This window comes from Maniola hyperantus, chromosome 13 (genome assembly GCF_902806685.2).
Source record: "Maniola hyperantus chromosome 13, iAphHyp1.2, whole genome shotgun sequence".
In the NCBI taxonomy this organism is placed as follows: domain Eukaryota; kingdom Metazoa; phylum Arthropoda; class Insecta; order Lepidoptera; family Nymphalidae; genus Maniola; species Maniola hyperantus.
Window position 1 is genome coordinate 13992323 of NC_048548.1, and position 144179 is coordinate 14136501.

General features: G+C 38.2%; 8 protein-coding genes and 1 non-coding gene across 12 annotated transcripts in view; 1 reads left to right on the top strand and 8 right to left on the bottom strand.

Annotated features, from left to right (window-relative positions):
* Positions 1-7709: 7709 nt before the first annotated feature.
* LOC117987683 (uncharacterized) lies at positions 7710-10179 on the bottom strand. Its single transcript, XM_034974713.2, has 2 exons — positions 9585-10179; positions 7710-8562 (listed from the first exon to the last, which is right to left on the bottom strand). The coding sequence occupies exons 1-2, from the start codon at positions 9745-9747 to the stop codon at positions 8060-8062; spliced, it is 666 nt and encodes a 221-aa protein (XP_034830604.1). The 5' UTR covers positions 9748-10179; the 3' UTR covers positions 7710-8059.
* Positions 10180-10365: 186 nt separating this feature from the next.
* On the bottom strand, positions 10366-12270 carry LOC117987911 (uncharacterized). The gene is made up of 3 exons (XM_034974984.2): positions 12206-12270; positions 11944-12136; positions 10366-11297 (listed from the first exon to the last, which is right to left on the bottom strand). The coding sequence occupies exons 2-3, from the start codon at positions 12113-12115 to the stop codon at positions 10783-10785; spliced, it is 687 nt and encodes a 228-aa protein (XP_034830875.2). The 5' UTR covers positions 12116-12136; positions 12206-12270; the 3' UTR covers positions 10366-10782.
* Positions 12271-17296: 5026 nt separating this feature from the next.
* Positions 17297-97879, bottom strand: LOC117987684 (uncharacterized). The gene is made up of 6 exons (XM_034974714.2): positions 97691-97879; positions 33357-33398; positions 31465-31637; positions 29173-29339; positions 26137-26275; positions 17297-25440 (listed from the first exon to the last, which is right to left on the bottom strand). Exons 2-6 carry the CDS (start codon positions 33394-33396, stop codon positions 25384-25386), a joined length of 576 nt encoding a protein of 191 aa, XP_034830605.1. The 5' UTR covers positions 33397-33398; positions 97691-97879; the 3' UTR covers positions 17297-25383.
* LOC117987682 (uncharacterized) lies at positions 36766-49089 on the bottom strand. Its single transcript, XM_034974712.2, is given in 3 exon segments — positions 36766-48960; positions 48963-49001; positions 49003-49089. Coding segments are annotated over 3 exon segments (822 nt in total). The 3' UTR covers positions 36766-48264.
* Positions 97880-103048: 5169 nt separating the features above from the next.
* On the bottom strand, positions 103049-127567 carry LOC117987679 (solute carrier family 23 member 2). Of its 2 annotated transcripts, none has more exons than XM_034974709.2 (15): positions 127420-127567; positions 125264-125320; positions 123320-123439; positions 122493-122613; positions 120356-120589; positions 120081-120216; positions 112650-112770; positions 112032-112173; positions 111636-111749; positions 110913-111052; positions 109377-109524; positions 108518-108672; positions 107922-107988; positions 104897-105014; positions 103049-104207 (listed from the first exon to the last, which is right to left on the bottom strand). In XM_034974709.2, exons 2-15 carry the CDS (start codon positions 125312-125314, stop codon positions 104120-104122), a joined length of 1755 nt encoding a protein of 584 aa, XP_034830600.1. In that variant the 5' UTR covers positions 125315-125320; positions 127420-127567; the 3' UTR covers positions 103049-104119. The 2 variants fall into 2 exon arrangements, with proteins under 2 accessions (XP_034830600.1, XP_069358662.1); XM_069502561.1 differs by lacking the exon at positions 127420-127567 and adding an exon at positions 126084-126105.
* On the bottom strand, positions 113845-115593 carry LOC138403161 (uncharacterized). Its single transcript, XM_069502564.1, has one exon. It carries the CDS (start codon positions 115576-115578, stop codon positions 113860-113862), a length of 1719 nt encoding a protein of 572 aa, XP_069358665.1. The 5' UTR covers positions 115579-115593; the 3' UTR covers positions 113845-113859.
* Positions 121263-121334, top strand: TRNAA-CGC (transfer RNA alanine (anticodon CGC)). The gene has a single exon. It is a non-coding gene; the product is annotated as a tRNA-Ala (tRNA).
* A 1093-nt stretch (positions 127568-128660) lies between the features above and the next one.
* On the bottom strand, positions 128661-137704 carry LOC138403162 (uncharacterized). Of its 2 annotated transcripts, none has more exons than XM_069502601.1 (8): positions 137377-137704; positions 137137-137277; positions 135946-136124; positions 134940-135034; positions 134181-134448; positions 132887-133037; positions 132091-132146; positions 128661-131548 (listed from the first exon to the last, which is right to left on the bottom strand). In XM_069502601.1, the coding sequence occupies exons 3-8, from the start codon at positions 136076-136078 to the stop codon at positions 131427-131429; spliced, it is 825 nt and encodes a 274-aa protein (XP_069358702.1). In that variant the 5' UTR covers positions 136079-136124; positions 137137-137277; positions 137377-137704; the 3' UTR covers positions 128661-131426. The 2 variants fall into 2 exon arrangements, with proteins under 2 accessions (XP_069358702.1, XP_069358701.1); XM_069502600.1 differs by having other exon boundaries at positions 132887-133043.
* Positions 137705-143757: 6053 nt separating this feature from the next.
* The window catches only part of LOC117987912 (uncharacterized), a 15883-nt gene continuing 15461 nt past the window's right edge, over positions 143758-144179 (bottom strand). For both annotated transcript variants that reach the window (XM_069502578.1, XM_069502577.1), the window contains one exon: positions 143758-144179. This exon is cut by the window's right edge and continues 4989 nt beyond it. The gene's annotated coding sequence lies outside the window, so the exon portion shown is untranslated.

The following is a 144179-nucleotide window of genomic DNA, read 5'->3' on the forward strand; positions in this document are numbered from 1 at the left end:
CATGTATTCTAGCAAAATAAAGGATTTATGATTTATCTTATTCCTAAAAAAATACCTACCCTAGATACCTACTTCACTAGCCTCTATATATATTTTCTTACTCTCAGGGGTCTGTTATATTTTACTCTCAGATTTTTTACTGTTATTTTCTCTATTCATAAGTGAATCGTAACACTAGTTTTATGAATCACTCATAAACCGGCAATACATTAAAATTGCAACAAAACGATTAAACTAGTAAATTAAAAAAGAAATCGGTAATTTACGGTAATTCAGCTTTTAGTGCTTCACTAGTGCAAGTAAGGCCGAGCGCACATTGGACAACATTTCGGTTCTATAAAATAATATCTTAAATACTAGGTAAGTATATTATGAAAGGAAAAACTGACTAACTGACTGATCTATCAACGCTCAGCTCAAACCACTGGACGGATCGGGATGAAAGGCATCCAGATAGGTAGCTATCTGGATGCCTTACAGCCCGATATATGACATAGACTAAGAAAGATTTTTTGAAAATCCATCCATCCATCCATACGGGGTTTGAAATTTGTGTGGTTCGTGCGGACGAAGTCGCGGGTATAACCTAGCTATTATACAACTGCGAAATTGTTTGTTTTTTGTAAGTTTAAGTACCTACCCCCTAATGGATTGAATTTTCAAAAATCCTTTCTCAGCGGATGTCTACGTCATAATAGCTATCCGCAGCCTAGCACGATCCGTCCAGCAGTTTGAGCTGTGCATTTTTTTAAAAATTTATTTATAACAAGCGTACACCAGATATATAGGTACATTGTTTTTCTCTCGCCAAATTGGTTGAAAGATCACTCAGTCAATCAGTCAGTTAGCTTTTGCTATTATAATTTATACCTATGTATTTAGATATGGGTAAAACACATTCTTCGCTCCAAATGGAAATGGGCAGGCCACATACAAAGAGTTGCGGACGAAAGGTGGTCACATACAGTCACAAACTGGTACCCACGAGACTCAAAACGTAGAAGAGGCCGACCTTTCAAAAGATGGAGGGACGACATAGTCAGAGTGGCAGGAAAAACATGGTCGAGAGTAGCTACAGATAGAAAGAAATGGCTTCTAATGGAGGAGGCTTTTACCGCCCTAGGCGGTCCTTACAATGAAACCCATTATACTAACATAGTTATTTAAGAATAAGAAACATAGTTACTAACCTACTAATAATTCTTTTATTTTTTATTTTTTATTAATTATGCACTGTATTAGTAATAAGAAAAATATTGTAAGGAGAAAATAAAGCTATTTTTATTTTATTTATTTTATTTAGATATGGGTAGTGATAACAGCAGCTCGCAGCGCCGCCACATCTCGTGTCGCCGTGCAGTGTACGTCAGTCCTAAAACCTGTCGGTAGCGCGGCGCGGCGGGAGGGATCGATTCGCCGCTCGCCGTCGTCGCCCGGCGGCCGCCGCCACCGTCGCGCCGCGCTGCGACCGTGCGACGTTGCCGCTCCGCGCGTGTTTTGTTTGGGTTGCGTGCACCGGCCGCCCCGCGCGCCGCACCCCGCCCGCGACGCGACAACGTCGCGCTTCCGAAGCCAAACGTCATTTTATATAAAAAACTTTTCAAACGTTCGCGTCGAGTTCAACTATTTAGGTAGGTAGGTAGCTATTTGTTGTTTGTGAACTTGTGAATTTGTTAGAAATTAGAATAGTGATAAAAATAAAATCTCTTTTCTGTTTTAATTAGAAAGTTTTTAGAAATTTCCGTTAAAGTTTATAGACCATCAAAAAACTATTATTATTAAGTAGTAAGTACTTGCCTAGGTATCAGAAATGGGATGGCAGAATTATTTTTGAACAAGCTGGGCGCGTAATTTTTTTATACCACCCAACTAAGCTTTGATAATATACGACCTCATTAATAAAATTAGATAGGTAGCTTATTAGCTATAATAGGTAGGTACCTAGTTGTCTATATCAGGAAGAAACTTACCTAGATTCTGTCTATAGAGACAAAAAAATTACGAACCTAACAAAACCTTTCGCAATTAGGTAGGTAATTTATTAATAAACAGGTTTCGTTCTCTAGATTCGTACCTGGTACCTAAGTAGGCTTACCAAATAATGAATGGAAAAGGGGATTGCCTTGCCATCAACAGAGAACTTCTTACCTTAGTAGATTTATCTACCTATCTAACTCATAATAGAGATAGAATATTGGAATTTGTTTATCCTACTTCTGATCTAAACTTGAGTAAACTGTAAAACTCTCAAATCTATACATGGGTAGGTATTTGTGTATTTTTCAAATGTAGGTACCTAGGTACCTATGAGAGAGGCTAATAAGTTATATTATGAAACGGTCCATTGACTTATCTTAGTTTATAGTTAGAATAGAATAGAATAGATTTTATTTTATTCAAGTAGACTTATTACAAGTTCTTATGAATCGTTAACTAGTTTAATTTACCACTGGTTCGGAATGCCGTTCCTACCGAGAAGAACCAGCAAGAAACTCGGCGGTTGCTCTTTTCAAGTCATCCATTTACAATATTATTATACTAGTTAGTATTATATTAGTTAATATACTTTATTGGAAGACACTTTGTTCTTGTGTTCTTTAAATTGCACTAGCCCTATGTTTTCACTTTGTTAGCTACATTTAGTATTATTAGTTATCTACTTCGCGTAACTTTACGGTTTTTGATACATTTACCAAATCAAATTATTTCACTTCCAAATTCTCAAACCCAGAACTCCTATACTGTCTTGTCTCTTTCAGTTTTTATTTTTGTTTTAATGTTATCAATTAATATCAATCTCAATAATTATTTATTAAAAATGCAAGGATTATCTAAGGAATAATAAAACAGCCTGATTCTACTCGGATTTCTCGTTAGACTTGATTCAAAAATAAATAAATAAAAGGAATTGAATACCGTGTTCTGACCTTTCAGTTTTTATATTTTTTGTGGTTTCTATTGAATCCCGGCCCTATTTCGTAGGGTTTTAGCATTGCTTATTTTGTCGACGCACGACGCTTATTTGAATAACATCTAATGAGCATTTAGGTTGTCCTTGTTTTTCATTAAATATAGTACTTAATTAAAATAGTTGGCTTACTTATTAGACCTTTTAATTAACTGCTTAGATAATTTCTTCTTCTTTGCGTGCCTCTCCAACTGGCAGTCAGCTTTGCGTATTCCACTCTGTTCTTCGCGAGGCGAAATAGTTCTGCATCACTCGCGATCCCCGTCCATTCGGATGTTGCCAGCCGAGTTTATTCTGCTACCGACGCCTCTTCTTCCGGCAACTTTTCCGCATCATGTTGAGTTATGAGATCGTACCTTTCGTACCTCAAATAGGTATGCGACTTTCCTAAACTTGATAGTTTGCATAAGTTCGCATTTTTAGAGTTTCGTACCTCAAAAGGAAAAACGGAACCCTTATAGGATCACTTTGTTGTCTGTCTGTCTGTCTGTCAAGAAACCTACAGGATAGGTACTTCCCGTTGACCTCGAATCATGAAATTTGGTAGGTAGGTCGGTCTTATAGCTGGCATTAGGGGAAAAATCTGAAAACCGTGAATTTGTAGTTACATCACACAAAAAAAATTAAATTGTAGTCATGAACTAATAATTAGTATTTTCAATTTTCGAAGTAAGATAACTATATCAAGTGGGAAATCATATGAAATGGCTTCACCTGTGCATTCTAAAAATGATTTTTATTTATTTTTACGCATCATAGTTTTTCAAATATCGTGCAAAATGTCGAAAAAATACGACTGAATTACGGAACCCTCGTTGCGCGAGCCTGACTCGCACTTGGCCGGTTTTTGATTCACGTATCGTAGAACTTCCTCATTCGTGACTTTGTGAGTCCAGCTAACGTCTACATGCCCACATTTCGAAAGCTTCTATACGTTTCCTGTAACGTAGATAATTTCTAATCTACGTTAATAATAAAGAGGTATCTCCAAAACTAGTTAATGATCAGCCCCCCAATTGTGTAAGAATAACCATTTCATAGCTATCGCAATCGTCAAGAATTCTGCCCTTTGATTGGCTGTGAAAAAATGTAAACAGCGAATCAACCAATCAAATGGCAGAATTTCTTGACGATTGCGATAGCCATAAAATGGTTATTCTTACACAATTGGGGGGCTGATTCTGAAAGTTCTTTCTTTGACAGATAGGCTTACATTGGTAGTGAGAGTGTTGGTATCTTTTTCTTACCAATGTAATAAAAAAGGACGGACAAACTTAATTTAAAACTGTAAAACCCATGGTAAAACCTAATTCATTTAAACTCGAGACTTTAGGTCCCAATCTTGAGCATAGGTATTGTTTTTTGTAGTAGGCCTTCCGACATCAATGGTAGGTAGGTCAACTACTCATTTGATTTAAAATTCACATTCTGACCTTTTTAGTGAATGAGGAAATACGTTCGTATCAAGTATACGTTTGTATCACTTTCAAAATCTCACTATTTTAAGTCGGTACATACGTACTTACACATTTTTCAAAAATAGATATGATTTTATGATGAGTATTGTAAATAAATGAGATGAAATAAACCTGCTAAGTATTAAGATAATAATAAGAAGATTGGTCGTACAAAGTGAAAAAGATTTGCAAAAAAGCAGGCCCTACCATAAGCTTGGATAAACTCGAGAAGAAAAAGAAAAAGGTTTAATTAATAATTAGAATTTATTTTAAGCGTCGCTTCTGCAATGTGTCGTAGGTAAAATTAACTACCGACGGAAAAAATCTATGTTTCCCTGTAGCGAAGTTGGCCTACAGAGTTACCTACTATTATGCAAGTTATGTGCCTGAATTAGTAACTAGTTAAGAAAGCTGTAGATAAAGGTTGGTGTATTAATAAATCTTTGTTACAGTACGTGGCCGAAAGTAATGTACATCGACCTTTAGATAGCAAATTTGTAGAGCGTTGTCTCTGTCGATGTCGTTGAGACCGACAAAACGTCGTATAGGTATGAGTGTCAGAGACAACGCTCTACAAAGCCGAAATGGCATTCTAAAGGCCGATGTATATTACTTTCGCCCGCGTACTGTTTATTACTGTACTACTGGAGTACTGTATGTTTAGTTATCATTAGTTTATGATTCCGTGGCGTCACCCGGTTCAGGGTACCAGCTGAAAATCAGCGCTGTATGTTCTTGTGCAACAAGGCATACAGCATAATGCTGAGCTGGGACCCTTTTTTCGGGTTGTGCCACACAATATGACAGTTTGTTCCGGCGCTTCTCTTGCTTGTTCTCAGGTGGAAGAAGCGCCGGAATAAGCAGCTCTTAGCTTTAAGTTGTGATGTGTGGCACAATTTGTATAAATAAACGTCTTTTCTTTCTTTCTTTCTACTGTACTTAAACCTAAGTGTATTGAGATGGTTGAGACTAGGGTTCATGATTTCTCGAGCTTATCGGGTAATTTCTCGGGTCTCGAGAATTCTCGAGGCTAATTTCTCGGGTCTTCTCGGGTTGTCGAGAAATTTACATTTACGTACGGATTTGCATATTCTTCGGTTCCAATAATGCGATTAATCAACAAATTCAGTGGTTTCCTCTCAAATAAAAGTACCAAAATAATTATAAGACTTTTATTGACAGTCTTCAACATAATTAGCTTCTTTTTCTTAAAGAAAACTAAAAAAATAAGCTATTCTGACATTTGTGACTTATACATATATACAATTACAGCACAAGCACAGCATTAAAAAGATAAAAAATCAACTTAAAACTTCTAGCTTCTTTCTTTTAAACAAAACAAACAATAAACAAAAATTTCAACATGAAAAACGTTTTCATGTTGAAATTTTTAATCACAGCACCATTTTTGGCATGTTAATTAGAAAAAAAATTCAAATGAAATTTTTGCATTTAAAACAAACGGCAAACGCAAATCGTTTTATTTTTTAATTTCATAGACTCAAATATGATTTCTCGAGTTTTCTCGAGCTTGATTTCCCGGGAACAAAGCCCAACGATTTCCCGGGAATTCTCGGCTCGAGAATTCCCGGGAATGAACCCTAGTTGAGACCATCTCGGCGCGCGGCGTTTACACTAATCGAGCATTTGCTCAAGTAATAGAAGCCCCAGGTATTGTCGTATGTGGAACAACCTCAAAAACTAGCTCAGTATAAAGCTGTTAGGTGTGGGTTAGCTGTGGGCCTCATAAGAAAGCTCAGAGTTACTTACTCAGCGCGCGATGGAGAGACCTATGCTTGGAGTTTCTCTACATGGTTTAAATCAGAAATGAGGAGATTCGTAGGAGAACCGAGATAGCTCAGCGGGTGGCGAAGCTGAAATAGCAATGGGCAGGGCACATAATTCGAAAAATCCCCAAGGTGCTGGAATGGCGACCTCGCACAGGGAAAGCGCAGCCTTGGAGAGCCCCACTAGGTGGAAGAACGCCATCAGGAGAGTCGCAGGGAGTCGCTGGATTTAGACGGAGCAACACCGTGGCGTGTGGAAGTCAGTACAAGAGACCTATGTCCAGCAGTGGACATCTATTGGTTAAAGATGATGATAAAGCTGGTATAATATGTCTCGTAAACAGTGCTGTTTCTTACCTGGAAGTTGGAACCTACCTAACTCAGTGGGTCCGTCATCACTGACCTAGTTAATTATATGTACTAATAATAATATCTGCTAGGTAGGTAGGTATTAAGCTAAGTAAATAAAACTAGCTTTATAAAATATAATCGACATTAAGTTGTTAAACATAATGTCGATTATAAAATATAATCGACATTATGTTTAACAACTGATCAGGCCAACTGGAAGTTCCGAGAACTATACTGATAGGTCGACAGTCCTCACTTAAGCTTTGAAAATAAGCTCCTCATCTATAAATGCATCATCAAACCGGTATGGACGTACGGCATCCAGCTCTGGGGTTCAGCTAGCCACACAAATATTGAGATACTCCAGCGCTGCCAAAACAATGTTTTAAAGGTCATATGCAACGCACCGTGGTTTACAAAAAACTCCGAAGTGCACGAATACACAGAAATCCCCACGGTAAAGGAGGAAATAGACAGGTCACTTGAGGCCTACAAACAAAGAATTGAGCGTCATAAAAACAGCCTAGCAGTCCAACTTCTGGATGCCAGTAACAGCACGTTCCGCCTTAAGAGGACAAGTTTGGCCAGCATAAGATAGCATAATAATTCATATTATTGAAGGAGGGATGTCACATCGCTGGATGTGCAAAGCCTAAACTGTGAACATTTACGAACCTCCAATCTGTTTATAGTCCAGGGACTGATCGCAGATAGAAGAGAAAGAGAGAACAAAAAAAAATATGTTTAACATTTTCAATTTTATTGATATGCAATTTCCTTATAACAATAAGTCAACATGAAGATCTAACTCTCTAATAGAATTCACCCAAGAAATATACTATATAGTTTTTGTAACATAACATTCTTTTCAACTATCAGTTAACAACTAATGAGTATGGAATGATTACGAATCAATGGTATAGTTTATCTAATGTATTCTTATACATCAGTACCCTTATTATAAATGCGAAAGTGTTTGTTTGTTGGTTTGTTCTTCAATCACGTCGCAACGGATTGACATGATTTTTTTGCATGGGTAGATAAGACCAGCCCCCCAATTGTGTAAGAATAACCATTTCATGGCTATCGCAATCGTCAAGAATTCTGCCCTTTGATTGGCTGTGAAAAAATGTAAACAACGAATCAACCAATCAAAGGGCAGAATTTTTTGACGATTGCGATAGCCATAAAATGGTTATTCTTACACAATTGGGGGGCTGGAAAGTGACATAGGCTTTCTATCCCGAAAAATCAAAGAGTTCCCACGGGATTTTTGAACACCTAATCCCACGCGGACGAAGTCGCGGGCATCATCTAGTTCTAAATATACTTTTTATGTCTTCTTGACAAAAAATTGCATTTACATTATTTGTAGCCAAAACTGTCCGAAATTAAGTAAAAAGAATTGAGTCCAGGGTCCCTTGGACACCATTATGCGCACCTAGCTACTCAAAGTAGGTATCATGATTCATGGCACATCACTTTAAAAAATGTTTCTAATGCGTCGAATTGTAATTCTCCTGAGCATTGATTTCATTTATAATAATATCTTGTATCTTACTCCGTATCCTCAATTTTCTAACTGGATCTAGCTCTCTAAAATACGGCACCAAAGACTTGAGAAACATTAAATCATAATCAACTTCGGGCGACTGCCTTCTTTTAGTCGGCAACGGATCCTGTTCTGGTTGGTAATCCACTGCAAATATGTTGCCTGGCTCAAACGGTACATTGTTGCCATCTAATTCATCCATGTCTCCGTCATTATTGACGATTTCTTCCTTAATAAAATCCTCTGATTCCGTGCTGGTGTTACTAACTTCTTTAAGATCGTAATCGACTAGCTTAGCATCTTTATTTTTGTGCAGGAACCACATCAGTTGGAAGTGCCGCCATTTCCCTGTGTACTTGAATTCACCTTGCGAATTAGTTTTGCACTTTTTCAATTCTCTTTTGAAAATGTCTCTCATGCTCTTCCATTTGGCGCGGACGATGGTTTCTATAAAAGAAGATTAGTGATTTAAGTAAAACTAGCAGACCCGCCCCGGCTTCGCTCGGGTGGAATTTAAAAAATCGGCGTGGGGGTAGAATTTTCAAAATCCTGAAATGTACTATTTCTTCTTTTGTAATTGTAACCGAAAAGTCAAATTCCAATTTTCATGCAAATAGGTAACTTGAAAATTAAGGACTTTAATCCCATATAGGTAGTTACCTACCCCCTTCGGAGTAGAATTTTTAAAAATCGTGAAATACCTACCTACGTATTTTTTATTCGTAACCAATAGCCTAAATACCAATTTTCATTAATATAACTTTAACAATGACGGATTTTCATACTGATTTCCAACCCCGATTTTATCTACTTAGGGATGGAATGATGGAAAAAGTAAAAACACGTCCTGCAAATTTCATGTCTCTAGAACCAGCGGTTTAGGCTGTGCGTTGATAATGTTGATATATTAAACACGAGAAAGTCAAGCTGATTTCTAGATCCATGGATAAATTCACTTCAACTTGAAAAGTTACAATTATTAGAGGCTTAAAAAAGCAAGTAACAGAACTGGCGGCGCTGGATACGGGATTTTGACGACCTCCCTGGCGCAGTGGTGAGCGCTGGGGTCTTAATAGTGGGAGGTCCCGGGTTCGATTCATGGCAGGGGTTTGGAATTTTATAATTTCTAAATTTCTGGTCTTGTCTGGTGGGAGGCTTCGGCCGTGGCTAGTTACCACTCTACCGGCAAAGCCGTGCCGCCAAGCGATTTAGCGTTCCAGTACGATGCCGTGTAGAAACCAAAAGGGGTATGGGTTTAATAAAAACTGCCATACCCCTTCCAGGTTAGCCCGCTATCATCTTAGACTGCATCATCACTTACCACCAGGTGAGATTGCAGTCGAGGGCTAACTTGTATCTGAATTAAAAAAAAAAAAAAAAAATGTATCTTCCATCCATACTTGTTTCTCATAAACTAGTACTGCCATCTATCGACTAAACATAGCAAACAAGGGTTCGACATGCATCACCTGGTACGTTCAGAATTTCGGTGATCTCCTCCCACGCAACGGCCACGCGGCCTCTGTTGTTGTGGTGTTCATCATCAGGATTCCAAAGGCAAGGCCGCTTCTGTACTTCTAGTACAATATTTATTAAAGTTCTCCTACTAACTTTAACGTTTCTTGATGTCATTTTTGACGCAACGAGTGAACAAGTAGGAACAAGTCCTTCTCGCTACTGCCACGGACGTAAAAACTTTTTTCTGAAGTCTAAGCGACTTTTTGAAAAGTTTCAATAGTAGGTATTTTAAACGCGACTTGACGCGATACGTAACTCGCGGCGACTAACGTAGGTTCAAGCGACTTGTAAAATCAATGTAGGCAGTGGATCGTGTCGTCGCGTCGACCAACCGAGCGACGCGACGTTGCCGCTTCGTGCGTTTTGTGGTCGCTACACGCTAATTTAATCGGCAGTCGCGACATTACCTACTTTTACTCATCGTCTTTGTAGTCATTTCGTCGACATTTTCCATGTAGTATTTTGCATTTTCAAACCACTATTTCGTTGTGCGGAAAAAATGTTTATTTTACAGTAGGTACCTTTTAAAAATAATTTTCTTTTTCACCCCACCTGTTTTTTACGATGCAACCTACGTTATCAACTTTTCACAGAGCATGACGACGAGGGCAGTCTCGGCTAGCAGGGCAGCTCGTCGTGGTACGGGTGGCATTCGGCCGGTAAAGTATGTTCCCACACCGAGTTCAAGACCATAATAATAGATGGCGCTTAAAGAAACAGCAGAAAATAATATGGTAGGTATTAACGGGTATTATCAGAAAAATCGATTACAGTCGATACAATACATTGCATGAGGAAAAAATAAACAAAACTATTTCTTCCTTACAAGTATTTGTTAATTTAGCATTTTTTGCTTATACGTAATAAAAATAGTACTTATGTATTTTAGTCTCGACAGGAGTTATGCTTATGATTATGATATACCAATCGGTATACCCAATGAAAATAAACGAAAATGTCCATTATTGTCTATGTCTTAAGCGTCTGTAGGCAACTTTGAATGACGATAAGTTGAGCGTACCTAGTGAAATTTTAATTCTGTCTCCTGGGCAAAAAAAGCAGTACAAAATTGAATTAACATTATCTTAATGCCTGTTCAGCACAGAGCCAAACTTATCACTTAACACCAAAAACTAAAAAGAGCGAGAACTAATGCGTCGAATTGAAAATCCCATGCGGCTGAGCACTGATGTCATTTATAATGATATCTAGTATCTTATTCCGTACCTCCAACTTCCGAACTGGTTCTAACTCTCTAAGGTATGGCACCAAGGATTTCAGAAACATCAAGTCGTAATCATCTTCGGACGACAGTCTTCTTTGAACCGGTAATGGGTCCTGTTCTGGCTCGAAATCCACTGTAAGCGTGTTACTTTCCTCAAAAGGTACATTGTTATCATGTGACTCGTCCACATCTCCGCTGTTGTTGTCTATTATTTCTTCCTTCATATTATCTACTTCTTCCTCTGTGCTACCATAGCTATCTTCCATTGGATCGTAATGAACTAGTTGCGCTTCTTTATTTTTGTGTATGAACCACATCAATTTGAAATGCCGCCATTTGCCCGTGTACTGAAATTTACCCTGCGAGTTGATTTTGCACTTCTTCATCTCTCTTTTGAATATGTCTCTCATGATTTTCCATTTTGCCTTGATAAGAGGTTCTGTGAAAAGATTAGTACCTTATTAAGACTATTTAGTTACCTGAACAGCAGCTGACTGCCTACCTAGTACCTATTGAGCAAACACGGCCAGGATTGGAGTTCTCAAGTTTTGTTTTGAAAAGATGATGCTAAGGACAGAAAGTTGGATAGGTAGGTACAATGTTTCAGTATTTTGAAATGCGCACGAGACCTACAGTCTGTACAAAACGAGAACTCACTCGCCATTTTAGCTCTAAGTGTCAACTGCCATGTCAAAAGTACGATTTTTGTCCATATTCTAAAGGTAAACCGTATTTTTAAAATGACAGTTAAAACATTGAGCAAAAATGGCGATTGAAAACTTAAAATTTATGCGTTATCCTTGCTTATTTTATTTGTACTACCTACTAAATTCCTATAGCTACAACTGGCTTTTTAGATTATTTTCAGTTATAATAATATAAATGTAAACCATTGATGTTGGAAGGCCACCATGTAAACGAACTCTAGCACAAAAATATCAACGACTTTCTTTGGAAGTTGGAAGCGCATGAACAGCGCCATCTATGAGGCTTTTAAAGAACATGCCCTGGAAAGTTAATCAAAACTTTTTGCCTCGTATAACTCTTGGAGTAAGCCAATGTAATTTTTTCGAAAAGTTCATCACCTGCTATGTTCAGAACAACGGTGACTTCCTCCCACGCGATGGCCACGCGTGCTCGGTTGTTGTAGTATTCATCATCAGTGTTCCAAAGGCAAGGCCGCTTTCGTACTTCATGTACAATATTTAATAAACTTTTCCTACTGAGTTTAGGGTTTCTTGCTGTCATTTTTGACATTATCACAAAGTAATTAACAAGCTCGTGTATGCGACTGACATGGGTAAGACCTTATTTAAAGCAAGTTCTTTTATCAAAAAGTTAAACGACTTGACGCAATAAGTAACTCGCGACCACTAACTGCTTACGCTAACGCTTGGCTGTACAAGCAACTTGTGGATTGTGTCGTTGCGTCGACCAACCGCGACGTTGCCGCTTCGTGCGTCTTATTAAAATTTGTTGTCGCTTCTCGGAATCGCGACAAAAGTTTTTCTTATCTTTTGCCGCTATTTCATTAAAACCAAATTATAACATTTTCCAAATTACCTGCTGAAAGTAAACGAAATACTTTCGTATAGGCAGGTCTTGTTTTCAAAAGTGTGTGAAGTCTATCAATCCGCACATCGCCAGCGTGGTAGACTATGGCCAAAACCCTTCTCACTCTGAGAGGAGACCCGTGCTCCGTAGTGAGTCGGCTATGGGTTGATCATACTTGTTACAATATATTATGTAGGTAAGTATTTTTTTATATGTTATATAATCTCTATATATAAAAATGAATCGCTAAATGTGTTGCTGATCGCAAATCTCGAGAACAGCTGAACCGATTTCGCTAATTCTTTGAAGTACGAGGATGGTTCTTTCGGAGAGAAAATTTCTAAAAAAAATGCCAAGTTCCCACGAGATTTTTAAAAACCTAATTTCACGCGGACGAAGTCGCGAGCATCAACTAGTATATTACATTCTAAAGCGAAGGCGAAAGATATTTTTGTGCCGCACCATCCGTTTTCAGCGATATGAACTAGGTACGTTATCACTTGTAATCACCGTTACCTACGTTCTATGACAGCTTCACGTTGTAGTTTTGAAACAAAATCATAGATGGCGCATTTATGTTTATATTATGTGAAGAACAGCTGAAACAGTATAGTAGATAATCTATGGCTGAAACTATGCTTCTTTGGTTACAATGAAGCTTTTAAGAGGACCTGTGGATGATGGACATGGGGCCGGGTCCGTCGCTCACAGTACGGTCCTCCAGTTGGTTGGCGTGCAGCTGTGGTTCCGACATGCCGTGTTTGGGGGCACGTAGTGATTGATGGTGTCCCAACTCCCTGGTGGTGGTATACCTGCTTTAGCGGACACCCACTGGCGGAGTAACGAGGAGTTGTCGGTCCCTTGTACTCCGTCGTCAGCAGTAGGATGGAACTTCGTGACTTTTTTTGTCGGTAGGAGGCCGATATGACCATTATGCTCCCCCGTGGCCGGTAGTATCCAAATCCATGACGGATTTGTGCGAGTCAGGCTCGCGCAACGAGGGTTCCGTACTACAGTCGTATTTTTTCGACATTTTGCACGATAATTCAAAAACTATGATGCATAAAAATAAATAAAAATCTGTCTTAGAATGCACAGGTGAAGACCTTTCATATGATACCCCACTTGATATAGTTATCTTACATCGAAAATTGAAAATATTAATTATTAGTTCATGACCACAATTTAATTTTTTTTGTGTACCTACCTAATGTAACCACAAATTCACGGTTTTCAGATTTTTCCCCGAATGTTTGCTATAAGACCTACCTACCTGCCGAATTTCATGATTCTAGGTCAACGGGAAGTACCCTGTAGGTTTCTTGACAGATCGACAGACAGACAGACAACAAAGTGATCCTATAATTTTTCCTTTTGAGGTACGGAACCCTAGAAAGGAGAATGGTTTGAAAAGGTCTAGTTGCGTGACGTCATGTCAATTATTTATTTATTACTTGTCATTATGACTAGTGTCACTATACCCCTGACATTATGTCAGAGACATTTTGAGGCTACTTTTGTCTACTATACAGTTCCGATTACCGAACTTTGAAGCAAAGTTGCACGTCAGCGCGTGCTAGCACACGAGTAAATATACGTATATCTACTCATGTGGTGCTAGCTTTTGTTAGCACGACTGTAAAACACGTTTGTAGGTAATACTAATAACACTGATTTTCTTAAAATTCAGATACAAGTTAGCCCTCGACTACAATCTCACCTGGTGGTAAGTGACGATGCAGTCTAAGATCGAACCGGACTAAGAAGGGGTATGGCAGTTTTTTTCAATGAACCCATGCTCCTTGGCGGCACGGCTTTGTCGGTAGGGTGGTAACTAGCCATGGCCGAAGCCTCCCACCTGACCAGACCAGAAATTTAGAAATTATTAAATTCCTAATCCCTGCCAGGAATCGAACCCGGGACCTCTCACTAATAAGACCACAGCGCTTACCACTGCGCCAGGGAGGTCGTCGCTGACGCGGTAGAAAGTAATGTGCATCGACCTTTAGAAGGAGATAGCAGATTTGTAGAGCACTGTCTCTGTCGTGGAGACCGACAAAAAGTCACATAGGTATGAGTGACAGAGACAACGCTCTACAGTCTACAAAGCCAAAATGTCATTCTAAAGGCCGATGTACATTACTTTCTGCCGCGTACTGTAGAAGATAATCAAAAGGTTCAAAATGAAATAACGGTATTTTTTTTCGGTTCACATTTTATTTAGAGACATCGGTATAAAATATATGAGATATAAAACAGCATAGTCGTAATTAAAAACTAAAACTTCTTACTATACCAATATAAAATCTTTTCCAACTGTAAAGACTATAAGTAGTAGGTACAAGATAGTCAATGCATCATTTACGACCAGTAGGTAATTTTAAAAGTTTTTAAATATCTTTTTAAATCGATCTGGTCAAAAAAGACGCATTAAAAAATCAACCAAAACGAAAGGAAGGATGATTTTCTTGGGCGAAATGGATTTATAAATTCACTGTGATATTTTAGTATTTAAAAAATAAATAAAATTCCTGTTTCGAATTTCAATAACGTTATTGGTTCAAACGGTTCCTTTTTCAGGAACGGTAATAATAATCTTTTAGTATTTAAAAATTCTTATAAATATTATTTTATCACAGTGAACAGAGCTTAGGTATAGAATGACAAGGATTCTGGAATAAGGCCCGGAGGGATTGCCGACCTTTGGAATTTTGTTTTATACCGGTTATACATACTATACCGGTAATACCGCGTATACCGATATTAGTTTTACAAATCCATGTTGCTTACTAAAAAGTGATCCACAGTGATAAAATACATAGAGAAATAACGTGGCAATGCGATCTACTGTATTTATTTAGAGTTCAACATTTTATTAAAAATTAAGTATAACATTTCAAATTCCCTAAAACATGGACCTAATTCCAGAATTGATTAAAAACAAAATGATAACGATGTTCAGCACAGATTAACATTAATTGTTTACACATTCAGTAATGATAATAATTAATATACCTACGTCCTAACCTAAACACTTAATAATTTAATGCATTTTAAAATCGTTTGGCAATTATTTCGATACGTACATGATAAAATTAAGTAATTACATTGACTAAAGGAAAAGACAGATAGAGCCCTCGCTAACTATCGTGTTAATTTCAGTGAAGCGCATGACTATCGTTTCATGATCATTATAATAGAATTGTTTTTGATGAAATGGACTTCTAGCGACGCAATTAATTTCTATTTTTTCCTTTAGCCTGAGCATATTATGTATATAATTTAACATACAAAGCAATTCGGAATGTTTGATATTTCAAGAAAGATGCTATCCCTCCATTCAACTCTTTATTACAGCAGTGATATTTTCTAAAACGTTTTTTCGTCGTTTCCTCAAAAGCTGCCTTACCAGTGAACAATGCATTTAGAGAATAACACTACTGTATTACACTTTACCACAATAATTATGGGCTTAATCTAAACAAAACTAATACACAATGCTGTAACCAATAAACAAAAATTTTATAGTATTTTTTTTTACAAATACATAATAATTTTCTTTTACTGTCACACAAAATAATGTTGAAAATTACCAAATAGTCAATTGAAATAATATAATAGTTATCCAAAAAAAAAATCAAATTCTTTAAAAATTACATAATATTGACGGCAAATAACTTTAAATGAATGTAAGATTTGGCACAGCTGTCTGAAAATTATGATACGAAATTTAGCTAACGTTTTAGCTAAGGATAATAATTATTATAAAGCAATAACATAAGTATATTAGTATAATATTCTAACAATTCGTATTTTTGTGGTATCTTTCCTTGCACTATCAGTCCTGAATTTCAAAATAAATATATTTGGCATCAAATATAAAAATTAGAAGAAAAAAATTAAATAGGATTTTAGCGTACACACTGCTGTATTGGGAGACCGTGAATACGTTAAATAACGTCTTATTCATCATACCGCAAATACCTTTTTTGCAAACCCAAGAATGACCTGCATCTTTTTGATTATACACAAAACTAAGCTGAAAGGTCTAAAGCTTGACTTTCAGTCATTTTAAATTAGCTCACAGATCGGCTGTAGAATCGCTATAGATCGTGAAACTAAACTTCAATGTCATGGAAATTATATTAGTGTTTTAAGTGGCTCTATAGTTAGATATGGCCAATTCAAAGCATTATATAGCTCAAAGTGTGTACAACAATTAATATCATTTATTAAATTAAGTAAATTATTATGCGCTTTTAAATGTAAGTACATAAAACTAGGTCTATCTTAAAGTGTTGACATCAATTCTTAATTTTACTGTATGGTTATAACGTAACATTTAATGGAATACTTAATATTTATACCAGATACATTAATCGGTACGTTACATACGCTGATACACATATTATATTATGATTGGTTGACTCTCGAGTCTCAAATAACGTACCGTATTGTGGATTACTTATACACATTAATAATAATATATTAGTACAATGTGGCTAATTCCATTGTACACAATCTCTAAACTAAACTAAAATGTCACGCCTAAATCTATTGCTATCCCTTTCATAATGTTGCTTGCAGAAAAGGATGGCACTAGATTTAGACCTGTTAATTTAGTTTAGTCGAAGATGATATATGATGATATCATCTTTGGTTTAGTTTAGAGATTGTGTACTAGAGAATCGGCCCCAATGTCTTCTTTATATTATGTACGACTTAAAGAGCTCTTTTTAAGATATAATAGGTACGAGTATAATTAATAATATTATACTAAATACCTACTGACACGTCAATTAAATATTACGGTAACCTCAATTTGATTGGCGGATTTTTAGCCTGCGCTGCATGGATAGATTTTATTTTTATTTTTATTAAGGAAGGTACAAGTTAGCCTTTGACTGCAATCTCACCTAGTGGTAAGTGATGATGCAGTCTAAGATGGAAACGGGCCAACCTGGAAGGAGTATGGCAGTTATTACTAAACCCTTTCTTTGGTTTCTACACGACATCGTATCGGAACGCTTTAATCGCTTGTCGGTACGGCTTTGCCGGTAGTGTGGTAACTAGCCACGGCCGAAGCTTCCCACCAGACAAAAATGAGTCAATTAAATGCCCTTTCCTTACCTAATGGTCACCTTAAATTTTAAGATAATGTCAGAAATCTGGGAAATGTTGTGATGTCGATCCACTAATACCTAGGTACCTAATAATTTAAAAACATAAAATATTGAGGCCAATTCCGTTGTACACAATCTCTAAACTAAACTAAAATGGCACGTCTAAATCTATTGCTAACTCTTTCATAATGTTGCTTGCGGAAAAAGATACCACTAGATTTAGACCTGTCATTTTAGTTTAGTTTAGAGATTGTGTACAACGGAATTGGCCCCAATATCAAATATTTTGTCATAAAATGCTAAGTCAAAACAGTAAAATCTATTAAGAAATTAACTTTGTCTAAAACACTTTTTTAGATTTTAAACTTATGGTCATTGAGGCAAATCGCCGTTTGAGTTTGTATAACATTATAATATTTTAATAAGTACCTTTTTTCGTTTGCATGGTCCAAATTGGACCCACAAAAATATAACTGCCAATATAAAATATATCAAATCGTTAACCGACTACGATCTCGTGATTCATGGATCGTAAGATTATGCCGGGACGTACAACACATTTTTTTAAATTTTTATTTATTTATTCAGATACAAGTTAGCTCTAGACTGCAATCTCACCTGATGGTAAGTGATGATGCAGTCTAAGATGATAGCGGGCTAACCTGTAGCATGGTATGGCAGTTTTTACTAAACCCATACCCCTTTGGTTTCTACACAGCATCGTACCGGAACGCTTAATCGCTTGGCGGCACGGCTTTGCCAGTAGGGTGGTAACTAGCCACGGCCAAAGCCTCCCACCAGACCAGACCAGAAATTTAGAAATTATAAAATTCCAAACCCCTGCCAGGAATCGAACCCGGGACCTCCCACTAATAAGACCACAGCGCTCATCACTGCGCCAGGGAGGTCGTCAACACATTCACACTGCGCTTGTACATGCTACATGTACAATACTATGAATAAGCACAAATGTCATGAAAAATATCAGCTCTGTCTCTCTCAATGATATTGATCTGAAAAGTAGAGGTACGCAGCGCCAGAGGGAACTAGAGCACATAATCTTCTATATATATATAAAAGGAAAAGGTGACTGACTGACTGACTGACTGACTGATCTATCAACGCACAGCTCAAACTACTGGACGGATTGGGCTGAAATTTGGCATGCAGATAGATATTATGACGTAGGCATCCGCTAAGAAAGGATTTTTGAAAATTCAACTCCTAAGGGGGTGAAATAGGGGTTTGAAATTTTGTAGTCCACGCGGACGAAGTCGCGAGCATAAGCTAGTCCATACTAATATTATAAATGCGAAAGTGTGTCTGTCTGTCTGCTATAATTTTCACGGCTCAACCGTTCAACCGATTTTGACAAAATTTAGTACAGAGGTAGCTTGCTACCCGGGGAAGGACATAGGCTACTTTTTATCCCGGAAAATTTAAGAGTTCCCACAGGATTTTTAAAAACCTAAATCCACGCGTACGAAGTCGCGGGCATTAGTTATTAGTATAATATAATAGTACTAACGACTAGACTCTGGACTCTAGAGTGAGGGAACTCTCGGTTTGATCCTGAATCGACGATATGTTAAATATTGGGCTATGGTGACGTAAAATCAAAGAAAAATAGGGGCTACTTTAGAGTTTACCATCATCATCTATCCTCAGCAAAGAGGTATTTGGCTAAACGTTTGTAAAACTCATAAAAGCCTCTGACGTGTTGATAAAAGACAGAAATGTACAAAATAAGGTTCGAGTGAAGAAAAAATATCAAAAAATATTGAAACAATGAGTTTTTTTGAATACTTTAGAACACTTCTCAGTCTCTTTATGCTTAAAATTTTCAAAATACAATTTTTGTCAAAAGTAAACAGATCCTAGTAATAAAAATATTTCCAAACACAAATTAGAGGGTAGGTAAATAGATTGGTACAAAAACTCAGTTTCTAAAAAATGCACTTATTATTTTGTACATTATAAGTTCCTTTGTAACTTTTATTTATTGCCTAGCAATGCTATATATAATTTTCTAGAAGTTTTTACAATTTCCTTGATCTTGTTTTGTGTTTTCTAAACGTTTTTACAATTTTCGTAATCATATTATTGTAAGCGAACTTGTGTGAATGTTTATATTCTGCATACTTTTTGGTCAATTTTATATCTGACTGTAATTTTAGGGTCTATAGTCTATAAAGACGGGGCTGCACTTGAACAACAAGTCTGTAGTCGACTGCAAAATTGTAGTTTGGATACTGTACTACTAACTATCGCGCAGTACATGTGCAATCTTGACCAAACCAAGTGCACACACGGTTGGCAGTTACAGTGCGAAGTTATGTCAACTGCACTGAAAACATCCAAACTGCAATTTTACATCCAATCAGCCGTTCAAATGCAGCCCGTCTGTATAAACCATTTATACCTTCACAATCTTTTCAGTATATATCTTGAGTTTCATATATCGATAGAGTACCTAGTAGAGACAAATCCGATTAATTAAATTATCTTTAATATTTAATATTTATTTTACTATATTTAATATTGGTCTACAAGTGTAATTAATTATTATTTATCGAAGTCTACAACAATTAATTTAAACACCAAAATGACAACACCTATTAACACACCGATAACTATTTGCTGATATTGCTGTAAAATTTTAAATTGTGATTAATTGTTTATTAAATTACACATTAATTAACCGATTATTATTATTTAAGCATTTGACACAGCAATGCCATATTTGAAATCGAACTTGAATTTAAATTAGAGAATTCTTTATTGTTACGCTTTTTTTGTTACTATTTTTTACGTTTTTGTGTAAAATGAAGCGCAAATTTTGGTTACTGTTGGTTTCCATTGGTTTGTATTGTAATGTTTTTACTTTAAATATAATAAAACTGACAAAAATAAAACAATTGCAAAAAATGAGTAGAACAACACAGAAATCTCAATGATTATAACTTTGACATTTCAATGTTATGCTCTTCACCATAGGGGTGGGTTGTTCTGACATCAATGCTCTTCACATTTTAAACGCATAGTACCTATGCGAATTATGGGGGCTCCTCTGCTGATAGTCTTCTCAATTGAAATGCATAGTAGCACAGCGTTAACGGACGATTCGGACGATGAAATGTGTGTAGTTTGTCAGGGTCCTTAAAAATGTAATAATAATAATATTAGAGTTTAGACAGAATAGGTACACTTAGATTTTTATTTTATATTGTTTTTATTTTTATATCATTTAAATTAATTAGATACTTATCAGAGAAACTGTAATCTATCTGTACTGTTATGGTAACTTTACTCACTAGCTTTATAGATTTGAAAGTAAGTACCTACTTTTGTAAATGAAACACATTTTAGTGAAGTTTATAAGGGCCATATTGACCATAAGTAGGGGGAACTAATAGAATAAGGTATTTTATAACTAAGAAAAGAAAAATAGCTTCAATTTTCATAACTTTGAAATAAGTATATAAAAATATCATATTATTTTACTTTAAGCTCTGTTGAGTAGATGTAAGATCCAAAAACGCGAAAATTTTGTTTTCACAAAAGAGTTTGACAGTGAATTTTTTTCGCAAAACTATTTTCCTGTTGCAAACCTGTATTTTTGTTGCAAGCCTATATTTTTGTTGCATTCCTGTATTTTTGTTGTATGCGTATTTTGTGTGGCAAGCCTATATTTCCTACTTGAGCGATTTGAATACGTACGTAATGTTTGATTGAATCGGACGGTAAAGTTTTAGAAAGAATCATACTGTTCTTGACTTTATCAAATGCCTTGAGTCATGAAAGTAAGTTTCTGAATACAAAAACTCGGTCAGTATTTTTCATTACATAATTGCGAATTATTTGGCTTTTAACAGTTAATTCCATAATATATTCCATAGCTTGTAGTTGGATGAATTAATTTCTTGCTAGCTTTGAAACTGATCATAACATTGGAGGTGTCAAAATTGACTTATTTCTTTCTTCTGTTTTCTTAACGTTAACTGACGCCGACGCCCCTTTCACACGGCAGTCCAGTTTTTTGCAGGATCCCGTTTGATGGCGAATGTGTTTGTATGCTAGCGTAGCCGCATGCGGGATGCTCGCTAGCATATAAACACATTCGCCATCGAACGGGATCCTGCAAAAAACTGGACGCCGCGTCGTGTGAAAGGGCTGTTAGTGAACGAACTTTCGGTACACAAAAAGTTTCCATCAGGACCCTAGGGTGTAATATTTTTGAATATTGGAATATATTTTAAAACGCAGATAATTCTAAAGCTACCTAAAATCATATTTAACAATATAAAGTTTAATGTCTGAAATATAATAATAATATATTATTCTATAGTTTTTACCTAAAGCAAATATATTTAGGGATATCTCAATTGTAAAGACTTCAAAAATATGATATTTAACGCAATGTATGTCATGATATACACTGATATAATATTATGATTTTTATGGTAATTTGATATCTGGAAAAAATTATCTGCTAACATGATTTATGGTAAGGGTTCTATTGAAAATGATATGTAAAATATTTTATACATATACATATCATAAACCTTAGTAAATGTAAGTACGATGATATTTATCGAGTAAAATTATATAATAAGTATTTTCAAACATACATATTACTGGGTATTCCTTACTGTATAATATGTAGAGTATCATTCAGAATTGAGATATGTGTACGATGAAATGAATATATCATAAAGTTATACTTATACACCTCGAGACACAAATTATACAACAATGTATACAAATACACAAACAAATACATAGACAATCATGCAATAATTCACTCAACCTACTATCGTATAACTATAATACAACAGAATGATATAAAAATTAATACAAACTTAACCTAACATATTTTACTATAAAATAAAATATACAGATTTGAATAAGATTCCTAAAATTGTATAAGTACCTTTACAAATTTGGATATACACACTACAATTAATATATGATTTTTTAAGGTAGGTAGGTACTACAAAATATTTTCCTTGTTATAGAAGAGAGAGACAAAATTATTACTTTTCGAAATACAAAGACCGCTTAATCCGTATGTTGCTAAAAGCTGTTTCACGCCAGAGTAATATTATAGTGCGACACAGAGGCATGCCATGTTTCAAAATAATTTGAAATAAGTATAGCAAGAATCGTCGGCACATGATCGAACCTTAATGCTTTTACAGCACGATGTTACCTAACAAGACAATTACCATTGTTTAGTTGTCAATATTTGTATAAACCGATCAACAACATTTGTATTAAACGTTTTTTATGTGAAAACAAGTAAATAACTAATGAGAAATACAATGATCCCACGAATTCTCAAAGTTTGTTTTGCTAAAGTTGTATTCCTTGAAAAAAATCGGTTACACGATTAAGGGACAAAAAATAGGTTAGCTGCGTCTCTGTTTATCACATTAGTAACTTTATCTGTGCTCTCTTTTTAGAGTGAATGAGAAAGCAAACGTTCCTTTGTCTAGATTTTTTACTCCGTCTACGCTCTACATAAAATCTGAAGCAGATTGTATTGAAGGCCGCAAGATAATGTTTCGAATTGTAGCATGTCGCATTGTCGCATGCTTTTGCTCCGGCGTACAACAGTGTTAAGATATCGCTAAAATTTTATTTTGCGAACACACACACTACAAGGTGCCTGAGCGAGTGGACCCTTCATGTACTAGTCCAGCCGCAATTGGTCGGTTTTTTATTAATGTTTGTAACGTGTCAAAAGTTTTTTATCAAAAGTTTTTAAATACATAGGTACTAAACGTACAGCTACTGTAGTTTTTTTTTTAGTTTTTAGAAGTAGGTCTAAGCTACATCTGTTAGTATTTGAATTGGACAATATTAAATTGAGCATCCAATAATAATACATAGATATATGTAATATTATTAAAGTTCTTCAATCTTTAGAAAATCAACGTCAATATTTTTCTCAAAGAATTCTATAAGTATCTATTGGAAATTACATACTTATTAAAATAAAACTGTAGCGATATCTGTAACTGATCGTCATTCACGGCAGTCTCTCCGTCACGCGCTCCATACAGACGGAGTTTGGTTTTCATTTGAACCAATCAAACCTGATGTAATTTTATACACCCGTTCTAAAAACTAATACATAGGTATAGTCCATAAAAAATGAGTCCTCACGCGCCATTTTATTAACTCTATGAGTCAACTGTCATGTCAAAAGTACGGTTCAACTTAAGGGCGTTTGTGCACTCATCCGCATTCGGTTCGCCTCTGTGGTTCTTCAAAGTGGCCGTCATACGAAAACGTACATTCAATTCGTATTTTTTTCACGGATCCGCAAAATCACGAATAAGTGCACTAACGCCCTTATAATAAAGACTAAAGAGTACTTTTGATATAAAATTTGACACAAAAAGTTAAAATAGCGCGTGAGGAGTTAAATTTTATGCGTTATATGTCTGTGGGTTTGCCAGATTTCCATAAAAATAACTACCTATTCGGTTTTAAACACAGATCAGTGAGGTAAGTTTTAAAGTTTATATATTATGTAAATTCTTGAGACCGTGTAACTTTAGAACTGAATATTTTAACGGAAATCTGGAAAACTGCAGAGACATAATATTATATTAGTTCCTAGAATGTAACTACAAACTTAGATTGAGTTTGAGTCGTAAGTATTTAAATGAGAGATGATTTTATTTAAAACCAAAACTACGTTTGTTTGGAGACCTCTACGAGTAAACTCCTCTTCACAGGGTGTTACAAAAGTTCTTTGATGATATTATAATCCCAGTGAGCTTTTTAGGGTTCCGTACCCAAAGGGTAAAAACGGGGCCCTAATAATGTCACTCTGCTTCAGGTTTGTAACCACAAACCTGAAGTTTTGTTACATGTTGTCTCAAATTTTGCAACAACATTATTGCTTTGCATCGTAGGGCTTCGCGGACAATCGCGATGCGAGTGAAGACTGGAATAGACATTTCATCGCATTGGTGGCCACATAGTAACCAAGTATGAACGATACGATTAAAAGAGCTCTTGCCACCATAGATATTCCTGCGCTCATTGAGCCGGCAGGGATTAGTCGGGATGATGGCAAGAGACCTGATGGATTGACGCTGGTTCCCTGGGAACGGGGACGGGCGCTAATGTGGGACGCAACTTGTGTTGACACATTGGCCCCGTGTCATATCAGGGATACAGCACCAAGACCGGGAGCCGCAGCAGAAACAGCTAAAAACGGCAAGCGGCGCAAGTATGCCTCTCTTATCGAGAGTTACATTTTTGTTCCGTTTGCCGTGGAGACCCTGGAGCCATGGAGTCATAGTGCAAAAAAAATATTACGAGACATTTCCCCGCGATTAATAGCCTCATCTGGTGACAGAAGGGCTGGCTCATTTTTTGCGCAACGGATCAGCCTGGCTGTCCAGCGCGGAAATGCAGCCAGTATTCTTGGCACCATTCCACGTGGGCATGATTTGTATAGTAATTAGATAAGGCTAGCTTTAAGTTTTATTGTAATATTTTCATTAAAAAAAGTATGAACACAAATCACCAGTTTGACTGAATAGTTAAAACTGACAGTGAAAATTGAGATTGTTTAGCATGAAAACGGTTTTGGACTGCCAGTTAAAAGTGATGGAATATTTTATTTTAGTCAAAACTATCAGTGAAAAGTGATCGTATGTAGCGGCCATTAGACGGTAGAGTATCTATCAGTCAGTCAGTGATTGTGGCAGAACTGACAACAAATCCTACCGTCTGGTGGACCCTGAAGAACTTTTGTCACCCCCTACAGCGGCACGACAAGTATTATCGCTAGACGTAAGTACACTAAGCTACGAGTGGTCAGATTTAAGTATCGCTTGCGACTGAGGGCTGCTTGATGAGGTCTACATCCTGGACGCTGACCTGGAAACAAAATTGATTCATTATTTGACGTGAACCTTTTACGACCAGGGGTTTTTAATGGTTCCGTACCTCAAAAGAAAAAAGAACCCTTATAGGTTTACTTTGTTGTCTGTCTGTCTAGAAACCTGTAGGGTACTTCCCGTTGACCTAGAATTATGAAATTTTGCTGATAGTTAGGTCTTACACGTAAAGGGAAAAATCCGAAAACCGTGAAATTGTGGTAACATCACAAAAAAAATGTGTTCATGAACAAATAAATAATAAAGTATTTTCAACTTTCAAAGCAAGAATACTTACTTACTATACCAAATGGGGTACCATATAAAAAGGCTTTATCTATACCTACATTCTAAAACAGATTTTTATTTATTTTTGTGCATAATAGTTTTTAGTGCAATTTATCGTATAAAATGTCAAAAATATACGACTGTTGTAAGGAACCCGGTGCGCGAGTTTGATTAGCATCTTGGCCGGTTTTTCGGTGAAAAGGTAATATAATAATCTATAATAATAATAATATAATCTATTATTTATCTATTACATATTATTACATATAAAATACAGATAAAAAACAAGTAATAATTAAGTAGACCTAGGTCTAGTAGACGTATGAATGGGCAACCCCTGCACTAGTAAACACTGTATTACAGTGGGTTGCCTAGATAGATTGATGATGACGCTTGCTGATGTATTCACCTGTGGTTTCAGCTTGGGCCTGTTCTGGCGGTGGTCGTGATGGCTCTCCACCACGCTGACGCAGTTCTTCTGCGTGGCACGCACCCGCTCGTCATATTCCTCTTGGAACTTAATGTTGTACCAGTGTAAGCAGAGACACCTGGAATATAATTGAAAAAAAAAAGTTATTAGAGAATCCTGTCACACATCACAACCTGGGTATCCTCACAGCTTCCTAGTGGAACGTTATTATTTTCTTAGAAATGCTTCATTCAGGATTCAACGAAATAATAACACAAATTGTTGGAACTTAAACCTTAAGTTCTCGATATATAGGCTCAAACTAGCTGCCAATTTTCTGCTTTAAAGCACGGGTAGCATTGAACTCTTTTTTTATTGCAGCATAGGCTTGGGCTTGAAGACAATTTTGCATGAAATATAAGCATGAAAACGACCTTCTTAATGCTTGAAAGCAATCTTGAGGCCTAAGTAGTAGTTCACTAGAATATGCTTATTCACTCTTGCCTTGAAGGTATTTAAGTTACACGTGGCAACAAACATGGACGCCGGAAGGGCATCCATATTCCAAAACCTAAGCGGTTCGTATCAGAAACTTTGATTGTTAACGTTTCATGGGAGTAGATTGGATGTCAACGCTCACAATTTCTCGCTGTTCTGTGGTAGAACGGTGAAGGAGGAACAAGGTTGTGAAGTTCCTGAGCACTCTCCAAAATATAGCCGATAGAAGACCGATAGGCGGCGACATTGCGACGATGTTGTAGAGTGAGCAATTTCGCCCGAGAGTGAATAGTGATTGATCACCAATAATTTTTCGGGCGAGGCGATCTATCGAGTCTTACCTACTTACCTACTCGTGATAATTGAGTCTTACTACTCGTGACAATCACATTTAAAAATAAAATAAAAATGGCGAGCAAACGAGCTGGTGAGTCACCTGATGTTTAGTGATTACCACCGCCCATGAACAGATTTGTATAGTACCAGAGGAACCACCAATGCGTTGCCGGCCTTTCAGGAATTTGTTGGTCCGCCCCTTGAATAACCCCATGTTGTAATCTGATGGGAACAGCGCCGAAGGGAGTTGATTCCACAGTTTGCATGTGCGTGGAAAAAAGAATCTGGCACAACGGGTGGTCGAAGTGCACCAGACACCCAGGTGGTGAGGGTGGAATTGTTTGCGGTGGCGTGCGGTGCGGTTGTAGAAAAAGCAGTTTACGAGCATTACGAGCTTTCTGGTATTGGCACAATTTGTGGCCACAACGACATAATATAATAACTATATTGAAAAAGAGAATTTAATAAACTCATCTTTTAATAAACAGGCTATAAATTTTGCATAACAAAATTACCAGATTTTTCAGAAATTTTCAGATTTTACAATTAGCTGAAATATGGCTGAAAGCATCTGAAAGTCTGAGAACTTAATCCGCTAAGTAGGAACAGATTACCTACTTCTGCATCTGCAAAGATTTTAGCCCTACTTTTATTTTTAGCTCATGTCGGCACTGACGAGGGTTGAATTTATAGTCGCGTCAAATACCTACTTAGTATAGACTGATCTGATTTGGCTCCTTTATAAACTTTCGAGTTTCAACATCTTGGTTTTCTTATAGATATTCGATTTCTTCAGCGTAAGTTTCTTTATAAGTGGACTAGCTTATTCAAACCCCTATTTCACCCCTTTAGCGGTTGAATTTTCAAAAATCCTTTCTTAGCGGATGCCTACGTCATAATAGCTATCTGCATGCCAACTTTCAGAATGATCCGTCCAGTAGTTTACATATCGTAGCCTAATATTTTACATATCGTCGTTTCAGGATCAATCCAAGAGTTCACTCACTCTAGTTACTACTAGAGTGAGTCTACTTTGATATTTGTAGCATCATTTAGTTATGTTACTCAAACATAAAATTGCACTCTCGCTCTCATTAAGCTAAGTAGCGGAAATTCTACTAGACGGTATAGCTTCTTGTAGTAAGTTGAGTGCTGTGGACGTCCCAGTGGTCCACTTTGCATCGATCCCGGCTATCGTTACTTAGCTAAATTAAAAGATAAGCTGGCTGTTAGCGGAATGAGACGCCCGGTGTAGCAATGAGTCGGTAACTACAAAGAACAGTCAAGAAAGTTTCCATTAAATGTACGGCGCGCGGCGATAGCAGACTTGACTTCGTACGCGTGGTTTTTAAAAATCCCGCGGAAACTCTTTGATTTTCCGGGATAGAAGATAGCCTATGTTACTCTCCAGGTCTTTGAGTATTCCCATGCAAAAAAATCACGTCTATCCGTTGCTCTGTTGCGACATTATTGAAGGACAGACCAATAAACCAACAAACACACTTCGCATCACTACTCATATTATAAATGCGAAAATGTGTTTGTTTGTTGGCTTGTTTGTTTACTGGTTCATTGGTTTGTCTTTTAATCACGTCGCAACGGAGCAACGAATCGATGTGATTTTTTGCATGGGTATACCCACAGATGAGTGATTTCTCTAATCCGTGGGTATACCGTATAGTTAAAGACCTGGAGAGAGTGGAGAGTGACATAGGCTACTTTTCATCCCGGAAAATCTAAGAGTTCCCATGGGATTTTTAAAACGAAGTCGCGGACATCAGCTAGTAGAAGTATAGCCTATGGGCGATGTGTACTGATGCGTTGTTTTCTAGCAACTACAAAGTAGGAATGTCTTATCGCAGAATAAAGTACAGCGTATGTTTTTATTTGCGACTAAGCAGCTTATTTCTAGCACGGCAGTGGGTAATATGATTAGGGGGTATAAACAGGATTTGCTCTATTATTCATTCAGACGAGGATTATGCGCGGTAGTCCTAAATAAAATGTTTACGATGCGTCGTGAGTACATAAACAACTCCCTCCCTCTCTGGCGCAGTGGTGAGCACTGTGTTCTTAGTAATGGGAGGTCCCGTGTTCGATTCCCGGGAGGGGAAATTAGGAATTTCACCTGAAAAGAGCAAGCGCTGAGTTTCTTACTGGTTCTTCTTGGTACAGGACTACTGTCTACTAGGTATGCCTCACCTCAGCACAGCTCCAAGTACACCCGTCCCCACAAGCGCGGCTCCAGCGCCCATCAGATAGTAGCGATGCTGAGCCGCCTCCGCGCCCGGCGACAGCTGCACCAGCCCCACCACTAGCACCACTATTCCCAGTAGCAGAGAGCCCACAATCGCATGCAGTGCTGCAACCTGAAAAACAAATACTTCTTTCAATATATGAACTCCAGTGGCCCTGCCGCGGTTGTTTGACAGCTACAATGTCACGATCGCAATCATCTCTGATTGGTTAATGCTCGCTCACTATTGGCCACAATGCATTGTTGCAATAAGAATCGGACAAATTCAGCCAATCAGAACAATTGAGATTGTAATAATGATTGATGCAGGTTTTAGACAATCGCCCTACTGGTATCTGGCCGCGTCGTATTCCTCATAACTACGACCCTTTAAGGCCCAAGACACGGGTCTACCCGCGAAATTCAAATTTAATTTGGTTTTTCACAATTTGTAAGCTAATACGACAAAGTAGTCTTATGGCATTCAAACGCCCCTAGCAATATCACATTCACAGGTTTATATAAAAATCTTTACGTGAAAGTGTCCAGTTTAAGAAATTAGTCAAAATAATGACTAATTTGTGAGTAGCTCACGTCAAACTCATTATTTTGACCATGACCATCCATGTCTTCCACCTTAAATAGGGAAGTTAGTTTTCTTGGGATAATATTGCGCTGGGTTCCCAGATCCGTTCGCTTAAAAGTTAGTTAGGAGTAGAACATATTTTATTTATTGTTTAACTTTTTGAGTTGGTTGTGGGCTCTTTCTTCTCAGACCTGGGAGCGTTAGGAACCCTCGTAGCTTTAGTTCTAAGTTTACGTGATTGATCATTACTAACCGACAATCAAGAAGTGTACAATGGTACCTATTTTGAATATCTGACTTTGACTAACTATTTTAAATAGTTGGATCCACGTTAGATCCATAATTCTGAATTGTAGTATAGGTTAATAATTTTATTTATGAGAGTAAGAATTTAAATTATGTAATGCAATGTAGATTGGCTACGTAGTGGAAGTGAACATTCTTTGAAGTTCGAAAAGGTCAGTGGGCAAAGGTTACATACAAAAACAGTCCGTACCTAAGTGTAATTTGCATGAAATATTAGCTTCGTTCGGTGTCAAAGGTCATGTGAAACGACAAATGATAACAGCCAGTGTTATGGATCCTAGGTGATAACTTATTAGCTTTCTAGAAAGAGATTATCCCACAAAAAACATTTCATGTTTTGGTTGTCAAGACTCACAAGTTCATAATGCTTTCACTGTCAAAAAGTTATGAGATCTCTAACCAAGCCCAGTGGCGTGCACAGTGTTTGAAGCCAGGGTAGGCATTAGTTTGGTAGGAACCTGTTTACATGCAGGTCATAATGAAAAATATGCATTGAGCTATTACAACTGGGGTAAGCAGTGCATTTATGCCTCTATGATCTGCACGCCACTGGCCAAGCCCCTAGCTGAGCTTCGATTTTTGCTGCCCATGGGCTCTGTCCAGTAGTATATAGTTCTAAAAGTAAATAAATAGCTCTTAAGTAATCTTGACTGTACCACATTTATGACAAAAAAACTCTATTTATAAACCCTGACTCTACAAAAAGCATGGCTTGGCCGTTTAATGTTCGTGAAACTACTACGTGACATAACATAATATTTTAAGTCCATAAGGAATAGTTTGCACGAAAATTACGAAATTGAATTGTGGAGCCATTTGATGACAGAATAGTTAAAAGCATAATGGTAATCTAGGTACCCAAGACTCAAGAGTCAACCTAAAGGCTTGCATAGACGAGGGACAGTCATGGGGTACTTTTGTCCGTCCAAAAACCGCTTTCAACTGCATCGAAATAACGCACATGAGGGAAAAGTACTCTATAGCCGCGGACATCGACATACCGGACTGCATAAAAGTACGAAGGGTTCTTGAAAAAAATAGAACTAACATTATAAGATGCATTAACACACACACAGCGGATTTTAGTCCACGCTAAGTGCTCGAGAGTTTGTTTACTTCCGGTGAACAAATGTGACAAGAGTCCCTCGACTGCGCAATCTCTAAGGATTCCGCCGCTACAGCCATACTGACCACATAGAGCTCGTTCCTCAGGTGGTGCTCGAGCGAGGGCTTGACGTCCTTCAGCCGGTCCAACAGCAGCGGCAGCTGAGAGGGCCGGCGCCCGGCGCGGCGCGTCGCTGCTCATGCCGCACCGCTGCTGCTGGCATCGCACCGATCATTAACCTGACTCGGTGGTATAACTCACCTTCCCGCAGACATAGAGCTCGTTCCTCAGCCGGTGCTCGGGCGAGGGCGTGGCGTCCTCCAGCCGCCCCAGCTGCAGCGGCAGCTGCGAGGGCCGGCGCCCGGCGCTGCGCTTCTCGGCGCGCCGCCGCTCATGTCGCACCGCTACTGCTGGCATCGCACCGATCATTTTCGCTGGAAGTTGTCAATATCAAAACGGTATATGACCGCTGAGTAAAGCCTGAAACATTCAGCACGACACCAGCATGGCGCGACGGCAATTTCATGACAGGATGGCATACCGAACACGATTGCAATGCCCGCTGTTTACTTGCGCGCGAACGCTTGTGAACACTCCATGAACGCCGCAAAATCTATAAGAGGAGTGTGCAACATCCACATTAACTCAAGAGAGTTTCAGGATGTGAAGCGGAAAAATGTACAATTATTATTCGGTTGAAATAAAGTAAAAAAAACAAACAATCACTGTTGCTTTGTGCCGTTCATGGGCTTTGGCGCCACAATTCGTACGTGAGTGAAGAGCGGACATAAGCATGTAAGATTTGTAGTACAAAGAACTATATGAAGCACGCTAAACTGCAAACTGTGACGCTGATGGCATTCAAATGCAGTGGTATGACTCCCATCTACGCCTCGTAGTTCATAGCTTATTACGAATTCTATCGTCGTGTTAGATACGTTGCCATCGCGTGTTATTTTTGTTTCAGCCAATACTACTTACATACTACTACGAATATCATTGTTACTTAAATTACTTTACCTACCTACCCTACCTACCTTTCAACCATTCCGCATGCGTATAAGTAGATTATGCCAATCCCTGGACACAGTTAAGGCCTGCTTAGACGAGGGACAGCCCTCGGCGTACTTTTATGGCTGTCAAAATAGATTATTAAGCTTACAACTGCATCAAGTATTGCACACAAGGAACTAAAAGAACCTACTCCATACCGTTTGCTCAAAAAAAATTTAGATGTAACGTACCAAGGTGCGTCAACGCATACGACGGATTTTAGTCCGCATAGAGCGCTTGTGAATCTGTTCACTTCCGGCGAACAAATGATCACCCACCGTGTGTGTTGAGTTTGTGGCAAGTTCTCAGGTGGACATCAAGACACACAAAATTTCTTATATGAACGGCGACAGACAGACAGTGTGTATTTTACACGAACTATTTCAAGCTACTTTTGAATTGTTTTTGCTGGGTTTTATTTACGCTTCGGGGATTTCTGTCCTCCGCGGACAAAAGTCCCTCGTCTGCTCAGGCCCTTATTATTAATTCGTATCGTAAAAAAAAACATATTCTTAGTTGATTTAAAACTATTCGATCATTCTCATAACAGTGTATACTTGCTTTTTATATTTCGGAAGTTTTTTTTGGGTAGGTACATACTTACTTAACCGATTTTAATGAAATTAGGCTTACTTACCTGTCTATACCTTAAAATGTTACCTGGAGAGACATAAACTATACAGGATGTAACCAGAACGCTAGCAAAAACAAAGACAGCTGATAGTACTGATGATAACTGATACGATACCACAAAAAAAACGCATTTTTTTTTAAAAAATAGGATGTTATGTTTTGTAAATGTTCATGATATATTGCAAATAAAACACCTGACTGACGCTAGAAGTCAACGAACGTTGCGTAAGTAGGTCATTAGGAGTCAATGCCACGTCGTACGTGGTTGACCCCAGTTTTGAACGCTATAAAATGCTAAATTACTAAAACTACAAAATGAGGTAAATGGTTATTGGTATTGGATTGTGTTTAGATAGTATAAAAATAATGCTAAATTTTTGCTAGCGTTCTGGTATATGTATCCACTTTTTATCACAGAAAACTATGTCACACGGAAAAACTACGAGGGAATGGTATTAGGTACTTACGTCTTTGATTATCTCTTGGCTGTAATAAAGATTGTAGCATATCTGGAACAAGTTTTTTAAAAAAGTTTATTTGAATAAAAATCTTTCTATTTCCTAATTTAAATAGTTATAGATTTTTTACTAACAAATAGGTTTAAGTTTCGTGTAATTACTAACACCAATATGATCCTTGTTGGTCGAAATAAAAAATTTTTTTTTTCTATCTAACCTAGTTTTTACGGTTCCGTACCTCAAAAGGAAAATCGAAACCCATATAGGATCACTTCGTTGTCTGTCTGTCTGTCCGTTGTGTCTGTCAAGAAAACCTGTAGGGTACTTCCAGTTGACCTGAAATCATGTAATTTGGTACATAGGTAGTTCTTATAGAACAAGGAAAGGAATAAATCCGAAAACCGTAAATTTGTGGTTCAGTGTTTCCTGCCAATTATAATCCGGGTATCTTTTAAACAAGAGAGAAGGCACCTTCTAGGCAAACGCGTCCCATCTTAGGCCACATCATCACTTCCCATCAGGCGTGATCGCGATCAATCATCTGCCTATAGTGAATCCTAATATTTAATACTTAAGTTCGTGTTATAAATGAGAAAGTGTGGATGTTTGGATGTTTGTTACTCAATCACGCAAAAACTACTGGATGGATTTGGCTGAAATTTGAAATGAAGATAGATTATACCCTGGATTAATGCATAGGCTACTTTTTATCCCGGAAAATCAAAGAGTTCCCACGGGATTTTGAAAACGTAAATCCACGCGGACGAAGTCGCGGGCATCATCTAGTAAAAAATAAGGAAGAAAAAAATGTTTATTCTTTGAAAGTTGTGCCACATCTGCATCAGTTGTACCTACCTAACTATCTAAGGGTTTGGTTATTTGAAGTCCCCGTACGAGTTGACTCAGCCTGCAGTCGAATCAACTGGGTCACGATGTTTATGGAGGCTTTCGGAAAATGGCAGTCGGCGACATTTTACTGCCGCGATATGAAAAATTACGATGCACTCTTTGAATTAATATTACGTAATAGATGATGCCCGTGACTTCGTCCGCGTGGATTTAGATTTCAAAAATCCCGTGAGAACTCTTTAATTTTCCGGAATAAAAAGTAGCCTATGTCAGGATGCAAGTTAGCACTGTTTCGTCGAAATCGGTTGAACGGATGGGCCGTGAAAAGCTAGCAGACAGACAGACAGACAGACAGACACACTTTCGCATTTAAAATATTAAGTATGGAAGTATAGATGGATATTTATTAACATAATATTATGTATTAAAAAGATAACCCTTTTTATGGGTATAATAATCTTAAAAGCATAATAGTTTTTAGGGTTCCGTACCTCAAATGGAAAAACGGTACCCTTATAGGATCACTGTGTTGTCTGTCTGTCTGTCTGTCGGTCTGTCAAGAAACCTACAGGGTACTTCCCGTTGACCTAGAATCATGAAATTTGCCATGTAGGTAGGTCTTATAGCAGACATTTGGGAAAAAATCTGAAAACCGTAAATTTGTGGTTACATCACACAAAAAAAAAATTGTGGTTATGAACTAATAATTAGGGTTTTCAATTTTCAAAGTAAGATTACTAGCGACCGTCTGCTACTTCGCTCTCGAAAGGAACTTTTGTCCAAAAGGAGACCGACCAGTTTTGGGCAGTCTTCAGTCAAAGTTTAACAGTAACGTTACTTTTTTTTATTTTTTTATTCAGATACAAGTTAGCCCTTGACTACAATCTCACCTGGTGGTAAGTGATGATGCAGTCTAAGATCATAGCGGGCTAACCTGGAAGGGGTATGGCAGTTTTTATTAAACCCATACCCCTTTGGTTTCTACACGGCATCGTACCGGAACGCTAAATCGCTTGGCGGCACGGCTTTGCCGGTAGGGTGGTAACTAGCCACGGCCGAAGCCTCCCACCAGACCAGACCAGAAATTTAGAAATTATAAAATTCCAAACCCCTGCCAGGAATCGAACCCGGGACCTCCCACTATTAAGACCACAGCGCTCACCACCGCGCCACTTTAACAGTCTGTCATGTAACCTTAGACCTTTACTAAAAATAACTACCTACAGAACCACTGACGTTGAACTTCTACCAATAACTGCAATTTCTACAATAATTGAGTCACCCCGTATTCCGTACAAAACTGAAACCTTAGCGATTGCTATTGAGACCTAGTTCCCAGAATTAGTGCCTCATACTTGCTAGTTATATAGTATATACCTACTGTTTAGATCACACGAGTCGTTGCTAACACACTGTACGCTTAGTATAAGATTTAACGTCTCACCAACGTTGCTAGAATTCGAGATCCAAACACAATAACGTCAAAGTAAAATGGACCTAAAGAATCTTCAATTGAAGTCAAAAATTCAATGCCACTAATTTTAATCTCGCAACGTTTCCGCTTGGAGCGCCGGTTGTAGATGTGTAGACAAAGTTGAGCTTTTAAACAAGGCAGTTAAGATTCAATTTACTATAACGCGGAAGTGTTTCGATACTTCAATACTATCGACGTTGGCAAGACATAAAATCTCGTGCTAAGCGTGCAGTCCCCGCTAATGCAAAAACGAAAGTTTTCAATGCAAAACTGCAGCATTACCTATTTTTAGAAAGACTAGTTTTCCGTGTAAAGCGTAGGTTCACACTCGTACCTATTGTTCTCCTACGTAGAAAACTACGCGATATATGAGTTATAACGGTAATATGATTCTTTGTTGGGTAATCAGCGTTAATGTACTCGTAAGTTTGCCTTTTCACCAGAGGTGCTACGCTACGTAGCTACGCTACGGAAATGTGCCAACTGCTTAATTTAATTTTATTTATTTATTTATATTTTTCATGTACCGAAATTGAAGTTACATAGTTGGAAATCTTATCTCTAAACAGATAATTTTCATAGAATCCTAAAACCCCGTAGGTTCGTTTTCCGTAACAGACAGACTATCAACGCACAAACTTAACCGCCTTTTATGACGTAGGTGCTCACTAAGAAAGGATTTTTAAAAATGCAATTGAGGGAGTTAAATAAGGGGATGGAAGTTTGTACCAAAGTCCGTCATTTTTCAAGCTAGATCTATGAAAATTCTTATTTGGGCTTTTAAATAAAAATGAAGAAATAGAAGTTCCATCCCCAAAGGGTTACATAGAAAAGGAAAGTTTGTATTTCCCTTCATTTTTCAAGTTATGTTTGTGAAATTTGGTATTTGGACTTTCAGCAAAAATAAAAGAGTAATAAGTACATGTTTCAGAATTTTTGGGAATTTCACCTCCTCACTGATTTTCAAATATTTCACTCGAAGCTGGGGCGGGTCAGTCCACAACCATTTCCACCGTGAAAATTTCACGTCTTTATTTGTTCAGTCTTCATAATTTACTTTTAGTGGTAATTAAGGGTCAATAAAAGAGTATAATCTGTAATTATTATTAATTTATTATGATAATAATAAAGTGTGATAAATTCTGTGAAATAAAATATTCGCCTAACGTGGAATGGTGTAAGTCAAAATATCACGTTTTAGAGAAAATGCCAAACGTCGAAAAATATGATATTTGAAATTATTATTTGCTATTATTAAGATTAATAATAGTTAGGAAAACTTTAGGATCTTTCGATAAGTTAAATATTTATAATAAGCTTTTAGTAAACCTTTATTCATATTATTAAGTTTTACAATATTAATCCGATATTAAATATTAAAAGTACCTATCTGTGAAACATTTTCTCCCAAACGTGCGTAAAAATATTGCAATATTATAAAAAGTCATGTTATTTTACAGAAATAATTTACATTACACTATTTTATTTTAAAAATTATAATAATTTTATAGTAACAATTATTAAGAATAATTTTAATGTAATAAATAATAATGAGGTTTATTCGAGGGCCTTGAGACTTTAGAAAGGAAGGTAGGTAAAAGAGTAGAAAGAGTGATTAAATTGATCTTGCAACACAGTTTAAGAAGTGGTCAATGTAAGATTTTGGAAACGTCTAGTGATATGAAAACGGAATCTACCAAAATATTATGTTATTATATTCTTTTCTTTTAAATCGAACGGAATATGTGAAAGATCTAAATCGAAGATAAGACGAAGTCACTAGTTTAATAGATTTAATTTTCATCTCACTAAAGCTTCATTTACGCCAGAGCAACATTGCAGCATGCCACAGAGCCTTAAGTAACATAACACAATGAAAGTGTGGCAGAGATTTTTGCCACACTTTACTTTAACAAAGCGAAATAAATATTTTAAGTATGAGAATGGATAAATTATATGAATAGAGAAAGAGAAAAAGATATTCCAAAGGCCAAGGCACCAGTAAGTGCTATTGTTTTGTTAATTTAGTAAGGTTTATAAAATATTTTTTAATTTAATTCTATCTATTTTCGAACTAGATCTTATTTTTAAAATACCTTTTATAAAGTTTTTTGTTTTCGAATACGCAGACTGTGAGCAAAAATGGTGGTTTAATTTTTTCTCAAAATATAATTATTTTTGAGAAATAATTAAATTTTCTTTTTTGTGAACTTAATTATGTATAATATTAAAATAATGTGTTTAATTAAACAGTAATTACCTACGCGTAATTCCTGTAGAGCCCAGCTTTATTATTTTTTACAAACCGCTGAAATTGGTATAATAAAAACAAAAACGGATGAGGCTACGAATCACTTTGTTTTATAGAGAGAGCCAGCGCGTGCCAGACCTTCGTTATTTTATAAAATCTGAAAGTTTCTCTGCGTATAGTCCCCAACACAGGGAGAAACGATCAGCCACTATGAAGTTTGGACCATGGTGACTTTGGGAGATAAGAGGTAATAAAGGTATAAAAAATCTTACGTCCATGTGTAAAGTCAATTTTTTATATTATTCTTCGGAGTAGTATTAGAAATAACGTCATGTATGGCCACACAATCCCCTGCCAGACGCCTTTAAAGTTTAAAAGTGTAAGCCCCCATGATCCAAACTTCATAGTCGCTGATCGTTCCTCCCTGTGTTGGGCACTGTTGGGGACAATATGGAACGCAGAGAAACTTTCAGCTTTCCCTTATTTCATTTTGTTTGCAGTAAATAATTTTCAACCGTATAATAAAGCGAATAAAACTGAGTTTCTATAATTTTGACAAAAGTTGCTGCGCTTCCACTGTTTCAGGTCTGCGTTCTTACTTTAAATATAAAATCTAGTTCGACTTTTTATCTAGGTAAATTTATCGCTTATATTATTCAAGTAAACCGTATAAAATGCGGTAGTAATTGTTATTAATTAAAGATTAAAAAACGAAAAATTATACTAACCATAATTACTAAATTAATTGGAATAATAAGTGTCAGAATGATTATTAATAATTAATAATACAAGTACAGTATAATCCACTGTATGTGATGTTTATATCGAGGTTATTGGTAAATAAAAAATGATTTTTAATTGTAGAAGAAACCAGCTTTACTCACGAATTTAGTTGGTTTCTTCTACATTTATAATGGAAATCACTCACGATAGTTTAAACGCTGATTTTTAATTATCTACTTATCTAACCAAAAATACCCGTTTTGGTAGAACAGACATTAGTCAATTCAATCATCACATAGAAATACAATTATGGAATGTCTTAAGCTTCGTTTATGACAGAGCAACATAGTGCGACACTGCGGCATGCCACAGGGCTGCACGGTACTATAATTTGAAACGTAGCAAGAATCGTCAACAGGCTGTCGTACCGTAATGTTCCAACTCTGCTGCTGTATGCTGCTTAAGACAGCAAAACTAATATTTCTATCTGTAGCATGCCATATTATTGCATGTTGTTGCTTCGGCATAAAAAAGCTTTTAAACTTTTTGCTGATTTGTGTAGATTTCGCCCAACTTAAACGTGCCCCATGCAAAAATTTCATGTTTTTGAATTCACTGTTCTATAGGCTATACTGTATTAATCTTTTTTGCTATCACGCGTCTATTCAATTTATTTTAGCTTTATTATTCTTATTTTGGTGACTTCAAATTTTATTTTAATGGAGCAAAATTACTCTCGATAAATCATAAATAAATTTGAGCTGGTCGAAAGTGGCCGATGACCTTCAAAATTATCGTTTACGGAAAAGTCTTCAAGTTATAAGAACAGCCCGTATGTTTGTAAGGGCGAAATCCACACAATACAGCGAATACCGTCAAATATATCAAAGTAGTGCGCACGACACGCATAGAATTGTTTAAAAAGGCGCAAAAGCGTTTATAAAAACTCTTCACGACATCGAAATTGCATAAAAAATTCACAACTAACACCTTTGAGCGACACGACACCAAAACTGTTAATTAAAAACACAACATTAAAAAAATCACTATAACTTGTTTATATTATTCATATAATAGTACGATATATAAATTCATTTTTTGTGCTAAATGTCACAGACTAAGTGAAAAAGATAGACGGAGGCTTCATGAACGATTTTCATCAAAGAGAAGCCAGTTGTGTGCATGTCATGTCATATCTTTGTATTGCAAAAAAACGTGACTGTGGTTAATTCTGTTGTATACAATCTGTAAACTAAAATTAAATGACGTCTAAACGTATTGCTATTCCTTTCATAATGCCTTTTGCGGAAAAGTATAGCACTAGGTTAGATCTGTCAGTTTAGTTTTGTTCAGAGTTGTGTACTGTGGCGGTTGCCACAATAGAAACTAGATGGCGCTGTTCAATCGATGACATAGTCCCGAACAAATGTACCGCCGACAGTACTCGCAATAACAGAGTTTTCTGCAATCTGGACTATATATAGAAGTTTCAAGACATAACCGTCGGCCCAGCTGGCGCTACCGAGCACAACCAACCGCTCGGTGGGAGATCTCCCCTTTGGTACGGTCGAGCCTGCACACCGCTCCCGTACATTGGTGACCCCGACGTGATCAAGAGTGGTCGCACACTACAACAGCCGACGTTGATACAAGAGTGATCGCACACTAGAACAGCCGACGTCATCGAAGATCAACCGCACACCGCCGCACTCCGCACTGCGCACTCAACGTGATCAAGGGTGATCGCATACACCGCAACACCTTTGGATCACACACCGCAAGCCGACGTCTCCTCCAAACTCCAAGTCTACAAGCAGCAACAGCAAGCACATCGAGGCCTGTAAGACGGATGTAGCCACAGCTTCGGGGCACAATGGCCCTGCACTCCATCACCAGCTACAAGCGTCCTGGTCTACCGCTTCTCTGGTTGGTTAGCAGCCATTGCCCTTCCTTCACACGCCTTCACGCTACAACGCCACCTCTCTTCACTGCTTCACACTACGCGTTCGTCTCGGAGGGGAGTGATGTGGCGGTTGCCACAATAGAAACTAGATGGCGCTGTTCAATCGATGACATAGTCCCGAACAAATGTACCGCCGACAGTACTCGCAATAACAGAGTTTTCTGCAATCTGGACTATATATAGAAGTTTCAAGACATAACCGTCGGCCCAGCTGGCGCTACCGAGCACAACCAACCGCTCGGTGGGAGATCTCCCCTTTGGTACGGTCGAGCCTGCACACCGCTCCCGTACAGTACAAAAGAATTAACCAAAGTGGCGTTGATGATAGTCTACCGTTTTGTATGGATGGCCAACTTTGTGTTTTGACAAAGCGTTGATAAATTAACACAGCAGTGTCTCGTTTCTTAAATTGATAACTACCATAAAAGTCTCAATATATTTTTAAAAACTGATAACTGGAGTTGGATCTAAGCTGTTAATTAAAGTGAATAGCCAAATGTCGTAATCTACAACCTGGATAGTTACAGATAGGACAAATTACTGCCAAGTACAAATTATGTAAATCGTCTGTTTTTTATACAAAGTTTTCTCTTTCAACCGTCAATCATTGAAACAATTCCTATAAGTTTCATTTATTGTTCCGTCTATCTTTTTCATTTAATCTGTTTAAAATGTATCGTGTGCGATTAGAAATGTCCTTACAACCTAATAGCGAAGCATGCCTGTATTTAAGTATTGCTTTGAATAGAATTATAACTGCCCAATTTTATTTTTATCTGTACTAAATGTGATAAAAAAATATTACAATCGTATGGCAGTAGTTTTCCACTGACTTTTAGATGATAAAACAATTTTATTGGTCCTATAAAAAAACTTTAAGCGCGATTTAAACTGACGTTCAGAGTTTATATTTCGTTGCCCGCTCCATACAAACGAATAAACAAAGTATGTTTGTATTGACATCGCTGGATAGTGCGCTAGGAAAACTTCTCTTTACCATTTAAACTGCGCTTTAAGTTTTTGGATAAGAGCCTATGTTTAACTTTACGTAATAAAAATTGAGACATTCTTTTTAGTTTAGGTTTCAAAAGTACCTACAGATGACTATTTTAGAATTATAAAGGCATTCTCATAATATGACGGAGAGATGGTGGAAAGTTTGTAAGAGGTGCTTGATAATTTATATTGTTAACTAATCTCGGCTCAACCGCTGAACTGATCTTTGTTGTTGGTAGGAAACCCAGATCGCGGAAAAGTATTCCAAAACCTTAGCTATGCGTATGAGGAATGATGACGCAATACGTTTTGTGTGTGTAGATGAAAACTTCATCCGATGTTTTGCAGTGTGGAGATAAAAAGGTGAAGGGGGACAAGATCGAAAAGTACCATTGATGAAAATAAAAGAGTTATCACGGGATTAATCCATTAGCCAGTTTTATATATTAATGTGAAATTTGAACAATGAATTGTAGTAATTTGAAAAGTAAAAAAGAGTAATATGTATAAAAATGAAGCACCTCTTCAACAATTTCCACCGGCTCTCGAAGCAATATTGTAAAAATATGATCAATTATAGAAAAAACGCGTGATTATATTTACACGTGATGCAGGCGAGTACGAGTTTAAATTCTTAAATGTACTATCAAAAATACCTAAATATAAAAGTATAGGCACGAGAAATTTCGTAATTAATATGTGCATCAACTATTTCACGCTATTATTTATTAAATTTTATTACAGAAAGTGCATTTTATATTTATGTTTTTCATTTATGTTACTATAATACATCAAAGGCGCGGTAAATGAGAAGTGTACAGTCGGTCCCAGATTTATGTATTAGTATTACTTCCAAATAATATAGTAAAAATACATATAAAAGGTCCCAACTGACAGACTGACATAACCATGTACAGCTCATATTGCTGGACTAGAAACTTGAAATCTTACATAGAGGTTCTTTCTACAATTTAGACCTTCACCAACGCCCATTGAGATAAGATTTCAAGGAATTACAACGGGGTATTTAAAAAACCTAAATTCATGTGGACGAAGCCACAGAAAAAAGTTGATTGTTAGTCTTAGTATATTTGATTGATTAAGGTTCTAGTTTTCTTGGATAACGTGGTTGTAGTAATGTGATAATCACAACATAAGGACCGGTATCCACTAAAGTGGAGATTAGTTTCGCAGATCAATCAAAATATTGATAAATGACATGATAGTAATGTTTCCATATCGACTCTCAATAATTTGATTGATCTGCTAGACACATCTTTGTCTATCTATTTGGTGGATACCAGGCCTTAGGTTGAGATCTATGGAGCACACTTTGATTTTGCTCAGATTAAAAACCCTGTTAAAACGAGACAGCGTTATATCGCTGGCATAAATCTGTCTCTTTTAAACTGAAACTTAAGTCTGAGCAACGTCAAATATAGCTCAGCCTTAGTGTTAAGGGCCAGAAGTATAAAAGTTTATCAACTTGAAAATTATTTTTGAAAAATTTACTAATACAAAAGTAGGCGTAAATTTTGACACCACACTAACTATCATAAGAAGTACTCTTCGACATTTTATCCTATACCCACGATATATTTTACAAGCAAGGACTTACTAGACATAGAGGCGACAATTATTATACTTATACAAATGTCTAAAAGAAAATATTAGAAAATCAAGGAACTGTTGGAGTTTCAAGTATCATTCATAAAATGTAGTGCGAAGTTTCGAAACGATTCCTAATTTTCTAATATGTTTCTAACAGTATATTTTCTAATAAGTATTTATAGTTTTTTTTGACACAAGTGCAAAAGAAGATTCCTGTTGCAGTAACATAATATTAATATTGGCAAGTCCTAATAATAATGATTAATTAGTGCCACCTTTTCACAATGTTCCCATAATATTCACAATCAATTCAATTTTAACAATATAAATAAATCGTGTAATTTTATTATTAAAGAAAAATTACAATATTTTGAAGCCTTGCAAAGCTAAGCTCGTGGTTACCATTTTTTTTATTAATTGAGTGCTGATTTTTTAATCACCAAACAAACTTTAACCAACGAATAAAAATTTTGACTATTTTAAATAAAAAATTTGTCAGAATATCTTTATTCCATACATAAACATTTTTTGGCGATTAAAAAATCTGCCCTTGTAATATCAATAATTCACCATGTAGGTAATTACAATTATTATCAAGGATCTTTTCTCATTCACATCATCCGTTTTTTAATTATTTTAATTACGGACAAAATTAAAAAATGTAAATAATTTTAAAAATTAAAATAATAATGTTGTGGTATTTTACGAAAACTTAAAGAAATAGGTTTTAATACTGTGCGATATAAACTAAAACTAAAGTTTAATAAATACCCTTAAAGTTAGTTTTTTATTCACAGCCGTAAACTAAATGATACATTGAATAAAAATATGTAAAGAAACTATTTTTGAGATCTATCAACTAAATTAAGCCTTACGAATGGTTTTTGTTCCTGACAATTGGTCAAAAAATGTATTAGGTACAAATAGGTTACATAAATTCAAAGTCTTTTTCTTTAATAGTAACGGTATGGTCGACAAACAAAAGGATTTTGGCACACCTATTTTAAATTAAAATAATAGTACTATACAATATTATAAATAGCTTATAAAAATGCCAGACCCTCAAGCGATTTTTTTTCGTGAAAACTCGCTCACTAGATTTCGTGTTAAAGTTGACAGTGACAAGTTTTTTTTAAATCTTAGGTTGAGATCTATAGAGCGCATTTTGACTTTGCTCAGACTTCAGACACTGTTAAAACGAGACAGCGTTATACCGCTGGTATAACTATCTATCTCGTTTTAACTGAAACTTAAGTCTTAGCAAAGTCAAAGTGCGCTCCATAGATCTCAATCTCTCACCCGAGGCCTAGTTTCATTAGTCATCATGTCAAGCTATCAAGCTAATAGCGAAATGATTACTAAACTAATATTACCAAGATTACGAATGTAATAATTATTATCAAAATAAACCGAATACGAAAATTATTACCAATATATTAGTATGATACCAAGATTTAGGAGTATAATAAGATTTCAGTAACAGCAACAATCAATCAGTCTCGTGCCAATAAACACGATTCATTAATAAGATACAGAGGATCGGGCACGTTTATATTGTAATCGATATTTTATACCAACAACACAATACAAACGCTTATAGACCGAGAGCCGGGGACCGATTTGTCCGAAGTGCTTGTACATACTTTTATTTTTAATTAAATTTAAATACAATTTTGAATGTGTAAATTGTTAAAATATTGGCCCTAGTGCCTGACAAAGTATCAAAAAAAGTAGATGCATTCAGTCACTACCCGTTCAAACCGTATCCCTTAATTTTAAATAAATGTACAATTTATGTGACAGCACACACTACCTATTTATGACGTCCACAGCTTAAACTTACATATCCAGTTATGCACAAAACGCACAATTTGTAGAATAACATAAAAAAGGAACTTTACACTCAAGTTAACTTTTACAAAACGCTTTCGAATACGACTAGACTGGGATTCAAAAGAGCTTGATACATTTGAACGACAAATTATTTTAAATTTAACAGCTTCGCATATCAGGACCATTTATTAATATAGATTTCTTTAATCATCGGTATTTTTCAAATTGCTTTTATTTTTACTAAATTCCAGTAGGTATGCTACCTACTGAATTTTTATTTGATTAAATGGATTTGTCACATTTACTTGCGCTAATTTGGTAATATCAATACCACCATTGTTTGAACTTTACTAAATCGATAGAAGAATTATTGTAAATTTGTGATCTTTTGTTTTTATTTTCTTTTGTATCTCTTCTAAGTAATGATTAATGGCCTGACTCAGTAACGAATTATTAAAATAAATGAATAACTTCTTCAAGACTCATTAATTTAACCATGCCACGTTCAAATCGAGATGACTCAATTGGCAACCAGTACTTTTGTATACCTACCTGGCTATCCATGTAATTGTAGTCACTTTTGTAAGCTAAATAAAAAAAATATATTTAGAGACGAACAAATCGTCCGACAGCTCTTTGTCTATTAATGTAATACAAAATACAAACAGTTGTTTTAGAACAACAAAATAAAGTTAAACACTCGATAAATTTGTTCCTTGTTTTGATTCTAAATCATTCACGACGTAGCCACGTTGGCCCAAGGTTTTGGCGAATACTCTGGGTCAAAGTGTAAAGAGCCATTTACCGATTGCCCTGTCCTGAACTTGCCCTGGGGGCGCCACTAGTATATGGTCTATGGTCACTAAGTATGTGGTCTTGTATAAATTAGTTCCACAGGTTTTCTGCAATATGGTGAGGTATAACGCGTTAAATTTAACTCCTCACGCGCCATTTTTACTGTTTGTCAAAGTTCATGCGAAAAGTACGATTTTAGTCCTTATTTCAACGGTGAACCTTACTTTTGACATGAGAGTTGACCCATAGAATTAAATTGGCGCGTGAGGAGTAATTTTTTTACCGACTTCCAAAAAGGAGGTGGTTCTTAATTCAGCCCGTTATTCTGTTTTTTATTATTTACGAACTATATCTTATTTTTCTGACCAGGCTATTTGCCATATTGGTCATCAGTGGAATGAGCATCAGTACCCTTATTATAAATGCGAAAGTGTGTTTGTTTGTTGGTTTGTCCTTCAATCACGTCGCAAGGGTGCAACGAATTGACGTGTTTTTTGCATGGGTATAGATAAAGACCTGGAGAGTGACATATGCTACTTTTTATCCCGGAAAATCAAAGAGTTCCAATGGGATTTTTAAAAACCTAAATCCACGCGGACGAAGTCGCGAGCATCAGGTAGTACATTAACCATTCAGTACGCAAACGTGCAAACGATGTCCTTTGGCTACATATTGGGCCAACACCCTGGCCCAAGCAGTGATTTGGTCGAATAGAAACCGACCATCGCTTTGTTCTCTCACGTTTAAGTAACCTACAAGAAGTTTCTATTCGACCACATTAAACAAGACTTACGGCTAAACACTATCTTGACTTGGTCCTTCTACGAAATATGAAATACAAATAAAAAATTAAATCCCATGAAAAATAAAATTACTTCCCATTTCCTTTTACCCCTGTGCGTTGTAACCTTTTTTCTTGTGCTTTACGAAAAGAATAAAACCTAAGTTATGCTAAGAAATTAGCCTACATCAATCAGAATTTGCAACTCACGAAAAGCAGATTTATTGTTTTGTGGCGGTTGCAACGTTTAAATCGAAATTTAACTTCAAAAATGTTAAAGCCTTAAACACATACATTACACGATGGAAACTGTACGACAAGACGTCACATGGAACGCGCGCGTAAGCGTGTCATTTGTAATACAAGAAACTGTATGAATCACGTCAAACCGCAGCACAAATTTGTGCTATCCAGTGAGATCGTCTTTATGAAGTAGGCTTAGGCCGCTTACGCAGTCATCCGATCCGAGTCCGTGAAAATACATTCCGAAGTAGTCATAGAACTATTTATATGGTAGCTTTTGACATTTATGACGTAGATATTTTTTATATGTGTATTTTCACGGATTCGGATCGGATGAGTGCGTGATCGCTCTTGGTATAATATTTTACATCTCACCAACCAACATTATCAGAATTCCAACATCGAAACATTTAAGCGTTTGAAAGTAAAATTAATCTTAACTACCATTCTAAGCTTAAACTTCGTCCATACACCTACAACAAGAGCTCCAAGCGGGTACCTTGCGATGTAAAACTTTCGAGTTTAAGTCTAGGACCTTTAGGTTTATGTTACTCTGATGTAATTGTGCTTTGCCGCTCGAACCCTATCAACGTTGGTGAGATGTTTAATCTTACACTAAACCCTATAGTCTTCTAAAAGCCGTGTTGTACACGTTTCCTTCGCGCGTTTTGTGTGCCAAGCATTTAACTTGTGCAAAATTCACTGTAGCATTAGGCAATGAAAGAAGCTTCCTAGTTCAAAGATACATTAAATCACACAAGTGTCCATTATATTTTAGTCTTGACAAATTCTTTAACGCATCCTCTCCCCTGGTTTTGACATTTCATTGATGCCGAATAATCTGCTTCTCAACGGAGAGTATCAAACGTAATTTTTGACAAGTAATAGAAGTCATATATTTCTTGATAAAAAGTAATATTAAATTATTTTTCTTTTTCCAAGCCAAAAAGTGGGTAATCCAAAAAATAATAAGTGGATAAGTATACTGAAGACTTATTATAAGAGTTAGTTGAGAGTCGAGATAAGTTGGATTAGAGAATCAATTGGCTAGAGCTCTGTAGAGATAGGCTGAGATCTAAAGAGCGTAGTTTGATATTGTTCTGACATCATAAAGTTAAAACGAGTTTATGCGTCTGACATAAATCTGTCACGTTTTTACTCTTAGTATAGTCTAAGCAAAGTCAATGTAAGCTCTATAGGACTCAGCTTTACTTCAAATTGAACTGATCGTTTCAGAATTGATAATATATCAGTAGATTAAGGAACTATGTTATACCACTTTTCATCGACACATAATTCTGTATTTCAACGGGAAATAACATGGTCACCGATAAAATCAAAGACAAGTCCATAGAGAAGTAAGATGTACGGAATCAATGAGCTGTCAAGCTAGGACGTTCATATCTTCGACATGATCATGTAGCGGCCATCGGACAGTAGCTCCTTGGTGTCAGACGGCGACCCGGGACTCAGGCTCAGGCTAGGTGCGACGGAGGGAGTGGAGTAAGTGTCCTTGTTGAACTTGCCCAGTCTCCTCTCACTCTCCGACGCTATCGACATCTCTTCCTCCACTATTTGTTCGAGAGGAGTTTCTCTCAGCGCTTCACCGTTTAACGCAAGCGCGTTAACAAACCCGTGAGTTCTTTCAGGAGACGGTTCCCTGTAGGTTTCAGTGACAGGAGGCTCAGCTAACAGTTCATTAGCGCGTGCTCTGCGCGCGCCTTTCGTCCTCATCCCACCCGTTTCTGCATCTCTTTCCAATCTATGTCCTGAGCGGGACCGGGTGAGCTGGCGTTGGACATAATCCTCTAAAGCGTCCTCCTCACTTTTTGTTAAGTATTTGTGTAACGCAATTAGGAAAATCCCGACGCCCAATGCGAATAGTCCAGAGCAGACGAGCTCGTTGAACCAGCTGAAGGAGCCGATGGTGCTCCACGACGTGACGTCATCGGGCAACCAGCCCGATGCGACTAAGAAGACGCCGAGGACGAGGAATACGACTCCGAGGTGGAGCATGCCGACGGAGGAGACGACCTCATTCTCAGGAGCGTGTGGGTTCTTGTAGCGCCGGTGCTCGAGGCTGCCGGTCGAGCAGTGCGGCGAGGTGACGCCGGACTCGGTGGACTGGATGGAGTAGCGGCGCTCGCGGGCTCGCTGCTGCTCGGCGCGGCGCTTGCGCTCGCGGCGGATCGCGAGCGCCGAGTGCAGGCCGACCGCATGCATCCTGCAAGCACGGGCACGGGTTAGCGTGCGGAGCATTCGGCCGCAGGCGCGGGTTGCCGCTCGCCTCGAGTGTGCCGACCCGTGCCCGTGCCGTGCCGCTACTTATATCTAACAGCCCGTACACATTGGCCCAACCCGCTTGGCGAAAGTGTACATTGACATCGGCTGACAGTGGCGTAAGCCGTAGGCTTATAATATGCCACGTGCGACCAACGCTGGCCGGCTGGTTTACTTTTATATATTTCTATAAGTATAAGCATCAAACGACGAATCGCCAAACGCATTGGGCCTTTGTGTACCTACTTGGGTCTTGGAGCCTTTACTCGACTTAATTTCCTGAGTTTCTCGAAATGTTAACTGTAATTTTAGGGTAAAAATTTTCGTAAGTATAAAGAAATAATATAACTTTTGTGTAGATTTTATCGCGCGCTTTCAAATAATATCGGTAACATGCACAACCGCTATGTTGTTTAGGTCCATTTTACTGTAACGCAGAAGTTTCGACTCTCGAATTTGGTTTCGTTTGGTGAGACGTAAAATCTTTATTTATTTATTTATTTTTATTTTTCATGTACCAAAATTGTAGTTACAAAATAATAATAAATTAATCTTGTACTACGGGTACATATCTCTGCGGAAAAACAAAACATAGTCCTTACAAAATGAGTTCTCACACATCATTTTAACTTTATAGGTCAGCTGTGATGTCAAAAGTACCTTTAAAATATGGACTAAAATCATACTTTTGACATGACAGTTGACTATATCGAAAATGGAATTCCGTTCAATTTTTTTTACGTAGACTTCTCAATTTTCCCTGGTAATTTTCCACTTTGAAAATAATTATTATTTTAATTTCTCCGACGGTCCAAAAGTTTTCTCTCAAATTCAAATTATGTTTTCTAAGTTGTTCAAGGGGTAAATAAACTTGGAAATTATTGGATTACTTCCAAATATACCAAGACATCAGAGACCCAAGCGAGTCGGCTCATGGCTGTTAAATTATTCATCCGACCTTTCCTCCCGACAAGAAAAAGGGAAAAGTGCGCCCTCTTAAGGCAGTGGTCCAACCGCCGCGCCGGCGAGAAAATGACTATCGGCGATTTTCCCTCACAAGAAACGCACAATAAATGTACATTCCGTGTAAACGAAAGAGATGCATATACCAAAAGTAGCTTTCTGACTGTCACACTGCCGGCGACGACTCGCTTTACTAGTTTTGTCGCTTTTAAAAATAAGCTCGCTCAGCGAATATACACGTGTAAAGGGCACGCAGGTTTGCACAGGACTGAGCGACCGCGGGCGAATGGCGCGAGTAATCGCTCGTCGCAATTGCACACTCGCTTATAGCCCGGCGACGAAACTATCGAAACTACACACTCGCTTCCCGCTGATCGCCAACTAGTTTATAGTTTCTAGTTCTACTCGTTTCTCGTTCATCGTCGGCGGTCGGACCATTGCCTTAAATAGAAATATTATAACCAAACCAAAAAGGTCGTAAGGTGTAAAGTGAATAGCGAATCTTTCGACATATTTGGTTAACCAGAGATGGTAAGACAGGACAAGTGCGAGTTGTGTTCGCATGAAGAGGGTTCTGTACGATGAATATGTTAGTTTGTACGCACAATATTGAGAGAATCAGTATGTTATTTTAAGACCATAAACTTGTTAAAAGGCGGTCCGCCCACATCAGACTTTTTGTAGGTCCGATAATAATCGGGCCAGCGGAAGACGCAGTGTTGGAAGACCCCCCCACTAGGTTGACGGGCGACATCACACGAGTCGCAGGGAGACGCTGGATATTCAGGCGGGCGCAAGACCGAAGTCCCTACAAGAGACCTATGTCCAGCGGTGGACATCTATCCGTTGATGATGATGATGATGATTTTTTAAACATAAATCCGTCAAAAATACGGGTAATATTAAATTCAACGATGCAACGCGTAACGTACACAGTTTTTAAAAACTTTTTAAGTGGAAAAAATGAAGGGTTCTCAGCGCTCATTAATCTGAACAGCCCTTAAGTGGTGCTCGATTAGCGAGATTACGATCATAGATTTTACTTTCGATTACCGTGATTACCGAGCTCTGAGGCAAGTGCCACGCAACTTGTTGCTTTTCAGGGTTCCGGCGTATAATAGGGAACCTATCCATTCTGTCAATGTGTCCTAGTCATTATTATGCTAATCAATTAGTGGGCGATGGAGAGCTATGCTTCTAGTTTGTCTGTGTGATTAAATGAAGAGATCAGTATCTAGAGCAAGAGTAATCGACATAAGAAAGGAATCTCATAAAATGGCTGCCCATTAGAGAGTGCGCCTGTGAAGTATCGTCCATGTGGGAAATACTTTGAGTCCCTCAAATTGCTAATGCGCGTGGCCGCTTTTTAGTGACGTCAGCACTAGTGCTATTCTCTATTTAGAGATAAGCATTTCCTATGTAACTTAATTTATTACTATCTACTATGTGACTACAATTTCGGTACATGAATTTTTTTAACTTAAATATACGACAAATAACGTCAAAATGACGTCATTTCGATGTTAATGAGACATGGTTCCAGTGCAATAGCAATTTACGGTAGGTACTTATTATCAAGACCCATGTCACAAAATGGCGGATGGCACCCGGCCTACACAGCATTATAGTCTACTAGCTTATGTTCGCGACTTCGTCCGCGTGGACTACACAAATTTCAAACCCCTATTTACCACCTTAGGGGTTGAATTTTCAAAAATCCTTTCTTAGCGGATGCTTACGACATAATAGCTATCTGCATGCCAAACAGCCCGATCCGTCAAGTAGTTTGAGCTGTGCGTTGATAGATCAGTCAGTCAGTCAGTCAGTCAGTCAGTCACCTTTTCCTTTTATATATTTAGATTATATATTTAGATTCCGCCATCTCCATATATTTCTGTGATATATTTCCTATCTCTGGGTTTACCCTTAGCTTACGGGCTAAAGTCGTACTTTTGACATGACAGTTGACACATTGGGAAGTGGTCAATGGTCATAACGCACAGAGACGTTAGACGAAAAACATGGTGAATCCTTTCTCAAAATGTATGCACTATACGCAGCTTAATAGCGCTGTATGTTTTTTGTACATATAGCATTTATGCTGAGTCGGGACCTTTTTTTCGGGTTGTGCCATACATGACATAGTTTGTTTTGGCGCTTCCTCTGCTTGAGGTCTTTTGACTTTACTGCTCAAAGTCTAATTACTTTGAGCAGTAAAGTCAAAAGGCGCCGCGGATAACCTAAGTGTGGCACAGCTTTGCAAAATAAACGTTTTTCTTTCTTTCTTTGTTTTCTTTCTTTAAACGTTATTCTTATTAGATAACTTATCTGACTTTAATTAAATAGCTTTGCTAGTTGCAACCAGCCTGCCACAATCTTCAAGGGTATCACAGTCTGTATCATTCTAGGTAATCCAGATTAAATGGCTGCGCTACTATAAATATGTTTGAGGAAATAGTAAGTTGCCTTTTGCGGCAGCTGAGTCAGCGGCCGAGCTTGGCGGGATGCCAGTCTTTGGCGACTTGTTGAGCACGTTTGACACCTGCGGCACAATTGGGTATTTGATTCCAATTTTTTTATTACTTTATTATAAACTAGGATAAAAATAAAAGTAAACTGAAAAAACTAATTGAATCGATCAAATAACAAAAAAGTTATAAGCATTTAAATATTTCTGATTAGACAGAGAGAGTTTTTCTTTTATATATTTCAATAAAATAAACTTTCAGTAGGTACCTGAGTTAGGAAATATCACTATTTTAAAACATAACTTCCCGGAGTAGGAAAATGCCAATAGAAATCTCTCGCAACTTTGGCGGAGCGCTATCGATTTTCTATTTATACTTACAACAAGTTCTCCGTTTCCGAAACGGAAACGTTTAAAGACCTACATACGTACGCTTAGTACAAGATTTTATGTCTCACCAACGTTGATAGTATTTGAGTGTCGAAACACTCTCGCCTCATAGTAAACTGGATCTTAACAGCCTTGTTTTAAAGCTCAAGTTTGTCTACACATCTACAGACAGACGGAGAGACAGACAGACAGACAGTGAAATGATCTTATTATATCCTTTTTTCCTTTTGAGGTATGGAACCCTAATTTACTTACCAATATTCATTTTAAAACCGCTTTCCTTTTTAAACTCGGTTACGAACGTGGAAGAGCATTATGATTTTTATAACTCATATTAAGAACAATAACCCAGTTGAAAGTTGAAACATGTTCGCTTTAAGATCGCTCCTGGCATAAGGTATTATAAGAGCAATGGTCCAGATTTATGTGATTCGTTCTCTGGCCTGATATGTTTTATTAATTGAGGATAATTGGATGGACGACTGAAAAGTGAAATTCTAAATAGTATCGTAATTTTGAATTTCAAACACAAAAACTTTGTTATTTTTCACCCCACTATACCAAGTGGGGTATCATATGAAAGAGCTTTATTTTTACATTCGAAAACAGATTTTTATTTATTTTTATGCATGTCGAAAAAATACCCGAGTACATAACCCTCGGTGCGCGAGTCTGACTCGCACTTAGCCGGTTTTACTAGATATATTATGTCCACTACTGTGCCAGCGTCACCGGAAAAATCAAAGAGTTCCCATGGGATTTCTAAAAACCGAAACTCATGAGGACAAAATCGTGGGCATCCCCTAGTATAATATAAATGACGTCCGCGACTTCGTCTACTTATTTAGGTATTTAAATGACCACTGGGGTCGTGAATAAATGAATAATGTTTTTTTAAGTAGGTATATATAGGTTTGAAAGTTCCAATATCATAGCTGGCGAGGAAACTGAATTCGGAAGGTTTCCATATTCTAGCAGTGCGTATTAGAAACGAGGAAGAAAATATAATATTCAAATCCCTTTTTCATACACACAAGAATAAAATATTGCAGATACTTGTTCATGTCATCATTAATCAAAACCCCGAGATTCCAACGTCGGCTGTGAATTAAACATAAATAAATGGAAAGTTCAGCTCGTTCACTTATCTTATCTCGGACCCATTGGCATGGCGCCATCTTGCATCATGCCCATGATTAAGGGTAAGAATAGGGTCTTGGACTGATAAAATGACGTAATTTTTGTATAGCGGTAGTTTATGGGGTTGAAAATTTAAAAAAAAAATGATTTTTATTAATTTTTAACCGACTTCCAAAAAGGAGGTGGTTCTCAATTCGGCCCGGTTTTTTTTTTTTAAATGTATGTACATCGATTTTGCGAGGTTTCTGGACCGATTTGCAATTTTTTTTAAATCAACAGAGGAAGTTTCCGTGGTAGTCCCATAAAAATTTCTGGATCCAACTCTTCAATCCTGATGCTGCAGGGTTACTGCCCGCCTAAGTTTTCAAGATTCAGGAAGTGTTCATCGAAAATATGCCGAGCTGATCCCAATAGTAATAGTTCTTAATATAGCAAGAAACGGGTTAGTGTTTTAGTGTATTATAACTGCAACTATATAACCCGCTAGCGGTCGAGTCTACTGGCGGTCGAGTCCACCGGCGATGTTATTAAGACGCAAGTCCATGTGCTCCCATTCTCTAATGGTTTATGGGTTTATTGACACGACTTACCTAAACGGTTTGTTTAGTTGAGCCATGTGCTAAAGAGATATTATTTACTAGCTTATGCTCGCGACTTCGTCCGCGTGGACTACACAAAATTCAAACCCCTATTTCACCCCCTTAGGGGTTTAATTTTCCAAAATCCTTTCTTAGCGGATGCCTATGTCATAATAGGCAATCTGCATGTCAAACAGCCCGATCCGTCCAGTAGTTTGAACTTTCAGTTCAGTTTGAATTTAGGGTTCCGTACCTCAAAAAGAAAAAGGATCACTTTGTTGTCTGTCTGTCTGTCCATCTGTCCTAGAACTCACAGGCACGCAGGTTTTCCTTTAAAACAAGTGTATACGCACAAGTTATTGGTCCATGCTCGAGATCGAACCCAGACCGCCTAAATATGAGGTCGTAATCTTAACAACTAAGACCTTATTAAATATTAGCTGATACCCGCGGCTTCGCCCGCGTAGATTAAGGTTTTTAAAGATCCCGTATAGCCTATGTCACTCAGGAATAATGTAGCTTTCTACTGGTGAAAGAATTTTTAAAATCGGTTCAGTAGTTCTAAAGATTACCCCCTACAAACAAACTTAACGACATTACCTCTTTATATAATAGTATAGATTGGACTAGAACGACCTTAATCCTAATCCATACTTATCCATACTAATATTATAAATGCGAAAGTGTGTACCTGTCTGTCTGCTAGCTTTTCACGGCTCAACAGTTCAACCGATTTTGACGAAATTTGGTACAGAGATAGCTTGCATCCCGGGAAGGGACATAGGCTACTTTTCATCACGGAAAATCGAAGAGATCCCACGGGATTTTTAAAAACCCAAATCCACGCGAACGAAGTCGCGGTTATCGTCTAGTAATATTATAAATGTGAAAGTGTGGATGTTTGGATGTTTGTTACTCGATCACGCAAAAACTACTGGACGGATTTCGCTGAAATTTGGAATGGAGATAGATTATACATTGGATTAGCACATAGGCTACTTTTTATCCCGGAAAATCAAAGAGTTTCCGCGGGATTTTTAAAAACGTAAATCCGCTCGGACGAACTGGCGGGCATCAGCTAGTACCTACATAATAATTAATATTTGGGCGTTGGATGGATATTAAATATCAAAAGCTCGGCTTAAGTAGGCGGTACTTAGTATAATAACCTTCTTATCGCGTAGATTATCCTATGTTATGGCATCAGAGAAGCCGGGCCTCTATTTATCTTTGTTAAGAGTGCTACACACTTGGCACATTCGATTCGGCATTATTTGTTGAACAGCAAAGCCGAACCAAGCAATCAGTACCCTTATTATAAATGCGAAAGTGTGTTTGTTTGTTAGTTTGTTGGTTTGTCCTTCAATCACGTCGCAACGGTGCAACGGATTGACGTGATTTTATGCATGGGTATAGATGAAGGTCTGGAGAGTGAGATAGGCTACTTTTTATCCCGGAAAATCAAAGAGTTCCTACGGGATTTTTAAAAAACCTAATTCCACGCGGACGAAGTCGCGGGCATCAGCTATAGTAATATCTATATTCAATTTTACCGGCTAGCGGCTGTGCCGATTAATGCCGATCCGCCGTGTGCAGCACGCCTAAGTGAATATCGCGCGTGTCAAATACAGGCTCTATCGGCTAACTTCATGACAGTTGGACAGCTCGCCCGTCGCCCGTCGCCCGTCGCCCGTCGCCCGTCGCCGCGGAGTTAGCAACTAACTTTAGACAAGTACTCATTTTACTTTGCTGTTATAGAATTATAGCTAGTCTTTCTAAGGCTAACTGATAGTCAATTTTTAGAAACTTGCAATACTGGAAAATGCCACTTGTTTTTAGGGTTCAGTACGCGAAGGATGCAAAACTTTAATGCGACCCTATTACTAAGCCTCCGCTGTTCGTCCGTCCGTCAATCCGTCTGTCTGCCTGTCGGGCTGTATCTCGTGAATCGTAGGGGGACACTTGACGGCAATGTTAGTTCCGATTTTCGCCACGCGCCATGATAGCCTTGTCGCACTGTAGTCACCTGTAGTTGCTATTTATGACGAACTACTTTGATAGGAAACTACTGTGGCATGTCAAAGGGCAGTTGAACTAACTTTAATATCGATTAGAATGTTGCCCTTTAAATTTTATGGCGTGTTTATATAGACAAATATTTTGTGGAAAGAAATAATTACTTTCGTAAAAGGATATGTTACGCAATAGTGGAGATATAAAAATAACTCTTCCAATGTTTCGCCACCGTAGTCAGATAAAAATCACAAAATGTTTGCTCTATATTTTAACCCACGATCTCTTGGGGCATCGCGTTTATAACCAAAAATCCAACGGGACTCTGTACCTACGTACAAGAACGTTCTACTGATTCTACCAAGGCATCATGAAAAGCAAGACGTTATCTCGACTTGAGAAATGGCATTTCAAGAACAGACAATCTATTTTGTTTTCAACTCGCGAACCTTTGTGTATTAGTTACTAGATGATGTCCGCGACTTCATCCGCGTAGATTTAGGTTTTCAAAAATCCCGTGGGAATTCTTTAATTTTCCGGGATAAAATAGTAAAGCCTAGCCTATGTAAAAAAGTAGCCTATGCCTTCCCCGGGATGCAAGCTATCTCTGTACCAAATTTCGTCAAAATCGGTTGAACGGATGGGCCGTGAAAAGCTAGCAGACAGACAGACAGACACACGTCGCATTTATAATATTAATGTGGATTATTATTGTTTAGTTGGCCATTTTACTTTCCCTCTCTCTCAACATCTTATTTACTGTCGAAAAGTAAGCAAGCCTTATTTTGAAATAGGTCTTTTATTATTTGAAAAATTACTCGCATAATTATTTAAGTTAGTCGCTAGCTTACACGTGCCGTTTCCCATGGGAATGTTTTTAATGTTTTACAAATTTTAACATAAAAAATGTGAATATGTTTTGCATACACCTCTATAAATCTTTGGGGAAATTCTAGATCGTCCAAGGGAAATTCGCATTCGTCCGCGTGGACTACACAAATTTCACACCCCTATTTCACTCCCAGGGGTTGAATTTTCAAAAATCCTTTCTTAGCGGATGCCTACGTCATAATAGCTATCTGCATGCCAAATTTCAGCGCGATCCGTCCTCCAGAAGTTTGAGCTGTGCGTTGATAGATCAGTCAGTCATTCAGTCAGTCAGTCAGTCAATCAGTCACCTTTTCTTTTATATATTTACATGAGCATGGACTTAGAAAGTAATGAACAATATTAGTACTTAAAATTTCTTTGGCTATACGCTACATGGACAAACACACACACACACACACACATACACGCGCGGTTTTTTTCTTTGAGAGAAAGCTAGTATAGAGCTATAGGTACTAGGGGAACATAAAACGCCTGTAGTTATCTTGGACGGAGTACCTCTTGAGAAGTCTTACGACAGTTCAGTGTGGAAATTAGTGGGGAACAAGAAACTAAGCAAGTCTGGTACTTCACATTAACAAAGCCTGCTCGAGACAAGTTGGAGTGGAAAATATTATTACAAGTAGCAAGTAAGTAGGTTTCGCGTAGGGTTGTGTCCCGGATTTATAACGTCCTCGTTTTTGTCCCGGGAAATGTATTATTGTCCCTGAAACTAATTGTATGTGAATCAACGTCGAACTTGATTGTCCTTCTATGAAGAGGTTTGTGAATGCGATGTTTCGCCTACTAGTCTGTTTTTGAATTCCATCCGGACAGACATACAGACACACTTTCTCATTTATAATATTAGTATGGATATGGATTTGACTCAAAATCAATTTATGTCATGTTGTTCATCGTTTTGAATTTTATAAAATTTATAATGTAGGTTTTCAAAATATTATGTAGAACATACGATATTACAAAGCTACGAGTATTTTTAACATTTTTGAAGCATCGTGCATCGGTTAGAGTTGCCGTAGAGGGCCACTTTGTAGCTGAGATGCTACGTAGACATGCTAAAAATCTTGTAGCAGCATACTTATAGCAATATAATTTGAGTTACAGGCTTTTAAGGTTTCAAAGGAGCTTATTAAGCTCTTCTTAAATAAGTCCTTCTTTGAAGCACAAGGATTAGTTGTAATTACTGAAATCTTTTGACTAACCGCCGTACTCAGAGTCGCTAAATCGTTACTTAAGTTTAGTTAAAACGAGGCAGAGCTATATCTCTCACATAAATCTGTCTCGTTCAAACTCAATCTTAACTAACGATTAGCGACTCTGAGTGCGGCTGTAAGCTTTAATATATTTTACGGTGCGGTTAGAGCGCTGATAGCCTAGTGGTTAAGACATCGGCCTTCTATTCGGGAGGTTGGGGGTTCAATCCCAGGCAAGCATCTCTTACTTTTCTGAGTTTTTTTTTTTTTTTTTTATTTTTTTTTTTTATATTTAAACATCTTTCTTGCTAACAAGAAGTCGCGGGCATCATCTAGTAATAATATAAGTCAGACATAGTGCCAAGAACAGTTTAAAAGATATTACTCGTAGCCTCCTTGGCTCGAGTACAATATGAGGCAATAAGTTCCCGCTATTCTGTAAATCTAGTTCTCCGTTTATGGGACTTATTTATTATACTGCGACAATGGAGGAAATAATGGTTTTATGAGCTTCTCTTTATGGTTTTTTCACTTAAAATTGGCAACCGTAAAATTGCCTTAAAAATTGAAATATTTTTAGAGTTGTTTCACTAGCGACTGCCCATGGCTATTGCATTCACTCGTCGAAAATATAAAGACTGATGATTACTGATATGATATCACAAAAAACGCAAAAAAATATATATTTAAAATCTTATATTTTGTTAACGTTCACGTAAATTCAAATAAAACATCTGACTGACGCTCAAGGTCAACGAACGTTGCATAAGTAGGTCACTCGGAGTCAATGCCGCGTCGTAGGTGGGGCATTGACCTAAGTTTTGCACGCTTACATTGCGTGTTTGAAAAATACTAAATCATTAAAACTATAAAATGAGGCAAATAGTTATTGGTATTGAATTATGTTTAGGTAGTATAACAATAACGCTAAGATATCTCTAGCGTTCTGGTTACACCCTGTATAATGTCAATATTGGTACCCCGTACTTGGGTAAGTCACAAGTTCGCAAGATGGGAATTGAATTGAAATGAAACCGGGCCTTAACTGACAGCCCAATTTCTTTCCCGGCCTCTTTTGGTTCGTACTTTATTCAAATAGCGTCGTCAGCTGAAAGATCTGGAAATCTCAATTTTTTCCCTTTTCTACGTCATATTTGGATAGGAAATATTACTTGCTGTTTCTGTAACGTAAGTGTAAATTGTGTATATACTTAGTATTTTTTTTACAGTTTCTTTATGTAACTGTTCGTGAGCACAGTAAATCCTTACTAATATTATAAATGCGAAAGTCTGTCTGTCTGTCTGCTAGCTTTTCACTTCCCATCCGTTCAACCGATTTTGACGAAATTTGTTACGGAGATAGCTTGCATCCCGGGGAAGGAATGACATATGTAGACTACTTTTTATCCCGGAAAATCAAAGAGTTCCACAGGATTAGTAAAACCTGAGTCCACGCGGACAAAGTTGCGGGCATCAGCTAGTAGCTAATATTCAAAAATTATTCGCAACTTCGTCCGCGTGGACTACACAAATTTCGAACCCCTATTTTACCCCTTTAGGGGTTGAATTTTCAAAAATCCTTTCTTAGCGGATGTCTACGTCATAATAGCTATCTGCACCAAATTTCAGCCCGATCCGTCCAGTAGTTTGAGCTGTGCGTTAATAAATCAGTCAGTCAGTCATGTCACCTTTTCGATTTCTATATTTAGATTACGTAACAGAGAGCCCTATACTAACTTCTCTCCGTGAATAGAGTAGGTATAGTAATAGGGTCCAATTGGCACCCTTCTGGTGCAGAACCCTAAAAATACACAAAAAAATGTGTGTCAAAAGTTTGACAGATAATTAATGGAGTTTACGTGTCCCTTTTTCGTCGCGATGAGTTTCATAATAAGCATAATAAGTAAAGAGAAGGCGCGGGCCGTGGGCCGATTGCGTAATAGAGATAATGATATGCCAGTTAGGGTCTGGATACACTAAGCGCGACGGCAGTGACCCCGACCAGCCGTCACCGAAACGCGCATGTACAGTTACCGGCAGGATATATTGTACATTGACCTTTAGAAAGAGATAGCGGTGTCGTAGAGCGTTGTCTAGATTAACAAGAAGGTTATCCAAAATTCGTAAAATCCCCGTCAGCTGTTAAAGTTTTCTTTAATTAAAAAAGTACGTCAAATTATGTCAAACGTTTATGACGTCACTATCTGTGTATTTTAAACAAGCTCCTTTACTAAGAAAGCGTATTGACGTTTGAAAAAAGTCGCTGATTTGACTAGTAGCTCGCCCATCCCTATTGATAGACGCCGCCGCTTCAAGTCTTCTCCAAACTTGACGGTAAACTTGATGGTGTATGGCTAGCGACGCTTCGTGACGCAACTTCTTCAATTTGTGTCCATAGCCTTAGTACGCCAGACATAATTTATCACAGGCTTGTTGCTCTACAAACTTACTTGCCCACTTCTATTCATAACAAATTCTATGGGTAAAAAGGTCAACGGTTATGAAAACTGTCTGTTATATCCATACCTACGAATTCTAAATACCAGCAATATAAATGCAAACGTGTCGGCCTGTCTGTCTGTTACCTTTTCACGGCCCATCCACGATTTTGACAAGATACAGACTAGATAGCTTGCATCTCGAAGACGGACATAGGCTACTGTTTATCCCGTAAAATGAAAGAATATTATAAAGAGGTAAAATGTGTAAGGATGTAGGAGATAATCTCCGAAACTACTCATCCGATTTCAAAAAAATTTCATTGATAGATACCTACATTTCCGAGTGCTTATAAGTTTTAAAGTATTATAGATGTATACTAGCTGATACCCGCGTCTTTGTCCACGTGGGTTTAGGTTCTTAAAAATCCCGTGGGAACTCTTTAATTTTCCGGGATAAACAGTTGCCTCACTCTCCAGGTCTTTAACTATACTTATCTACATAGATCACTTGATCCATTGCTCGGTTGTGATGTGATTGAAGGACAAACCCGACAAACCAATAAACCAACAAACAAAGTATATTTCGCATTGGGTACTATTAGCAAGCTGAAGTGGCAGTGGGCAGTTCATGCCTGTCGTAGAGGCGATGGCTGTTGGAGCCGGAAAGTCCTTGAGTGGAGACCGCGTTTAAGCAAGCGTAGTGTGGGACGATATAAAGAGGCTGGCGGGAAGTGGCTGGGTGAGGAGGCTGAGGACCGGGTGTGGTGGCGCTCTTTAAGGAAGGCCTATGTCCAACAGTGGACGTCCATAGGCTGATGATGATGATGATGATGATGACTTATTACGTAAGTCAAAAGTGTACCTCGCATTATAATTTCCTTGTATATTAACGTAGGTACCTCCCACGTAGTTTAATCAGAATCATGCGCTGACGGACACACATCAACCATTGACTGATGGTCGACTAAACACAGTGGGTTTGCTTTCCATTGTTTGAAAATAACAGCTATTTTCATGCTAATTTTGCGGGGCTATTACGCAATAATTCATGCTTCTTGTAATATTTTGTTTTGCAAAAACTTGTAATCTATCAAATACTAGCGGATACCCGGCGTGTGCTACTACGTTAAAAAAATAAAAAAAAACACTCTAAAACCATCTTCTCATCACTTTTCCAATGAAACTGGTTCGCTCAGATATACACGGATTCTGTTCGTATTAATAACACAATGACCCTACAGTACGCGGCCGAAAATAATGTCATCGATCTTTGGAAAGAGATAGCGGTTTTGTAGAGCTTTGTCTTTGTCGTTGAGACCGACAAAACGTCACATAAGGATGAGTGACAGAGACAACGCTCTACGAAGCCGAAATCTCATTCTAAAGGTTGATGTACATTATTTTCTGCCACGTACTGTACAATGCCTGCAAGTACCAATGAGAGAGAACATTTTTAGTTTAGCAGCACAGCAGTGTATCTTTATTTTTCTCTGACTTGGGTTCAGTATATAATCACGTAATGTACAATATTTCGAGAAGAATATTTTGAGAGAAAATGTGAGGTCGCCGCGGGACACAATCTTGTTACTCTCTAATGATGTCAGCTTGTAGTTCGTTGCCCTCTTAGGGCCAGCGCATACAGACGGAGTAGAGCGGAAATGAATATTTTTGTTAACAACTTTAATTCAACTTCATGCAAGTTGACATAATATAGTTAATTTTTTTAAAATAGAATATTAGCCAAGTTCATTACTGACTAATATTCCCCTTTCCCCTCCAATTAAGCGTAAAGCTTGTGCTAGGAGTAGGTACGACAATAGTGCAACGGGCGGGGTTCGAACCGTCGACCTTTTGGTTTTCAGTCCGCTCCTTTAACCGTTGAGCTATCGAGGCTCTAATTGATTTATAGGGCCCCAACTTTATCCCGAGAAGCGTTTAGGCCATGATCCATCACGTTAACCAAGTGTGAATAAACAGTCTTGACTCACCTTTGAGAACATTGCGGAGAACTCTCAAGCGTGCAGACTTCCTTCCAAAATGTTTTCCTTCACCGTTAAACAGTAAAGTGATATTTAAGTATTTGTTTTTAACGGACATAACTCCGAAAAGTCACAAATGCTTGCCCGGAATCGAACTCCGGACTCCCGAATAGGAGGCTGACATTTTAACCTAATTCCTAAAACCTAATTTAGTCTACAATATTTACAACTTGCCACATTTTGGCACGTTCCAAGAACAGTTTCTCATTTTTATCTAATTTATGCGAAGATTATATCATAGCGACATGAACTCTGTATACAAGTGCCATAAGATATAATTTGGTATCAAAACACTCGAGGAAGGTCCGCACGATATCGTAACAGGTTTTACGAGCTACGCCGTAGCCCGTAACCGGTATCTACGCAACGCTGCTACGGCGTAGATTTATGGGGCGTCTACGAGAAGTAAGCACGGTTTAGTATGATTTATGGGACTACAGGTTATAGACTAGGCCACAAGAGGAAATTCGTTTGTAAAATATACATACAGCGGTTTGACTTCTGCATTGTATCGTTAAAATTTTATTTTTTATGTTTGTTAGTATGTTTTGTTTAGTTTGTATGTTTGTTACTTCTTTACGCCACAATGACTGAGCAGATTGACTACACTCAATGACCTATCCGTTAATTCTACGTACTCACCTACGTAATTTTAACGTTAGCACGTCCGCCTCCTAATCAGAGGTCGGGAGTTCGATCCCACCTCTAACTTTTCGATGTTATATTTGTTTTAAGTAATTAAATATCACTTGCTTTAACGGTGAAGGAAACATCGTGAGGAAACCTGTATGCCTGAGGGTGTGTGAAGTTGGCCAGCGTGGTAGACTTCTCACTCTGAGAGGAGACCCGTGCTCTGCAGTGAGCCGCTGATGGGGGTTGATCATGATGAAGATGATGATGACGTGTTAATTCAGGGTATACAAGCTATCTCTCCTTTTATCCCGGAAAATCAAATAGTTTCCGCGGAATTTTAAGAAAAGCTATATCCACGGGGTCGCTAATATGAATTTGAATAATAGCTAATATTCAAAAATTCATCGCAAGATTAGAATAAAATGCGAAAGTGAAAAATTAAAATTTCAGAAAGGTTAAAGAAAATCAGTACCTTTTTTTTTTTTTTTTTTTTTTTTTTTTTTTTAATAGATATAGCGAGCAAGCGAGCAGGCGGGTCACCTGATGTTAAGTGATTACCGCCGCCCATGAACATTTGCAGCACCAGAGGAGTCGCCGATGCGTTGCCGGCCTTTTAGGAATTTGTTGGTCCGCCCCTTGAATAACCCCATGTTATAATCTAGTGGGTTACCTTCCCCTATTATAAATGCGGAAGTGTGTTTGTTTGTTGGTTTGCCCTTCAATCACGTCGCAACGGTGCAATGGATTGTCGATTTTGCCATGGGTATATATAAAGAGCTCGAGAGTGACATAGGCTACTTTTTATCCCGGAAAATCAAACAGTTGCCACGGGATTTTTAAAAAACCTAATTCCACGCGGACGAAGTCGCGGGCATTAGCTAGTAGCTAATATTCAAAAATTCATCGCAAGATTAGAATAAAATACAAAAGTGAAAAATTAAATTTCAAGAAAATTTCAAAAAGGTTACAGAAAATTGTTCAATTTAAAACCGCCCTCATAACAAGGCCCCAGAAGCGGCCTGCGCCTCAACAAAGTGTTCGTTTCATTTTCGCTAAATAAAAGGAAACGTTTAAAGCGGGCGACAACAAAGAGGGTATTTCCGGCACTGACGCCGAATTATATGATAACATTGTGTACGAAATTGCATGTACAAGGGAAATGTCCTATTATTTATCTAAATTAACTAATCTATATCTAAATTAATGGCCAAACATAATGCCATGGAGGTATACAGAAATTCACATACATGAACCATGAAAACATTCGTGTAAAAAAGAGACATTTCATCTGAATATATTTTTATATATTGAAAGGAAAAGGTGACTGACTGACTGACTGACTGATCTATCTACGCACAGCTCAAACTACTGGTCGGATCGGGCTTAAATTTTGCTAGCTATGGTACAGCTACGAGCCGAAACAAACATCAGTATTTTAATGTACCTATCTATTTTAAAACATTTTTATTATATGTATAATTTGTTATTTAATTGAAAAATAATCTACATTATCTAATGGCCGAGCTTATGTAGTTAGTTATGGTTGCATATTAAACTCTCATTTTTTATGTAGAGTTGTAAGAAGAGACATTTCATTAATATTTCATCAAGTTCGTCAACTCAACTCATTTTCATCAAGTTCGTCGCTTAGAACGTGGCAATAGAGAAATCATTATTGATGACGTATTAATGGAGGTAAAAAGGAATCCCAATGTAGCCAGACTGTACAAATATTGGCATGACGTCACAATATTTGCCGAGTCAGCTAATGAAAGCTGTGGTGAGCCGAATATTGCCTTTTCCGGCCCTCGTTAGCGCACTTAAGGGCTGTAATGTTATTACTGCTAAGAGTCGAAACGAACATTAATGTTTCATTGTAGTACCTATCTATTTTAGTACTTTTTTAACCGACTTCAAAAAAAGGAGGAGGTTCTCAATTCGTCGGAATCTTTTTTTTTTTTATTTTTTATTTTTTTTTTATTTTTTATGTATGTTCCCCGATTATTCAAAGACGCCTGGACCGATTTTGAAAATTCTTTTTTTGTTTGAAAGGGTATAGTTCAAAGTTGGTCCCATTTAAATTTGGTGAAGATCTGATGAACATCTTCGAAGATAGATACTGGAACTCCTCAACGGATAAGAGTAAATTGCTCGCGATCAGTGTAATAGCTTAGTAAACAGTAGATTTTTAACCAGTCATAGCATAATTCCATGGGGCCACTAAAAATTGTGAAATAAAATTTTTTTACAAAAAAAATAAAAACCGACTTCGATACACAAACACTAAAAATTGAAAAATAATTTAATTTATTACCGAATATATTATGTATACAAGAGTTAATATAGTTCCATAATAATATTTTTTGGGGTCGGTGCCAATGAGGTGCCATTGTGGAGTCTCATAAAAATATGAAGTCTAGACGATTCGCGCAGCTAAAGCTAATTGGCACCGGCACCAAAAAGTATTATTATGGAACTGTATTAACTCTTGTATACAGAATATATTCGGTAATAAATTAAATTATTTTTCAATTTTTAGTGTTTGTGTATCGAAGTCGGTTTTTATTTTTTTTGTAAAAAATTTTTATTATGTGTATAATTTATTATTTAATTGAAAAGTAATCTAGATTAATAGACGAGCAGATGGATTGTTAATAAAAGTTATAATAACTTTTGGGCTTAATTTATTATTACTTAATAAATAGTTCAGATGAGGTTTTAAGTGGTATTGTTAAAAATGATGATATTGAAAAGAATACCCAACTGAATTTGTTGTGGGTTTCTTCTCAGACCAGGGCGAGTTTGAATTAAAACCCTCGTAGCTTTAACGTAGTTAATGTAACGCAGTTAACGTAATTAATTAATTATCACCATTATATCAATCACTACCCATATTATAAATGCGAAAATCGGTTCAGTAATCTCGGAGATTTTGGTGTACATAGGTTGAAAAACACAATTCCTTCTTTCTTGAAATTCGGTTAAAAACGTAGCCTATGTTACTTCTTGGTTAATCCTCTATTTGTCTGTGAAAGTCCCGTCAAAATAGGTTCAGCAGACAGACAGGCAAACTTTTTAAAAACGAGTGATTCAGTTATGGTACAGTTCAAATAACCATACGAGCTTAATATGAGGTAGTTATTTCGATATTACAGACAGACACTTCAATTTTTAGGGTTCCGTACCTCAAAAGGAAAAACGGAACTCTTATAGCTGAAATTTGGGCAAAAATCTGAAAAACCGTGAATTTAGGGTTAGATCACACAAAAAAAATTAAATTGTGGTCATGAACTAATAATTAGTATTTTCAACTTTCGAAGTGAGTGACTATATCAAGTGGAGTATCATATGAAAGGTCTTCACCTGTACATTCTAAAACAGAATTTTATTTATTTTTATGCATCATAGTTTTTGAATTATCGTGCAAAATGTCGAAAAAATACGACTGTAGTACGGAACCCTCATTGCGCGAGCCTGACTCGCACTTGGCCGGTTTTATTTATTAGTATAGATTAGTATTATCTCTCACCACGTGAAATAGTTTTTTACGGTTATTGAAGTCCATAAGTAGATATTCACGTTCTCATTAACGATACAAACAGATAACGACCCTATTATCAGTGGCGTGCAGGCCATAGAGGCATAAATGCACTGCTTACCCCAGTTGTAATAGCTCAATGCTTATTTTTCATTATGACCTACCAGTGAACAGGTTCCTACTTAACTAGTGCCTACCCTGACTTGAAACCCTGTGCACGCCACTGCCTATTATCTAAGCATGACATCACCGGCCCGGTCTGTCGCCGGTTCCTTTATAAAACTTCATGAAGCGAACGTAATTACAAGCGAAAGCACGCTGTAACGTCGTATTCTCGGAATCACCTCGTAAAATGTGAGTACTTTATTGTACTTTATATTCCATATTTCACTTTACTTTTCATTAACGTAATTGTAAATTATTACTGTAAAACTTTTGTCGGAACCACAATTAATAGAGAAGCGAATTTTTCAAGCTAACTAACGCATACTATACTTATAACTATTTAGTAAAGTACCTATTAAATTTTCAAACAAATTTTTTTATTCTTGTGAGATTTTGTTTCGTGACTTTTCGCAGCCTACTTTAAATACCTAAGGTAGCTAGTGTTACATATGAAATGGCTTTTCACGTATTCTACACCATGCCACCTGTAAAATCATCATAGTCACGTGGAACAAAAACCCCTTGAGAGTGCGCGTCCATTTCCGTTGACGCAACTTTTTAATTTTGCTTTACACTAGCAATTTGTACGACACGTTGTGAATTATAGGTAGTTTCTAGACATGTGTCCGCTATAGCTTAACTTAACTGAAAACCGCTGCCGTGCCTATAGCGAACCGTAGCGTTATTGTCGTAGCTAACAACGGTTATCAGCTCACATCTATGACGAACCACCTGACAACGCAACGCTGCCAACTGGCAACTGACAATGCATTGTTTGGTTATTTGGTAACTAGAAACGCAATAATTATGCCTTCTCTTTCTTTTTTTCACTGAAAGCTGAGAAGGAGCGGTTATTGGCTACCGGCTTAGTAACTAAGAACTTGATAAACCAAAGCCGACCTTATCTCTATTAAGCTAAGGCTTAACTGTACAAGTACTTGTCCATTACACTTTGATCTATCAATTTTAATACAGTTAGCCTTAGAGTAATAGAGATAAGGTCCTCTTTGGTTTATCAATCTTCGTGAAATGTTTTTGGTTAACTGGATTGTGTCAAACTATTCGTGCAGGCGTCCACTATAGTTTGACCTATGTCAATGATCATTATAATTAAACTTTGCTGCTATGAACTTAAGGTTGTGATGACTTCACGATATTCATGAAAGTAAAATTGGTTTTATTTTAGTGAATATGCGCGCGCTAGCTATACAGACGGTATTGATACGGCAGCTAGCTTAGTTACTACTACGGAAACCGCTGCGCGTTGCGCATATTAAATTAGTTGAAACACAACTCTGATACCGATATTCGGCAACGGTTATCAATATTGGTATTGAAACTAAATAACTGTTGATTAACCGTTGCCAGAAATAGCCAATAACGCCCATCTTTAGTAGTTTCATTATATTAACAAAATTCATATTTAATATTATAAATAATCTGTACATAGTAGGTATTATGAAAATGTGTTTGTTTGTTGGTTTGTCCTTCAATCACGCCGCCACGGATCAACTTAATTTGTTTCATGGATATAGTATACAAGAGTGATATAGATATAGGCTACTTTTTATCCCGGCAAATCAAAGACTTTCCATGAGATTATTAAAAAAAATCCGTGTACATACATTGATTTAAGCAAGTGCGAGTCAGACTCGCGCACTGAGGGTTCGCTGTACTAAAATCGTATTTTATCGACATTTTGCACGATAAATCAAAGTCAAAGTCAAAGTCAAATGATTTATTCAAAATAGGTAATAAATTACTCGTATTGATAGTCTGGTATGGTGTTACATTTGTAAGATATAGTGGTGATAATTATTACGCAAACTTAAAACTAAAGCTACGAGGGTTCCAAACGCGCGAATCAAAAACTATTATGCCTTAAAATAAATAAAAATCTGTTTTAGAATGTACAAGTAAAGCCCTATCATATGATACCCTACTTGGTATAGTAATCTTACTTTGAAAGTTGAAAATAGCAATATTTTTTCATGACCACAATTTAATTTTTTTTGTGTGATGTAACCACAAATTCACGGTTTTCAGATTTTTCCCCGAATGTCTGCTATAAGATCTACCTACCTGCCAAATTTCATGATTCTAGGTCAACGGAAAGTACCCTGTAGGTTTCTTGACAGACCGACAGACAGACAGACAACAAAGTGATCCTATAAGGGTTCCGTTTTGCCTTTTGAGGTACGGATCCCTAAAAACGGGCTGAATTGAGAACCACTTCCTTTTTAGAAGTCGGTTAAAAATCTAAAACCACGCGGAAGAGTCTATGAAAATCTACATTAATAATCGGTTAGCCATCAAAAGAAACATCAAGCAAAGTAACCGACTTTTCAAGAGCTTTCAGACTCGCGTTTCGCAACGTAGCCGTAACGTACAGACAAACAGACAGACGGCTGGAGAGCTCCCAATTAATGCGCCACTCGACTCGATACAAACATCATTTGGAGTGTATTCCGGTTTATGTATTCGATATTTATATAATTATATCGATATTCGGTTCGTTATAACTCGATGAATCACTCGCGGCATCGAGTTTTGATCGCCATGTTTGTTTTATGAGGAAGCGAATCGGAGTTTAATAAATACTGTTGGGCAACTATTTGTATGCCTATCGAAATTATTTATTTTATTTGAATGGCAAATCTGTTTGTTATTAGATTTGTAAGTGTTACTATAAGTCCCGCAAATTGCTATTGCGATGGAACCATGTCTCATTAACATCGAAATGACGTCATTTTGACGTCAGCTGAAATAAAAATATACCATCAGCTCGAAACTTCAGTCTAGTGCTGACGACTACAGTCTAAGATCCTATATTGTTAATTAATAAGTCTAGATTTTCCTTTATGAATCTCATAATTATTATGATCCGGCCCACTACTGAGCACGGTTCTCCGCTCAGGATGAGAACAGTTTAGCCCTAGTTCTAAGTATGGCGCAGTATGGATTGGCAGACTTCACACGCCTTTGAGAACATGGAGAATATGGAGTGCAAGTTTCCTCACGATGTTTTCCTTCACCGTTAAGTGATATTTAATTACTTAAAAGTCATATAATATGTACAATTGGTACTGATTCTGAGCACAACCTAATTTTAGAGTATTCGCATTCTCTTCTTACTAATGTAATGTGAAAAGGACAGACACAGTTTAACAGTGTTAGATTTAATTCTTAGATGTTAAAACTCGTGATTTTAGATTTTAGCGCACAGTCGCGAGCCTACTGTTTAAATTTGTAGCGTGAACTATAATTTAGAGTATTTAAATGTAAAATTTTGTTTCGTCCCGTTCTAGCAATATTAAAAAGAAAAAGATGCAGATACTTTAAATTTAGTTTATTCTCGGCGCCATTAAGCAGTTTAAATTTTACTTTAATTAATCTAAACGTTCTAATACCTATTCTAAATAGCATTGAATCGAATCTAAGTTTGGAATGGCCGTGTGTTGGTGCAGCCAAGTCTCAAGTGCCCGTTCATATGAGAATACATACCTACTATTTGCAGCAAGATGGCGCGATCCGTAAGTACTTCTCGGAATTCGATCCTACCATTTCCCGGCATTTAACAACGTTCTGTACGCTTAGTATAAGATTTTACGTCTCACCAAACGTTGCTAGAATTCGAGAGTCGAAACACAATATCGTCAAAGTAAAATGGGCGCTTGGAGCGCTGGTTGTAGATGTGTAGACAAACTTGAGCTTAAAGCTCAAGTTTGTCTACACATCTACAGTTACAACAAGTCAGTTAAGATCCAGTTTACTATTATGCTGAAGGTTTTCGACACCCGAATACTATCAACGTTGGTGAGACATAAAATCTCGTACTAACGTTCTGCTTCTCTGAACTCAATTTTTAGGGTTCCGTATCTCATAAGAAAAAGAGAACCCTTAAAGTATCACTTCGTTTTCCGTCTGTATTTCTGTCATGAGTTAAAGACCCTAGTTCTTAGGAACGGATTAGGTACCTATCAAGTTGAAATTAATCACTACCCATATTATAAATGCGAAAGTGTGTTTTTGTTGGTTTGTCCTTCAATCACGTCACTATGGACCAACAGATCTATGTGAGTTTTTGCATGAGATTGACATAGGCAACTTTTTATCCCGGAAAATCAAGGAGTTCCCACGAGATTTTTAAAAACCTAAATCCACGCGTATGAAGTCGCGGGCATCAGCTAGTGTAAAATAGTCAGATCTACAGTCTCTTGCGGCTGTAAACAAATCAAGCTTCTAAGTCAACGCAATAAAAAGATACGACCATTTAATATGAGACATGTAATGATATTCGCAAATAAATCAAAGCAATCAGAGTACCTACTTCCCGTTGACCTAAAATCTTATTTGGCAAGAAATAAGATCCTACAGCTTAAGGGAAGGAAAAAATGCAAAAAAATCGTTCATTTGTCACACACAGAATATATCACAGAAACGAAAAATATTTACATTTACAGATAATAATTATTTTGAGGAACATAATAAGTACACGAATCCTCCCAAAGTACGGAACTTTCGGTGCGCGAGTTCGACTCGCATTTCGCATTCATTTTGAATTTTATAGCTTAGGTATGTTCTTTAGGTTAAGTTATTTTATTGTACGACTTGTTTTTCAATGCTCGTTGTGACTGCCATTAATTGAGGTACACGAGACCTGTAAAACTCAAAAACATTTTATGTAATTTTAAGTGGTAATTCTGTGGGCGGTACCTACTTACTTTTCCACCACGTACCAGTTCCGTACTACAGTCGTATTTTTTCGACATCTTGCACGATAATTCATAAAATGACGCATAAAATTAAATAAAAATCTGTTTAAGAATGCATACGTTAAGACCTTTCATATGATACCCCACTTGATCTAGTTATCTTACTTCGAAAATTGAAAATACTAATTATTAGTTTATGACCACAATTTAATTTTTTGTGTGTGATGTAACCTCAAATTCACGGTTTTCAAATTTTTCCCCGAACATCTGCTATAAGACCTGCCAAATTTCATGCTTCTAGGTCACCGGGAAGTACCCTGTAGGTTTCTTGACATACAGACAAACAGACAGACAACAAAGTGATCCTATAAGGGTTCCGTTTTTTCTTTTGAGGTACGGAACCCTAAAAACGCTCGTGGTTCGTTTTACTAGCACAAATACATCTTTTAGTGTTCAGTCTGTAGCATGATGTTCGTTATCCTGATAAGCATGTCATCCTCGATGTCATCCATCACGCAATGTCACCGCACAACTTGCACTGTCATGTCATCCAAATGTACTTCATCTTAGTGGTAATGTTGTGTATTTTCACGCAACTAAACAAATTTTCCCACTAATGTCTACTTAATGACATAGAACCAATGATATTATTATATCATAGACACGTTACGTTCATGTAACATGGCGGTCAAAATCAGTATTGGTTGATGTGTAATAATATACAAAACTAGCTTATGCTCGCGACTTCGTCCGCGAAGACTACACCAAACCCGTAATTTACCCCCTTAGGGGTTGAATTTCCAGAAATCCTTTCTTATCGGATGTCTACGTTATAATAGCTATCTGCATGTCAAATTTCAGCCCGATCCGTCTAATAGTTCGAGCTGTACGTTGATAGATCAGTCAGTCAGTCAGTCAGTCAGCTTTTCCTTTTATATATTTAGATTCATGAGATTAGAAGAGATAACGCTGAATATGTGATCCTGATGTGGTAGGTAGATATGTCTTCACTTTCGTCTAAAGTGAATTAGACGAAAGTGAAGCCATAATTTTTAAATGCATGAACAGATTTAGATGTATTGGGTATCGTTTACAATTCTTACATCATCTCTGTAAAGAAAAGAACTAAATAAAGGTAAGTGTTGTATCAAAAGCTCCACTCAGTTGGTGTGCGTTGTACTTTATCTTTTCATTGGATTGAGCTGTAGAGTGAGCAATACACATAATATCGTTTCGGAGTGACGTTGCTTTTACGACGGCAAACTTAATGCTCACATAACTGTCAACCGATATCTCGAGTTGAGACGCAAATGGAACCATCTGTATCCATACACGAGCTCTCACATCGAGACATCCATAAATGTTGTGTAATGTGTCCACACGACGCGCTTTACCGAGACTTTATACTTCCTTAATAATTTTGATGACCTCTTTGGCGCAGTGGTGAACGATGTGGTCTTATAAGTGGGAGATTTCGAGTACGATTTCCAGCAGAGCTAATTCAGGAATGCATAATTTTTAAATCACTGGCCAGCCCCCCAATTGTGTAAGAATAACCATTTCATGGCTATCGCAATCGTCAAGAATTCTGCCCTTTGATTGGCTATGAAAAAATGTAAACAGCGAATCAACCAATCAAAGGGCAGAATTTCTTGACGATTGCGATAGCCATGAAATGGTTATTCTTACACAATTGGGGGGCTGGTCTGCTGGAAGGCTACGGCTGTGGTTAGTTACCCTGCCGACAAAGCCGCGCCGCCAAGCGACAGCGTTCTGGTACGATGGCGCGTAAAAACCGGTCAGGGAGTATGGGTTTAATGAATCTGCCATATCCTCCAGCTTAGCCCGCTTCCATCTTAGACTGTATCATCACTTACCACAAGGTGAGATCGCGGCAAGAGATGTATTGATTTTTTAAAAAAAAGGTTAGTTTGTGTTGTTATCAAGAACTCCACTCGGTTGGTGTGCGTTGTGCTTTATGCTTTTTTTGTAGTTCGTTGTGGAGTGAGCACTACACATAATATGGTTTCAGAGTGACGTAGCTTTTACGACGGCTCACATAACTGTCAACCGATATCTCGAGTTGAGACGCAAATGGTGCCATCTGTTTCCATACACGAGATCCCACATTGAGACATCCATAAATGTTTGTGTAATGTGACAAGGCGACGCTAGAGTGACATAGAGTGGGGAAACTCTCGGTGTGATCCTGAATCGACATCTGTCAAATATTAGGCTAAGGGGTGATCTAACATCATGGAATAGGGTCTTACACTGTAGTAATAAAATGATGTGATTTTTTTGTACAGCGGTAGTTTATGGGGCTAAAATTCATTATTAAAGGGAATAATTTTAAAAAATCATGATTTTCATTTATTTTTAACATAATCAATTATTAACTTCACACTGTACGGAAAGCGAATAATGACGTCAATCGTTTACGGATTGTGACGTCATTATTCGTTTTCCGTACAGTGTGTACACAACAAAACCTTCTGTTTTGTTGTGATTGGTGGACTCAAAAGTCACGTAATCAAGACAATGAGCGCAATGAGGGTACCGAACGGGCGTGGGCCGACTTTTGTGCTAAGCAACTGCCTAAGCTTGGCGATCGGGGTCGTCTGGCTGTTAAGCGTCTATAGGCGTTGGTCTGTGGTAGATAGTAATCGGGATGGGGACGCCCCGCACACCCGCAACGCCAGCGAGCGCGGGTGACGTGCGGGTGTGCGGGGCGTCCCCACGCCTTATACCCCGATGGTCATCTCGCCTGTCGCGTACTATAAGTATACCGTCAAATGGTATGTAATTTAAACAATACGTCAAAAGAATTCGAATTTTGTGTTTTAAGTATTGTTGTTGTTGTTGTTGTTTTGAAATTCCTCCGCTACTTACTTAATACCTTCCCTCCCTATTAAACCCTTCCTTCCTCCTTTTCTGTGAACTTGGTAACTTCGCGAGCGTGTCAACGTTTATATTTCATGCGTCCGTCCTCGAGCGGTTTACGAGTCCCTTTGGACTTGCACGAAGATGCTGAACTCAAGAATGTATATTATGTAAGTACAATATACATTACATTACACTAGCTTATGCTCGCGACTTCGTTCGCGTGGACTACACAACTACACTAAACACCGAAAATATGCAATAATCGTTCCGAATCTCAAGAGACTACCCTAAATACCTTAAAAACACCCGTATTTATTTAAACAAATTCACTCCACTCACTAGGAGGTCCTAGCAAATCGTATGACATTGATTGAGTGAAATATCGGTTTTACTAAACTACCTCCATTAGATAAATTAATAATTTTATGTCATTTCTGACAATTCAAATTCATTTTTAAAAATAACCTTACACTCAGTAGATGGTAGTAGGTAACTCAAATACAACAGTTTACGGCGCTCGAAAATAGTGTTCGTAAATCCAATATCCATGCTCAAAACATACATAAAAACCAATCAAAGAAACCTATCAGAAATTTCCACTAGTTAATCTGACAAACGTTCTTTGTACATCTCAAGTATCACCAGATTACGGCGATCGGAAACGGCGTCCGTAAACTCCACGTAAACTCAATTTAGTGTTTCTCTGCTTTCTGGCAAACAATCCGCTACGACTTACGAGGGAGGATAAAAGAAAATGTCCGAAAATGTGTTTACCCTTGGATTTATTTGATCTGAAAAGGGCAGGGTTTAATTGCTTGGTCGATGGCACGTGTTGTTGAAATAAACATGAATAAACCAGCTTATCTAGCGGATGGGAATGTAGTGGCAGGTTTCCTAGGTCCTCATGTACTGGCGGGTTTCCTAGGTCCTCATGTACTGGCAGGTTTCCTAGGTCCTCATGTACTGGCGGGTTTCCTAGGTCCTCATGTACTGGCGGGTTTCCTAGGTCCTCATGTACTGGTGGGTTTCCTAGGTCCTCATGTACTGGCGGGTTTCTTAGGTCCTCAGGTCATATGCAGCAGCTGAGTTTGGTGTGTTTTAATGAATACACTAACCCACTTGCACTAGTCAAGTTTTTATAACTATAATAATATTAACTATTATTTAAACTAGCTTATGCTCGCGACTTCGTCCGCGTGGACTATACAAATTTTAAACCCCTATTTCACCCCCTTAGGGGTTGAATTTTTAAAAATCTTTTCTTAGCGGATGCCTACGTCATAATAGCTATCTGCATGCCTAATTTCAGCCCGATCCGTCCAGTAGTTTGAGCTGTGCGTTGATAGATCAGTCAGTCAGTCAATCCTTTTATATATTTACATTAATTATTATTAACTAACATCACATTACAGTACATCGTATATAGCAACTTTGTATCAAACGTCAAAACGCTCGCTTCGTATTACATGTGACGTCATAAACATTTGACATACTTTTTAATTAAATCGATAGTTTAAAAGGTTTGCAATCTTAAAACTGTGGACGGTGGATTTTACAAATTTTTAAAGACTCTATTACTAAGAAATAATTTAAATTTAATTCAAAACAACTTTATTGTTACTAAAATAACAGAGAGTAAGAATACAGAATACACTTAAAAAACAAAGGGCGACCTTATCACTTAAGTGATCTCTTCAAGGCAACCCATACTTAAGAACTTATACAACTGTAAGACGGGGAGTCGCGATGTAGCTATAAATATATATAAATATATATACATAATAGGCATACATAAACATACACTCTAATAGGTACATACTATACAATATAATATTATATAGAAATAATTTATTTTTTACATCAACCTAATTAGTGGAGTTGCAATTAACCTCTGGATCTAAAGAGGCGCAAGAGCGCGGTGAGTGGGAGTTCCTAGTTATGTCCAGCTGTGGACATCTATGACTGACGACGATGACTAGGATCTGAGAGGGAGAGTAGAAGTTGACCCGAAGCTATATTTTATTGTATCTTACATATTATTATGTTCATATCGCTCCTTTAGAATTATAGAGACCTAATTCACAATTTAAGAATTTCGACGAGTGATAAAATGACTTTGGAAGACCATTTCTATTGACTCATAATAAAATAGAGTAAAAGAAAGACACAAAATTGGTCGCTTTCTACATTACAATGGGTAATTTTATTATGAGTCGATGGAAATATCGTCCAAAGTAGTTTTATCACTCAAACTCGAAATCCTTCAATTTTGAATTAGGTCTCTATAATTCTAAAGGTGCGTGCGATATGTAAACAGTCCAACTTTTTTTAAAGTCATTGTAGCGTGCCCATTCTTTTTTATTACGTAAAAACTCCAAACATCACAGACGGACATTTTTAACAACCGTCATGACCTCATATGTAATTGTTTACCAGGAGAACAGAACACGGATAGAGGCTGTAAATCGGGTTTACAGGCGCCGTTTCCGCCGGCCGTATTCGGTCGAGTATCATCCGCGAAGATACAAAGAATCATTTTTCAAATCCAAAGCGGTGATGACGCGCGTTTGTTGTGTATTATAATGTCATCTGTATATTAAATACAATTCAAAGTCCTGACTGACTGACTGACTTATATAATACTAGCTGACCCTGCGAACTTCGTTCCGCCTAACAGTCGATTCAAATTTTTTATTTTTTTTTAAATCCCCACGATTTAGGACTTCAGTACTTTGCAGCATCAGGATTGAGGAGTTAGGATCCGAAGTTCCATGATGTAGCCTATGCTTGGTACCTAAAATAATTTTGCATCATCCGCAGTTCCTGAAACATTATAGTTTAGGAGTGCTGTACCCTACATCATCAGGGTTGAGTAGTTGAGACTTGAAGTCTGAGAATAAAGTCGTTGCTTGGTACCTACAATATGAATTCACTATGAACACTTCCTGAATCTTGATAACTCAGGCGGGCAGTAACCCTGCAGCATCAGGATTAAGGAGTTGAATCCAGAATTTTTTATGTGACCACCACGAAAACTTTTTTTGTTGATTTAAAAAAAAATTTGCAAATCGGTCCAGAAACCTCGAAAAAATCGATGTAGAAAAAAGAACCACCTCATTTTTGACAGTCGGTTAAAAACGGATTACCTTGAAATATTTACGGAACAATTTTTAAAATATCCCCTTTCTAACAAAAAAAGAATGAATGAAATCGGACTACGCGTTAATGAATTACAACTCAGTATACATTTTAACTTTCATCCCCTCTCCTACGGGAACCATGCTGAATTTCGGGATAAAAAGTATCCTATATTCTTCCTCCTAGTATGACCTCAAATCGTACCAAGTTTCATTGGAATCCATTCAGTAGTTTCAGCGTGATGCGCGGCCGTGATACAGACAGACAGACAGACAGACAGACAGACAGACAGACAAAAATGAAAAAAATTACAGTTTTGGGTTCAGTATCGATTATAGAGTGCCCTCGAAAAAAAATTTTCAAAATATCTTCAATGTACAGAATTTGACCTGTTACAGTTTTATTATAAGTATTGATTGATTGATTGATTGATGACGCGGATGAAGTCGCAAGTATAAGCTAGTATTTTTATATTTTAACTAGCTTATGCTCGTGACTTCGTCCACGTGTACTACACAAATTTCAATCCCTATTTTACCCCTTTAGGGGTTGAATTTGAAATCCTTTCTCAGCGGATGTCTACGTCATTGTCGTAAATCCAAGCCCATGTCTATGTCGTAATAGCAATTGCATTCCAATCCACCCTAATCCGTCCAGTAGTTTGAGCTGTGCGTTGATAGATCAGTCAGTCAGTCAGTCAGCTTTTCCTTTGATATAGATAGACATGTATCATGTGTGTGTGTTGATAGGACAGATAGACTGACGGATAGCACTGAGCCAAAATTTATAATTTGCAACGCGACTTGACCGTCAAGAAGGTTTACAATAGACGGAATAAATTATACTGATTTACAATAATACTCCTCAGCCCTGATGCTGTTAGGAATTGCATTCCTAAATCGTGGTGATCCCATGGGATTTTTAAAGAATCATGCGTTTACATGTTTTTCCGAAATTTGGTACTGCATCCTTGCATCTCCGGACTACTACGGATAGACTACTTTTTATCCTGGAATATCAAAAGTTCCCACGGGATTTTTAAAAACATAAATCTATGCTGGCGAAGCCGCGGGGATCAGCTAGTAATAAATAAATAAAAGATTTTGCACCCTGGAGACACAAATGTGATATTTTTTATGTCGGAAAAACAAAGATTTCCCCTGGGATTTTTGAAATACCTACCTTATTCCACGTGGAGGTCGCGGGCATCCGCTAATAGGAGTATATGGGACAAAGCAAAAAATTTTTTTTTAAAGAATATTAGCCAAGTTAATTGCTTACTAATATTCTCCTTTCCCCTCCAACTAAGCGTAAAGCTTGTGCTAGGAGTAGGTACGACAATAGTGCAATTGATGGGATTTGAACCAGCCACCTTTCGGTTTTCAGTCTGCTCCTTAAACCGTTGAGCTATCGAGGCTAGAAAGGCATAATACGAGTTTACGAAGCTGGTATTCTCATTGTTGGCACAGTACACTGCACTCGTGTGTAAAGTATCCACTTTGCATCCGAGTGGCGGATTAAACGGACACACAGAATGGAGCGGTAGGATTATAGGATTAGCTGTCCTGTACAGACTGTTTGTACCTTGTACGCGCCAGTCTTTATGTGAACCTCTCACTGAGAACTATGTATATAGATTTTATTGTATAGAGTTTACAACTATACAGGGTGTAACCAGTAGGGCGATATCGTAAAACCTGCATCAATCATTATTACAATCTCAACTGTTGTCATTGGCTGAATTTGTGCTATTCTCGTTGCAACAATGCATTGTAGCCAATAGTCAGCGAGCGTCAACCAATCAGAGGTGATTGCGATCGTGACATTGTAGCTGTCATTCTCGTAGCAAAAACTTAGCATTATTGTTATACTACCTAAACACAATCCAATACCAATAACCATGTGCCTCATTTTGTAGTTTTAGTGATTTAGTATTTAGCATGTAAAACTCGGGTCAATGCCACGCCTACAACACGGCATCGAGAGGCCTACTTACGCAACGTTCATTGACCTCTAGCGTCAGTCAGATATTAAAGTCAACCGGGAAATGTCAAATGACGATAATGAGGGTGATGATCATGATTGACGGACCAATTTATGATTTACGATCGGATCGGATCGGTGGAACAATCCTCGTTGACCGATCGAGCGGCGAACAAACAATGGTCGCTTGCGAACGGTCGGAGTTATGGACTTATCTATATACTTTGTATAGACAGGGCTATTGAACAAACAAAATGGCACCGACTCATTGGCGCTTATGCACCAATGCAACGTCAGTGACGTCTGGATTTCAAACGGGTCGTTCATTAGTATCTAAGAGGTGGCGCTGATTTATTTGGTTCCAAAACCGTGAAAAATTTTGTTCGCTTGACCATATCTTGTCGTTTATATCGATGGTCGGAGTTATTTTAGAACGCATCCGCGCCGTACTGGCTCGCGTGTACTTATACGTCACAACTTCTCAAAGTTTTCCCCTTATTCTACTCATTCTTACTGCTTCTAGAAAGAACTGGTATAACAAGTTAGGAAAATATAAGGCATTGCTTTTTCCATGATTTAGGCAAGACAAAAGTAACAACATTGGCCCCGATTCTCTAGTCTCTCTCTAAACTAAATTTAGAGTATCTGCATCCTTTTCTTTTTACTAATGCTAAAAAAGGAACGGAACATGACTTTCACATTTAAAGACTAAATTTTAGTGCACAATACAAATTTAAACAGTAGGTTCGCGACTGCGTGCTAAAATCACGGGTTAACCATCTAAAAATTAAATTTAGAAATTTAAACGCTAAAAAATTTAGAAATGTCAAACTGCTTCTGTCCTTTTCATATCACAATAGTAAGAAGAGGGTGCGAATACTCTAAAATTAGGTTGTGCTTAGAATCGGTTCTAATTTCCTTCTAATGTTAATAGTGCTAGTTAGAGTGCCGATAAATGTAAAAAACCGGCCAAGTGCGAGTCAGGCTCGCGCAACAAGGGTTCCGTACCACAGTCGTATTTTTTCGACATTTTGCACGATAATTCAAAAACTATGATGCATAAAAATAAATAAAAATATGTTTTAGAATGTACAAGTAAAGTTCTTTCATATGATACTCCATCTGATATAGTTATCTTACATCGAAAATTTAAACTACTAATTATTGTTTCATGACCACAATTTAATTTTTTTTGTGTGATGTAACCACAAATTCACGGTTTTCAGAATTTTCCCCGAATGTCTGATATAGGACCTACCTAGTACCTACCTGCCAAATTTCATAATTCTAAGTCAACGGGAAGTACCCTGTAGGTTTCTTGACAGACCGACAGACAGACATCAAAGTTATTCTAGAAGGGTTCCGTTTTTCCTTTTGAGGTACGGAACCCTAAAAACAGGTAATGATGCTTCACAATTAGTCATCTGCGCATTACCGCTTCTATATAATATCGTTTCTGAATTTATTTTAGTAAGTTCAAACGTTTAGGAGGCACTGGCCTGCATTGATTGTTTGTTGACTCACAGCTGCGTTATTTTAATGTCCCCGCGATGGATGCGGTGCCAAACTACTGTTTGTGCGGACTTTATTGGTTCGAGCACCAAACGACGCACCAATCATAAACACTGCCGGTACTAATACATACCAACCTTACGAATGACAATAAAAATCGATTTTAAATAAATCTATAAAAATGGAACTCGGTCAACGCTGTAGTGTGGAATGCGTTAGCCCAATATAAGCAATGTTCAAGTGTATTTGACTGCTAACATACGAACATTTGCTCACAACAGTCGTTTCAATAAGTAACTGCCTACAATCGCTCACCTCATGGCGATCCCTGCTACGCAGTAGTTTAATTTAATTTAATTTAACGCATTAATAATAAATAATAATAAAATCTTTAATATCTTTACAAACATGTAGTTTAACAAGCTTTAGTGTAAGGCCCTGCCTCTTGAGGTAGTGTAAACTGTGTTTCAGGAGGCAGTGTCTTCCCATAATCATAATATTATTTATATTAAACATTGACAACTACTTAAACATTAAAAACAACTAATTAGGTACTTATAATTGCTAATAATTTTTATTTTATTTTAAATATCGTATACTAAGAGCATGTTTTTGTGTGTCCAGTGTGTGTGCGTGTGTGTGAGTGAGTGTGTGAGTATGAGTGTGTGTGTGAGTGTGTTTGTACGTGCGTGCGCGTGAACCAGCGACTATAAGCTAGAAGTATAGAACTATACAAGCGATTTAGCGTTCCGGTACGATGCCGTGTAGAAACCAAAGGGGTATGGGTTTAATAAAAATTGCCATACCCCTTCCAGGTTAGCCCGCTATCATCTTAGACTGCATCATCACTTACCACCAGGTGAGATTGCAGTCAAGGGCTAACTTGTATCTGAATAAAAAAAATAAAAAAAAATTTATTATACTACTGGACGTAAAATTATTAATTAAACAAGCAACTACAATGGGTAATTGAAAATTGAAAAATGCAAGCGATTAGCCCATGCAATACGTGACAGAAGAAATACTAATATGTTGAAGAAATAATTATCAAAAGTTGCGTGTCCGAGGAAATTTGAAGCAATGTACAACATAGTTAAAATGATCACAATAGATCAGCAACGGTCAACGTGATACAGGGTCCGGAAAAGCCCTGCACAGTGCACAGTGCACAGCCGCCAACATCAAGAAAATCAAGAAGAACATTGTTTTTCTTCGTCTGCGTAATGGTTGTGCAAGTAAATGGGTATGACGAAGTAAGTACAATGATTTTCCCGCGATGAATGCTAAGACAAACTACTGTTTGTACGAAATTTATTAGCGGGTCCGAGCACCAAACAACGTTCCAATCATAAACAGTGCCGGTACCAATAAATACCACGATTTTACGAATGACTATAAAAATCGATTGCAAATAAATAAATCGATTAAACTGGAACTCGGTCAACGCAGTAACATCGTAGTTTAAAGTTTTGCTCGATTGAATACAGGCGTCTACGTAAAACAATGATTGTGCAAATAGGTATGACGAATAGAACGCATTAGTATTAGCATATACCTATACAGTACCCGGCCAAAAGTGATGAACATCGATCTTTAGAAGGAGACTGCAGATTTGTAGAGCACTGTCTCGGTCGCTAAGCAAAGCGTCATCTGGATATGAGTGACAGAGACAACGCTCTACAAAGATGAAAGGTCATTCTAAAAACGGATGTTCATCACTTTCGGCCGCATACTGTACCAATGGTACAAATAGAAAGCAATGTTATAAAGTACCATGATTTGTTGTTTCAAGCAATTAAATGTCACCTGCTTTAACGGTGAAGGAAACATCGTGAGAAATCTGCATGCCTGAGTACTCCATAATGTTATGATTCAATAAGTGGAGACTATCTATGGAGCGCACTCTGACTTAAGACAGAGTTAAAAAGAGACAGAGCTATATCTCTCACATAAATCTGTCTCGTTTTAACTCAATCTTAAGTCTGAGCAAAGGCAAAGTGCGCTCTATAGATCTCAGCCTTATTCTCTACTTATTGTCTGTACCTATTGTTTTTTAGATTGTGCTATTTGTTTTGTTATAAAACCGTGCACTCTATAAATACTAGTGTTGTCTGTTAATCTTTAGAGTTTAAAATAGTTGATAGTTGATACACTACATTTGGTTTATAGCTCTAGACCGACGACGTAGGTCATCTTACGGTGTCTTCACACTGTCGACAAAATCGCACGTTTAGTATAATGCGTACAAAATGAGTTCTCACGCGCCATTTAGGATAGGTAGCGTTTCCATTACGTGTTCAAATAATCTTAGGCTGAAATTTTTAATAAGGCTTTTTTATACAGCGAGAAAACGAGCAGTCGGGTCACCCGATGTTAAGTGATTATCGCCACCCATGAAAAATTGTAACGTCAGTTAACCACCAATGCTTTGCCGGCTTTTCAGGAATTTGTTGATCCGGCCCTTGAATTACTACAAGTTACAATCTAGTGGGAACACCGCTAAAGGGAGTTGGTTCCACAGTTTGCATGAGCGTGGAAAAAAGAGCCTGAAGAGGCTTTTCCGTTTTTCTCTTCAACTACTACCACTTACATAGAGTAAACGAAGTTGTTAGTAACTAGCTGATGCCCGCTACTTCGTACGCGTGGATTTAGGTTTTTAAAAATCCCGTGGGAACTCTTTGGTTTCCCGGGATAAAAAATAGCCTATGCCACTCTCCAGGTCTTTGACTATACCCATGCAAAAAATCACGTCGATCCGTTGCTCCGTTGCGACATGATTGAAGGACAAACCAACAAACAAACACACTTTCGCATTTATGATATGGGTATTCTCTCTGTAGATATTTTGGATAGTTATTTTTATAGAACGCTACCACAGCCTTGGTTTGGGTTTGGTAGCAATCCTTTCTTCAGATTTAAAAATAAATTATTGTGAAGTAACTTAATTTTATAAACATAGGAAATTCTAATTTTAGGGTAAGTAGTTTGTAAAGGTGGTTCCTACATAGACTTCTTGTTAGACTTATATTAAGCTTCTAACTATTTGAATAGCCCGACATTAAGGCTGGCAAGAGAGTTGCAAACATTTAGTTGCTAGCGTATGTAAATTTGACTGCAAAATAAATAGCTTAACAATTTAACATACAAAAACGTTGGAAGAGATGTTCCCTAGCGCACTCCCCAGCGCTCTCCATACAAACATAGAGTCAAAGATTTACATACAATTCTTTAAGCCTATGTAACTTTAAGACATATTACAGAACTCTGGCAAACCACAGATATTAGCGTTTAGAAAGTGTCTACAAAATTTCAATAGTTTTTATTTTACACAATACACAGACACTAGGGAATAAGGTGTAAAGGTTTACGCAACTTTTGGAACAGAAGCTTTACATCTAAAACTGCGCGGACAAGTCGTAAATCTGGAAGGGGTCTTACATTAACAAACAATAGCTACACCCAAGTGGCCCGAAATAGCTCAGCGATGTGTTCATAAATAGCCGCAATATGTAACCTGTTATGCTGTAATGTATTATAATCATTATTAGTTATTACACTCATTAATGCCATAGGCGAAACATACGACTTTTTATGTAGGTATAGCTCATGAAAGTTCCGCTATGTGGAAAATCTTTCAGGTTTTTCAGGGAAAAAGTTTTCAGGACACTAAAAAACTTAATAAAAAAAAATTGCTTTACTTTTAGATCAAAATCACATTAATGTAGGGGCCCCAGGAGGTATATCGTAACGATGAATCGACAGTGTAAGATAAGATAAGATAAAGATAAGATAAGTTTATTAATTGCAAAATTGTATGTACAATGTACATAGGGTCTTAAAAATATAAAAGTCCAATTACAATCTGCCATCAATGGCGCGCAATTTTAAAATAGTGTCAGTTACACATTTAGTTACAACTAGCTTATGCTCGCGACTTCGTCCGCGTGGACTACAAATTTCAAAACCCTATTTCACCCCCTTAGGAGTTGAATTGTCAAAAATCCTTTCTTAGCGGATGCCTACGTCATAATAGCTATCTGCATGCCAAATTTCAGCCCGATCCGTCCAGTAGTTTGAGCTGTGGGTTGATAGATCAGTCAGTCAGTCAGTCAGTCATTCAGTCAGTCAGTCACCTTTTCCTTTTATATATATAGATTAAAGATTAACATAGGTACAAAAAAAAAATTAAAATATGATGTCAGAGATGTATGGCTCTTTGTGATCAACGATTCGATTTGTCATGCGAACACTGCATTTCTTAACCCACACTTTTCTAGGTTTTCTTCTTTCTTCTGTGCCGAATCAAAGTAACCGCCTCATAAGTAAGGAATAGAAGTTGATTTCCCATTTTATAGGGCACATATTGATTTATTAGAGCGCGTTTTTATCGTTCCGTTTCGAACAAGTAAATGATCGATCGTAACGACCAATCGGTTCGTGTGTGTACGGCATAAAAAACTACATAGCGAATTTTGCATGCGCAGCGACGATAGGCAACATTGAACTACAGTACTATGCCTATAGAAGAACAAAAATCTTGTTAAATCCTGTATCGTATAGATGGCTAAATATATAATGAATTTTATAGCGCAATCGCCGAGTTTCATACTGGTTCCTTCTCGTTATGAAAGCCATTCCGAACCAGAGTGGTAGATTCAGTTGATTATTCAAAACATTGAAATATATAGACATCGTTGATTCAAAAGCACTTGTAAAGTTTATTTTAATAAAAATTGTTTCTACTTTAGTTTTTTTTTAAATTCTAGTTGATGCTCGCGCCGATGGCTGCGTGGATTAGGTTTTTGAAAATCCCGTGCGAACTATTTGGTTTTTCGGGACAAAAAGTAGCCTATGTCACTCCCCATGTAAACAGTAACGTCGATTCGTTGCTCCGTTACGACGTGATTGAAAGACAAACCAACAAACCAATTACTACCCATATTATAAATGCGAAAGTGTGTTTATTTGTTGAATTATTGGTCTGTCTTTTAACGGAGCAAGCGATTGGCTTGCATGGATTCCGGAAAATCAAAGAGTTTCCACTGGATTTTCAAAACGTAAATCCACGCGGACGTAAAATCCCGGTCATCAGCTAGTAAACTAAAACAAACAAACCGACAAACACATTTTCGTATTTATAATATGGGTAGTGATGTGATGACAGTTAAAGCGTCTACCATTAAAATAAATTATACAGACAAGTAAATAAATAACTAATTTGAAGAATGTTCATATTCGTAACACATTATTCATCGTCAGAGCGAAGCCGATCCGTGCGTACAAACATACATTAATTAAAGTGCAGATTAGTGAGACATCGGGATGTTATGAATGGGATAAACAGTTTTTAATATTTTACTAGCAGGTCTGCGTGAGTGAGTCAGGGGTTTATTGGAGCTTTTTAGGGTTCCGTATACGAAGGGCGTTTGTGCACTCATCCGTGATTTCACGGATCCGTCAAAATACGAATCGAAGGTACTTATTTGTATGTCGGCCATTTCGAAGAATCACGGATACGGATGAGTGCACAAACGCCCGAAGGGTGCCGAGTGCACAAACGCCTGAAGGGTGCCAACGGGATCCTATTCGCTGTCTGTCCGTCCGTCTGTACTGTATCTTATGAACCAGGGACCCATGGCCCATGGGTCCACCAACCTCTCGGTTATATGGGCCGTTTGGTATTTGATCTTGGCGCTTTCCCGGGGCGCCTTCTTGATTCCCTACAAATTATTTTATGTCTCCTCCTTGTCCCTTATGCTCACTCTCCCTCCTTATGAATCGCATCTTATGAACAGTATAATAAGTAGAGAATTGAAATTTTCACAGAATGCCACTATAACAACAAACAGAATAGCTGCCATGAAAATTAAAAAAAATTAAAAAGTGTTTTTTTTTGTACGATGGTACGGAACCCTTCGTGTGCTAGCCCAACTCGCACTTGACCGATTTATTTTGTTTATTAGCTATAGTAATGTGCCGGGTACAAGCATGAGATACAGCGAGTGAATCAGTATTATAATTAGAAAGAAATAAATTTTATCAATTAGTTATAAGACATTGTGGCTAATTCCGTTGTACACAATCTCTAAACTAAACTCAAATGGCACGTCTAAATCTATTGCTATCCCTTTCATAATGTTGCTTGCGGAAAAGGATAGCGCTAGATTTAGGCATGTTAATTTAAATTTATTTTATTTTATTTTATTATATTCGTTTTTTGCAATCAACAGCGATATATACAATATAATTTTACATAATAACAGACTGAAAATAAGGCCAAATAGGATTACAATTTTTACAGATTACTTAAATAGATATTAATTATAAATTTATAACAGTACGTTTGATAATTTAAACAAACTTTACAATAATATAATAATATGAAAATATAAAAGTCAATTAACTAGTAAAAATACCTAGTAGGTGATTCACAACATATGTATGTGTGCGTGTATGTGTGAGTGTATGTCTGTGTGTGGGTGTGTGTTTGTGTGTGGGAGAGAGAGTATGCGTGAGTGCGTGCTTGTGTGTTATGATAATATGCGGATTTATGTACTATTATAGATACTAGTATAATTATTATCAGTAACATATTATTATTTTTCCGATGCAGTTTAATTATTTCCTTTTTTAATTGCATTTTGGACAGGTCAGGAAAAAGGTCGAAGTCAGAGTATATTTTATTATAGGTTCGCGCCAGGTAGTTTAGCATAGTTTAGAGATTGTGTACAAGAGAATCGGCCCCATAGTTATTATAACAGACGATAGTATGTAATATGTATAGGTATTGACTAATAGGAAGAAAGTACGGATATTTTTTTCAAAATTAATATCAACATCCAATTACAGCGGGTCCGGGTCACGTACAAAAAGGATCATGAACCGGATTAAGATAAGCTTTATGAGCCAGTTGAGCCAGTTAAGCCGAGATCTCTCAGTTATTGCTGTACTGAAAGCCAGGCGAGGCGAGCGGAGCCATGATACATGAACGATGCTTATGAAAGATTAGCTGACTCGCTCCGGGTCCGATCGGGTACAATACGACCAGTTGCGAGTTGAACTCGCACGCGTAGGGATCCGTACCATCGTACAAGTTTTTTTTTTTTTTTAGTTTACCATATTTGAATTTTTTATTAGATAACTAGCTGCCCCGGCGAACTTCGTAGCGCCTAACGGTCGTTTCTTTTTCAGGATTTTTTAAAAATTTTCTTTCCATAAGAACCATCTTCGTACTCCAAGGTATATTATGAAAAAAGAATTCGCGAAATCGGTTCAGCTGTTCTCGAGATTTGCGATGAGCAACACATGTAGTGATTCATTTTTATATTAAAGACTAGCTGAACCGCCCCGGTTTCGCTCGGGTGGAGTTTAGAAAATTGAGGGGGAGGTTGAATTAATTTTTTCTCTCCGTAAGAACCATCCTCGTACTCCAAGGTATATTATGAAAAAAGAATTAGCGAAATCGGTTCAGCTGTTCTTGAGATTTGCGATGACCAACACATTCACCGATTCATTTTTATATAGAGAGAAGATTAGATATTTGTTGTTATAGCGGCAATAGAAATAATAGACATTCTGTGAAAATTTAAACCTGTTCATGAGATACAGCCCGTTGACAGACGGACAGACAGATGGAGGGTGGACAGCGTAGGCTTAGTAGTTAGTTCCATTAGAACCCTTCGGGCACGAGCTCTAAAAATACAATTAAACATCAAAACTGAGGATACTGTGTGCTACCCATACGAAGCCGGGCGGGGAGCTAGTTTTATTTATATAAATCAATCATTCATGCTGTTTATTTATAAGTTCAGGTACGATTCCGGGCACGCACCTCTAACTTTTTGGAGTTAAGTATGTGCGCTTTAAGTAATTTTTTTTTAGAAAAAGAATATTGCTAAATGACTAATATTACCCTTTTCTCTCCAACTAAGCGTCAAGCTTGTGCTAGGAGTACGACAATAGGGCAACGGGCGGGGTTTGAACCGTCGACCTTTCGGTTTTCAGTCCACTCCATTACCCGTTGAGCTATGAAGGCTCTAAATTAAATATCACTTGCTTTAACCTTTTGCCTCAATCAAAAGTAGGTTTGAGAGAAGTCCCAACAACCCAACATTATCCTGAAGGTGATAGCAGACAGACAGGACAGCGCTCTCAAAGCGCACTGGATGTCTGCATTAGTTAATAAGTATATTAATTATATTAACTAACATAGAATAAGTTTCTTTCTAACATACATTATTATATTATAATATAGTTACTAACATAGGTTAAGATGGTTACTAACATAATATTGTGGGCCTTTGTTGTCTGATAAAATAAAGATTATTTATTATTTATTTAACGGTGAAAGTAAAGAAGCCAGAGTAAAATAACTAAAGTTATTTCATACAGTTTATCTTCTTTGAAGAAATAATTTAGCAGCTCTCAGAGTAGGATCTATAGAGTTAGAAATATTAGGTAAGATCGCGGCTTGATCGTAAAACTAGGAATCCAGTAATAAACGTAATATCGCAACCGATTTAATGAGCATTTGTCCCACCACCCTCCCGGCCTAATAATAGACCGTGACCTGAGAATATCTCATAATATTATGTTATAAGTATTACATATTATATTTTATGGATGCATCGTTGTAATGGACGACATTCAAAGTTAATAGTGACGCTGTGAGTGTATTTTGCCAGACAGCTCGTAAAGTTCCAGCGAAAAGAACAAGAAATAGGGTAGATCGCTACTGTCCATGACAGCTCGTATTTATTCTCTCGCAGCACTGCAGAGTGCAGTCTCGTCGTGACCACAACTCGTGCAACTGAGTCGAAAAATCGGCAGTTAAAAATCGCCTTGATATCGCATTTGTATTGTTAGCTGGGTATTGTTGATAGTGTGTTAGACGAATTGTGGATAGTCTGGACTCGTCCTAGCAACCTCTGACATTCTCGTTTAGGGTAGACTCTACTCTCGCTGGCGACGCGCGGAATGGCGGCAGTGCTTTGTACTTATTTGTAAACCAATTTAATGAGCAAACCGTGATTAAAAGTATAATAAAGTATATCAAAGGGGGTTTCATTCCATTAGTATTTGCGCCTTTTGAAATAGAAGTCGCATGATCTATTGTGTGGCGAGGCAGCCATCTTAAGTCGATTGTATAAATACGGGTGGTTGATGGTTTTTAAGCTAGTCTCGTTCCGACGCGAGACACGATCGAATATTAAATGCTTTTTGGGTTTAGGTCGCCATTTTGATTGAGTGGTCGCAATAGTAATTGGGCCCTAATCAAGTTAATATTGTAGTTAGGTTGTTATAAAAGGTAAAACTCTCGATAAGCCTGTGCGCGTCGTGATTAATATTTAAATTCACTGCTGGTATGTTTATAGCCTAACTAGCTGATGCCCGCGACTTCGTCCGTTTGGATGTACATTTTTCAAAATCCCGCGGGAACTCTTTCGTTTCCGGGATAAAAGTAGCCTATGTGTTAATCCAGGGTATAATCTATCTACATTTCATCCAAATCTGTTCAGCCGTTTTTGCGTGATTGAGTAACAAACATCTAAACATCCAAACATCCACACTTTCACATTTTATAATATTAGTAGGATTAATCGTGGTATGTACCAGTTTATACAATACAATAATATTATGTTACTACAGAGAAGCGGTCTCCTCTCAGAATGAGAAGGGTTTTATATAAGCACTGTCTTTCAATTTTATTTCGTCGGTATTTTATATCAATGGCATTAACATAAATAACTTTTCGTCCGGGAAGCGTCCCCCCCACATCCAGGGGATATATATTATATGCGGGTGACCGCATTGCAGTGCGGTTAGTAGGTACAATAAGCGCCATAATTTTTTTTTTTTCAAATAGATAAGTATAGCGAGCAAACGAGCAGGCGGGTCACCTGATGTTAAGTGATTACCGCCGCCCATGAACATTTGCAGCACCAGAGGAACCGCCGATGCGTTGCCGGCCTTTTAGGAATTTGTTGGTCCGCCCCTTGAATAACCCCATGTTGTAATCTAGTGGGAACACCGCCGATGGGAGTTGGTTCCACAGTTTGCACGTGCGTGGAAATAAGGATATGGAACGGAATTATGGTGTGAATATTTAGCTGAATCTTTACCACAACCTAAAGATATCCTTCATACAGTCGGTGGACGGAGGTGTGTAGACAGCAAGAGCTGCGGAGTTACGGGACTTCTGCTGGTGGGTATACTCCCCGTACACCGACCAGCAGAAACCAGCAAACTTTATTTTCATCATCATCATCATCATCATCATCATCATCATCATCATCATCATCATCATCATCATCATCATCATCATCATCATCATCATCATCATCATCATCATCATCATCATCATCATCATCATCATCATCATCATCATCATCATCATCATCATCATCATCATCATCATCATCATCAACCATTAGACATCCACTGCTGGACATAGGTCTCTTGTAAGGACTTCCACACGCCACGGTCTTGTTGCGCCGCCTGGATCCAACTTCCAGCACCTTGGGACCCCAACGTGTATCGGTCGTCTATCGTCTATGTGCCCTGCCCACTTCAGCTTCGCAACCCGTTGGGCACAGAACACATGGCAATGCAGAAAATTAGATTATTAAATTCTCTGACTGGCAAGATTTCTATGAAATGTCAAACATATATTTCCTCTTCAACAAATCATAAAAATCATAAAAATATGACAATCCAAAACGCACTTAAATACTTTATCAGAAAACCCTGTTTTCAACATGGTTTCATGTAAATGTTTCGTCAGTGCAAGCTCACGGTACGAAATATGTTATTCACAGTTTATATGAGATGTCAATCTTTTTGGATCATCTGTCAGATCTTTGTCGGTTTGCAGCCCGACAGATGATTTACATTAAACTCCGTATTGCCCAGACCAGTGGGTGACTCAGTGTTCAACACTGCATGATAGCCACCGAGCTCATTTGGCATTGGTTGGTTGTACATTGCTGCTTTACTGAGTGATATTAAAATATATTTTTTTAGAAAACCTTCAATGGATTAAAAGCCAGCGACATCTGACATTTATTTTTAATCTTGGTGCCTGGTGTACTTCCACCGCCCGTTGTGCCAGATCTTTTTTCCACGCACATGCAAACTGTGGAACCAACTCCCTTCGGCGGTGTTCAATACATATATGGGTATAATGTATTTAATGGGAAAGGACTCATCATATTTGCTCTTTGTCAATTGTCATGTCAAAAGTACGATTTAGTCTTAATCTGAGTTGAAACCATTTGAAACCACGAAACCGTACTTTTGTCACAACAGTTGACACATAGCATAGTGCAAATATGTCAAGTCCTTTCTTTTACGCATTATACACGTGTCTGTGAGCATAGTTGTAACAAAACATCGAGACTTCGACGTCACTGGCAGGCGTCAAATGTTCCTACAGTTGACGCAAGTTAGACTATGAATCGCCTACTTTGCTTTGATTTCACGTCACACATAGCCTAATGTTTGACATACCGTCGATTCAGGATTAAACCGAGAGTTCCCTCACTCTAGTTCACTCTGCTATGGGCCTGTGAGGTGTGACAGTGATGTATCTGATAAAGTGAAGTGGTATTTGATTGCGTGTGGAGGACGCACTCGTGTGTGAGGTGACGTACGAATTACGATTCGACACTTAGTGAAGGGTTATGTTCGTGTATTTGGCGCTTTGTTACGACAAAATGCTTTGTTCTCGCGAACAAAATTTTTCACGGTTTTGGAACCAAATAAATCAGCGCCACCTCTTAGATACTAATAAACGACCAGTTTGAAATTCAGACGTCACTGAGGTTGTATTGATGCTAAATAAACATTTTAGGACCAATGAGTCGGTGCCATTTTGCTTGTTCAATGGCCCTGTCCTAACGAAGTAATATATATGTCTATGCTGATTTGACTAGTTGTCAAATACTTCCACAAGCGAAGCTTAAAAATATATAGGTACATATTGCATTTGTTAGGTATAGTACCCGTGTAAAACCTAATTCCAGTTAGTTACTCCAGCGTACCCAGCACATATAAAATGTACATGTACATGTAAATGTATGTGTACAGTGGGCTGTGGGCGTGGCGGTCGGCCAACACCGCTCGAGCGCCTAATTGACGTTTAGTTCTCTTTGCCAGCTCTCGCTTACCGGCTAGCTCGGGTTACGTCTGAGCTAACACTAGTCTGTTTATTAACCCCAGCCAGCTATACTAGTAGAGTAATTTTCACGATTGTTTTGTCAGATCAATCGTCATCATTTGAACTCCTATTTTCTAAAAGTTATTTAAAAATTATAGTCCAGCAGCCGCGAAGTTTTTTTTTTTGTGATTAATAACAGGCTGAATGTTCGTGAGTAGGTTCCGTTTCAAAAATTACCAAAGTAAAATTTCGACACCACCAAATCGACAAGTTTTATACCTGCGCAGTAGAATAGCTACCTCTATCAAGAATTTTCACAGAGCAAAACTTGGGCGTCTCGTCAAACGGAACCTACTCACGAATGCTGGAGTGTGTTCGGAATGAATCATTCAGGTTAAGTTTGTGTAATATTTTGGATTCTAATTTAAATATTTTTAATTGTGTTACCTTTCTTTCTTTCCCTGCGAGTGATCAGGCCAAGTTATTATATAAGCTAGTTAAAAATTATTTTAAGATTAGAGGGTAAGATTTTGGTGATTTTGTGTTAATTGTTTACCTTACGAAGCGACATAGTCACTAAGTGACTAAGCTTCCAAATAAAGAGAAAAAAAAAAAAAAAAAAAAACATTCAACCTGTTATTAATCACAAAAAAATAACCACTTGGCGGCTGCAGCTGCAATAACGATAACTCTCATTTTTCTCCCTCACCTTTCTACCACCGTACCGCAAGACACCGGGCGAGTTCCCACCCCTATGTCGTCAACATTCCATCTTCGCGTACGAAACGCTTTGCGTCATCATTCCTTATACGCATGGCTAGGGTCTGGAATACTCTTCCTAGATCAGTGTTTCCTGTCAATTATAATCCGGGTATCTTGAAAACAAGAGTGAATAGGCACCTTCTAGGCAAACGCGTCCCATCTTAGGCCACATCAGCACTTCCCATCAGGTGTGATCGTGGTCAAGCGTGCGCCTATAACGAATAAAAAAAAAAAAAAAAAAAAATAACTGCGAGACTGGCGATGGTGGATAAACGATAAGATGTTTACGATTTCGTCTTTGTTTTATAAAATTCCGTACTAAGAACTTTTGATTTTCCGAAAAACACTTTCTCGTTCATAACATTTGAATGGATTATATTACATCCACACTAATATTATGAAAGTGAAAACGTGTCTGTCTGTCTGCTAGCATTCAACAGATGGGCACGGGTACAAGAGCAACTTGCATCCCGGGCATAGGCATTATGGGTATGTTATTTGTTAACCTGAAATAAATCAATTTTATTATTTTATTTTATTATTTATAGTGCAATAGGCTATTTTTTATCCCAGAAACCAAAGAGGGTTTTCAAAAACTGAAATCCACGCGGACGAAGTCGCGGGCATTAATCTAGTTTAAAATAATGTTAACGAGCATTTATTTACATATAAGGTCATTATTAATAAAAATATACATCCCAATTTATAGACATTTTGGTAATTAGTAAGGCTCTTTGTATTAAGATACTTATATTGAAGGTTTTCTACTAGGTCATCCGTGGATCGAGAAAAAAGGTCATCCGACATCTACGTCGTAGCAACCTACATGGTCGCTACGACGTAGACGACGCAATACAGAAAAGTTTTTATTTGATTCTATAGAAGTTAGAACTACCGATCTATGTCACTTGCGAGACTCGTCTCGTGGTACGCGATGAATGATGATGCAGTTTAAAAATACTGGGAAATTAATTACCCGGAACTCTTGGAAGGGGTATGGAAGATTTTGGTTGGTTTGTACAAGGCATTGTACCGGAACGCTAAATCGGCAGCACGGCTTTGCCACTTGCCAGTGGGGTGGTATCTAGCAATGGCCGAAGCCTTCCATCAGACAACGTGTAGAAACCAAAGGGAATGGGTCTAATAAAAACTGCCATAACCCCTCCAGCCAAGCCCACTTCCATCTTAGACTGTATCATCACTTACCACCAGGTGAGATTCCAGTCAAGGGCTAACTTGTATCTGAATCAGTTCCCTTATTATAAATACGAAAGTGTGTTTGTTTGTTGGTTTGTTGGTTTATTGGTTTGTCGGTTTGTCCTTCAATCACGTCGCAACAGTGCAACGGATTGACGTGATTTTTGCATGGGTATAGATAAAGACTTGGAAAGTGATATAGGCTACTTTTTATCCCGGAAAATCAAAGAGTTCCCACGAGATTTAAAAAAACCTAATTCCACGCGGACGAAGTCGCGGGCATCAGCTAGTTTTTAATAACGTATTAAGAAACACGGATACCGGAAGGGTAAGTATCAAAGTATGTAGATATATAATATTTCAATCAATAAATCTTATTGATCGTTAATCTCAATCCAAACAGTATTGGAGATAGAAGCTCTTGGAATCGAATTGTACATCTCAGGCATACAATGCGGATAATACACGTATATGACGCACAAAGACTAACGATCAGTACCCTTATTATAAATGCGAAAGTGTGTTTGTTTGTTTGTTTGTCCTTCAATCACGTCGCAACGGTGCAACGGATTGACGTGATTTGCATGGGTATAGATAAAGACCTGGGAGAGTGACATACTTTTTATCCCGGAAAATCAAAGAGTTCAAACGGGATTTTTAAAAACCTAATTCCACGCGGAGGAAGTCGCGGGCATCAGCTAAAATGTGGCAAATTTCAACTTAGAAATTCTTTTCTAAAAGAACGTTTACCTACTACTTATCGTGATGAGATAAACAAGTAAGAATCCAAGTATCCAGAACAAAAGTAATGAAGGTGCGTACCTAATATATGCTAAAATTACTCTTACATCAACGAAAAGTTAACAACAATAGTACAATATATCCCCGTTACCCCCCTTGTTCCCACTTGTCGTTTGTCGGGCCCCGACTTAAATCGGATGTTCCATTGGCAGAACATTTTATATGAAGCTATTCACACTTGTCCGAAACCAATTTTGTGTCAAAATCAAGCGTCAAGCGATAAACGACAAGTGGGAACGGGTGGTTAGTTTATGTACAAGACGATTCATAATGCAGATTTTTTTAAAATGTAAAACGTATTTTCTTATGAAAATGGCAGTTTTGCAACATAGAAATTCCTTCCTGAAAGAAGAATGTACCTACTGCCGAGGTAAAAGAAATACGTAAGAACCGAAATAGTAATAATGTCAAAGGTGACATTAGTAAAAACGTATTTTCTTACGAAATTGGCGATTTTTAACGTTGGATTCTTTTAAAAAAAACAATGCACTACTTAATTAAATGAAGTAAGTACCTAAGATCCTAATTAATATTAACGACGAAATCAAAATAATACGAAAATTCATGAGACGAGTCATGTATGTACTAAAAGACGCATTTTCTTACGATATTGGCGTTTTTATCGTAGACATTCTGTCCTAAAAGAACAATGCCCCGCCAAGGAACCTAAACATCGAAGGTGAAAACAAAACAAGCTTAGGTAGCTACTTTACATATAAATTAACTAAAATTAAATAATCAACCAGGTAACCAAGGGAGAACTTTTCAATTGATGACGTTTTTTCGGAAAAAACGTACCCACCGAATTATGTATTTTTAAATATTGACATTTATTATTCTAACTATTTTATTATTCTAAATCGTAACTATTTGACATATTATGTACTTATGCAAATACATTATTAAAAGACTTGTAAATAATAGTATAGTTTATTTATTTACCTGGCGACGTATGTTTAATGCGGCCAGCGTGCTGGCAGCATTGCGCGACGGGACACTGCGAGCACTGGCGAACACTGGCGAACACTCGCGAGCACTGTAGTCTGTAACACTGGCTTGCGGCGCGGGCGGGCGGCAGCGGGTCGCGGCCGGGACTGTGCCTCGCCCCAAGATCGATTCCGTTCCTCTCGCCCCTCGCACAACAGGTTACTGCGTGCGCCGACTGTGTACACTGAACACTGGCCTTAGTATAAGAATGTCAAATCTGTATACTAAAGTGTTGTTCATATCGATGGTTGTTCATTAATGGGTCATGTTGTACGTCGCAGTCGAACAGTGCAGCAGGCCAGCACAGGCTATGGTAGGCTTACGGCGATTACGCACTGCACTTCCGTCATCCGAGTTCTATTCGACATCCGTGAGGAAACCAGCGATTATCTCCGACATATTATGTCATAACTCATGAGTGTCATTAGTTACCATACAGAACAAAAAGGAACGTATTTTCACGCACTCGGATCGGATGAGTGCGTAACCGCCGTTACTCCCTAGTATACTAAAGTGTTGTTCATTAATGGGTCATGTTGTATGTTGCAGTCTAGCGGGCCGGCGCCCGGCATAGCCGACTGTAGGCAGTTTAAAAGATGGTACCTCTCACAAACATTAATAGCAGTAGCGTGCAGCTCATAGAGGCATAAACGCACTGCTTACCCAAGAAATAGTTCATTATCATCATCATGATCAACCCAACACTGGCTCACTACTGAGCATGAGTCTCCTCTCAGAATGAGAAGGGTTTGGCCATAGTTCACCACGCTGATCAAGTGCAAATTGGCAGTCTTCACCACCTTTGAGAACATTCACGATGTTTTCCTTCACCGTTAAAGTGAGTGATATTTAATTTCTTAAAATGCACATAACTCCGAAAAATAAGAGGTGCGTACCTGGGATCGAACCCCCGACCGCCCGAATAGAAGGCGGACGTCGTAACCACTAAGCTATCACGGATGTTATTGGAGTGCTGTTCATTAATGGGTCATGTTACACGTTACAGGGCACTGAACACTCGAACAGTGCAGCAGGCGGACACAGGCAACACAGGTTTAGTATAAATAAATAAATAAATAAATAAATTATTTAAAAAAATGATTCTTTATAAAAAGTTAATTCAGTTCACAAAACAAGAAAAAAAAAAGATGCTACTCTAACATTTTTGAGATGCAAAATCTTATACTAAGCCAAAATAAGTACAATTATTCATCTTCACTCCGCTTAGGTTGAGTCCGGGCCAAAAACCCTACTACTGCGCATACTACTGTTTGCAATTTCAGTTTAAAATAGACCTAAACTTCCTTAATTTAAAGTCAAAAATTCAGTACCACTGATATTAAATTCGTACAAATTCCGCTGGGAGCGCTGGCTATAGCTATATGGACCAACTTGAGCATTAAAACAAGGAAGTTAAGATCCGTTTTACTTTAACGCTGAAGTGCTTCGATGCTCGAAATCTATCAACGTTGGTGAGATGTTTCTCATGTAACATCTCATACTAAGCCTACAGTCGCCTGTGGCCGCCCGCTGCACTGTTCGAGTGTTCAATGCCCTGCAACGTGCAACATGACCCATTAATGAACAGCACTCCAGTAAACTAGGGAGTTAGTTGATGAACACGAAAAATTATCCACCGTACCAAAAAAGAAAAAATACCGTTCCAGTGCAATTCGCAGACGAAGGGCTCCGCGTACCATCGTACATGATATAAAATTATATACTTTTAATTGTTTTTATTTGCCAGGCGGCCATTTTGATTTTTATTTACAAAATAATGTAGGTAGTTTGGTTCTCATTTGAATATATACCAAGCTAACCAACTCAATGAAATTATGGAGACACGTTCTGAAAACTAAATTCTGTGTCTGTGTTTGCTACATTTCTATAAAAATGTGTAGTTTTAAAGTTGCACGGACTCAAAAATGTATTTTCTTTGTGCCTGTGAAACTTTGAAACTATAGCCCGCGACAGATTGAGATGGCGAGCGGGCTACGAGGCGGGGGGACACCCCGCACACCCACACGGCACCCGCGCTCGCCTGCACCGGTTTAACGCGTGGGCTGTGCGGTTGTACGGGACGTGCCCTCCCTGATTGCCATTTCAACCTGTCGCGTGCTATACGCACCTATTTTGTAGCACACCTAGGAATACACTCCAGCCCCTATTTGTTGTGCTTACGATCGATGTAGTCTATCAGAGACATTATACATACAGGGTGTAACCAGAAAGCTAGCAAAAACGAAGACAAGTGATTGATGATTACTGATATGATACCATAAAAAAGACGCGAAAAAAAACCTATAATTTGTAAAAGTTCACGATATATCGCAAATAAAGCATCTGACTGATGCTAGAGGTCAATGAACGTTGCGTAAGTAGGCCACTCGGAGTCAATGCCGCGTCGTAGGTGGGGCATCGCCCCCAGTTTTGCACGCTATACATTGCGGGTTTGAAAAATACTAAATCACTAAAACTACAAAATGAGGCAAATGGTTGATGGTATTGGTGGTATTTAGATTGTATAACAATAACGCTAAGTTTTTGCTAGCGTTTTGGTTTTACCCTGTATAGTAACTCAGACTAAGAATACTAGAAATAGACATAGACTATAGGTAGATACATAATACGACCTTATAAAACAACAGTCATCGATAGATTAGGCGTTAACAGTATAATGCACGATGTCCGTTCTAGTGAACTATTCCTCGAATCTTGTCTATTAAATAATTTAAAGAGCAATGATAGCCTAATGTTGGGGGATGCGAGGTTCCATCTCGGGCACGCACGTCTAACTTTTTAGAATTATATCTTTTCTTTCTATATATTAAAATGAATCGCTGAAGTCAAAGTCAAAGTCAAAGTCAAAGTCAAATGATTTATTCAAAATAGGTAATAAAATACTCTTATTGGTGGTCTGGTATGGTGTTAGATTTGTAAGATATAGTGGTGATAATTATTACGCAAACTTAAAACTAAAGCTACGTTGTGTTGCTACGAATGTGTTGCTGATCGCAAATCTCGAAAACAGCTGAACCGCTTTCGCAAATTCTTTTTTTATAATATTTCTTGAAGTACGAGGATGGTTCTTAAGGAGAGAAAAATTTAAAAAAATCCTGAAAAAGGATCGACTGTTAGGCGGTACGAAGTTTGCCGGGGCAGCTAGCTGCTAGTGCACTATAGTTTTGAAGCAATCACTTGTGTGAGGTTTTCGACGACCTCTCTGGCGCAGTGGTAAGCACTGTGGTCTTATCAGTGGAAGGTCCCGGGTTTGGAGTTTAATAATTTTTAAATTTCTGGTCTCGCAAAGCCGTGCCGCCAAGCGATTTCGCGTTCCGGTACGATGCCGTGTAGAAACTAAAAGGGGCATGGGTTTAATATAAACTGCCATACCCCTTCCAGGTTAGCCCGCTTCCATCTTAGACTGCATCATCACTTACCACCAGGTGAGATTGCAGTCAAGGGCTAACTTGTATCTGAATAAAATAAAAAGAATTAAAACATCGTGACGTAACCTGCATGCCTGATAAAAATTCGCCATGTTTTTTCAAAGGTGTAGTTATATGAAGTCTGTAATCCGCACTTGGCCAGCGTGGTGGCCTACAGCCTAAATTAAACCATGCTCATTCTGAGAAGAGCCGTGCTCAGTTAAAGCCCAGAATGATGGGTTGAAATGAAAAATAAAAAATAAAACAGTGCAAAAATACTGAAAATTCAACTCACTTTCATAACTGCTAGAGTTGTTAGCAGAATTTTTTGTCATATACGAGTAGATAAATTGCAGTTCCGTATGAAATAACTTTACCGTGGAGTTCATTGGCCCAATGACCTGGAAAAGTCTGGTCGTCGATCTAACATTTTCCCGGTACTTAGCCAGGGTCCGATTAATAACCTAACCTACTTTACATACAACCTATAATGGACCGATGGTTACCTCGTCTGGTAAATTTTAGCATTGGCGCCGATTCTGTTGTCTTTCTCTAAACTAAATTTTTATCACTTTATTTTTATCTCCTCTCAAAATGAAAAAAACCAGTCAAGTGCGAGTCAGGCTCGCGCAATGAGGGTTTCGTACTACAGTCGTATTTTTTCGACATTTTGCACGATAATTCAAAAACTATGATGCATAAAAATAAATAAAAACCTGTTTTAGAATGTACAGGTGAAGACCTTTCACATGATACCCCACTTGATATAGTCACTCACTTCGAAAGTTGAAAATACTAATTATTAGTTTATTATTATAATATTTTTTTTTGTGTGATCTAACCCTAAATTCACGGTTTTCAGATTTTTCCCCAAATGTCAGCTGTAAGATCTACCTACCTGCCAAATTTCATAATTCTAGATCAACGGGAAGTACCCTGTAGGTTTCTTGACAGACAGACGGACAGACAGACAACAAAGTGATCCTATAAGGGTTCCGTTTTTCCTTTTGAGGTACGGAACCCTAAAAAACGGGCTGAATTGAGAACCACCTCATTTTTGTAAGTCGGTTAAAAAGAATAGGATATAGTCCGCCGCGAACTCTCAGGCATGCAAGAATTCTCATGATGTTTTCCTTTACCGTTAAAGTTTGTGGTATTTAATTGCTCAAAATGCACACATCGCAACAGTGACAAAGTCGCGAGCATAAGCTAGTTAATCTATATAATTATATCGTCAGACATCTCCGTATATTAAGGCATCGATTTATGTAAAAAGCTTTAGCATGTAAGGTCTCCTTTATCCTTCAATACAATAAAAAATATTCGTTCAGGATCGGATCAGTTCAGTGAAAGGATGGGCGGGAAACGGAAATTTGATTGATTTCCCCTGATTTTCCACCCTAAACTTTTCCTTTTATTACGATCTCGATGAAAATAAAATTGAACAGCCGATATTTGAGTGCTGTGTATTTACTGAAACAGAAATTTCCCGAACAGTTTACTAACTTTTACATAGAATATACTTATACATGGGAATTATATGGAATAGATTTTTTTACAAACAACCTAAGTACTTACAAACAACTTTTGCAAGTTCTTTTGGATAGACAAATGAATCTACCACTGGTTTGGACGCATTATGATTCTTCCCTAATAATTTTGACTTTGCTCAGACTTTTAGGGTGAGATCTATTAGAGCGCATTCTGACTTTGCTTAGACTTAAGACAGAGTTAAAACGAGACAGAATGTATATCTCTCAGTACATAAATCTGTCTCGTTTTAACTCAATCTTAAGTCTGAGCCAAGTCAAAGTGCGCTCTATAGATTTAAAATGCCTTAGGAGTTAAAATGATAAAATTAACTAAGTAAATTAAATAAATGAAATAAAAAATAAAATAAAAATATTTTATTTCAGGTCTGGGACCCATATAAAAACACATGTTGATAATAATTAAAATGTGTATAAACAATATTTAAAACAAAGCAGACAATTAAAGTTCTTTTATTTTATTTTTATTTTACAGTACGGACTGAAAATATTCTAAGTACTTACAAATTATTATTTAAGATTTATGGAGATAAGCTACATTTATGTTTAAGTACAAAATAAAAATTCATTGACCTATTTTCATGCTACTTATACTATTCTTTTGATCTACTTACTTAGTTTAAAAACAATATTAACATATTAACAATTTGAACAACATGAAATATTTATTTCTTCAAATAGTACTTTTAAACGCTCGCTTTCTTAAAACTTGTACCATCAACAATTAAAAAAAAAAAAATCCATTTATCTAAAGGTAACCATCAAAAATATACAGGTGTAACTAGAACGCGAGCAAAAACTTAGCGTTATTGTTATACTACCTTAACACAATCCAATACCAGAACCATTTGCCTCATTTTGTAGTTTAAGTGATTTAGTATTTTTCAAACCCGCAATGTATAGTGTGCAAAACTCGGGTCAATGCCCCATCTACGATGCGGCATTGACACCGAGTGACCTACTTTCGGAACGTTCGTTGACTAGCGTCAGTCAGATGTTTTATTCGCAATATATCGTGAAATTTTACAAAATATAGGTTTTTTTTCGCGTTTTTTTTTCACGTTTTTTATCACTGATCATCAGTACTATTACCCGTCTTCGTTTTTGCCACCGTTCTGGTTACATCCTGTATGTATTACCAACAATAAAGAAATCCCGACTTTTATTTCTAGTTTGACTTTACATCTCAAATATTACGATGCTATTCGAGATAGATAGATAGAAATACTTTATTGCACACAAAAAAAAATATTACATAACTATTACAAAAAAACTAAAACTAAAAAATAATTGTATGCAAAGGCGGCCTTATTGCTCACAGCAATCTCTACCAGGCAACCTTTGAGATGAGAGATCTACCTGTCGGGTAGGTAGGTACATGGAATGTTCGTCATAAAGTAGGTATTTCAGCTATGCTTTGTCCTGCGGAACAGCGCGCTGAACTTGCCGGCTTGGTAGGTCGGCATGAAGGGCAGGTATTGTGTCCACTTCCATCTGTAAGGGAGGTATTGGGTATTTGACTACATCTATACTTAATATTATAAATTCGAAAGAGTGTCTGTCTGTCTATCTGTCTGTCTGTCTGTCTGTCTGCTAGCTTTTCACGGCTCAACCGTTCAACCGATTTTGACGAAATTTGGTAGGTACAGAGATAGCTTGCATCCCGGGGAAGGACATAGGCTACTTTTTATCCCGGAAAATTGAAGAGTTCCCACAGAATTTTTAAAAACCTAAATCCACTCAGACGAAGTTGCGGGCATCATCTAGTTAAAAATAAATTATTTTGGTTTCTGAATCCCAATATGAGTAGGACCGAGGTGGTAAATGGTAATAGCACCTAGAGTCTAGACTTCGATCCAGACATAATATTCGCAGCGTTCATGGGCAAGGTCCCTCCTAACTGTTCAGAGTGCGATACAGTGGAGGACGTACTGCATAAAATGGTTGAATGCTTCCGGAACGAAGCTGAAAGATCGGATTTTTTACAGTAGGTAAATCTTCTGAACATAGGAACATGAAACAGCATTCTTGCCTTCCCGGCATCCGAGAAGGTAAGGATGCTGTACAAATTAGTAGGCTTAGATGTAGAAAGTAAGAGAACCTCCTCCTTTTATGAAGTTGGTTAATAAAGCTAAAGATTAGTAAAGTTGGTTAAGAAAGCGTTTAAAATAGGCAGGTTTAACCTTCGTATAAGGGACATTCCCACTGGGAAGTCATAGGTATCTCCTTGCTCGTTCGCACCCATCGCTTCCAAGGACATCTCTTTCGCCCACGCGGCCAGACCTCGCTCCTCCTCCGTACCTGGAAGTTACTAAATATATCTATGTCGGGAAAAATATATCTATGTCGGGAAAAATATATCTATGTCGGGAAAAATATATCTATGTCGGGAAAAATAATGCATACGGAATACGACATCCTTAAATTAAATTAAACTAATTTAATTAATTTAGTTACTACATTAAAGTTAAATGTAGTAACGTTCTCAATCGAATATCCTTATCTGTTCCACATAGACACTCCCGCAGTTTTATATCCCCAAAAATCTTCCATATACCTTTCACCAAATCTCATCTAGGAAATCAAGCCCCAATTATGCGTATATGTGCAAAATTTAACGAAATATCAAAAAAGATACCTGGCAAGGACATATTTCATGACTCAGCTACTGCATTCAAAAAAAGCTCTTATCATTTTACGGTGGGTTCATCTCCTAAGTAACTTAATTAAGTAGTTAGTTTGTTTAGTTAAGTAGTTAGTTAAGTTCTTTTTATTTGTCTAGATATTTTGCAAATGCTGTGTACACATTTTATAGATACATTTATCAGCCTGTGTTTGTCTATAAGTGTCGTATTTTGTGTTAAATTAATGTATTGTGTGTGTTCCTAATAAATAAAATAAAATAATCCTGTTTCATTAGAATTTATTTGAATAGCAACACAGAGTAAACGTTGACCTGTGATGTTCTCTAAGGTTCGCTACAGACCAACGTTTACTCTGTGTTGCTATTCAAATAAATTCTAATTAAACAAGATGTCGTATTCCGTATGCATTATTTTAAATCTAGCAAAATCCGGTGCGGAATTAATTCCTCAGTGCGCGCGCTTCTATGTACTTAGGTCTTAGTCCTATAGTTCACAGATTTTGGGGGAAAAACGAGCAGGTGACCCACCTGATGTTAAGTGATTACCGCTGCCCATGGATATTTGTAGCACCAGAGGATCTGCCGATGCGTTGCCGGCCTTTCAGGAATTTGTTGATCCGCCCCTTGAATAACCCCATGTTGTAGTCTAGTGGGAACACCGCCGATGGGATTGATTCCACAGTTTGCACGTGCGTGGAAAGAAGAATCTGGCACAACAGACGGTCGAAGTGCACCAGACACCCATGTGGTGAGAGTGAAATTGATTACGGTGGCGCGCGGTGCGGTTGTAGAAAAAGAAGGGTGAAATGAGGTCAAAAAGCTCCATACTGCAACCGTAATAATATACCGGCTATGAGTCACGCAAACTGCTAATACGCGTGGCCGCCATTTTAGTGACGTCAGCACCAGACTGAAGTTTCGAGCTGTTGGTATATTTTTATTTCGGCTGACGTCAAAAGGACGTCAATTCGATGCTAATGAGACAAGGTTCCAGCGCAATAGCAATTGGGTATTTGACTACATCAAAAATAAATTATTTCTCAGTGATTACTAAAAAGAGGGTCTTCCAAAATACGTAAAATCCAAGTCCTTTGTTAGTTTTAAGTGTGATAACCATATTAAATAATCGATTAAACTAAAAAAAGTACGTCATTATGATGTGACGTCACATTCCAGTACTTCATAGAATATCGCATACTAAGTGCGCGTTTTGACGTTTGATAAAAAGTTACTGATTTGACTACTTAGTTGTCAAATACCGTATTTGCGGGACTCATAAAAGTTTTCAGCAGCTATGTGAACGGTATTCTTATGGCCGCACCCCATCGTCAAGTATGCAGAACATGTAACCCCCGACCGCTAACAAGCTATTAGCAAGTGTTGTTATACTCGCAGAGCCCATACAAAAGCAAATAAACTGTAAGGGGCAAAGAGATTTACATGAAGCGTCGAGCCGATATTGGGAATATTCTCTTCACTTTTTTATTGGAATTTCAAACTTCATAATTTTTCTTTTTAATGGTACTGATTCTGAGCACATATAATTTTAAAGTATTTGCATCCTCCTCTTACTAATGTAATATGAAATGGATAGACACAGTTTGTCATTTTTTTTAGAATGACATTTTAGCGTTGTCTCTGTCATACTATTATATATTCTGTGCTCATACCTAGGTATATGACGTTTTGTCAGTCTCAAGGACAGAGGCAATGCTCTACAAATATGCTATCTCCTTCTTAATGTCGATATACATAACTTTCTGCCCAGTACTGTACTTTAGTCTAAAATTCAGAATATCTTTTAGTTTACAATTAATAAATAATTTATTAGATTTGGGGTAAAAAGAAACCTTTTGAGTACTTAAAGAGGACAATCCTATGTCCTCTTTAAGTACTCAAAAGGTTTTGAGTTAATCAAACTCTATTTTCCGGAAGATAAGGTCTTCTTTGGGTTGCTGAGTCGATGAAGTAGAAAGAAGCTTTATCCTGTCTATCATTTATAAAGTCTAAACATCTTTGGTGTGGGGTTGTTAAAATAGCAGGCGTTTTTCATGGCTAATTAACTAGCGTGATCAATTACTTCGTGCATGTATTATATTAGCGACATTTTTAGGATTTCTCATCGAAGTAGCTGATTTAAATAATGAAGTAAATTTAACTTATTTCACACTAGCTTATGCTCGCGACTTCGTCCGCATGGACTACACAAATTTCAAATCCCTATTTCACCCCCTTAGGGGTTGAATTTTCAAAAATCCTTTCTTAGCGCGTGCCTACATCATAATAGCTATCCTATCTGCATGCCAAATTTCAGCCCTATCCGTACAGTACTGTGCGTTGATAGATCTGTCAGTCACCTTTTCCATTTATACATACATATATTTAGACTACGGGATATAATTAAATACATTATTAACGGTCAATATTAGCGTTCCCAATATTCGTACCAATTTTTAGTAAAATGGGAATGCCAATATTGATCAGACTATAATATAATTTATATCCCGAAGTGTGAATAAGCTTCCAAAGTAAATGGAAAAATGTATGAATGTGTAAAATTTTACCCGGTATTAAATTATCCAGCAAGCAGCCTACTATCCCGCCAACTAGGATAGAAGTTGACAGCAGCACCTGAATAATTACAAAATTGTATTTAAAATTAAATTGATTGATTTTAATGCAGATACAAGTTAGCCCTTGACTGCAATCTCATCTGGTGGTAAGTGATGATGCAGTCCAAGATGGAAGCCAGCTAGCCTGAAAGGAGTGAGGCAGTTTTCATTAAACCCCCTTTGGTTTCTACACGCGATCGTAGCGGAACGCTAAACCGCCTGGCGGCATGGCTTTGCTTTGGTAACAAGCTATGGCGGAAGTCTCCCACCAGACTCATACTAGAGAAAATTTAGAAATTATAAAATTCCAAATTTCCCCTACCAGGAATTAAAGCCGGAACCTAGCCGCCAAGCGATTTAGCACTCCGGTACGATGCCGTGTAGAAACCAAAATGGTTTTAACAAAAACTGCCATACCCCTTCCAGGTTAGCCCGCTTCCATCTTAGACTGCATCATCACTTACCACCAGGTGAGATTGCAGTCAAGGGCTAACTTGTATCTGAATTTAAAAAAAAGATACGATCAACAGGGCTCTTGCCACCATGACCTGTAACACGGCGTCCAACGCCTCGATGCCGGTGTGTATGAGCCCACTGTGCGCCGACATCCAGCGCGTCAGCACCAGCGGGAAGAACAGGCTGAAGCCGATGATGTACAGGTTCCGGGAGCTGTTCAGGCTCACGTACTGGAGAGCTGACAGACCTGGAGTGAGGGATACTACCATTATACTGCAGATTAATTAAAACATCCTAAGAGTTTCTTCAAACATCTAAAAAAGGCTGTGATAGCCTAGGTTAGGACGTCCGCCTTCTAATTGGAGGTCGCGGGTTCGATCCCGGGCACGCACTCCTAACTTTTCGGAGTTATGTGCGTTTTAAGTAATTAAATATCACTTGCTTTAACGGTGAAGGAACCTGCATGCCTAAGAGTTCTCCATAATGTTCTCAAAGGTGTGTGAACTGTGAAGTCTACCAATCCGCACATGGCCAGCGTGGTAGACTATGCCCAAAACCCTTCTCACTATTAGAGGAGACCCGTGCTCTGTAGTGAGCCGGTGATGGGTTGATCATGATGATGATGAAGAGTTTCTTAAAAAATGAATCCTTCGATCCCTAATAGGGTCTTGGACTGTAGTAATAAAATGAAGTGATTTTTTGTATAGCGATAGTTTATGGGATTCGAATTATTAACGAGAATAATTTAATATCATGATTTTTATTTAGCTAGGTAACCTAAGAGTTCCCAAAAAGTTCTCGAAGAGTTCCCAAGGTATTTAAAAAAAACCAAATTCTACGCGGACAAAGTCACGGGCATCAGCTAGTCTACCATATTATTATCTATCACAATAAAATAACAGATGAGGGTAGATATTCCCAATACCGGCTCTCTACCTATTAAATGCTCACCAAATGCTGAGATCATGCCGAACATGACGCAGAACAGGCCGCCCACGATCGGCTGCGGGATGATGATGAACACTGCCCCCAACTTGCCCACCACGCCCTGCAGCACCATCAGCCCTGCCGCCCATTGGATGACGCGCCGGGACCCCACCTTATCACGAGACCAAAATAAGACTTATACGTTAACGATCAATAAATCAAATCTAAGTCTTACTTCTTAGTCAATGATAAAAAATTTAAATATCATGATAAAGATGATGTCGTACTTAAAAATAATCTAAGAGCCAACGAACTTTCCACGCAACTTTGTTACTGCTTTCATCAATTGTATTATCAATAAAAAAACAGGCCAAGTGCGAGTCAAACTCGCGCAACGAGGGTTCCGTACTACAGTCGTATTATTTCGACATTTTGCACGATAATTCAAAAACTATGATGCTTAAAATAAACAAAAATCTGTTTTAGAATGTACAGGTGAAGACCTTTCATATGATACCCCACTTGATATAGTCACTCACTTCGAAAGTTGAAAATACTAATTATTAGTTCATGACCACAATTTTTTTTTGTGTGATGTAACCACAAACTCACGGTTTTCAGTTTTTTCCCCGAATGTCTGCTATAAGATCTACCTACCTGCCAAATTTCATGATTCTAGGTCAACGTGAAGTACGCTGTAGGTAAAGTTATCCTATAAGGGTTCCGTATTTTGGAAGACCCTCTATTTAATAATCACTGAGAAATAATTTATTTTTGACATAGGCAAATACCGTATTTTAACATTCGTAGCATGGAGTTAGTTCACAGCAACAACGTGTCAATCAAGTTTTCAATGTTTACAGTAATTTATGTAATTATTTCCCGTGACGTTCGGTGTTTTGTTGAAAAGCTATTTCAGTTGAACAATTCGCAACGCGCCTCGTGGCTAAATATTATTGTATTTACAATTTATTTACCAAATCAATAGCAGATTTAGAGGAACAAGTAGGTAAGTAAGTAACAACAACTTATAACAATGATATAAGAACAATTTCCTCAATAACTGCGTATTGAAAATACTAATTATTTGTTCATGAACAAATAATTAATTAGTATTTTCAATTTTCAAAGTAAGTCAACTATACCAAGTGGGGTAGGTATCGTATAAAAAGGGCACCTGCATATTCTAAAACAGATTTTTATTTATTTTTATGCATAATAGTTTTTGATTTATCATGCAAAATGTCGAAATAATACTTGAGTACGCAACCCTCGGTGCGCGAGTTTGACTCGCACTTGGCCGGTTTTTTGCATGGGTATAGTTAAAGACCTGGAGAGTGACATAGGCTACTTTTTATGCCGGGAAATCAATGAGTTCTCACGAGATTTTTAAAACCCTAAATCCATGCGTACCTACGAAGTCGCAGGCATCATAGCTAGTAATACAATAAAACCCAAATCATGCCCGCGTGGAATGGTGCCAAAAATACTGGCTGTATTTCCGCGTTGGACAGCCTGGCTGATCCGTTGCGTAAAAAACGAGCCAGCACTTCTTCTTACCTTAGTAACTCCAATAGCACCAACGTTCTCTCCGAAGGTGTTAGTACCGTTACCCGAGCCCCATAGACCAGCTAGCATGGTACCCAGGCCTTCGGTGCCAAGACCTCGATTGATGGCGTGAAGAGGTGGAGGCGGTGCCGCTGAAACAAGCGTATTTTTTATTTTCGGCAGCAAAAAAACCACCGCCAACGATTTGTGAAGAGAGAGTTCTTCGGGATATAGCATAGAGTCATCATCATCATTATCAACCGATAGACGTCAACTGTTGGACATAGGTCTACGCAGAGGCGGAATAAATGTCAAGAGCACCCTAGGCAAGCACCTCATAGGCGCCCCTCGAACAGCCATATTAAAAGTTTTACTAACTTCGAAAGAACGAGGAATCGTCTCATTGCATAGCTGGTAGTTGGTGATTTCATTTATTTATGTGGACGAGTGAAGAACATCACGTCATGACACTTTTCTATATTAAAGAAGAGGCAGTTTCGGTCACTTCAAGATAATATTACTTAGTAGGGATAATTAGGTAGGCCAGGTAATGGAACTCTACATGATCACCTGCGCCCCTTCGTAGCCTCGCGCCCCTAGGCACGTGCCTAGTTTGCCCTAGGGATAATCCGCCTCTGGGACGTGACTAATGAGTTGCTGAAAATCGGCAAAACGCCACCGTTTCTGGATATTACCTTATTTTGTATCATGTGGAAGCAATACGGCGATACTTACCACACATCCTTGCAGTGGTGGGATAGTAGCTGATAGACTCGACGGTGCAGGCTAGCACGCCGGCCAGCATGCCCAGCACGCCAGCCACGCTCACAGTCGGCACACCCCACTGACCTATACCAAAAAAGATAAACAAATCAAATACTTGAGTAATGAGTCTATCGGTGATCCAAGAGCTGGAAATTTTGGAAAAAAAATCAAAAAAATTTATTGGAAAATAATTTTTGTGTTGTAATCGATTCATTTTATTAGTATTAAAATAACTCTTAAGTAACACCATCATGCAATAGTAATGAGAAAGTTTCTAGCCAACGTTCGATAAAATTTTCATAGATGGCGCTAAATACTACCACCACTAAAGAGGAAAAATTCCTCATTAAGTAACATATTTGTAACCTGGATAAGGTATGCGGAACCAGGGCGCGTCCTCGATGACATTCAGCTTGAGGTCTGTCCTGGCAGGATGGCCGCTCTCGAACACGTCTGTAGCGGTGAGGACGCCGCAGACTACCCACATTATCGCTATTGTAAGGAGTACCTGAAAACAGCTTAAATATCACTTGCTTTGACGGTGAAGGAAGTCAACGTGCGCAAACCTTCATATACCTAAGAGTTTTCCATTAGGTTCTCAAAGGTGTGTGAAGTCTGCCAATCCGCACTTGGCCAGCGTGGTAGACTATGACCAAAACTCTTCTCACTCTGAGAGGAGACCCGTGCTCTGTAGTGTGCCGGCGATAGATTGCTCATGATGATAATGATGACTCCTAGATGAAATAAGTCCTATCAGTACCCTTGTTATAAATGCGAAAGTGTGTTTGTTTGTTGGTTTGTCCTTCAATCACGTCGCAACGTTGCAACGGATTGACGTGATTTGTATGGGTATAGATAAAGACCTGGAGAGTGACATAGGCTACTTTTTATCCCGGAAAATCAAAGAGTTCCCACGGGATTTTCAAAAAACTTAATTCCACGCGAACGCTATCAGCTAGTCTATAATAAACCTATTGAGCTTACCGGAAAGAGTTTGAATAGTGGGAACCATATGACAGTGCAGCCAACTCCTCGCTTCCACACGGGAGTCGGGATCTTCACCTCACCCATGCATTGAGAGAAGATCGTGAGCAAAATGAATGTTCTGGAACAAAATCATAATATCATCTACCATCTATCATAATGGAAGAGTTTCTTGCTGGTTCTTCTCGGTAGGAACGGCATTCCGAACCAGTGGTAAATTAAAACTACCTGACTATTCGTAAGCACTTGTAAAAAGTTTATGAATAAAAAAACGTTCTATTCTATTCTATTCTATTCTCCAATGTATCTTGATCCTAAGCGTGTAACATAAAGTTAACATGTTCGCCTGCACGGATGCTGGAGATGCAGGTGAATCGATAACACGCTACTTGTTGAGCGGCGCCCGGTCGCCATGGCAACGGCCTCTCGTCCCAGGTGCCTGTCCCACTGGCTCTGTTATATTTAAAGTTTCTCACATGTCCACAGGTGCTCTATCGATTGGTGAGAATGGCGTGTTTTACTATTTATAGGACAACTAGCTTATGCGCGCGACTTCGTCCGCGTGGACTTCACAAATTTCAAACCTCTATTTCACCCCCTTAGGGGTTGAATTTCCAAAAATACTTTCTTAGCGGATGTCTACGTCATAATAGCTAAGTATCTGCATGCCAAATTTCAGCTCGATCCGTCCAAGGTTTGAGCTGTGCGTTGATAGATCAATCAGTCAGTCAGTCAGCTTTTCCTTTTATATAAGTATTACCTATAGAAGAAGAATATGAAATATGTAGGTACATACATTATTGTTGCAGTTAAGTACCACACATATAAGTACAATAAGTAATCCAATTATCGAGGGGATAAGATCGATAGTCGTTCAGCCGATGACCTTTGACCTCCGCCCGCTTTCGCGCTAGTTTTAACTGTAGCAGTTTAATAGTTAACTACCGTCGTTTCCTCGTTTAAATCCCGTAGGAACTTTTTGATTTTCCCGAATAAAAAGTAGCCTATGTCACTCTCCAGCTATTAAACTATACCCATGCAAAAAATCACGTCGATCGTGATTGAAGGACAAACCAACAAACAAACACATTTTCGCATTTATAATAGTGGTAGTGATTGTAATAGGTACAAGAAAGTATTGATAAAACAACAAAAAAAAACTATATATAGTATATACATACAGAAAAACTTATCACTAAAAAATTTATATTTACAAAAAATATACGCCGTCCAAATGGTCATTTATGGGCATTGTGCCCAAAACACTGGCGCTATTACCTCGCTGAACGGCAAGGCTCAACCGTTGAGCGAAATAAGCACCAGCTCTTGGGTCACCAGACGCGTGGATCAGCTTTTGGGAAACGACGTTAATAAAAGCTTTCGTGTCCGATGACCATGGGCCCAGAGTCTCAAACGCAAGCGCCGCAAATACATAGTCCTTACTAATGACTGAGTATTTACGGCGCTTAAGCTCTTGAGCTGACTCGGCTGCTGCAGCCGCTTTTTGGCACGTGCCCGATAAATGGGACGCTGCCAACGTGTCGACGCAGGTCGCATCCCACACCAGCGCACGCCCCATCGACCATGGTACTATAGTCATCCCATCTGGCCTTTTGCCGTCATCCCTGAACAAGCCGGAAGGTTCTAGCTGAGCTGGGACTGAGGCAGTGGCCAGAGCGCGACGGACTATATCATTAATAGCACCATGTCGATATAAGCGGCCTGCACTCCGAATACAACTGAGTCCATGGTGACCAAACCGATCCACGGGGCTGCCGCAAGGGCAATAATGAGGCTCACATACCTTGATTCCCAAGCGTAGGCAAACGGCCACACGAAGCGCTGTCTGGTCGAGAATCGTCCCCAAGCTATGAGATGGCAGAGCGTGTAGCCAGTGACCCGACTCCTTTTCGGATACCGCCAAAATTCGGGCTTTATCCGTAGCCGAGGTACACTGCGCTACTAGGTCCGCGTGTGTCAAGATAACACGCGGTTTGTCCCAAAGGCCCTGACATTCCACAGCAATAGGATAATCTTTACCAGGCCAAGACGCACTCCAAGCCAACTTGGCCTCCGCAAGACTCTCCACCACAACATCAGTCGGACTGGTCAGATTAAGGATCTGACTGATGAGAGTGATAGAGCCAGAAGCAGAAGATAAGAAAGCCGGAAGCGCAATGCTTGAAATGGACCGTATGCCTAGGCCCCCGTATTTCACAGGTAGGCTCGCTTGGGTCCAGGTGCGGTCATCGAATTGTAAATTTAGAATTTTGCCAAGAGTGTCTTTAAGTGACACGTCTAGGACCGAAATCAAAGAAGGGTATTTCCAAAAGGGACTGCACCGCAATAAATACATGAATTTAGGAGCAAATAAACATAAACGTAAAATATACAAGGCCATGTGTGGGTTTATATCTAAAAGACGATGCGAAAATTTATTAAAATTATCTAATTTAGAATTTAGGAGGGAAGAAAATGCGTCATCAAATATAGGGGCACCAAGAAGCGTTAAATCCTTTTTTGAAATGGTAGAGATGTTAGGTATTAAAGAATTTAAGCTGTTTATTAAAATGGTCTTTTCATTCAAGGGAACAGAATCTGGGATGTATACCTGACATTTTGAGAAATTCAGCGAAAGGCCTATTTCGCTGAATTTTTTAATTAAAATGTCTAAATCCTGAAGTACTGACGAAGCATTTCCTCCCAAAGAACCATCATCGAGGTACCATAAATTAAATTTTGAATTTAGATTCGAGATTATTGGATTAATAGTCAAACTGAAAATTGCGGGACCAAGAGGATCACCCTGCTGACAACCCACTGCAGAATCGAGAACGTTTTCCCCATACATTAGTTTTGAAGGGGAGCCATAACATTGCCACATATACTCTAAAATTTCTGAGATCTGTTTTTGAATTTCACTTAACATGGCTCCTCTGTCGACCGAATTAAAAGCATTACGCACGTCAATCTTAACAAAGACGTCATAATCCTTAGTATTTAAAAACGTTCTAGCTGCGTGCACTGCAGCCTCACAACCTCCCCTGATACCAAAACCGAGTTTTTGGGTTTAAGGATGGCCGATGTTTTGTCCTTCAACAGTCGGCAGCAAATCCTTGAAGCTAATCTGCGAAAAGTGCCACCGACTGCAATAGGACGGATACCACCATCCTTTTTGGTCAGAGCCACCATATAGAACGGGCACAACCTGTTGTGGCACCTGACCAGACAGCATCAGATTGATGAGACCGGTCAGCTCTCTCACAAGTGATTTACTTTCTTCACCTGAAGGAGGACCGATCAAATCCTTCAAATGCTGCGGCGATAGGCCATCCAAACCCCCAGCAGAGCCGTTAGGAAATCCGAAGATTCCCGACCGTACGCTATCTTCGGAAGCTCTAAAACGCTTTGTAGGATCAAAGGAGGGTGCAGGAATCTGGGACTGGGGATGTTTATCCCTTAGAGCGGCTAAAGTCTCGGATGAGTCATTGGCCAAGACATCGTCAGAGAAAAGCAATTTGGCAGCATTTTTAACATTCCCATCACTGACTTTTTGTTCAATTAACTTTGAAATGGATGAGTGGGAATCATAAAATTGTTTATTTTTACTGTCTATGGTTATAGGGATATTTCTACTATCTATGTTTTGTTTAATTATTTTGGTTAGCGAACAATTTTTATTGATATGAGATGAAATATTAAAAACTCGGTATGGGAATGTCAATAAATGCTCCCATGCCTCTACAGTATTCTCTGACGTGACCTTAGCCACGCACTCTGCGAGACTGCGAGCCACTGAAGGTCGGGCCCCTCTAGGGATGCGTTTAACGGTCTTGACCCCGCGTTTAAGGGATGCGAGCCTTACCCACAAAGGAGAGCTATCCGAGGGTCCATCAACAGAACATATAGAGGAAATACCCACTGCTGTATGATCTGAGATCTGATCTGTCTGTAAGGTGTTGGGTATATGGCGACGGCTTTTGTGAATATTAAGGCCCCTTTGGCCCTTATATAATTTGCCGTCACAACAAATAGGACACTCGAGTAACTCTGTTCCATTGAACGGCGTACTTAAATAAGGCATAAAACTAAATAAACTATAATATGTACAAATAAAAACTAAAAAAAATAAAATAGAAAATATGAAAAAAATCAGGTTGAGTTAAAAGGTACAGCACTCCTAAACTATAGTGATTCAGGAACTGCGGATGATGCATTATATAGGTATACGACTTAGTAGATTGAGCTCAGCCAACTCCATATCCTTTTTAAACTTCACAAGCTCATACATCGATGCTGTTCATAAAGGACTCCTCCAAATAAACAAATGTGGTTATTGGTTATAAATGACCATACGACCCGCGCTATTCACAGGGCTCCTGAGGAATCGCAGTCACCAGGGATTGTTATGCTGTTTATGTATTTTTATCTATCAACTTGAGAATTATCACTTCGGATATAAAACTGGGTTCACATAAGCACAGGGAATCCTTTCCAGGAAATAGTTTGGGAGCCAGGGATTATTATTGTTTATTATTTATTAAAAATTTAAAATTTAAGTTGTTTACATTTTGACATTTTTTGACAAATTCAAATTGGTTAAAATTATCAGTTGATTTTCTTGGTTTTCGTGTAAAATTTGGTATTTACTATTAAAGAAATTTGAAAACATGGCTCAAAATGCAGATGGCCCATCTTGTGGCCCCGGTAGACTTTTCCCAATTAAGTTTTTGCATCTAACAACAAACAAGCATGTAGCTACGTTGTCGACGCAGTTCAAAGACCAGCAAGCTGCTCTCCGCAGCGTGCTGCTGCCGAAGGAGCTGGTCGTGGAGTCCATCCTTACGGATGACGTCGCGTTAGGGCTTTTGAAGAGTAATGGGACGAAGCTGGTTAGCAATAAGCTGAAATTGCTGGCTAGAGGAATGCGCTGCTCGCGTCGTCCCCGGCTGTGGCTCGCGTCGCCGAATTCGTCGCCGCAGTCCTTCATGTCGCCGCCGCTGTCGTCGTCGCATCTGTCGCCGACGGTAGCCCCATGGCTGCGCGGTACGAAAGCTGCGACGTACCTAGACGCAAATGCGAATGATAACTATAAATCCGGATTCAACTAGTTTAACTGTTTTTGTTTTTATTTTCTTTGTTTTTATTATTGTACCTATTATATTTTATTTTTTTATTATTATATTTTTATTTATTAAACAAAAAAAAATACACATAAAGAAAGTATTTGAATATCTACCTGTATTTTATACTTCGTCATAGAGTAGGTACCTAATTTCTGCGGGAAAATATTTTTTATGTTAAAAAATTTAGTGCTTTACGCCTTGTTTAGGTCATAAACGCTTTTCGAACACGCATGCCATACGCATGCCGTGTTGGAAGTGTAAACGAAGCATTATAGAGTAGGTGGTTTGTCTATGGTGTTGCATTGTCTTTACTCCTGTCAAACGTCTATGTTCTCTCTGCCTGTAAGTATGTTAAAAATAAATAAAAATCATTTTTTTTTAATTATTCTCTGTAACAATAAATTCTGGCCCCATAAACTATCGGCATTAAAAAAACCGGCCAAGTGCGAGTCAGGCTCGCGCAATGAGGGTTCCGTACTACAGTCGTATTTTTTCGACATTTTGCACGATAATTCAAAACTATGATGCATAAAAATAAATAAAAATCTGTTTTAGAATGTACAGGTGAAGACCTTTCATACGATACCCCACTTGATATAGTCACTCACTTCGAAAGTTAAAAATACTAAGTTCATGACCAGAATTTAATTTTTTTTGTGTGATCTAATCCTAAATTCACGGTTTTCAGATTTTTCCCCAAATGTCAGCTATAACATCTACCTACCTGCCAAATTTCATGATTCTAGGTCAACGGGAAGTACCCTGTAGGTTTCTTGACAGACAGACGGACAGACAGACAACAAAGTGATCCTATAAGGGTTCCGTTTTTCCTTTTGAGGTACGGAACCCTAAAATACATATCGTTTTATTACTGCAGTCCAATACCTTATTGTATTCTATTCTAAAAATCGGCGACACCTGTCCTGATATGAAAGATAGCCGATATACCGTTTCTATGACCCGACTTAGAATTCTGTGTTCCCTCCCCGTCGGACTAATTGCTTCCCTGTAAACCCGCTGGGATCGATCTTCAGGTCATTGCTTAGTTAATTCTGCATAATTACATTTCAGAATATTTTATGCTGCTACATAGGTAAATTACTTTTACCTAAGTACCTATCTAGATTTTTTTAGGGTTCCGTACCTCAACAAAAGGAAAAACGGAACCCTTATAGGATCACTCTGTTGTCTCTGTCTGTCGGTCTGTCAAGAATCCTACAGGTTACTTCCCGATGACCTATAATCATGAAATTTGGCAAGTAGGTAGGTCTTATAGCAGACATTTGGGGAAAAATCTGAAAACGTTACATCACACAAAAAAAAATTAATTGTGGTCGTGAACTAATAATTAGTATTTTCAATTTTCGAAGTAAGATGACTATATCAAGTGGGGTATCATATGAAAGAGACCTGTGCATTTTAAAACAAATTTTTGTTTATTTTTATGCATCGTAGTTTTGAATTATCGTGCAAAATGTCAAAAAATACGACTAGTAAAGAACCTCCGTTGCGTGAGCCTGACTCGCACTTGGCCGGTTTTAGGTGGATGACAAGTATGATTCATTACTAGTTTATTTTTTAATCAACGAAAAGGTATTCTGGTTTCCAACTTAGTCAGGGTGGAAAATTGAACAACAAACTACCTACCGACAGATGACCCTATAGTTTTATTTTTATAGTCCTTTATGATCAACCCATCGCCATTCGCCGGCCCACTACTGAACACATATCTCCTAGAATATAAGGTGGTTGGTTCTTCATAAGAACTTTCACGTGCCCTATTTACGCAAGCATTTTCTTCTCAGAACGCGAAAATCTACAACTTACCAGAAAACATGTTAGAGCGCGAGGGCCTTCGCTCAACCCTGTGTTATTTGACCTACATTCATTATTTATCATCATTTATTTTTAAATAATTTATTATTTATTTTTAATCATTTATTTTATTTTTCTAAGAAAGGGTTTTTGAAAATTCAAGCCCCTAAAGGGGTGAGATAGGGGTTTGAAATTGGTGTGGTCCACGCGGGCGCAGTCGCGGGTATAAGCTAATAATCAGTAGGTACCCTTATTATAAATGCGAAAGTGTTTTTGTTTGTTGGTTTGTTTGCTTGTTGGATTGTCCTTCAATCACGTCGCAACGGTGCTACGGATTGACGTGATTTTTTGCATGGGTATAGATAAAGACCTGGAGAGTGACATAGGTTACTTTTTATCCCGGAAAATCATAGAGTTCCCACAGTTTCAAAAACCTAATTCCACGCGGAGTCGCGGGTATCAGCTAGTGTAATAATAATGTCAAAGTTACCCAGCGGCTATACCCCACTGCTGGGACGCCGCGTCAGCCGCGTGGTCGAACAGCGTCAGTCCCACTAACGCCACTGTTGGGGCGATGGTCAGTGGTGTGACGAACCGGAGCAATGAGCCGATGATGCCGAAATACCCTGCCGAAAGATGAAGCATGGTAGGATTTTTTATTTTTACACCCTTATTTTAAAATTTTGAACTCTCGGTGCGCAAGTCTGACTCTCACTTGACCGATTTTTTTTAACGATTGGCTTTCGATTGGATTGGATCACTTACCGCCAATGACTTGAAACAGGGCGGACACAGCAATAGCCCCGGACAATTCACACATCCTACTGGTCCACACCGTCCGTCTCTCCTCCCCGGACATCACGGCTAGCACGTCAGGCGCCGGACATTTCCACGCAGGCAGGTTAAGGATGGCCAGCGTTGGGACTAGGAACGATATGGTACCGCCTTGGACAATTGGTAGACGACAACCGAACGTACATTGGAGCCAAGTTATTAGACCTGCAATAATAATAAAAATCTCGTAAGAAAAGATCATCAGTCATATCAACCCATCCTACCTACCTACCTATATGTACTTATCAACAAATAATAAATAATTTTATTTATTTCCAATAATGTTTTTGAGTTTTATTTTATTTTATTCGTTTTTTTGCAATCAACAGCGATATATACAATATAATTTTACATAATAACAGACTGAAAATAAGTCCAAATAGGATTACAATTTTTACAGATTACTTAAATAGATATTAATTATAAATTTATAACAGTACGTTTGATAATTTAAACAAACTTTACAATAATAATATAATAATATGAAAATATAAAAGTCAATTAACTAGTAAAAATACCTAGTAGGTGATTCACAACATATGTATGTGTGTGTATGTGTGAGTGTATGTTTTTTTTCTACTAGATCATAATGCATAGCTACAATTAGTGTGAACCAAAATTAAAAAGAAGCGATTTCCACACAAACAATAGGTACGACGTTACGTGCTCTAAAAGTTTAGTTTACTTTGAAATGTTTTGAAAAAGCTTCGGTATCAAGGGGCCAGAGCTTTTTGGATTTTATTTCCGAGTAAATCTTATTTGAAAATATATTCTAGAATGAATACTACCTATTTGTAAATTGTAGAGTACGCTAAGTAATTTCGACACTTCTTGCATCGGGGGTGTAACTCAGTGGTAGAGTGTCTGCTTCGCATGCTGAAAGTCCTGGGTTCAAATCCCAGCACCTCCAAATTTATTTTAGCTTTTTATTTTTTGCTTTATTCTTTTTGCCCAAAATTATCAATTTCCGCTAAAATGGACTGAAATCACGGAATAGGAAATATTATGACTATGAGGGTCATAGTTTTATATTCCATCCCGCATTGTATTGAGTGTCGTAAGTAGGTGGTACTCCTAGAACAACCAACTATCTTCAATCATTATTTTATAAATAATAAAAAAAAAAAATAACCTTTGACCTAGAATAATGAAATTTGGCAGGAAGGTAGGTCTTATAGCAGACATGAGAGGAAAAATCTAAAAACCGTGAATTTGTTGTTACATCACAAGAAAAAATTTAAAATGTGTTCATGAACAAATATTGCTATTTTTACTTATCAAAGTAAGATTACTATACCAAGTGGGATATCATATGAAAGGGCTTTACCTGTACATTCTTAAACAGATTTCTATTTATTTTTATGCCGAATAGTTTTGATTTATCGTGCAAAATGTCGAAAAAATACGACTGTAGTACGGAATCCAACATTCCAGCACCTTGGGACCCCAACGTCTATCGGTCGTACGAACTATGTGCCCTGCCCATTGCCACTTCAGCTTCGTAACCTGTTGAGCTATATCGGTTACTCTAGTTCTCCTACGGATCTCCTCATTTCTGATTTGATCACGTAGAGAAACTCCAAGCATAGCTCTCTCCATCGCCCGCTGAGTACATTATACAAAGTAAAACAAAATGATTTTTATTGCGGGTTCAATGCAGGATTACGACGAGACAAGATCATGCTAATTATGAGTGATAACAAACTCTGTGTATCTCGGAAACGCGCGTATTATCTAAGCCAACAAACGATTTCATTATGATGATTAGGTATTAACAGTAAGTAAACTATGGAAAAGTAGATACCTACCTAACTAGGTGTGTAAGATTTTTAAATCTCTATCCATTATTTCTATTATACATGTCTCACACACGGCTTTACTCACGTGTTCAGTCGACGTTAGCTCGATTAGTTTCGAACCCATTCGGGGTCCTTTTTCACAGGGACTCAGTTTGCGCACGCGTCGCGGTTGAGACTGCAGGGTTCGAAACTAGTCGAGCTAACGTCGACTAAACACGTGTATAATCTCTATCCATGTCTGAGAAGAGCCCACATTAAATTGTTATTACCTGTGACAAATATCATAGTAGAGATAATGTTGGATCGGTCTGGATCGGTCTCCTCCATACACAGCGCGGGGCACAGGATGAAGGGGATGGCTACTATTGCACCGATCATCGTCAGATAGTGCTAGAAAAAAAATTCAAACAGATTTCAAGTTAGTCCATTTCCATGTAGAAAGACATTTAGAGACAATTTAGAAATTAATTATATTATACACTGCTTCTAAGAACGCCCTTTACTCTCGTCCGTGGCTAATCCATTTGGCACGTTGCTAGCATCACTGGCATTCTGAGAATACAATAGGTAAGTACCTGTAAAGCTGTAAATACTCAGAGTCCGTACATACACAAATCACTTTTAAGACAAAATCTCATAAACATGGTACACGAAACAAACATAAACTACAATTAACTAAAGCTAGGACTAATTGTGGGGTGAAAACTATACAGTTTGAGGGAGTGCTACTATATAATAACTTGCCGAAAGACATTTTTAACGAAAAGTCTTTTCCAAAAGTTAAAGAAAAATTAAAAAAATATTGTCAAACACTTATAGTTTTAAAATATATATAAGTTTTATTATTGTATAAATTCACCGTATCTTAAATAATGTTTTCTTCTATATTCATGTTAAAAATTGTTCTCATGTAAGTGAACTTTTGTTCTTTTTTGAGAAAATAAAGTCTTTAAACCTAAAGCGAGGAATATGCAGAGGTACCACGGCGGGGCGTCGTCGATGCCGTATGTAACGTTGCCCTTACGCTCGTCCGTGGCTGATTCATTCGGCACGTTGCTAGCATCACTGGCATTCTGAGAATATAATAGGTAAGTACCTGTAAAGCGAGGAATATGCAGAGGTACCACGGCGGGGCGTCGTCGATGCCGTATGTAACGTTGCCCTTACGCTCGTCCGTGGCTGATCCATTCGGCACGTTGCTAGCATCACTAGCATTCTGAGAATACAATAGGTAAGTACCTGTAAAGCGAGGAATATGCAGAGGTACCACGGCGGGGCGTCGTCGTCGATGCCGTAAGTAACGTTGCCCTTACGCTCGTCCGTGGCTGATCCATTCGGCACGTTGCTAGCATCACTAGCATTCTGAGAGTACAATAGGAAAGTACCTGTAAAGCGAGGAATATGCAGAGGTACCACGGCGGGGCGTCGTCGATGCCGTAAGTAACGTTGCCCTTACGCTCGTCCGTGGCTGATCCATTCGGCACGTTGCTAGCATCACTAGCATTCTGAGAAATAAAATACTTAAGTATTAAAAAAAACGCCTGCTCAGTTGTGCAGGTTTCCTCACTATGTTTTCCTTCACCGTTTTAAAGCAAGTGATATAACATTTTAATTAAAACACATAAAACTCTAAATAGTTAAGGGTAGATACGTTACAAAAATACCAAATTGTTGAGAAAGACAAATATGGGGAGTTTTCAACAAAGTTCTATACGGGTTACCTACCTAATTATGATTTTTACAATAATAACTACTTACTGAGAAAATATTCAACGAACTCTGAACTTGCGAGTTAGAGCGTTTGTGCACTCATCCGAATTCGGCTCGTATTCGTGATTCTTCGAATTAGTCGTTATACAAATACGTACCTACTCATTCGAACCGTATTTTTACGGAATCCGTGATTTCACGGATTACTGCACAAACGCCCTTAGAATTTCCATTTCGCAAATAGGTAGTACATATCTACGCACCTAATGCTACAGAGTTGTCGTTATAATACAAAGACAAATAGGTTATTGATAATTCCATGCATTCTGCATGGTTAGCATATGCATGCAAAGTGGCTCAGTTCAGTTCGGAGGGAATGGCGCAATCTAAATTCAGGACGCGCTCTGGAGTAATATAGTTTAGATCTTCCAGATGCTTCCACTGGAATTGTGCACATATAATAAACGTACGTGCAAGTACCTATGGGGATATATACGTTTACTTACATATTAGATTACTAGCTCGCTCGCGACCTCGTCCGCGTGGACTACAGAAAATCCAAACCCCTATTTCACTGCCTTAAGGGTTGCATTTTCAAAAATCCTTTCTTAGCGGACGCCTACGTCATAATAGCTATCTGCATGCCAAATTTCAGCCCGATCCGTCCAGTAGTTTCAGCTGTGCGTTGATAGATCAGTCAATCAGTCAGTCAGTCACATTTTCCTTTTATATATTTAAATTATACTAAGATAAAACTTAAAGCTAGACTTATCTATCTAATTACTATATAAATCATGCCCGCGTAGAATGGTGCCAAGACTACTGGCTGCATTTCCGCACTGGACAGCCAGGCTGATCCGTTGCGCAAAAAATGAGCAAGCCCGTCTGTCACCAGATGAGGCTATTTATCGCGGTGAAATATCTTTAAGCACTAGCTCTCTATGACCCCAGGGTCTCCACGGCAAACGGAACATAAATGTATAGCTCTCGATATGAGAGGCATACTTGCGCCGCTTGCCGTTTTCAGCTATTTCTGTTGCGGCTCCCGGTCTTGATGCTGTCTCCCTGATATGACACGGGGCCAATGTGTCAACGCAAGTTGCGTCCCACAATAGCGCCAGCGTCAATCTGTCCCCCCGCCTCATACCCCGATTGCCATCTCGACCTGTCGCGGACTATATGTATAAATACATATCTACATTTGTACGGAGAGCGCTGGAAAGCGCGCAAGGGAAATGTCTTCGCCAGTGAAATGTCGCAGGTTTTAATCCCGTGAGAGTAGATAGCTGAGAGCAAAATAAATCCTAATTAGCATGTTATACTTACTTACCAAACTAGGGAGAACATTTTCAAGTCCAATTTGAACATTTTGGTGCACCATAATGACCTGTGAAAATAATTGATTTGAGTAAGATACCTACAACTTACGTCACCAAAGTATTGGAAAGCTATATGTTAGGAGTTGGGACTGATTTTTTTTTCTAGTTGATCCGCCGGGTGGGTCGGGTCATTAGTTGATTCAAGATTCAATATTGCGCTTGAGATATGAGAGGCTTCTGCCGTGGCTAGTTACCACCCTACCGGCAAAGGTGTGGCGCCAAGCGATTTAGCGTTCCGGTACGATGCCGTGTAGAAACCAAAGGGGCATGGGTTTAAAAAAACTGCCATACCCCGGGTTAGCCCGCTTCGATCTTAGACTGCATCATCACTTACCACCTGGTGAAATTGCAGTAAAGGGCGAACTTGGGTCTGAATAAAAATTAAAAAAAAGAAAGAAGAGCCTAGTGGTTAAGATTTGCGGCTCGTAGCTTTAGTTTTAAGTACGTATTAATTATCACCACTATATCATATCATCTTACAAATAAAAATTTATGACAATCAGGAAGCGTAAAATTTTACCAATTCTGAATAAATAATTTGAGTTCGAGTTTGAGCCTACTATTCGGGAGGTCGGGGGTTTGCTCCCGGGCACGCACTTGTAACTTTTTGAGTGTGCATTTTAATTTTAAACACTTAAATATGTCTTGCTTTAACAGTGGAGGAAAACTTCGCGAGGAAACCTGCATGCCGCCTGAGAGTTCTCCATAATGAAAGGGCTTTTGAATCGTCAAATTATTTAATTTACCACTGGTTCGGAATGCCGTTCCTACTGAGAAGAACCAGCAAGAAACTCGGCGGTTGCTCTTTTCGAGTGTTCAATCCACAATAATATTATGCCATACTGTACAAGCAATTGCAGCCGCGTGCATTGCTGGAGCGAATCAAATTCAATCAATGTTCTCTACTAGTTGTTGTTGGTGTTAACATTTATATTAAGATAATATTTATATACCTATAATATAATTATGTATGTGTGCTTAGTCTTTGTTTTAGTAATAACTAGTATAGTTACAGTCTGTGTTAGTATAGTCATTAATAAGTATAGTTGTTAGTTAGTGATTTTTTATTTTATTATTTTTTTATGTTTCCGTGTGTTTTATTAGTTATCATTAGTTTAGTTATCATTAGTTTATAATCCGTGGCGTCACCCGGTTCAGGGTACCAGCTGAAAATCAGCGCTGTATGTCCTTGTGCAACAAGGCATACAGCATAATGCTGAGCTGGGACCCTTTTTTCGGGTTGTGCCACACAATATAACAGTTTGTTCCGGCGCTTCTTTTGCTTGTTCTCAGGTGGAAGAAGCGCCGGAACAACCAGCTCTTAGCTTTAAGTTGTGATGTGTGGCATAATTTGTATTAATAAACGTCTTTTCTTTCTTTCTTTCTTTCTAATTCGCACTTGGCCAGCGCAGCGTGGCGGATTTTGACTTAATTCTTCTCATTCTGAGAGGATATTCTCAGCAGTGGGTCAGGGATTGTATTTAAACCGGGAACCAAAAGGTTAATTTGCTGTAAACCGCTGAAAAAGAGAATCTGTATGGTGCAACCTGCAGAGTACGATATGCACCGCCCGCCCTCCCACTACTAAACATGCAGGAAAAGCCATGTTATAGAGAGACATTACACCTCAAATTTCTAGACCCCAGCGGTTTAGGCTGTATTTTGATAAGTCAGACATTTTAAAGGCGAATAGCGAGCATGTGATTAGGCAGTAGTCGATTTACGTCACGAAATCGTCGCATTTAATTACGCTGATTACCTACCTATCAAATTTCTATAACAATGATTAGTTGATCTAATTCTGTTCTAATAGGTAGTTTAATTGCGTGTAGGTAAGTAACTAAACATTAATATTAAATTCATAATATTAATCAGTTCGTGTCTGCTACGCTACACATCTATAGTCCGCGACAGGTCGAGATGGCAACCGGGGTGGGGACGCCCTGCACACCCGCACAGCCCCCATGCTAACCCGGTGCGAGCGAGCGCGGGTGATGTGCAGGTTAAAGATGCGTGCCCGAGATCGAACCCCCGACCTCCGATTAGAAGGCGAACGTCCTAGCCACTAGGCTATCTAAATTGTAATAACTATATTATATTAACTTACCAGCAAATCTCGTAAATCCTGCACTTGACTTTATAACTCGAACTGAGTTATAACTAACAAACGCGCTGTGTTAATAAATTGTCGACTGCCATCTAATTGATTGTCACTACACACGACTTATATGATGAGTGTTTGTGCGTTGACTGTCCTTAGGCGTTATTTGTCTTCGTTTATTGTAGTACTAGCTGACGCGACTTCGTACGCGTGTATTTAGGTCTTTAAAAATCCCGTGGGAACTCTTTGATTTTCCGGGATAAAAAGTAGCCTATGTCCCTTTCCAGTCTTAAACTATAAAAAAAATCACGTCGATCCGTTGCTCCGTTGCGACGTGATTGAAGGACAAACCAACAAACAAACACACTTTCGCATTTATAATAAGGGTACCTACTGATACCTACCCATTTGATATAATCTTTATATCGTAGGCAGAAAGCTGAGTTCATCATTTTTTTAATAATAAAAATGATGGCGAGCAAACGAACAGGCGGGTCACCTAATGTTAAATGATTACAGCCGCCCATGAACATTTGCAGTACTAGAGGAACCACGGATGCGTTGCCGGCCTTTCAGGAATTTGTTGGTCCGCCCCTTCAATAAATTCATGTTGTAATCTAATGGGAATGACGTCGAAGGGAGTTGATTCCACAGTTTGGAAAATAGGATCTGGCACAACGGGCGATCGAAGTACCCAGGTGGAGGGTGAAATGATTGTGTGGTGTGGTGCGGTTGTAGAAAAAGTAGGGTGGAATGAGGTCAAAAAGCTCTTCAAAGCCCCCCCCCCCCTCCATTATAGAGGCGGTAGAACACTCAAAGAGAGCTAACGTCTCCAGGCTTTCTAACGAGCCGGTTAGTTTGGGATCGTCCACAAGTCGAACAGCCCGCCTTTGGATCCGATCAAATGGAAGGAGTTGGTACTGGGGTGCTCCGGCCCGAAGGCATGGCTCCATGTGTGGGCGTACTTGCGTCCACATATTTAAATTTAACAAACATAAAATGTTAGTTTAACCATGTTTGAAGTTAGTTTAACCTATTGGTGAGCGGTTATATAGCCTAGTTCCCCTAACAAGGGGGTCTAGGGTTTGTTCCTGGGCACGCACTATTAACTTTTCAAGTCACGAGTATGTGTGTGTTGTAAATGAAAAATACTATCTAGGCTAGGTTGAATAGGTAAAAGGTAATTTATATTTTTTTTTACGTGAAATGAAACTCAAAAGTTTTTATAAAAATATATTAATTTAATAAGTCATATAGTTTACTTACACATTAAGAAAAAGATCATGGGCATTTTGAGCTAACCCTCAAAAGTAGTGTTTTAATATATTATCTCTTTTGAATTTAATAAGTGAACGATCATTTTACCATAATAAATAAATAAATAAGGTAAATGATTAAACTAAACAGTGCGACAAGGCTATCTTAGCGTGTGGCGAAAATTGGAACTAACGTTCCAGTCAAGTGTCCACTTTGTTCTTGTTTGAATAGGAATATTCTAAGCCTTTGTTTTCCAACAGCGCCCCCGTGTCAATGTCATTCAAGTGCCAAGCGAGCCTTGTCGCACTGTATTTTATCATTGAAAACATACCAAAGTTCTAGTTTTGAACTAGAATTCAACATAGCTTCTAAAATATAATATAATATGATTGGTTAATATTCAAATAAGAACCAAACAATTGAGCGTAGATAAAAATCTTAGCACAGCCCGCAATTCATTCTATAAATAGGTATTTTCAAATCAACAAGATCATTTCGCCTTAAACATTACAAATTTTGAGAATCGATACAAATCACATAATTTTGTTTTAAAAACATTTTTAAAAAAATATATAAAAATATCCAACCTGAGTGGTAAGTAAAAGTTTCACTATGGTTCTAAAGTAATGTACCTTCAGAAAGCGGTAGCAGTTTTGTAGAGCATTGTCTCTGTCTTTGAGACCGACAAAACGTCACATAGGTTCGTAACGCCGAAAGCCGGAAATGTCATTCTAAAGGCCGATGTACATTATTTTCTGCCGCGTACTGTAAGTATACATTAAATTTTTTTTAATTATATAAATAAAGCTAATTTTTTGTTCTTAAATAAAATAATTAACCTATAAATACTCACTAAAATTATTTCAAACAAGCTCTTAATATTTGTAGGAATTCAATAATTTGGTATAGACAAAAGTCAAAACTTATAAACTAAACGAAAAGAAATAAAAATAATAATTCACAATACGTACTAATACTTAGTTAATACTAAGTTATATAACATGTTATATAATCTGGACTTACTGACAGACAGACATGTTTTAGAAACAAATATCTGTCTATGATTTTCTAGATTTCCGTAAAAATGCAGTTTCAAATACATACACAGGCTCAAAGATTTGTATGTAACTCGTTGAGCCTGCATAACTTACAGACAGTGGCGGATTATCCCCTATGGTAAACTAGGCACGTGCCTAGGGGCGCGAGATTACGAAGGGGCGCGAGCGATCATGTAGAGTTGGGTTTCTATGCAAAATCTTGAAGTGACAGTCTCTTCTTTAATATAGCAAAGTGTGAAGTCTTCACTCGTTCACTTAGTATAATCACCAACTACCAGCTTTGCAATAATAGTACGTGACAGGTCGAGATGGCAATCAAGGAGGAAACGCCCCCACACCCACACAGCCCCCGCGCTAACCCGGTGCGGGTAACGTGCATGTGGGCAGGGACGTCCCCCCGCCTCGTACCCCGATTGCCATCAAAAATGCCAAAAAAAAAAAAAAAAAAATACACGATTCATCATTCTTTCGAAGTTAGTAATTTTTTAATATGTCTGCTAGAGGGGCGCCTATGAGATGCTTGCCTAGGGCGCTCTCGACATTAGCCATTTAATCCGCCTCTGCACACAGTACTACCACTTTGAATTTGATAAATATTATTACTTTAGGATAAAATATAAACTAGGATAAAAATAATGACGTACGCTGAAAAAAATATTAAAATCCAACAATGATTTACAAAGTTACAGGCATTTTAATTTTGGAGTGGGAGGGTATTTTATCCCTTTCTCGCAAAACGAAAATTTGTATGAAACCGCACGAAGCTACTATGGCATTAGTAGGGTGTGACGTCAAAATTCTATATCGCTATCTCTGTCTAATCAGAAATATTTAAATGCTTAAAACTTTTTTGTTATTTGATCGATTTAATTAGTTTCTTCAGTTTACGTCATTATTTTTATCCTAGTTTATAATAATATAAAAGGAAAAGGTGACTGACTGACTGATCTATCAACGCACAGCTCAAACTACTGGACGGATCGGGCTGAAATTTGGCATGCAGATAGCTATTATGACGTAGGCATCCGCTAAGAAAGGGTTTTTGAAAATTCAACCCCTAAGGGTCTGAAATAGGGGTTTGAAATTTGTGTAGTCCACGCGGACGAAGTCGCGAGCATAAGCTAGTTTATAATAAAGTAATAAAAAAATTGGAGTCAAATATCCAATAGGCTACTTGACACTTTTTTAAGTAGGTCTTAAATGGTTAATATTTGTCCTATTAGATCAAAAAAATTAACACTATATTTTTTTGCGCCCTAAAAACCGTAAAACTTTAATTTAAAAATATATTTTTCATAGACAGCTGAAAACACTGTCGGCCATGTTTGGCCTATTGATTATCTGTGCTCTGACGTCATGCATTTGTAAACAACAGCATAAACTTCCGTGACATAGGGATGACATTTCTTTGTTTACATATTTAATGACGTCACATCATGGCTGACAGCGTTTTCTGCGTTTCAAATAAAAATAAAAACTGTCTTTTTTAAAATTGGATTTATATATCCATCCTGCGTTTTTAATAATTGTTATTGATATATTTCGTTGTCTTAAGCAAAATACTATAATAAATAATCATTTATTGGACGAAATTAGATATGAGTCAAGTAGCCTATTGCTTACGGTGCATGGCGCGCGCTCATGATTTCTTGCCGTTCTTAAATAGTGCTAGTACTGTAGTACAGTAATTAACTGATGTTATTTTGGTTCGTTGTTGGTTTTAGTTTGTTCCGTGTGTGTACACAACACTTTACACACGACACAGTCTTTAGTGTCCGTGAACGAGTGTCGGTGTGTCGACAGCCGCACTGCATCTGCACCTAAACAAAAACATTTTTTTTAATGGTGCTTCTAATTTTCCAGACAATTTAGTCGAGTTATGTAATGTTATATAACATTTATTAGAAAATATTTCGACACAGTGGGTCGAATAATGAAATAATACATAACATTTCCACACAATGGGATCGAGCTATAAAATATTATATGACATATATTAGAAAATATTTCAACACAGTGGGTCGAAAACGTGCAAAACTCGGGTCAAAGCCCCACCTACGACGCGGCATTGACTCCCGAGTGGCCTACTTACGCAACGTTCGTTGACCTCTAGCGTCAATCAGATGTTTTATTTGCAATATATCGTGAACTTTTACAAAATATTGGATTTTTTAAAATATTTTTTCACTTTTTTTTGTTGTGGTATCATATCAGTAATCATCAGTACTATCACCAGTCTTCGTATTGCCAGCGTTCTGGTTACACCCTGTATATTAGATTTTGTTTAGGTAGTACAATACTAGCGCTAAGTGTTCACTAGCGTTCCAACTACACCCTGTATATTTAGATGTGTTGTTCATACCGTGAGCAGGAGTGTCGGCGTTGTTCGGGTCGCATCGTGACGTCGCTTGTAGTTTCCTGAAAAACGGATAAATAATCTATATATATAAAAGGAAAAGGTGACTGACTGACTGACTGACTGACTGACTGACTGACTGATCTATCAACGCACAGCTCAAACTACTGGACGGATCGGGCTGAAATTTGGCATGCAGATAGCTATTATGACGTAGGCATCCGCTAAGAAAGGATTTTTGAAAATTCAACTCCTAAGGGGGTGAAATAGGGTTTTGAAATTTTGTAGTTCACGCGGACGGAGTCGCGAGCATAAGCTAGTATTACTATATGAAACAGATGACTATACTATAAGGTTAGGGTGGAGAATAATAAAATAAAGAGAAGAATTTTATATTCACTGCACACATTTTTTTATTCTTTATTCAGATACAAGTTAGTCCTTGACTGCAGTCTCACCTGGTGGTAAGTGATGATGGAATCTAAGATGGATGCGGGCTAACCTCGAAGGGGTATGGTACTTTTTTTCTATTAAACACAATCTGTTTAACTGTTGGGCCGTGTAAAACTAGCAGACAGACAGACACACTTTCGCATTTATAATATTAGAATGGTTTTTCAAAACATGTTCATGATTGGTTGGTGACGCAAAATGGTTAACGCCCACTGAGATTTTTGCCTCGTATCATTTGTATGGGATAACGTAACAGAAAGAGTGCTATTCAAACTTCTTTCCGCGGATAGACTATAAGTGCGGGAAAGAAAGCCAAGAAGAAAGAGAAAGGAGAGTATGGGATACGTACTTCTGGTCCAGCTCCCTCATCTCTCTCTCCGCGCGCGCCCACACGTCTTCCCGCGCTCGCTCCAGCGCCTGGCTCTGCTCCTGGTACTTTCTGTAGTACTCTGCAGCGCGGGAAGACGGCACGAACATACGTGGTTGCTCCAACTCACTAGCTGAAACTAAAATCTTTTCAATTTTTTTTTTTTTTAAAGAATATTAGCCATGTTAAACGTCTAATATTCCCCTTTCTTCTCCAACTAAGCGTCAAGCTTGTGCTAGGAGTAGGTACGACAATAGTGCAATGGGCGGGGTTTGAACCGTCGACCTTTTTCGGTTTTCAGTCCACTCCTTTACCGGTTGAGCTATTGAGGCTAATTACTATAGTCGACACATTTTAAACTGAGTCGTCGGCCTGTTTCACTGGCATCTGGCACTTACCTACGACCGATGGCCGCTGGGGGCCATCGGTTCTGCGGCAGACGTGGCCGGCCCACTGCCACTTCAGCTGGCTAATTCGTTGGGCTATGTCGGTCACTCTGGTTCTCCTACGGATTTCTTCGTTACAGATTTTGTCCCTTAGGGGCTGTCTCCACGAGCGAGAGTATCGCGACGATATTATCGTCGTGCCAGGTATTTCTATATACTCTCTAAGAACGTGTCTCCACACGGCGATGATATCGCGGCGATGCGACGAGTGGCAATGTGCGCGCGTAACGTCGTCCTATCGCCGCGGTATCGTCGCTACTGGTGGCGCGCTCGCCGCAGAACGTGGCGCTCTCGCAGCGAGCGCGCGGCGGGCGCGCTCTCAAACGCAGCGTCATTTCAGCGTTGCCTCTCGCCAAGCAAGGACACGTATCGACGCTTTTTTTCTTTTTTTAATAACAATAACTGCATATTCACTAGCGTACTTGCACAAGCACCCCAAAACACTACATCCATAATTAAGAATTATTTTATTAACTGAGACACTACTTATTTCGCTCTCGTCTGGCACCTAACTGAACTCTTTCAACAAAAACACAACGCATCGAAATTCGGCGATTCCGTTACGAGTCGTCGCGGACACGCTGTGATTCCGTCACGAGTCTTGACGATATGGTGGCGGAATAATCGCTCGTTCGTGGAGATTACCCGACGATAGAAGCGCGGACTCGTCGCGATACTCTCGCTCGTGGAGACAGCCCCTTAGAGAGATACCCAACATAGCCCGCTGAGCGACTTTGAACTTGTGGACAAGGCCAACTGTCAGTATCCACGTTTCATTAGTATTAGTATGGATAGTATAGATAAATATTTTAAACTCATTAAAAAATCACCTGATTGGTCGATCACCGTTGACGGAGTGTTCTTGGGGCTTCTAGAAGAATCCACTTTTTTTATTTTCTTCTTAAACATATTATTAGGTGAATTACACAGAAGATTTGCTTCTGATGTGCTGGGGTTGACAGCACAGTGGCCATTCTGTAGTGGTCCACAATTAGCGTACATGTGTAATATAGACTCTATGGCCATGTTCTTCTTCCTGGCAGGTTTTACTGTTTTTTCTATGACGATGTGTTCCTCTTCTGTTTGGCTCACCTTCGCCTGTGATCATAAATTGCACAAGTTTAAAAATATTAATTCTAACTTTTGCTTTATTGCTCGCGACTTCGTCCGCGTGGACTACACAAGTTTCAAACCCCTATTTCACCCTCTTAGGGGTTGAATTTTCAAAACTCCTTTCTCAGCAGATGCCTAGGTCATAATAGCTATCAGCATGCCAAATTTCAGTCTGATCTGTCCAGTAGTTTAAGCTGTGCGTTGATGGATCAGTCAGTCAGTCAGTCGGCTTTTCCTTTTTAACCGACTTCAAAAAAAGGAGGAGGTTCTCAATTTGTCGGATATTTTTTTTTTTTAATGTATGTTACCGGATTATATACACATATCTAGATATTGTATAATGCATGAAAAGAGCCTCCCCGCGTGGCGCTTAGTGTAATACCGATCACAAGCACCCGGCGTCCCCGGAAGCAGCTACTACACAAACAGATAACTCGAGAAGAAGAATAATAATGCATAATCACAATATCAGTCACCTCTTGCAGCATCTGTTTAATGAGTGATAAGTCCGGGCCAGAGCTGTAGTCGCCAGCAGCATCCACGTAGTTGCCGAAGAACTGCTCCTCGGTTTCTGAAACATATAAGGACTTTATACAAACCAATATTTCAATTCTTAATTTAAATGCAACAGTGAATTAAAAAAAATCTTGATGTTTGTTCTTAGGATTCTGTACCTCAAAAGGAAAGGAAGGCAAATAGGATCACTTCATTGTCAGTCTGTCTGTCGGGTCTTGGCAAGTGATTTCTTGCCCACACTACGGACAAGTCATGTCTGATAGCATACTTGCTATTGTTTCAAATCAGTAAAGACCCTCTCAGTAATGAAAAAACCGGCCAAGTGCGAGTCAGGCTCGCGCAATGAGGGTTCCGTACTACAGTCGTATTTTTTCGACATTTTGCACGATAATTCAAAAACATAAATACATAAAAATAAATAAAAATCTGTTTTAGAATGTACAGGTGAAGACCTTTCATATGATACCCCACTTGATATAGTCACTCACTTCGAAAGTTGAAAATACTAATTATTAGTTCATGACCACAATTTAATTTTTGTTGTGTGATCTAACCCTAAATTCACGGTTTTCAGATTTTTCTCCAAATGTCAGCTATAAGATCTACCTACCTGCCAAATTTCATGATTCTAGGTCAACGGGAAGTATCCTGTAGGTTTCTTGACAGACAGACAGACAACAAAGTGATCCTATAAGGGTTCCGTTTTTCCTTTTGAGGTACGTAACCCTAAAAAGCGGCCAAGTGCGACTAGCGAGTCAGACTCACGCAACGAGAGTTCCATACTCGGGTATTTTTTTCGACATTTTGCACAATAAATAAAAAACATACATAAAAATAAATTAAAATCTGTTTTAGAATGTACAGGTAAAGCCCTTTTATTATTACTAGACAGACAGACAACAAAATGATGATAAGGGTTCCTTTTTTCCTTTTGAGATACGGCACCTTAAAAAGTGACAACATTACCTTCGGTAAGGACCACGCGCGGTGGTCTTTCGTCCTTGGCCACTGTGTGTTCGATTTCTGCTGGCACCTCCCTCCCCTGCGCCACCGACAAGTCCCGCCAGATGGCGTATTCACTGTCCCAGTGGTTTGCCATCTTTAGTTGAAACCTCAGGAGATCAATTCAATACAGTTCGTAACACCTGGTAAAATTATCCAATTAATTAATATAATGTACACAAAAATATATGCAAATTAAATGAATATAATAATATATGCAGAGTATATTTTTTGTAAATATAAAATTTTAGTGATAAGTTTTTTTTACATGTAAATATATATATATATATGCCTACTTTTTTGTATTTGTGTAGTGTTAAAATATTGAGTACTAGATGATGCCCAAGACTTCGTCTGCGTGGATTTAGGTTTTCAAAAATCCTGTCTGAACTCTTTAATTTTCCGGGATAAAAATAGCCTATGTTCCCTGGGATATAAGCTAACTCAGTACCAAATTTCATCACAATCTGTTGAACTGTTGGGCAGTGAAAGCTAGCAGACAGACAGACAGACAGAAAGATAGACAGACACACTTGCGCATTTAGAATATTAGTATGGATATCAGATATGGATTAAAAAATAAAAATATATACTTACCTTAAAAAAAATTATGAATTATTTAATACTTATTTTGTATAGGACAGCCTATGCAACTCATGATATGTCTAGACTCCACCACCAGTTCCTCCTCCCTCCTCCCGGAAAAGTATAGCACTACAATTTTAGATCTGTCAATCTAGTGTAAATTGTCTATAATATATGTCCTAAAGAATTTGCCACAGTAAAGCTTATTTCACACTACAGAATATAAATTACATTATAGTCTGGTCCAAATAGACTTTCAAGGTTACAATGATTCACATAGGGCTAAAAATAGGTATAAATGTTGGGAACATCAATATAAATCAAAGGGGACTTTTCACAATTCATTTACCTGTAATATATTGGTGTTCCCAACAAACAACAATTTTAGCCTAGAATTATTGCAATCTTGAATGTCTATTTTGACCAGAGTCCAGACTATAATATAATTTAAATCCTGTAGTGTGAAAAAGGCCGTAGACCGTACCTAATCTATTATTATTACACCATAATTACACATATTGTCTTGACCTAATGTTACTGCAAGCTAAAGTATTATAAAGGAAGACCTACTTATTATTTGTTGTCTTACAGAAGATTCAGCACATAGTGATTATATTATTCTCTTTGGGGTCCACTTTCTCGTTTAGAGAGTACCTAGTGTATTTCTTGATAGAGAGATGGTAGTATATTCCTTGAATCCAGTGTCAATACCTACAAAGCAAAAATACTTTTTCAGTCTTATATAAACGCAAAAACCTTTGTTGTTACAAAACACACACAAACTATTATTTATTTAACAAAAGTTCTTACTTTAGAAAAGAAAAAAGAGGACAACCAAAACTCCATGCACCAGACGGGCGCAATTTACCCGTATATTCAATGTACTCTGTGCAATTTACTTCGCCAATGACGTGTGGAATTGAAGAGACACGAGAATGTTTGGTGATAGCTGGGAAATTCGACTATCTTTTAATTTGGATAATAATTTATAAGTGGCAGGGTTTTCTAATAAATAAACAATAAACTTCACGTAGTGATTATATGCTCTTTGATCTCTTTGTGTCTTTGATAAACTTTTTTTATCTTTTATTTCTGGTCGGTGGTATTTGTCAGCATATCAACAACATCAACCACCTTGGATGTCTGTTAAAAGTACTCTGTGATGTCAACCACCATCAACTCCACAATATGTCCACAATCAACTCTGTGGACTGTGATCAACATCAAGATGAACTGATGTCAACAAAACCACAGATTACTGGTCTGTGCCTTGGTCTGTGCACAGACCATAGAGATAGTATACACAGACCACTCACCAGTCACCACAGTAACGAGACAACAGACCCATAGATTATCTACTATATACTAGAGAAACAGACCTAAGTAATAACACCTGACCAAAGAGAACCGTGCAGTGCTGCCCTGGGCTTACAGCTCTGGGTTCTAACCTTTTTGTGTTTCATTTGCCATCTAAAACCATAGATGAAAGATGCATAACGCCAAAAATGCAAAATGCCGAACACAGAGTACTTTTTAGGGCTCCATAGGTACCCGATGGTTGCCAACCGGACCCTATTACTTCGCTGTCCACAGTTATTGGTCCGTGGCTGTCCATCCGTCCGTCTATCAGCGGGCTGTATCTCGTGAACCGTAATAGGTAGAGTTTAAATTTTCACACCATGTGTATTCTATTGCCGCCAAAGAATTTTTAAGTACTACTACTTCGTATTGCTGCTATATCAACAAAGCGACTTAGTCCGCGTGGACTACACAAATTTCAAACCCAAATTTAAAAGGTTGAATTTTCAAAATTCCTTTCTTATAGGATGTCTACGTAATAATGGCTCATGCCTTTCAGCTTAATCCGTCCAGTGGTTAGAGGTGTGCGTTGATAGATCTCTGATCAGCCAGTCAGCTTTCCCTTTTATTAGGGTTCCGTAGTAAACAAGGAACCCTTATAGTTTCGCCATTTCGTGACCCGCCACGCACTTGGCCGGTTTTTATATAAATAACTAGAGGATGCCCGCGACTTCGTCCGCGTGGATTTAGGTTTTTTAAAAATCCCGTGGGAACTCTTTGATTTTCCGGGATAAAAGCCTATGTCCTTCCCCGGGATGTAAGCTACCTCTGTACCAAATTTCATCAAAATCGGTTAAACCGTTGGGCCGTGAAAAGCTAGCAGACAGACAGACAAACACACTTTCGCATTTATAATATTAGTATGGAAAGAATTTCAAAATGACCGCCGTGAGAATTAACGTACATTGCGTAAGTAGGCCACTCGGAGTCAATGCCGCGTCGTAGGCGGGACATTGACCCGAATTTTGCACGCTATACATTGTGGGTTTGACAAATAATATCTACAAAATGAGGCAAATGGTTATTGGTATTGGATTGTGTTTAGGTAGTTGACTATTAGCGACTAGATTTACTATAAAGTATTGAGTTAATTCGGCGCACGACGTACCTAATGCGCAGAATAAAAACCGGCTAAGTCCAAGTCAGGCTCGCGCAACGAGGGTTCCGTACTAGTCTTATTTTTTCGACTTTTTACACGATAATTTAACTATGATGCATAAAAATAAATAAAAATCTGTTTTAGAATGTATAGGTGAAGACTTTTCATATGATACCCCACTTGATATACAGTTATCTTACTTCGAAAATTGAAAATACTAATTATTAGTTCATAACCACAATTTTTTTTTTGTGTGATGTAACCACAAATTCACGGTTTTCAGATTTTTCCCCGAATTTCAGCTATAAGACCTACCTACCTGCCAAATTTACCATGATTATAGGTCAACGGCTTACAACGGGAAGTAGGTACCTACCCTGTAGGTTTCTTGACAGACAGACAGACAACAAAGTGATCCTATAAGGGTTCCGTTTTTCCTTTTGAGGTACGGAACCCTAAAAACTCATGGTTCGCCGTTTGGTTAGAAAAAAGTGCGTCTCAAGTGCGGTTAAAATTATTGACTTCTCGAGTTGCCTACCTACTTGACTGAATTATTGTTTAAACTCGGAGAATTGGGACTGTAGTGTTCTTGTTATTTAGAAGGCACTCATGACCAGGATTTATTAGGAACCTGGCAGGTTTAGAAATTAAAATAGAGGCCAATTGAGTTAAAATTAATGTTAGTTTGTACTTTTGGGTTGTAAATCAACCTATTTTATGCTAGAAATAAGTGTGTGAACAAAGAGGCCTACGAAGGGTATACACTCATTGGTGTGGGAATATTTGACTAGCTTCCCTTGTATGAATACCACTAGTTAGAGCCAAATAAAGTCAAATAACTCTTTTATTTCAATACACCTATACACTCTTCGTCACTACAAGTTCGCTAGACGCTAGGTCTACCTGTCGCAGCAGTAGAGGACAGGACGGGACGTCAACCAGCCTGTAAGATCAGCGAGTCACCGAGCCTAAGGAAAGGGTACAAATGTACCCTTTCCTTAGGCTCGCTGACTCGCTGTAACATCAACGAGCCAACTAAGGAACAGACTCGCGCCCCGTCAACTAAGTGGGACAAGTTCCCAGGCGGTTATGTTACGCACGTGTTTTACAAGCGACGCTCGGTGACAAAACACCGTTTTTGCTAGCGTTCCATCCTGTATATTATTTTATGAATCTTTCATATGTCAGTAGTTCTCTCAAATTGTGGTTGCAACCACATGCCAGGAACATTCCTTACGGATAAAAACTGGATACAAATCTAAACTAGTTTCTAACCAAAACGCAGAGTTGTTATTATAAGCAAAACGCCTTTAAACTGAAATTGGGACCGTTCGCTATCAGTTATCACTGAAGCCACAGAGCTCTACAGTGCTGCTTCATTGAACGACAAAAATGATTTTTTATTCCTATCTATTTGTGTTTTCTATAAGAAACTCTTTAGCGGGCAGTAATGAGTTTTTAATCCTCTTTATTTGCGTACCTAAGTGCGCCGCAATTATCTTTGCCGCGCACTTTTTGAATTTGGAACATCGTGTTCAGCGCCAAAGAAATCGAACGCAAATATTGTTTGGATAAAGACTGGCTGTCTGTCTGTCTATCAGTCCGTCCGTCTGTCTGAAAACCTTTGAATCTTTGAGCCCTGAATTTGTAGTTAGATCACAAAAAAAAAATTAATTGTGGTCATGAACTAAAAATTAGTAGGTAAGTAGGTATATTTAATTTTCGAAGTATGATAAGACTGACAGACGTTTTGTCAGTCTCAATGACAGGGACAAACGCTCTATAAATCTGCTATATCTCCTTCTAAATGTTTGTCTGGTGGGAGGCTTCGGCCGTGGCTAGTTACCACCCTACCGGCAAAGCCGTGCCGCCAAGCGATTTAGCGGTCCAGTACGATGCCGTGTAGAAACCAAAAGGGGCATGGATTTATTAAAAATTTCATACCCCTTCCAGGTTAGCCCGCTACCATCTTAGACTGTATCGTCACTTACCACCAGGTGCGATTGCAGTCAAGGGCTAACTTGTATCTGAATAAAAAAAAATGTACATTACTTTCTGCCGTGTACTGCCTACACAGTTTTTGTTCAATAAGAATAACCGAAAATAAGACTAAGTACAAGTTTTCAAATTATTTTTATTGAAAATGTTACAATAAAGCTAGGCCTTATCTAATAACTGTACAAATTACGCCCGCGTGGAATGGTGCCAAGAATACTGGCTGCATTTCCGCGCTGGACAAAAATAAAACTAAAATTAATGGAAATACTGGATTCTAGGTTAAAATAAAATTAGTGAGTAAAAGCCTCATTTTACGTGTAAGTCCCGACGATTGCAGGGTCCGAACTTATATATTTTTTTAAAATCTATTATTAGTGATTATCTATAGTATGCGACAGGTCGAGATGGCAATCTGGGTATGAGACAGGGGGACGGCCGGACACCCGCACGATCCCGTACTCGACCGGTCGCGTATTATAAATTCAATTTTGTAGCATACAGGCAAATAATACATACAAACTTACATACATACCAACACATATAATACATTCAAGACGCTATTGTCGTCTCGAGTCTCACCCCATGCAGTGTGCGTGGGAAGGTAATCGTATCAGTACGATTAGCTGGAGTCGCGTCAGCGGGCAGTCGGGCTCGGACCGCCGCACAGTAAAGACGTGGAGTGAGATGGTCGAGCCGATATTTATACACTATAATTAGATACTCATACCTGAGTTACCACAAATTTCACCTAACTTTTGGTAAACTGATGATATTATTTAAAAATTAAATTACAATCAAAAAGAATTTTGAAAAGAAAAACGTTTGTTTACCAAAATATAACAAGTTGAGTGTTTTGTAGCCTACTTACGTATAGAGAGAGCCAGCGCGTGCCAGGCCTTCGTTATTTTATAACAAATATTTTGTAAGGTCTAGCACGCGCTGGCTCTTAGGGTGAGATCTATAGAGCGCACTTTGAGTTTGCTCAGACTTAAGATTGAGTTCAAACGACAGATTTATGTGAGAGATATAGCTCTGTCTCGTTTTAACTCTGTCTTAAGTTTAAGCTAAGTCAGAGTGCGCTCTATAGATCTCACCCTTAGTCTAGTAGCAAAATCGCAGTCCCCATCCCATCGACGGCGTTCCCATTAGATTACAACATGGGGTTATTCAAGGGGCGGACCAACAGATTCCTAAAAGGCCGGCAACGCATCGGCGGTTCCTCTGGTGCTGCAAATGTTCATGGGCGGCGGTAATCACTTAACATCAGGTGACCCGCCCGCTCGTTTGCTCGCTATCTCTATTTAAAAAAAAAACCTACTACAACACTAGTGTGTCTGCACCTTCTCAAATGGATACAAAAACTTAAATATTTTTTAAAATTCAAATAACCTATGACATAATTCTTTTGATTTTTGAATAGTCAATTAAGTCTACCACTATAATTAACTATTCATTAAAACTATCACTACTTAACAATTTTAAAACTAAAATATGATACACATTGTTAAAACAATTCTCAAACTCAAATTATTTATTCAGAATTGGTAAAATTTTACGCTTCCTGATTGTCATAAATTTTTATTTGTAAGATGATATGATATAGTGGTGATAATTAATACGTACTTAAAACTAAAGCTACGAGGGTTCCAAACGCGCCCAGGTCTGAGAAGAGCCCACAACAAACTCAGCCGGGTAAAATTAATATTTCCCCATTTCAAATGGTTTCTGATTAAAAAATAATACTACTTATGAAAAAAAGATTTGGAAATTGCTTTATTGCTAAAAAAAGAGACAATAATCGGCTCTTACTGTTCGCACATTTTTTTTTATAATTTTTGAATTTTTATATTTTTTTTAATTTTTAGGTTTTTTGATTATTTTTTTTACTTAAATATTTTTTCATTTACATTCAGTAGTTAGTAATTTTTTATTGTTGCCTCGCAATTGGGTGAAATCAGAAAAGGTAGGTGCTATACAAGTCTCGGCCGAAATAACAATTAACGAGCTCGTTCAGTTTAAACTTTATATTATGGACTTGGGAAGGCCTCGGCTTTGCCTCGTCCTTCCAATATTACTCGACCGGCAATTGCTTTATTTCCGGCCTGGACTGTAATGTATGACGGGAAAAAAACTACCTATTATGAAAAATGCGGTGTTTTTCGCATCATTGAAGATTATGTATAGTATGCGACAAGTTGAAATGGCAATCGGGGAGAGAACGCCCCGCAGACCCGCAGTCCCCGCGCTAACCCGGTGCGGGCGAGCGAGTGTGCGGGGCGGCGGGCGCCCACTTCCTCATACCCCGGTAGCCATCTCAATCTGTCGCGGACTGTACCTAAATGATATATAAGAACATACCTAGATTCGACTCGCTCCAGCAATGTACGGTACTGCATTTATTTACTCCTTACTAATTATTCATATTGATGAATAATGAAAAGAACAACCGCAAAGTACCTAAATTACGCTAACTTAAAACTACGACTTATAATAATAATTAATTACAAGGGTTCCAAACAAGCCTTGATTTGAGAAGAAGCTCACAATGAACTCAGTTGGGTATTATGTAGTTTTATTATCACCATTTCACAAATCACTTAATTATGGTTCGTCTCCACTATCGGCGTTCGACGATTCGTGATATCGCGAATTGGATATTTGACTACACCAAATATAAATTATTTCTCAGTGATTATTAAATAGAGGGTCTTCCAAAATACGTAAAATCCACGTCCTTTGTCAGTTTAAAGTGTAATAACCCTTTTAAATTATCGATTACTAAAAAAGTACGCCATTAAGATGTGACGTCACATTCCAGCACTTCATAGAATATCGCATACTAAGTGCGTGTTTTGACGTTTGATAAAAAGTTACTGATTTGACTAGTTGTCGTGGCCGGCGTCAATCGTAACGCTCCGCACATGCGCGGTAACACGAATGTAAGCTTCGGGAATCTGTTTTTTATTATTAAGAATCTTAGCCATGTTAATCATGTCTAACATTCCCCTTTCCCCTCCAACTAAGCGTAGCTTGTGCCAGGAGTAGGTACGACGGGGTATCAGCCAGGTAACCTCCCAGTGTGCCTGAGTGTTACGAGTCCCTTCCGGATACGTCTGGGGAGGAAGAGCAGCGCTTGGGCTGGTGTTCCCTGGTAACA

Bases quoted from the DNA above. Each gene is read 5' to 3' on its own strand.
- LOC117987683 (XM_034974713.2), bottom strand. From the start codon at position 9,747: ATGACATCAAGAAACGTTAAAGTTAGTAGGAGAACTTTAATAAATATT. The intron at 8,563-9,584 runs GTGATGCATGTC...CTTCTTTTATAG, and splicing joins CGAAATTCTGAACGTACCAG to AAACCATCGTCCGCGCCAAA.
- LOC117987679 (XM_034974709.2), bottom strand. From the start codon at position 125,314: ATGGTGCACCAAAATGTTCAAATTGGACTTGAAAATGTTCTCCCTAGT. The intron at 122,614-123,319 runs GTACTTACCTAT...TTTTTTTTCTAG, and splicing joins GCATATTCCTCGCTTTACAG to CACTATCTGACGATGATCGG. The intron at 105,015-107,921 runs GTAAAATTTTAC...AGTAACTTCCAG, and splicing joins GCTGGATAATTTAATACCGG to GTACGGAGGAGGAGCGAGGT.
- LOC138403161 (XM_069502564.1), bottom strand. From the start codon at position 115,578: ATGTTAAGTGAAATTCAAAAACAGATCTCAGAAATTTTAGAGTATATG.
- LOC117987684 (XM_034974714.2), bottom strand. From the start codon at position 33,396: ATGCTACAATCTTTATTACAGCCAAGAGATAATCAAAGAC. The intron at 29,340-31,464 runs GTGAGTTATACC...TTTGTTTTTCAG, and splicing joins AGCTCTATGTCTGCGGGAAG to GTTGCAGCACTGCATGCGAT. The intron at 26,276-29,172 runs GTGAGGCATACC...ATTATATTCCAG, and splicing joins GTACTTGGAGCTGTGCTGAG to GTGTCTCTGCTTACACTGGT.
- LOC117987911 (XM_034974984.2), bottom strand. From the start codon at position 12,115: ATGTCAAAAATGACAGCAAGAAACCCTAAACTCAGTAGGAAAAGTTTA. The intron at 11,298-11,943 runs GTGATGAACTTT...ATCTTTTCACAG, and splicing joins CGTTGTTCTGAACATAGCAG to AACCTCTTATCAAGGCAAAA.
- LOC138403162 (XM_069502600.1), bottom strand. From the start codon at position 136,078: ATGGCAAACCACTGGGACAGTGAATACGCCATCTGGCGGGACTTGTCG. The intron at 132,147-132,886 runs GTACGTATCCCA...TCCGTTTTTCAG, and splicing joins ATGAGGGAGCTGGACCAGAA to GAAACTACAAGCGACGTCAC. The intron at 131,549-132,090 runs GTATGAACAACA...GTTTTTGTTTAG, and splicing joins CGCCGACACTCCTGCTCACG to GTGCAGATGCAGTGCGGCTG.